This window comes from Thunnus albacares, chromosome 17, assembly GCF_914725855.1.
Source record: "Thunnus albacares chromosome 17, fThuAlb1.1, whole genome shotgun sequence".
In the NCBI taxonomy this organism is placed as follows: domain Eukaryota; kingdom Metazoa; phylum Chordata; class Actinopteri; order Scombriformes; family Scombridae; genus Thunnus; species Thunnus albacares.
In genome coordinates, this window is record NC_058122.1 from 20,287,673 (window position 1) to 20,431,851 (window position 144,179).

General features: G+C 38.5%; 8 protein-coding genes and 1 non-coding gene across 17 annotated transcripts; 5 read left to right on the top strand and 4 right to left on the bottom strand.

The window, feature by feature from the left end:
- Nucleotides 1-9,540: 9,540 nt before the first annotated feature.
- On the top strand, nucleotides 9,541-22,412 carry kdm8 (lysine (K)-specific demethylase 8). 3 transcript variants are annotated; one of them, XM_044332405.1, is made up of 8 exons: nucleotides 9,541-9,682; nucleotides 15,589-16,071; nucleotides 16,736-16,908; nucleotides 17,682-17,814; nucleotides 17,924-17,989; nucleotides 21,777-21,926; nucleotides 22,028-22,120; nucleotides 22,206-22,412. In XM_044332405.1, exons 2-8 carry the CDS (start codon nucleotides 15,619-15,621, stop codon nucleotides 22,368-22,370), a joined length of 1,233 nt encoding a protein of 410 aa, XP_044188340.1. In that variant the 5' UTR covers nucleotides 9,541-9,682; nucleotides 15,589-15,618; the 3' UTR covers nucleotides 22,371-22,412. The 3 variants fall into 3 exon arrangements, with proteins under 3 accessions (XP_044188340.1, XP_044188339.1, XP_044188338.1); XM_044332404.1 differs by lacking the exon at nucleotides 9,541-9,682 and adding an exon at nucleotides 14,264-14,385; XM_044332403.1 differs by lacking the exon at nucleotides 9,541-9,682 and adding an exon at nucleotides 14,288-14,413.
- Nucleotides 22,413-25,005: 2,593 nt separating this feature from the next.
- On the bottom strand, nucleotides 25,006-36,001 carry LOC122966607 (UNC93-like protein MFSD11). Its single transcript, XM_044330843.1, has 13 exons — nucleotides 35,534-36,001; nucleotides 34,873-34,928; nucleotides 34,651-34,758; nucleotides 34,481-34,560; nucleotides 33,419-33,515; nucleotides 30,316-30,374; nucleotides 29,988-30,132; nucleotides 28,266-28,315; nucleotides 27,306-27,371; nucleotides 27,086-27,211; nucleotides 26,811-26,985; nucleotides 26,577-26,712; nucleotides 25,006-25,826 (listed from the first exon to the last, which is right to left on the bottom strand). Exons 1-13 carry the CDS (start codon nucleotides 35,621-35,623, stop codon nucleotides 25,674-25,676), a joined length of 1,341 nt encoding a protein of 446 aa, XP_044186778.1. The 5' UTR covers nucleotides 35,624-36,001; the 3' UTR covers nucleotides 25,006-25,673.
- Nucleotides 36,002-37,151: 1,150 nt separating this feature from the next.
- ubfd1 (ubiquitin family domain containing 1) lies at nucleotides 37,152-46,966 on the top strand. Its single transcript, XM_044330844.1, has 8 exons — nucleotides 37,152-37,398; nucleotides 37,490-37,613; nucleotides 39,404-39,670; nucleotides 39,777-39,985; nucleotides 40,078-40,143; nucleotides 40,276-40,381; nucleotides 40,480-40,562; nucleotides 46,545-46,966. The coding sequence occupies exons 2-8, from the start codon at nucleotides 37,598-37,600 to the stop codon at nucleotides 46,653-46,655; spliced, it is 858 nt and encodes a 285-aa protein (XP_044186779.1). The 5' UTR covers nucleotides 37,152-37,398; nucleotides 37,490-37,597; the 3' UTR covers nucleotides 46,656-46,966.
- Nucleotides 46,967-48,442: 1,476 nt separating this feature from the next.
- rmi2 (RecQ mediated genome instability 2) lies at nucleotides 48,443-51,438 on the top strand. Its single transcript, XM_044331710.1, has 2 exons — nucleotides 48,443-48,884; nucleotides 50,877-51,438. The coding sequence occupies exons 1-2, from the start codon at nucleotides 48,596-48,598 to the stop codon at nucleotides 51,026-51,028; spliced, it is 441 nt and encodes a 146-aa protein (XP_044187645.1). The 5' UTR covers nucleotides 48,443-48,595; the 3' UTR covers nucleotides 51,029-51,438.
- Nucleotides 51,439-52,314: 876 nt separating this feature from the next.
- zc3h7a (zinc finger CCCH-type containing 7A) lies at nucleotides 52,315-66,028 on the bottom strand. 3 transcript variants are annotated; one of them, XM_044331969.1, is made up of 23 exons: nucleotides 65,884-66,028; nucleotides 64,524-64,629; nucleotides 62,073-62,112; nucleotides 61,672-61,875; nucleotides 59,480-59,638; nucleotides 58,539-58,619; nucleotides 58,222-58,275; nucleotides 58,081-58,120; nucleotides 57,644-57,987; nucleotides 57,286-57,541; nucleotides 57,129-57,157; nucleotides 56,862-57,006; nucleotides 56,590-56,748; nucleotides 56,053-56,258; nucleotides 55,547-55,647; nucleotides 55,168-55,349; nucleotides 54,741-54,814; nucleotides 54,310-54,443; nucleotides 54,085-54,190; nucleotides 53,876-53,984; nucleotides 53,643-53,776; nucleotides 53,162-53,325; nucleotides 52,315-53,064 (listed from the first exon to the last, which is right to left on the bottom strand). In XM_044331969.1, exons 2-23 carry the CDS (start codon nucleotides 64,607-64,609, stop codon nucleotides 52,875-52,877), a joined length of 2,997 nt encoding a protein of 998 aa, XP_044187904.1. In that variant the 5' UTR covers nucleotides 64,610-64,629; nucleotides 65,884-66,028; the 3' UTR covers nucleotides 52,315-52,874. The 3 variants fall into 3 exon arrangements, with proteins under 3 accessions (XP_044187904.1, XP_044187902.1, XP_044187903.1); XM_044331967.1 differs by having other exon boundaries at nucleotides 54,310-54,446; XM_044331968.1 differs by having other exon boundaries at nucleotides 54,310-54,446; nucleotides 65,880-66,028.
- A 4,157-nt stretch (nucleotides 66,029-70,185) lies between these two features.
- On the top strand, nucleotides 70,186-73,977 carry pla2g10 (phospholipase A2 group X). Its single transcript, XM_044332295.1, has 4 exons — nucleotides 70,186-70,274; nucleotides 72,005-72,173; nucleotides 72,851-72,957; nucleotides 73,580-73,977. The coding sequence occupies exons 1-4, from the start codon at nucleotides 70,238-70,240 to the stop codon at nucleotides 73,726-73,728; spliced, it is 462 nt and encodes a 153-aa protein (XP_044188230.1). The 5' UTR covers nucleotides 70,186-70,237; the 3' UTR covers nucleotides 73,729-73,977.
- A 5,843-nt stretch (nucleotides 73,978-79,820) lies between these two features.
- On the bottom strand, nucleotides 79,821-79,892 carry trnat-cgu. The gene has a single exon. It is a non-coding gene; the product is annotated as a tRNA-Thr (tRNA).
- A 123-nt stretch (nucleotides 79,893-80,015) lies between these two features.
- On the top strand, nucleotides 80,016-119,769 carry axin1 (axin 1). 5 transcript variants are annotated; one of them, XM_044332050.1, is made up of 15 exons: nucleotides 80,016-80,215; nucleotides 82,977-83,111; nucleotides 83,507-83,688; nucleotides 89,048-89,233; nucleotides 91,161-91,217; nucleotides 96,650-97,597; nucleotides 103,287-103,427; nucleotides 104,482-104,578; nucleotides 105,556-105,693; nucleotides 110,714-111,258; nucleotides 111,356-111,520; nucleotides 111,715-111,963; nucleotides 112,182-112,289; nucleotides 115,607-115,756; nucleotides 116,180-119,769. In XM_044332050.1, the coding sequence occupies exons 6-15, from the start codon at nucleotides 96,717-96,719 to the stop codon at nucleotides 116,304-116,306; spliced, it is 2,601 nt and encodes an 866-aa protein (XP_044187985.1). In that variant the 5' UTR covers nucleotides 80,016-80,215; nucleotides 82,977-83,111; nucleotides 83,507-83,688; nucleotides 89,048-89,233; nucleotides 91,161-91,217; nucleotides 96,650-96,716; the 3' UTR covers nucleotides 116,307-119,769. The 5 variants fall into 5 exon arrangements, with proteins under 5 accessions (XP_044187985.1, XP_044187983.1, XP_044187988.1 ...); XM_044332048.1 differs by lacking the exon at nucleotides 91,161-91,217; XM_044332053.1 differs by lacking the exons at nucleotides 91,161-91,217; nucleotides 112,182-112,289.
- A 10,458-nt stretch (nucleotides 119,770-130,227) lies between these two features.
- galr2b (galanin receptor 2b) lies at nucleotides 130,228-135,070 on the bottom strand. Its single transcript, XM_044332077.1, has 2 exons — nucleotides 134,697-135,070; nucleotides 130,228-131,416 (listed from the first exon to the last, which is right to left on the bottom strand). The coding sequence occupies exons 1-2, from the start codon at nucleotides 135,068-135,070 to the stop codon at nucleotides 130,654-130,656; spliced, it is 1,137 nt and encodes a 378-aa protein (XP_044188012.1). The 3' UTR covers nucleotides 130,228-130,653.
- Between the last annotated feature and the right edge of the window lie 9,109 nt (nucleotides 135,071-144,179).

Sequence of the window (144,179 nt, forward strand, 5' to 3'; positions counted from 1 at the left end):
TAAATTAAATATGTAATCATTATGCAAGTTATGTAATGTTCTTTGTCATGTAAATACACAAATAATGGTATAACTTTGATAGTTGTGTGATTATCTGTTGAGGAGATATTAATTCTAGATTTTATTACAATTTCTACTACATATGACACTATTGCCCTCAATGTTTGGTAACTATGCAGTTGTAGTTTAAAATAACCTAAGTGTTTAACTTTTGATCTATTAATGGTAGGGGTGTGCCTCAATACAAATATGTTATTCAGCAAAGCACAAACATGTTTGGGTTTTTTTCGCATATTAGTTTCATACAAATATTTTTTAAATTATTTGTTTTTGGGAAGAAAAAAAAAAACATGTCAAATACCAGTGTACAGGTCAGTTATACCGTATCCACCTGCTACATGACGCACATTTCCTAATTTGCACGTCATCCCCGGAGTTGGGGGTGTTCCCCAGAGATAAAGCTGAGCTACTGACACACACAAAGTGCTCCCAAGGAACTCTCCATAACCTGTTGTTCCCCTTCTCCTTTCTACAAAGTTGGGTTGTAAAAAATAGGCAATAAATGAAAAGTGCAAAGCAATAATCACCTTTGAAGTTCTTCCCTACATGTTACACAGTGTGCTGTCTCTGTGTTATGGGTGTATAAATAGGTCTGTCTGCAATGTGATGATGAGTAAAGTTTTAGCTCAGTAGTCAGTGCAGTCACCTATGATCTGGGAGACTCCAGTTCAAGATCCAGTGTGGGGACCTCCTTCGTTAGGTAGTTTATTCATGAACACTTATTTTAACACTTTAATTTTCTAAAATTAAAAGCGTTATAAAAACAAAAACAGGATTTTTAAGCCTGTTTCCACTTTTATTCAAATACAAATACAAATACAAATAATTTTGCTGCGTCAACAAAATACAGATACAAATACAAATACTGGGCTCGCTGCACATCCCTACCTCATAGACAATCATATTTTAATAGTTAAATTAGATAAGTAGTTATATTGAAAGAGTGAATTTGAAGTAAATGGAATATAAAGATATAATGGTTGAAGTTTATTGCATATTTAAACAGTAGTCATATTGAATGTTTTGATATTATGAAATAAGGGTTATATTGAATTTATATGTGAAGATGTTTCTGAAAGTAATCTAATCGCATAAGTGTTACTTAACTTTATTTCAGTCGCTACAGTATTAAACTTTTATTTCAGTGTAGATGGTTTGAGAAAGTTTAATCAATGAAAGTTGGATGTCTAGACATCTTGAGAAGTGGTAATATGAAGGTTAATGATTGATATGTGGATAGAAGAATTGACTTATTGGGAAATTAATGTATAATGTTGAAATGTTTTTCTGAAGGGTTTTACACTATATGATACAAGATAATATGAAGTACTCAGAAGTGTGAAGTTTGCGTTAAAACTCAAAACTTAATTCCTCAGTGTAAGAAAGTTATTCGCCATCTCATGTCGAAGTAAACCACACCTTAAAAGTCCAGAACAACGGAATTGAATATTCATCAACAATTCTGTGTGAAACCTTATTAAACACACTCAAAACTTAGCCATTTTATCCAAACTTATAAGTAAGGCCTCAGAGGAATCTTTCTTTGAGCACAAACGTCATGAGAAAATTCTTATAAAGACTCCTCTTTTCTTCATTTTTTTTTAACCAAGTATATGCATATTTTAATCTTTTATTAAAACAAGTTCAGTTGTTTTTGTTTTATTTGTCACATTAAGTCTCAAATGTCTACGTACAGTATTTTATTTTTGAAGTTAACACCACTGAAGATTTGAGTGTAGTCAGATTAAACTTTATTTGGCATTCAACTAAACTAAGATTACAAGAAGCCAGCAAACACTTGAATCCCCAGTTTAAACTCCACTCTGAGGAAGGAAGCAATGCTTCAACTGGATCTGCCTGCTTGCTGAGAGCAGTTCTGAAATGTGGAGTTAAACCAATATTTCAACTATTTCAAGAGCATCCTGAAACAACTTGACTCCTCTCCACCAATGTTTCAACACTACTATATCACAGAGACTCACCAGCAAAGACAGGCTGCACTGCCCAAAATGACACCACTGTGACTTTACCCAAACCTGCCAAGACGACATCTCTGCAGCAACAAAACCCATCAACAGTGAAGCATATCATGGCTTTGTGATCAAGGGTTGATGTCAAATAACATTAAAATTAAAAAGATAATTTCTTTGGTGAAGTTGAATTAGCTTTCCCTCAGCATTCCCTGTTGCAATACATTAGCCTCGAGTCACACACTTCAAGCCACTATTTCTCAACCATTTTCTTAATTATTTTATTTTATTATCATTTATAGACCTTATTATTCTTTTATTTATTATCTTATGCTTCATCATGTATCCTCAAGACGTTTAGCTATTAATAAATGTCTTCATATATCCTAAGAAGCTGTGGTTGTGGTTTTCTTTGAGCACAGGAAACAGAGGTCACTGTCAGGACAAGAACTTATGGTTATGAGACTGATTCACTGATTAAATTGAATAAGGGTTAGTGCTTCCTCCTGGCACTAATACATTCTAACCAAAAAGGAGGTGGTGCCAGATGGGTTATGTTTTATATTAATAAGAGTGTTACAACGCAAATGTCTTGGTGATGTTCTCTTATTCACACAATGTTGAAATGTCTAAATTAATAATTGATCAGGTGAAATTGTGCGCTTGACTTTGTCATGTCAATGTTGTTGCGACATTAAATCAATTATGGCCCATAATTGTCAATTTGGGGTATTTATTCTACTTTGGTAATTTAAATGTGTATCTCATTATGTGATGAATGTCGTTTTATAATAATATCACACCACCCAAATATGCAAATATTTCCTTCTAATACCCATTTTCAGTGTCATTTTAGACTGATTTATACTGACAGCCATGCAAAGAGATAAGTGTTCTTAAAGAGATTATAAAACAACAGGACCAAAACACATGTGATGATTGAACAAACTCATATTGTGACTTTAGACATTCCTTTGTGAAGACAGTGCCTAAATGCAATGACAGAGTGTAATTTTAAGTATTGGAATTGTGGTAACCAGGCGCACAGGTAAATTTTACCGGTTGGCAGTTTTATAGCGACTTCTGGCATCTCTAGTGTTAAACAGATGAATGTAAAAACAGCCTTTAAGGGTCAAACTCTTCACATACATCATTCTCATAGTGAAGCTCAAACATCCAACTGTAGGAACAAGAAGAAAAACATAATTTTGAGTGGAGGAGGACTTTAAGACCCTGAGAGGAGAAATCTTATAATGTAGATGAGCTTTCTGTTTTCACCATCTGTGAAATCTGCATCATTCTTCTTCCAAGAAGCCAGCTTCTTCTGTTTATGTTTTCTCCTAGAGTTGAACTCATCACTTCCAGCTCAAATCAAGCAGGGCTGGAGGATGTCCAAATTTAATTTTGTGAGTGTCTCAGGGGAATTCAAATAAAAACATATTATTGCATACTGGGATTTCAGGGTGATTCCTAATAGCAACTTGGTGCTAAAATTATAGGCGGAACCTGTGTAGGGTTTTTGTTTTGTTTTTTTTAACATATCCTCAAGGGGATATGTGTTTATATTGCAGTTTATCATTTTTGTTGGTTAGATATATATGTATGTATATACAGAATTTATATCACTAGTTTCATTTCATGTTTTTTAGGGGTGGGGGTTGTGTGTCTCTGCAGTGCATTCATTTATTGTTGGGTTTGTGGCTTTTACATTGTGCTGATTATAAAGTTATATTTAATTTAGCGTGATAATGCTGGTGATGGAGGTAGTAATGATGATTACAGTGACCACACATGCTAATGTTTCATGTCTGAATAATTACCAAATGACCTTTGATTCAAGCAGAATACAGTGGAGGCATGTTTCATCTTCCTATCACAGCAATTCAAAGAAATAGTCTGTAATATAAACTTAAAAAGAGGCCATAGTGCCCCTTTCCCACTTTAATATTTCATTTTTGTGGTCTATTTACAAACCTTTGCATGCTTTTATGGTCAAAAAGCACCTAGTTACAGCTGTACAAGCCATGGATTCAGCCCCTCTGTCTCACTCAGCCTGAAACAGTCTGTTTTGTGTCTGCGTATTGCCCCTCTCTTCTGAATAGCTGACTGTTTTCTGAGTGACACACACACAGGCCAACCAGAGGTAACGGATTATAGCCTACTATAGCTAGGAAAAACCAGGGCTCTGTGTAAAACTCATCTGTAAATTGCGATGGCCACTGCTGAGGATAATGTTATCCAACTTTTGAAGGCTGCGCAATGACAAATTTGCTCTCTGACATCCAACAACTGCACAGCGTTTCCTCTGCTGTCTCTTTCTCCTCTGCTCTGCTCCGTGGGTGTGTGGAGGGTCGAGAGAAACTAGCACGACCATAAATGACAGCAAAACGTAGAGAAAAGTAGAGACTCTCACACTGAGCTGAAATGAAACGAGTACACATAAATTAGGTAAATAACATAAATAAACATATTTTGTTTCTTTCAAGAGGGGCGAGGGTCCTGTTCGAGGGGTGGGCTGCCACTTTAAGGTTATGGTTAGGGGAAATGCTGACCGTATCGTTGTGACATCACAACCGTTATGGAAGTCCATCCAAACCTTTTTAAGGCACAGTTTCTGAATATGGGCTGTGTGCATTTCTCCATGGACTGAGCGTTTTGATACTTTACTTAGTATTTATATAGCACCTAAACTATAGACTGTAAGAATAATGGACGTAGCCACCGTGACATCACCCACTGGTTTGTGGACTTCCGTTTTGAAACCTCAAGTTTGCATTTTCAGTGTTGCCATCTTGAATCTCAGAGCCAGACCATATTTGGACACGATGGTGGAGCTGACCTTAACGCTCTCTGCCTAAGTTGATAAGCACTGTGCATTTACAGTCTACAGTTAACTGTGATAATGCTAATGCTAATTTTCGCTAGCGAAAAACAGGCTTAAAACAATTAAAACAAAATGTACTTACCCAAAAAACTGACCATCCAACTCTTTAGAGGGTCTTTTAGTGCAAGCAAACACTGAAAAAAATGTTACAATTAACCTTCATAAACTGAAAACACTCTGAAATAGCGACGGCTACTGCTATACTCTGTGAATCTGGGGTTACACCATGGTTACGTTACCTAACCAACGTCTGCCTGTGACAGAACCGAACCGTCACTCAAAGCGGCCACGCCCTTGATTATGCATAACTTTAAGCCTTAATAAAATTTAAACTGCTGAGTTATATAAAACTTCACCTCCCATACAGTTGTCATGAACAGGGAAATTAGCTATAGAGATCCAAACCGTTTTTTTACCAGGCTGTTAAAATTTTTACTTCTGCTGTAAAGTTGGGCATTTTAACATGGGGGTCTATGGGGATTGACTCGCTTTTGGAGCCAGCCTCAATTGGCCATTCGAGGAACTGCAGTTTTTGACACTTCCGTGTTGGCTTCATTTTTCAGACCCATGGGTTGCTGCCTGACCTGCTTTATAATCAAAAAAGAAATGTAACTCTCCCTTTTTACAATATGTAACCTTTTTTCTCTCTCACTGTTCTGGAAGAAGAGTCAGTGACAGAATTGAAAAACGACTTGAGGTGAACAGCTTGAATTATTTTCATGATTTCACACAGGCAACACTCTGCTACAGTATTAGCATTATGAATCACAATGTTTCTATGTTTTACTTAGCATTAGCATCAAGATTAGAGGGGCATAGCAGGGGAGAGGCTTTAGTTTGAGATTCTCATCTCTTCAAGGCTGAAACACAAACTAGTGAGGCTTGCCAAGTTTGCCTGGAGTTAGTGAACTGCCAAATCTTTCACATCCTACAAGTGAAAGATTCATCTCAGTGTTTGAAGAGTGGGAAAAAAGGCAACTTGAAATGTTTTCTGTGGCCAGACAGAGAATCAAAGGGTCTTCCCACTCACATTTGAACTGTTTCCACAGATTAAGTCCATAAAATACATTATTGATTACTGCAGAACTGCTAAATCCTATTTACTATGCTGCAAATTCGGTCAAAGTCACACTTTTGGAAAGAAAAATTTTCTCTTGACCACCAGTGTCTTACTGAATTCAGAGTGATTTTTTTAATCCATGGCTTTAAAATGTTGTGAAATAAATTAACTTCTCATATCAGAATTTCAATGTCAAAAATAAAATCATGTTATCATGAAACAAACAGTAAGGCCCACAGGCAAGGCAGAGCGAATCTCCCCAATCTGCTCTGAACTAGATAGAGGAAACTAATGAATTGGTTGGGTTTTGATTTCAAAAGAAATTTAAGAGGCTCATGGCGGACAGCAGTCCTTTAGCAAGTTCAGCTCTGTGTCCTAAGTGTTGATTTAGATGTTTTATTGATTCCACTTTCAAATATGCAAAATAATAAGAAGAGGAACTTTGTTATTCATGGTTAAATACAATTCTTTCTTGTGTTCACCAAGCTTGTATCCTAATAAATCTGATGAGACTAAGCTGATTTATCACATTTTATGTCAACTTCAAATACATGAAAGTTGTAGATGGTTGGATAATCTGAAATTTGAAGGACCAGTGCCACAGCTATTTCAAACAAGGCTGCAGTTTCCAAGGTTACCAGTAATGCAGCTTTGTTTTTTTAGGTAGCAGGACTTGGGAATAGATCACAATTTATTTTTGATGGGGAGCAAAAGAGAGAAGCAAAATCTGTAATAGGAAATGTCTGCTGTGTAAAATAAGTGCAGGAAAAACTGGCAATGACCACCTGTGTCTGCTCTTGCTGAACTGCACAATACAATAAAAGGTCAGGACACACACTTATACTTCATATGAATGTGTATTTCCGACAGAATTTTTTTTTTTTTTAATGTTTTTTACTATGGAAATTCTGCACTAAAAATTCCAGCACAAAAATTGAACATTCGACTTATCCAGACAGGAGGTCAAAGTCAAAGTGCCAAAATGTGAACACAGAACTTGGATGATGGATCAGCACCCATTTGACAGCTGGATGTGATAAGAGCCTTTGGGCATGTTCAGGGATGTATCTGTGTGTTTGTTCATTGGAGAGGCAAAGACTGAATTACTTTGCTCCGCTTTATTCATGTTTTGGTTCCCATTTCCCTTAACTCAAAAAAGTGATGAGTTTTGAGTTAATTACAGAGAGTGATGTCGATTTTGACAGATTTGGAATGATAATGATGAATATTAAAATACTTTCTCCTTATATGTCACACATGCAGAACTGAGGAGAGGGACGCTCATTGTTGAAATTCTACCTGTAGAGTTGAAAACATCAATCAGCTCTCCAGGTTTCCTAAATCAATACAATGCGATGACATTTTGGCAGGGCTCTGCATACGTCCGCTCAAGACTGTTGGGACAAAAAAACAAGACTCCGGCGCTGAATCTGCCACGATAAATCTTCCTCTCTCCCTCCTTATTTACGGAGGCAGTTGTTTGTGACAGAAACAGTGGCAAGTCACAGGTGCCACGAAAATGAACCATCTTCTTCCTCCACTGCAAACAAGTGTGAACATTTACCTTCCCATACACTGACACGCAACTCTGTGAATGCATTCACCCGCAGCATTAGACTTCAACTTGTGCACAAATGAAGAATAGACTCCTCTTCACAAGTAGAGGTGACTGCTGACCCAGTTTGAAGCTTGTAACATGTGCCAAGGTCAAACACCCACACAGCTTTTATTTGTTCGCAAACCGCTAAAAGGCATTCTTGACTCAGGTGTATACACCGTTATGTGGTTTTGTGGCAAGTTCATTTTCAATTCTTTCTGGTCTTCTGTCACCTTTGTGAGCTTTGTGTAACACAAAGAGAAGGATGTTTTATGTAACTGTAATGGGTATAAACAATTTCAATACAATTTTAAATCTAACAAGTATGGCAATAGGACAAAAAGACACAAAGCTATATTTTAGATACATTTTGATTATAAGATTTAATGCTTTCAACTTATTGTTAGAAATGTCTCTTTCAGTAAGAAGCTCTGTTATTTATTATTTATATCTGGGTCTGACACAGTTGCTTATTTACTTGAAGTAATCATTCTGCTGTATATTTGTAAGTGTTATGCACACTAAATTTTGTGAGTTAGTGTATAGTGTACAAAGCTAATAATTATTTTATCTCTTTTCACATGGTTTTGAAGTCTTAATCTCTGTTTCACAGCCTCTCTCTGTAATGTTGGGTATGTCACTCATAAATCTGACCTGATGAAAAGCCTTTTGGAGTCAAAACAGTGTCAACAATGAAAGCATGAGATACGCGACTATCTCTGTTTCCTCTTTGCATACTAAATTATTAAGCCGGAATGGGCGAGCACTTTGCTGCCACAATGCTGCTCTCTGCTGGTAAATGAACTTCTTATGTTATACTGACCTTTTTATCAGTTCCAGGACAGAGCTGGAGAGATAAAGATTCAAGTTTCTATTTGTTTAAAAGGAGATCTTTTTACGTGTTCAAAACGATCTCTTTTAATTACACAAGTGCATTCAAATCCCTGGATGAGCATATACTGTTGGCATATTATTAAAAATGCATATACTGTATATTTGCATATGTATGAAGTTAAAGATTAATCATCATACCAGTATGATACATTTTTTCCCTCAGAGGTACAGAACGACATGCATACAGAGACCAAGCAGATTTGTTCTGTATTGTCCTCAAGCAAGTTTATAGATACAGGTCCTGCACTTTGGTGACGTGCAGATTTACAGACTGTGGGGGGGGGGGGGCAGTTTTGGTAATGACTCTCAGGATCCCCAGCTGCAGGGGCCTCCTGAATTTGGAGATATAACACTTTGTTCAGATCTCACTGTTGCATGAGCTCCACACTTGCACCTTGTCAGGAGCTAAGAATTTCCTGCAGTGCCCCTGAAGCTGACCACCCACCTCTTTTTAGCCTTGTTATAGAACCAAAGGGAAATCATATTTCAAGATGGATACCCTCTCTCTTCATCTGCACTATGCTTATTACTGCATCCAAGAAAGATCAAAGCTACCTAAACTACCCTCCGAGCCTGCAGCCCCCGGAAGATTCTTCACAGTACTAGAATAAAGAGGTGAAGACTGCCTCCACTTTTATCTTCACCTTGCTTAGCAAGTGAGTCATATTTGCCAGAAGTGAGTCTTTTTGGCCAGAAGTACCATATTCCGCGGAGGGAGAGTCGAAAACAGGATTATTCAACTAGGCAAACACATTTAATGTCATTATTACTTTTGTATTCACTACTAAAGGGTGAAGCCATATATATCCCCTCTGCCAAGTATTGATGCATGTATCAGCATTACCCAAAGCTTGCAGCAATAATCAAATGTGACCAGTATCAAGCAGTGGCTGAGGCAGCAAACTAACCCAGGGACCCTTTCCCCCTCTGTCTATCCTGAAACAGCTGTTTGAGCTCTAATTAAAGGGAAGTAGCAGGTGTCACCTGAGCCCCAACTGCAGTGGCACACCTGGTTGCATTAATTTGATCCAAAGTGGTTTTGACGGACTGCCTGCACTCTGGCGTCCAACATTAAGTCACTGGAACTGAACACCTGCTTGGAGCGAGCAAGCACTAACACCGCTCTGTGGAGGTACGCCAAGCTGGCGAGCCCATGTCTTCGCAGTGGCCCAGGGGACGGCTCCGTCATCCCTGCCTCTGACTTACCAGCAACATCTGTAAGTGAGCAGACCTGTGACGCGGACCTGTAGTCACACTCAGCTGCGGTCTGGGTGTGCCCAAGATAATTGTCTGTGGAAACCTCCCTGAGGCTGTAAAGGCAGCTTGTTTCAGATCTCCTCATGATTTCACAGGACATTTAACTTTACACCTCTCATTTGTTACCTCTTCAGGGTATTTCCAAATATCCATTACCAGGTTTCACAGGAATGTAGCAACCCTTAACCTCCACTAGTTTTTATGTGTGTATAAATTACCTCGGGGATAAATGTGACTCTGCATTTGGGGGTATTGACATGAAATGTGTTTATGTGCAAGCTTAAGCAAACAGATGACCTTCAAAAGTAGTGACAAAAACGCTGGCTTTGGAATTACAGATGCAATGCTGTGTTGTCTCTCTGACACTTCAATTGCCTAATGAAATTTACATCACCCAAGAATAAAGCTGCATTGGTTTGAATGGGTCCTGCCTCAGGTCATGCTGCACTCTCTGTTGCAACAGTTTCTTTGTGCCACGACAATACATTAATTTCATGAGTCAACAGGCTACGACTGGCAGTTTGTGTCGAGCTAAACAGTGTTTAATTGGATTCTGATCCATGGCAACACCACCGGAGGCTTGTTTCCATCTTTTATTTCAGCAGCACCTGGAGCATAATGGTGGTGATTACATCCCTCCTGTGGTGTCCCAGTAGTTCAGCCCTTGCAGGCCTCTGGGAATATGCTGCTGACAGTCACGGTCCATGCTGCCCTGCTGCCCCGTTTGGCTGCTGGCAAACCCTGTGCGGCTGCAAGTTTTTGTTACAGCGCTGCTGAGACATGCCCAGGTTCAAAGGGAATTATGATAATACAAACCAAATTAATTGTTTACTGCACAAACTCAGGCATAGTCGAGATTCCAAACAACGCATCAAGACAGAGTCCTATTAGTAGAGGCATAAAATTAAAATGGTTTACTTCAAAGTAAATGAAATTACAAAAATCCACTTGGAGAGAACTTTCATGAAACACAATCAATTCCCTTTTGATCAAAAGCAAACCAAGCACATAGCACATTATAGTGAACAGTAACATATAAACTATCTATTTCAGAGAGATTTTAGTAATAAAACATTTTTCATAGAGAAAAAAAAAGGTATAAAAATGCAGATTTTCTCATTTGGTCAACTCCATAACATGACATGATCAAAAGCTCCAGAACAGCGATACAGTAGACCTTGTATCGTGAAACTGTGTTTTCAACTGGACTGATGTTTTTAGAAAGGCATCGGCTACAGCTACGGAACCGGTGCAATAATTTACCGACTATTGACACAGAACGTGATTCCATGTGAATAGTCTACAGGCTGTCGATAGTAGTTTGTTCTATTGGTATGTACACGAACTCCTTAACCCCTAACTATGTAGTTTTTGTGCCTAAAACCTAACCATTCTAACCCAAACCATGGAAAAGATTGACATATCACCTGCAAGCAAAAATATTTGAAACAATTTGAATTTGATCATGTGATCTTGCGCAATCAATACCAATTCACATGCTTATTAATTCTGTACCAACAATAAACAGACTATTGATACAGAGGAATCCGTACCAATAGCCACTTCCTTTTCAAAAACCTTCTAGTAGCTCACCAAAATCCTTTGATTTACAAAATAGTGTCATTGTCGAGGATGCAATCATCAGTTTTAAGGTTCTCACTGGTTGCAGGAGCACTATATTGTTTTATTTTACTGAGCTGTAAATAAATGAAATATAAAATGTTAATTGGTGAGCTTTAGATGTGCAAGTAGATGGATTTTGTTACCATTAGATAGAGCCAGGCTACCTGTTTCACCCTGTTTCTAGTCTTTAGACTAAGCTAAGCTAACCAGCTGCTGGCGGTAGCTTGATTTTTACCATACAGACATGAGAGAGGTATCTCATCTGACTGAAAATCCTTTGATTTACAAAATAGTGTCAATGGTGAGGATGCAATAACCAAATTTTAAAGGGGTGATGACGAATTCTCACGTAACAATTCAACAATCGATGTCAATTTAAAAACCGTAGAAAACACAACATTTTAAAATTAAATGTTTCTGAGTGACATCAACTAACGAGGTCCTGGGAGGAACAGACAGAGCGATCACCCTCTTCCTGGGAGAGGTCACTGACCCCTACCTATGAAGATTTGAGAGGACAGCCAGTGCATGAAGTCAGAGCTGACAGCAGGTGGAGGAATAACATTGCTGGGCCTCTGACCTTCAGTGTAGCCCCACACCGTCTTACAACCACAGAGTCAGACACATCTGAATAATACATCGGCCTCTCCTGCTGGGACCACCCCCACCGCTCACACAAGCAGAGATACACAAACACAGCGTTCACATCATGGTGCGAGGTTTGTCTCCCACAGCATCCTGTACAATAATGAACAGAGTGTGTTTGACCAGCTGAGACCAGCTCTCGGTATTCTTATCTTACAATACAGTTGTACAGGGACTTATGTTATCAAGTGGCTTATTTAGCTGCAGTGCAAGTTGAAACCGATTCTATTGTAGATTTCATTATAATTGATCGTTAAAAGTCTTTTCAACTTTCAGCTTATCAAACAGCTCTGAAATGTTTGTCCACTCCGCGTCCTTTCCTTTATTCTTTTACATTAAATTTGTAATTAACTTTCTTTTAGTCCCTTTACCACAAAAGCAACAAAAGCTTAAAAGAGAGGGAAAAAACCCACCACCATGCTGTAGTTTTGGCCTCCTCAGTAATTTCTCACCTCCATGCAAGTAAGTGAACAACAGATCAAGCCACAAGAATTCTGCTGTTTACACAGTGAGAATGAACAGATATGCATGAAACATTTTAAAATCCCCCATGATTCCTGGAAATGTGAGGCTGCCTCTCTCTTGTTTCCATCTGCTTTACATAAAGGAACAGCTCCACGGTTTGCACCGAGATTATTTGAATTTCATAGAGTGTTTGACATTTGATAATAGTGTCGTGTGTTTATAGATTCTCGACTTCCCTGCCGAAGGGTTCCTATCATGTTTGTTCAGGCTCCCCCCCTAAAAAAAAAAAAAAAAGCAACTGAATACGAAAAACTCAAATATCTCTGTGTGACATCAAAAAGACAAACCCAATTATTGTTTTAGCTTTGCGTGAGCAGATATGTATCAGTCAGCCTTCTAGGAATATCTGCATTAACATAAAACATTTCTGAGTAGAAGGAGCAATGACAAGAGGGAAAAACAAATGTTTGTGTTCTAACAACTGTGCCATCATTTATTATGATGGAAGAATTGTCTCAATGCCACATAATCACTGGACTCCGTTGTTCACCTGTTGAGACAGATCTATAATTTATTTGTGTTTATGTAAATTAGGCTGTGCTGTCACAGATGCACAATTTTGTTTTAATTGACTGAGATTTGTGGACTGTGTGTAGGAGAGTATACTGGCAACATATGACACATGGTGCGGTGTGTGTTAAGGGGAGTGTGTTGGGCAGAGGGTCCCCAGTACAGACCAGTATGTTCCAATAACTTGACAAAATGTCATTCAATTGTGTCTGATATAGTACAGGTTAGAGCATGTGCAGATGTTGCTATCCTCTACTGGTTGAAGGAGAGGAATTACACGCACATCACGACGTAGGTGCAAGGCTACCAGAAAACAGCATCAATGAAAAAAAGGGGGTAATGCCTGCACACTTACTTCAAGCCACAAAAGTTCTATAATGACAACGTTCTTCATCAATCTCCGTCAGGTCTGAATGTTTAAAAAAAAAAAAAAAAGGAAACCACACCCATATTCATACATCATGCTCACCTGTAGGCTGATAAGCTCTATGATTGCAGGTGTGGTTAACCACTACCCTCTACTGGGCCACAGAGTGAATGCAGATCAAAGTTTCTGCTATATAAATAAACTAAACACAACAAAGATGACATTCTTGAAATTGCTTGAAGATCCCCTCCAGACATGTATTAAGACATATAAAAATACTCTGCTTAGAACAATAATGTGTTTCTGATATGGAATTTCTGCCCCCCAAAAAAGTATAATTACCACTTTGAAATCTTTAAAATGGCATCTACTCCTTCTCCCTCATTATATATTCCAGAATCTATGGATATAAACATTTATTTCATTTCTAAAGTTTATTTCTGGACACAAGATGTCTCCTACTTCACTGTAAAGTCCATTTTCAGTGTATGTGCACTGGAGGCTTCCAATTTCCATATCTCACTTGTTTAAGTTGAATATTGGACAGGATTGGCTTCCAAACTAGTTCAGATGTCACATATTATGGTTGGAGGCCCACGCTTTAAAATCAGATTTTCAATGAGCACAGAGAGAATTTTTCCACTTTCAGCACATGAATGTAAAAACAACCTTCTAGTGTCAAACTCTGCAAATACATCACTCATACATTCACTGCACAGTGAAGCTCAAACATCCAACTGCAAGAACAAGAAGAAAAACACATTTCTAAGAGGCGGGGGGCTTTAAATTTTGAATGCGAACGAGCTCGTGTATTTTTAAATCTTGTGGGAGGCTATTTTGGGCAGTTTTGGAAACGTTAAACACAATGTGGAACTAATGTTTTCTGATGTCTTAGTTCCCTTCCGGTATGTTTTTGATGCCACACCGGAGCTGAGTTGCTGCAGCTTCGTTTCTAGTTCAGACTTCTTTTATTACACAGTCAGATAATCCAGGGTAAGCAGTTTAAATGTTGTAATTAAAGGTAAATATAGCATTAAAAGTATTTACTTTAGCTGTACCTAGCTGTGTTTAAAATGTGTTGGTTTCCATGTCGGTCACATTAGCCTTTAGCTTACACTTCTTACTTTATTTGCCATATTTTGCTACATTTCACAACTCGTTAACTGGATGTAAAGGACTGTTTTCACTAATTATCATATTCAAAATGTTTCTCACGCTGTTTGATACATTAGAGCTGAGGTTATCGTTAGCCTTGAAAACTTAACACAGTGGAGATGTTTAGGATGTTTTACTTGACCAGGAATCTGACATTAATTGTCACTAAAGTGAAAAACGAGGTAGTAGGTATTTGCTTAAAAGTATCTGCAAGTTGCACCTTTAAGCAGACCATTTTGTGTCGTATTATATTGACATTTTAAAGTTATTATAATTCAGCCTTTGCACCAACAAAGCTGATATCAGGTCTGTTCAGTGAAGCTCATTCTGTGATTGAACAATAGGGCACACATGAGCATAGAGCAGAATTTATGGTCATTTCTGGCACAGTCTAATTTCTAAGGGTTTCAAGAAAAAAAACCTCCCACTGCCCTAATTAAAAATTGATGAGGTGCACTTTTAGAGAAGGTTCACGCTGCCCAACTGTCTTTTAATGACTCTCCTTCATAAAAGGTGACAGCAAAATTTTGATTCCCCAGACATCCTAAATAATTGGAGTTTCTGTTTGTTTTGTTTTTGCGAACCTTTCAGCTTTTTTGACCGCACAGAATATAATGAGTTTGGCATCACCTCAGTCAACACATAGCATTCAAACATGGAGTCCAGATACCATGTGACAAAATGTATCACACTGGCAGTTGTGGCTCAGGATGCCCCCACCTACTTTTTTTTGGTTGCCAATTAGGAAATTAAGCGTTTTACTGCAGTAGCGAGGCTGTCAGTGATGGAAAAAGCAGGTGTCCTGTGTATGTTTTTTTTTTGTAACGGGTACTATGGCCAGTTTTAGCAAATTCATCATCACATCACATCACACATCAGTGAACCCATGATGAAGTTACAGCCTTTGCCTCTGAAAATCACAGTATATTGTTTAAGTCAGTCTACAAACAGTGCACATTTAAATTCAGCTGATTGTTTCATCGTTTTGGCTTCGGTTTGAGCAAGTGCCGCCTCACCTCACCTTCAGTGTCTGTTCTACAGCATAAATAAAAGACCCTCTCATCAACGGCCATGCTGTGGTCAAAAATCTCTGCTGTTTTGCCTCCTAATGAGGAACAGTTTCCGCTGCAGTTCAGTGACAAAGTGGAGTCAAGCGTGGTGGACGTGCTGAAACGGTCCAGGCAGCAGCTTTACAGTGGTGACGCTGCAACCGCCAGTCGTATGCTCAACGCTCAGATCATTTTGGATATTTCATGGGAGAAACTCAACACAGGAACGTGGCGGCATGTGGATAAAGACTGGAGACGTGTTTATTCTTATGGCTGCTTGTTCAAAGTGGCCGCTCTGTGTCACAAAGATCCGTCAGAGGAAAGAATCCTGCAGGCTGTCAGGACTTGTGACATGGGGTTACTCATGGGTGCAGCCATCATGGATAACATACTTCAAGTTCTGGTCCAGATTCTGCAGGGCGAAGTCAGGAAAGCCACAAAAGAGGAGGATGAAACTGAACATGCAAACATCAAGGTCAGTGGTCTTTTTAAAACACTTACTTTGGCGACAACAACATAGATTTCTTCGAATTCCTGAGGCTTAAAAGTAATCGTTAAAGCACTGTTATTATCAAAGTTACAATAATTAAAGGGAGGAAATCCCTCATTATCGTAAAAGATTTGTACTGCTGGTTTCATTTAAGTAACCACCAAGTGCAACATCAAAGTTGTGCTCATACAACATCACAGAAAGGCACTTTTCCCTGTAGTTTCAATGGAGCAATGAATGAAAATGTTCTTGAAATTTTCCATTTGATTCTCTATGATGCAAAGTTTTCAACAAACTGACTGATGAGGACATATCGGAAGAAGCCTTTCTGAAGTTTTCCCTTTTTGCTCTTCAACTTTTTTCATTGCAAGCCAGACATCATGGAAGATAAAGTGCAACATATAGTGAAATGTCAGAACACTTGCCATCAAAATTGAGATGACTTTAGAGTAATGATAGGATTTTTCAGGGTTTTTTCTCTTTAACTTAAAAAGCTCCAAACATATTTGGACACCATAAGTATCTATGTGGAATTGCACGCTAAAGAAGTATGATCAAATATGTCATTTGTTTTCTTGTTATTTTCCTCTAAAAAAGCTCTTTGGAATAAATAATTGACAAATCGTTGTTGTTTCGGTGTCGTTAACAGAGAATAAAGATCGAGTGCCCGCGTGTTCCTGTGATCAAAGAAGAGTTGGCAGTTCCCAGGATAAAATGTCCTTCACTGGAGAGCTTCAATACAAACTACCTGCTCCCCCTCAAACCAGTTATTTTAGAAGGTATCATCGACCACTGGCCTGCCCTCAACGAACATCCCTGGAGGTTTGTTTTTTAAGTGCACTACTGTAAATTAAAGATTGCTGTTTGCCATCATATGACTTCTTATTGTCATCAAAAGAACCTCATCCAGACAGATGTTTACACTTCTGTGTATCTGGATACCATTTTCATCGTTATGTTGTGAACGTAGTGCACTGAAACTTTCTACCAAAGTAATTAAAATCATATACAGTGATTCTATTTTAATTTAGATACTTTTTAGATATAAAAATAGTAGATTCTGTCTTTAATCACAATATTGCAACATGGTTAAACACTAAAACCCTACTTGTGTTTAGTCTAGCCATGTAATCACTTGTGATGCCAGCTGAGTGCACTTATCTAGCTGAGAGGACAAAAAACCTGCACGACTCCGGTACTGAAGGACCACTGGCATGTAACATACAATTTATATCTATTTGATACCAGCCACTATGACGTGTAATGTAAGTTTCAGTCTTAAATGTGGGTAAGTGGGGAGAAGAGTATAAATTGAAAGTCTGACAACAGAGTCTGATATAACTGCCTCTCCATTTAAGAATATCCCTCACTGTCCTCCCTCTCACTGCTGACTCTTGACAGCTGACTATTTACTCTAACATCTGACATACGGCTCCTGGCATCTGGCTCTCAGCTCTTGACAGTGGAGGAGGACATCCGAAAGTGCACATATGACATTTTTTTGAGCATTGCTAGAATCCGAGTGAACAGGGTTTTTATTTGTGAGTTGGTATTACAGTAATGTTTAAATCATTCATTTTCTCACTCCTGCAAAGCATAGAATACTTGAGGTCTGTTGCTGGTTGCCGGACTGTCCCTGTGGAGGTGGGATCCAGGTACACAGATGAGGAATGGTCACAAACTCTGCTTACGGTCAATGAATTCATTGATCGATATATTTTAAATAGAGTAAGTGCACTGCCATCAAGTCTTTTATTACATTGTTGACATGTACAAAGAAAGGTAAAAACATCTGTGTGATTTCTAACACTAAATTTTAATTTATTTTTCTCTGCAGTTCAAAGTCTCAAAGGATGGAGTGAAAAATGTGGGTTATCTTGCACAGCACCAGCTTTTTGATCAGGTATGTATGGTTCAGAAGGTAACCTGTGTATGTATATTTTCAGGATGCTACTGAAGAGTAGAGAAGTATTTGCTGTTACTTGCAGCTGTTGAGGATTTCACTTTTTAAATGACTAAATTATTATAGAAATAATCATCTATTAATTTTCTCTGTTTACAAATTGATTATTCAGCTGATATTTTCCGGACTATAAAGAAAAGGAATTCTCCTTTTTTCCCCAGATGTCATCTTCACACTGTATTACTTTGAACAGTATTGACTTTTTAGTCCTGATTTTACCATAGAAGTCAATACATTGTCTGGATTGAACTTTACAAAAAGGGCATCTTGTCAAGCCAAAAGCTGGCGTGGGGTATTTTGGGCTGTTTGATAGATTAGAACGAAGCCAAACGGGGATCATCACACATCCAGATTTTTGCCCACTGCATCCTCATTCTTCAGGAATCAGCTTTAGGCCGAGTCCACACGTACATGGATATTTTTGAAAATGGGGTTTTTCTTCTCTTTGTTCAAAAAAAAAAAATCAAAAAAAATCTCCGTCCAAATAAAAATGCAAAAACACAATTGAAGCGTTGTCAAGAGCATGTCAAACCAACTGGCAGTGATATAACCCTAACCTTAAAGCCATGTTGGCCAATCAGAAGCCTGAAAAAAAACTATTTCCAGTAGGCCACTAGCAATGTAGCAATGTAGCAGTGACCTCCGTAGCGCCTCTGTTCCTCAATATAGTTGGAGAATAACTGCACATTTATGTGTGAACATATAAAAAGTCCTGTTAGCAAGGTCAGAACCAGCAGTATTTTTGCCGCATCCGCCATTGCACGAAATGTCGCCTCATGTCAACAAAGGAGATAATGTCACAAATTCTGTGTTCCATGTCTACACATCAACACTGAAAATAGAGTTTCTGAAAATCTTCACCCTGGAAGGAGTTTTCCAAAAGAAAAATGTAGTTTGCATGTGGAAAAAAGGCCAAAACCCATAGAAAAAGCTATTTTTTCAAAAATACCTGTGTACATGTGGATTAGGCCTTAATCAGCTTATTTCTACATGTATCTGTTTTTTTGCACATCCTTTTCCACACTCAGCTCTTCTTTTTTTTTTTTTCCTCTGGAACCTTCTCCTCAGAGATCTCCTCCTCTACCAGCAGTTTGACGGTCTGTAAAGCAATAAGGATCTTGTCCTTCCGTTCCTCCAGCTCTTCTTTGAGTTTGGCAGTTTCTGCCTGGAGGGCCTGGCTTGCCTCTTTCTCACCCTGGAGCTGAGTGGCAAGCTCAAGGCTGGTGGAGGTCTGTTCCTCGAGTCTTATTTTCAGGTCCTTTACCTGCTGCTCCGTCATTTCACGGAGGGCCCCCGGTTCAGCCTTCAGCTTATCGATCAGCTCCTGGTCCTCACTCACCCTGTCAGCATGAGACTTCATCTATGTCTCAAGTTTTTCTTGATGGGTGGCTCTCTCTTTCTGAAGCTAGTCAGTGAGTTTCTTTCTGCCCTTGTCCTGGAGGTTGCTGGTTAAATGCTCCACCTCTCTCTGTCTCCGGCCTGTTGGAGAACTCGGTAGCCTTTTCCTCCTGGCAGATAATGTGTCGCTCTGCACTTTGGAGGTGAGCCTTCAGCACCTCGACCTGTATTCCAAGAGCCTCATTTTCTATGGCTAACTCATTGGGGTCAAAGGCTGACGGATTCTTTTTCTAAGTCGTATTGTCATATGTCGCACTCTGTCTCTGATGAAGATTTTTTCAGCCGTTCGTAACTTGTTGAAAGGTGTGGAATGAACTGGATACTTCAGTATGCAAATACCTGCCGATGTCATAAGAAGAGTGGAGTTATTGCTCTGTGACGCTCAGAGTTCAAAAGTTCTGCAGTTCTTGTTGTTTTCACATGTTTACATTCAGTTCACCTGGACCTTCTCACAGGTTGTCCTGTATAGTTTGGTTCAGTTTCTTGTTGAAGCACTCTATCCCCTGAGAATCATTAAAAGGATAGGTTCACAGTTTTTCACGTCTGTCCTAAAGCAATAGTCAGGTGTCCAAATGAACATTGACATGTTTTTCTTTCTGTAATCATTCCTCCTGTTCATGCTGGCCTATTAGAGATCCTTTCATAATGTACTTTCAATGTTAATGATGGGGGAGAAAATCCTTCCGTGTGTGCAAAAAGGCATTAAAAATGTATCAGAAGCTAATATGAAGCTTCAGCCATCCAAATTAGTCAAATCAAGTCAATATCTTTCAAAGCTGCAGTGTTTTTAGTACCAAATTTCCTCTTTTCCTCTCTGTTACTATGATGGACCTTTTACTAAAAAAGACTATGGAAGATTTCCACTTTATTTGACTAACTCAGATGACCTATAATACATTTTTTGCTCAAAATGGGGACTGTGGATTTTGTCACCCATGGCTCACATTATAAGTGCATCTGGGGAGGATCTTCTAATAGTCAGTAAGAACAGGAGAATGATTACAGCAAGCAAGACCTGTTTCAATGTCCATATGGACACCTGACTATTGTTTTAGGACTGACTTGAAAAATTGTGAACCTATCCATTAAAGACCCTACGTGTGATCCAAATGTAAACACAAGGGCCGTCCCACCATCAACATTCACTTTATACACAGAGGTGAAAAACACTAGTCTTATTTCTCAAAATGTCAAAGTTGTTATTTTGAATAAGAATTAAGAACATTAATAAAAATATAATAGGTGTAGTAGAGTTATTATTAGGAATAACTGACCCAAAGGGTATTAAGTGCATTGAATTGTGATTTTGAAGTACATAATAAAATTGCACATAGGGCTGTGCAATATAAGGATATATATCATGTGATGATAGAAAAACATCTGTTTCATATTATGCTCTATTATTTTATTTTGTTGTGTTGCAGATCACACTCTTTATGACAGTATTTTTCAAATTGAATTTGGAGTCCGTCCATCTTTTTCACAGATTACATTAATAAATTACTCTTATTGGCTTTTTATTCACAAAGCTTTTATTGCACTTACAGTAATGTAACGAGCATAGTTGTCATCAACTCGAGTACTTTACCTGGTTCACTGTCTCTCCTCTGCTCTGCTGTGTGTGCAGCAGCTCAGGGTGAGAGTCTCTACTGCATTTTGCTGTCGTTGATGGTCTCACTACTCTCCTCTGCTCTCTGTGGTTCAGGAAGTGCAGGGCTGAGCCCACCGTGTGTGTGCTGCACACACAGCAGAGCTACCGACTAGTAGGATTAGGAGGCATACTTTTTGTCATATCTCACAGGTGGTTTATTCTATCATTCCAATTTTTCATGACTTTGTCAATTAATTTGTTCCTAATGACTTCATATCATTGTTTTCTGTTTCTGTTTTAATTAGTGATTTTTAAAAATACCAATGTGTTGGGGTCCTGTGGGAACCAGTCAAAAACACCCAATTCCAACTATGCAGTTTTAATAGATGTAAATATTTATTGAGTTCATGTTTGTCATGGGTCCTAATTTAAAATATCACATGATATCAGGGGGGTAGGAGCACTCTGTCAGTCATTTATTTTCGTTTTACACAATATACAAATTAACTGTAATTTTCATAAAATAATAACACTCCTAATCTATTCCCCATCTATCCCCATCTATTTTTCCAGATGACATTAATTACATAACTAATAATGTTTTGAGAGGAAATAAGTCAACATTTTACTGTGATGGTTTATTACATTAGTTTAGTCTAGGGGTTCCCAGAGACATTTAGTCAGTGACATTAGACATTAGTATACCCCCTTGATTTTGTTCATTTGATTTTGCCTCAGATACCAGAGCTGAAGGAAGACATTCGCCTCCCTGATTATTGCTGTCTTGGTGAGGGGGACGAAGACGATATTACTATAAATGCGTGGTTTGGGCCTGGAGGTACAGTGTCTCCTCTCCACCAGGACCCTCAACAGAACTTCCTGGCACAGGTGACGACAATAAAAGTGTTTTATGAATCCAGTTAATGTCAAAGATCTGTCACGTGATTGCTGTTTGTTTAACTCAAGGGATTTTCTCATGTGTACATCAGGTGGTGGGAAGCAAATATATTCGCCTATATTCCCCAGAGGACACAGACAAGCTTTACCCTCATCAATCACAGCTCCTTCACAATACCAGTCAGGTGGGATTGACAGTCCATAGAGATAGTACATGTTGTTGAGTGCAAATATATGCAGTATTTCCAATTTCTGACTCCTTCCATGCAGGTGGAGGTTGAGAATCCAGACACGGTGCAATTCCCGGAGTTTGCCAAGGCTCCGTATCTCGAGTGTGTGTTACAGCCTGGAGACATGCTGTTTATTCCTGTCCAACACTGGCATTATATCCGATCCTTAGAACTCAGCTTCTCTGTCAGCTTCTGGTGGTCATGATTGCAAATCCATAATTAAAAATACAATTTTGGTAGAATAACATTTGAGTTCTGCTTGTTTTGTGCTACTGCTGCAGAGAGAAATCAATCACCACTCTTTTGGTGTTCTTAACTAATGCAGGGCTAATTCTCATAAATGTTAGGATAACCGCTGATCACACAAACCTTTGATCCATGAACAATGAACACACACTGCTGAATGATTAGTTTAATTGTGCTGTTGATGATTGCAACAACATCTATTGTGCGTAAAGCTACCAGCAAGGAAAAAAAAAAACCAAACAAATGAGCAGTTAAAACTGTTTGTGTTCATTTCATCCTGCATATAATTTACGGAGGGTTGTTAGTCATCTAATTTGATAGGATATGTTTTTCTTTTTCAAATTGGCTTCTTTAATTGTGTTCTCAACCTTATTCCTACAAATATCCTCAGATGTGTGATTTCCATAATTCATGGAAATGAGGCAAGCCTTCAAATTTAATAAGCTACAAGTGAGCTACAGGTACAGAAATATGGTTATAAACATGACTCTCTGGTTAAACTGACAGTCTGAGGCAATCATGCAGGTCACAGATGAGAATTAATGAATTAAATGAATTAATTCCCTGGGCACAGACAGAATTTGAAATTAAAATTGTCTCATTGGTTAAGTACCCTGACAGTAAAACTCTTGTCTAGAACAGAAAAAACACAAATGCCTGATTACAAAGACTGCAGCACTTCATTTCAGATTTCAGACCTCTAACAAACCCAGTCATGTATTCTGTACGTTCATTTCAATCAAGACTGCAAATTAGAGCCATGCAATGTACAAGGATGTGACAACATGAAGTAGATCAGGTCTGATGTATACATTTGATCTGCTTTTCAGCTTAAATTCACAGTGAGCTTAAGTAGTGTTTTGGGAAATCATAGGCTGCACAAGGCAGACAACTTCTGAGGAGGAGCAGAGGAGTTGTGTGGGATTGTTTTTAATAAAACAGCTCAAGAGACGGCCATTAAATGGGCTGGGGTTTTTTTTCCTCTTATTTCCCCCTAAATTATGAAAGATGAGTGAGGAATTTGAACAGAACTAACAATGTAATAACAATTTAAAACACAAGAAAGTGACTAAAACAAGCAATTCGCTGCAAAAATAAGAGCTCTTTCACATCTTTCCATATGTAGAAAAGCTTTTTGACTGAAATTTAAGTCACTTTTGGCTCTAAGTGCCTCTGAATTCGATAAACGTTTGCTGATAAAGGCATATTAAATACTGAGTAGTTGATATTTGCTTCTTGTTAAAATCTCTGTGGCAGTGCTGCAGATAAGACAGCCTCATTGTTACAGATAAAAAGCGAAAAACTTGTTTTTAAATGACTAAGATTTTCAGTTGAGAAATGGTATGGACTAATTGCTGATGCATTGAGCATGCCATGTTCAGGTAATAGACTTATCTAAATGTAGTTACTTTCCTTACAAGGTTATCTCTCTAAACCAATATTATGAACACTGCCAGAATTCAATTCTGTGAGTAAATGCTGTATACTTCACTTAGACCGTCAGTGCTCTGCTGTTGTCAAGTAAGTGGCACAATTGACTTAAGATCACACAAAACTGCTTACTCTCATTATAAAGTAATCAATACTCAATTACCAGTGAAGTAATGTGGGACCTCTGGGTCTATAACCCTCTCTCTGCCATGGAGACCCTCGCCTCCTGCTCCGCTTTTGATTAATAGCCTCACGGTTCTTTGGCAAATCATGGATAAAGCCGGTAGATTTATCTTGTTTTGTGATACAGTTAAGTGACTACTGGATCTACATTGGTTAAGTTATGGCAAGTCAAACCCAGAATACCTTCAAAAATGGAACACAGACGGCTGTAAAAAGACCTTTTCTAGGTTTTAGTCAGCAAACTTATCCAAATTATTCCCACAAACCTGCTTCTTGAAACAAGGCCGTGCTATATTTAAAGTATTTTCAAGGCAAATGTACGTGTTTGAGTGCCAGAGCTGCAGGCAGAAGGGAGCATTTAAAGATCCCCTCCAGATATGTTTGAAGACATAAGAATAATACTCTACTTCACTGTAAAGTCCATTCTCAGTATATGTACACTGGAGGCTTCACATTTCCATATAACGCTTATGTAAGTTGTATACTGGACCACAATTGGGTCCAGAATTGTTGTGATGTCACAAATCATGCTTGCAAGTACATGCCTTAAAGTCACATTAAAGGGGAGCAAAGAGAAACTTTCCACTTTGAGCAGGTGAATGTGAAAACAGCCTTCCAGCGTCAAACTCAAACATCCAACTAAAGGAATGAGACGAAGAAGAACATTTTCACTGGACTTTAAGCAGTTCTCTTAATTGGGTTCAGTCGAGGAACATAAAATTCAATCAAAAACTGGTCAAAACCAGTGGTTGACTCACCAAGTAGCTCTCAATATGTCTAATTTACAGGTCCTTACCAAATAGTCCTCTACATGAATATTTATCCATTCCCTTTTTTTAACATTTTGTCAGTCATTTTCAAATGATGATATTTCCTTACTAACAGTGGCCTTGAATGTGTTATATATGAACACCATCTGAGCTACATGTGTATTGAAGATTGCTATAGAAGACAGTAAATACTTCTGTTTACTAGAACAATGAGAATGCAAAATGCATAAAACTTTATTTATCAAAGATTTAAACACTGACATTACATTAATATGCACAATTTACAAAAAGTTAAGAACAATGATTGTCAAGCGTTACTTAGTTAAGACTTTTCTGAAATATAATGACCTCCATTATATTCTCTCATATATTCCATCAAACTGTCGGTCATTCTGACAAACTATGACCAGAAAAGATAAACTAAAAGTTTTAGATACATAAAATATTTTCAACAAACCTGAGCTGGAAGCACTGCAGATAAGTATGAGATAAGGTGAGTGGTTATTTTTACAGTTCTACAGTAAGAACAATGCAGGGGTGCAGTGAAAAATAATGTTAATGGTTAACAACGGTCACTGGGTAGTGTCGGGTAATTACAATAGAAAATGTGCAAGGTACAGTTCAGCTTTGATGCTGATAACCATGTCATACAATTTAACGGTTTTATTCAGGCAACTTGGTTTCATTTGTAGTATCAGTTCAAACTATTCTGAGTGTAAATGTTATCCAAATGTGTATGACTTTCAGTGCATTACTATGTAAAGAAACTTTAAGATCACCCCTCATGAAACAAAAGCTGCAGGATTCCTTTTTATGAGAGCTTCAGTTACTCCCAAAAGGTGTCTGTCCCACAAAACAGACAGACAAACACATTCATTCTAATAGTCCTGCAGATCTGCAGAAAAGTTCTGCATCCTCTCCACCACAAAGAAGCAGAGTGTTCCAGAGAAGCCCAGAATGACCATCAGTAGGAGCTGCCACATCAGCAGGAGGTAACCACTGTAGAAGAACGCCACTGCTGCAAACACAGACTGACAACAGATAACAATTTCACTTTGTTGTTTAAAAGAGGAAGTTACTCTCGCATCACTGGACAGCAAAGATGCCCAACAGTGACTCCTGGACTGCAGGAAATAACACTCACATATGTTATTCTTACCACAGTCAAACTAACAGATCCCAATGATGCATTTACTGTCACTTAAAACAAATTAACTCATAGTACAAAGAGTTAAGTAAGACCTTGAATTCAACCACATAAATACAACTATAAAAAAATGTACACATAACTTCGTATTGTCAATATCTTTTATACCATCTTTACTATGTGCTACAGATAATTCCATCTGTGTGCACATATTTAACAAAGATACAGATTTCACTTTAATCATTTTAGATTTATGCAAAATATAAATGCTTAATACCACGTAGAATGTTATGTTTATTAGACCTCTGTAGCAACATGTTTGTTATGCAAATGTTATTTAATGTTTTTGTTTTTATATGCTGCATCTAAATTCACTGTTATGTTCACATTTTAATATCTATAAAATATGTTAAGAAAATGCCATAATTTATAGGGTTTATTTCTTGTAAGAGAAAGTGTTTGCACCACAGGAGACTGAGGAAAAGAGGGGAGATTTAGAGGCGTCTGTGGGCCTTGTTGTTTTCATTTTAATGGGGCTTCAGGTGAATTTATTTCACACTTGACAAGACAACATTTTAACCCAGCTTTGCTCGGCTCTGCAAACAATGTCTGAGAATTGGCAACTCAGGATTACCTGGATGAATTTGAAGATGGCAAAAGCAGGCGTGCTGTGTTCTGCATAAACACAGCCTAATATGCTGTAGAGCTGTGTGTTGAAACAGCTGTCCCCAAGTCCAAGCAGGAAACTACACAACAGGGCAATGGATACACTGAGGAAGAAAGTATAGTTCTTATTAAAACACAAGTTCATTGCACGTCCTGATGACCAACTCCTCCTTACTGACCGATTATTGGAGAAATTAACTACCTTGGAGTTAGAAATGGGTTTTTCTGGGTGGTGGTTGTAAAGACGACAGGGGCGTCATCAGGTATGTTAAGGAAGATCAAATAGAAAGCAACGAAATGGACAACCATTCCCAGAAACACCACAGAGGTTCGCCTGAAGCGATTGTTCTTACACAGCAATCCAAACAAGCCTCCACCTGGCGAGAGAGAACACCTGTATGAATGCAATGACCTTCACAACACTTTAGTGACTGTAAATACACTTAACAAGTTCTGACAGAGGAAATGTAAACTTACCTACGATTTCTCCAATGCCTATCACAATCCCAGAGATCCCAATCAAGCCTTTAGCTGCTGCTCCAAACTGTGTAGTGGCTCCGATACATGTTCCATACACTCCACTGTAGAAAGCTAGCTCCAGGCCTGGAGAACAAGGAGGGCATGCTGTAGCTGCAAGCCATCACTGGAGGCCAAGATACTTACTGTATTACATGAATGCATTCTCCATTTGACTTACCGCTATACACCATGCAGGGACTCAGGAGCACCATAGTTTTAGCCTTCAGAAGCTGCAGTATGGTTTCTGAAGAGGAGAGGACACAATAGACTGATTTGAATTGCTAATAAATAAAGATTATATTCCTGGCACTAATATGCTCCCTTTACATCTGGATTGAGAGTAGATAAAAACACACACGATAAAGCCCCGTTTTCCTCTGATAATTAAAGTTGAGCGAAGGTAGAAGATGTTAAAATATTCTGTCTCTATATGTCATTTGAATGCAGGCAGGAAAACACCCAAAAGAGACTTTCACTCAGCCAGTTAGGGAAATTCAGATTTTCAAAGAAGAAATCCCTCTAGGTTTGTTTCTATATGCCTGGATGCCCCTTTTCTGACATAAATCAGCGTTTACTTTGATAAACCTGATACCTTTAAGGCAGGCGTACACAAGTCTACAAGCACACAAGATACGTGCGAGACAAAGAGCAATCTGATCATCCAAACAACTTGAGGCTGCACTGAAGACAGGTGCAAGTGCAGCAGAGTTTCCAGTAGACAAACAAAGATATAATCTGAAATATACACTTGCACAGGCAGTTTCTGTGTACTCTGATGTAACGCTAGAAGATTTGTATCCACATAAAAGCAATTTTTACTTTTAACTGCCTGAGACTGCCTGCTAGTTTCAGACTAAGAACAATGAAATATGGAGAACTAGGTTACCTGCAGTATGCCAAAGAACATTTCTCTAAGTGCTTTAGTGTGTTTTTCTAAAGCTATTATATCAACTGTGAAGAAACCCATCTTTCAGACGATGTAGATTTACACTATATGTGCATTTTGAACTTGTGTAGATTAATTCTACATGCATACATAATGAATACAGTAAATTTATGTTGATGCAACATATAAATGAATGAATATGTATTATTTTAAGAAAAAACACTGGTGTGTTATTCCAACAGCAAAACTTACTGAACTCTGACTTGGCATCTTGCATGGCAGTATTTGCTCTGTGCTTATACCTAAACAAAAGAAAACACATTCATTGTAACACCCACAAAGCTGAAATAAATCAACAGAAATACAAGAGACACAAACAGGGATATAACTTCCGTCAAGTAAAGAACCGGAGAAGTAATTTACAGATACAGAGACTTAAGCTACAGATTACAAGGATTCCTCAAAATCCCCCCCAGACCGCAAACAGTGTTTTTCACAGTAAATGATGTCTCCCCATAGGATTCTTTGTTATGCTGTTGGAATCATGCACACACTCAAACTCAGCCAATAAGCACGGATCAAATACCTGCATCGAGCAGGTGTCCAGAAAACACAATCTGTTACCAAAATGCAGTCAAAAACAGGCTGAGAGAATCTGTTTTGTCCAGACTTAGCAGCCTAACAACATTTTTCTATATGTTCACCTATTTTCAGTGTAGTGTTGTTCTTTACATATCCTTGTGTTTGGGATTTTAATGACTCAGTATTCTTTGATACCAGCTCTTTAGCTTAATAAAATAAAAATTAAATTAAATAAAAATTTTAATTATATCTGAAATGATGCCGAGGCCCGTGCCTGAAGAGATCAGCATTTAACTGCTGTCACTCTCGAAAAGAAAGTCTCCATCCAGCTGCCCCAAGTGTTCCTGATTGCACCCTCTGTATGAATGTATGAAGTGTTATGGTTAGGCTTGACTGTCAATTTGTCAGTGATCTGGACAAAAGGGTCAGTGTAATTTTTGTGATGGACAAGAGTGGTTTAAAACTCCTGCAGAGCTGGGGTGGATACTTGTCTTTCAAACCTTCACAAAATCCAAGGTGACTTATTTAAAAAAAAAAAAAATCCTAGATTGTTTGGTTAAAGCTTAAAGGTACACTATGCAGGATTTGTTGGTTGGTGTTTGTTAACAAACAGCATTCAAAGTTGGCCTCCCTGACCCAATGGGGGCGAGAGAGAGAGATTGAATGAGGAGAGCGAGCCGCGCTGGCGAGAACAAAGCCCTGAATCAGATAAATAAAATGTTATTTTCTGATTGTTTCACAGCAGTTACGTTGTAAAATAAACACACCCACACCTCTGCACAACCCTGCAGGAAGGTGCCGCATTGCTGGATTTTATGTGGGTGCAGAGTTTCAGCCTGTCCGCTGTGGACTCTCTGCTCTGCATGTGTGTAGCTCAGCCCCACCTTCAGTCAACCAGACACACAGACCTGCTGCTCTTTCTGCATCCATGACACAGAGACAAAGAGCAGAGTGGAGCAGAGGAGAGAGAGAGACGGAGATAGCGATGTAACCTGGTCGCTATGCTATGAGTCCCGACCTCACACCCTGCACACTGTTGGCTGGGGGCTACACACCCACTGCCCAAAGGCCCAGAAGCGTCCCGAACACAGCAAAATAATAAGAAAATACAGGCAGAGGGCAGAGTCTCTGCAGATAAAAACATCTCCAAACTTCTAGAGGGTGATGACTGAGAGGGATTATTTTTGTATGAGTCTATACATTGTGTTTTTTTAGGAAATCCTGTATAGTATACCTTTAACACGGTCAACTGAATGAAAGGTTCATACTCTCAGCATCCTTTTTCAAAAGTGGTTTATACATGTTTATACTGTATATTCTGTGAGTGATTTTGAGTGATTTTGTGAGACTACAGTGAAAACTGTGTAATTACGGTATAGGATATTCATTTACATCACTCGGGCTGAGAGCAGGGACTGCCCCTCCTCTTCAGAGAGCATCTCCTCTTCATGATGGCTTTTTCGCAACACCAGGAAGCTGAGTGTGCCCAATACTGAGGCGACCAACAGGAACAGGAAAATGTTTTTCCTGCTGCCGTCTGAGAGAGGAAGATTAAAATAAACCGGTTAATTAAAATACACAATATATATTATCAGCATTAAGCTCAAGCATATTCTGAATAACAAATCACTCATATAATCCTCTTGATAATGTGCTTTCATCATCATGCTACATTTTGCTATTATAATCATTGCAGTGCTTACTCAAGTATTAACCCTACCTGATATTTCTGTTCTTCCATTCCAATCAAAATAAATGTAAAGATTGCCAAACAGCATGCTGTAAATGAGAGAAGTAATGTGTAAATCAAATCAATAAATGAAAAAACATGACATTAACACAAATCACAATGGCATTTTTCACATACAAAGGCAACATGGCATTGCTGCTGGAGCAAACCCTTGAATCTCCAGTGACTTTCATGCTGTTTTATGACTAAATGAATTACGTAACCTAACCTTTCCCTTCATGTAGGCTCATAAAACCTATTGATTAATGTTAGAAATCCATTGTCTTCTGGCTAAAATAAGACTGTTCTTAATTCACAACAAAAGTTTTGGTGACACATAGTTTTCATATGACAACACTATGTACTACACCATGCCCTCATCCATTAGTCCTGATGGACAATTAGAGAGCTGTAAAATCCAACTAACCCCACACTGTTAAACTAATATATATTGTCCAAAATCACTCCCTACTTATTACATAGGGCTGCAGCTAACAATTATTTTTACTATTGATTAATCTGCCAATTATTTTCTTGATTCATAATTTTGTCTATAAAATACCAGAAAATATTAAAAAAGTATAATTATAATTCCAAAGATTACGTCTTTAAATGTCTTGTTTTGTCCGACCAACAGTGCAAACCCCAAAGAGATTTAGTTTACTATCATACAGGACAAAGAAAAGCATTAAAAATGACTAAAATGAGTATTTGATTGTCAAAATAGTTGCAGATTCAATTTCTGATGGATAATACAAATAATAAACAGAGACTCCCTGGTCAGTCTCCGTTGTCTTAGTTGAAAGTACTTCCCAGTTGCCTCTGGGCCCAGGAAGCAACTGTACACACACAGAATGCAGTTATCGAATGCTGTATACACAATGCTGTATATACAAAAGATTAAAGATCAGCACCAGAAGACTTGTCTTATACCCCAGCACTGAGAACAACAAGGCTATAAACTGACGCAAACAGCTCCCTTTAGTTATCTCCGGCTGGCACCAGTCCTTGCAACACACACTAATGAGAAATGAGCCCCTGCAAAGCCACATCTTATCCTTATGGTTCATCCGTCTGGCCCACACTAAGTGTGATAGAAGTAACATGCTTGTTAAAGTCAAGATGAAATGAAAAATGCCTTTTTAACCCTTTTAGATCACATCCTCAGTCATATTGTGCACCTATTTAACAATATATGCTAAAAAAAAATACCAAAAAAATCAATTTCTTTCTATTCTTACATCAAAATACAATGTTTTCTTCCTGTAAAACTAAATATGACGAGTACTTATGTAGGCTTGAATCAACCAGTTTCAAGCAATAATATCATGACATCCACCAATCAATCAATCATCAACTTTTAGTGGCACAGAGATTCATTGTGACACGCCCAATGTTCAAATCAAAGTCCCCCCAACGTTATGTCCTACGTGTCTATCCTGTTTCACTCGGAAATACGTCACGATACTGAAGCTAGATACTCTTGAAATGCCGTTTTATCTGGATTTTAAGGCCTTACAATGATTCAGCATTTCAGTACACATTCTCTGTAAATTTCTATCACAATTTCTGTCCATCCATTAATCAATTAATTGACTAATTACCCTCTCTCTACACTATATTTATTGTCCGACATTTTATTTGAGTGTCCAAATTCTGTGTGAAATTATATATCTATATATATATATATATCTTACAATAGCAAACAAAAGTACACTACCTTCTGTCAAACAATGCACTGCATCACATTGTATAGGTGCAAAAATTACTGTCATGTCTGAGATTTTAGACTCCTGTGCCTGCAGAGCATTTTGTTGTGCACAGCAAATTTCATGTGTATCAAACCTCTCTGGGCATTTAGGAGTTTAGAAATTTGACCTTTAATTATAGTGCTCCCATTAGGACAATCAGTGTAATAATGGAAGAAAAAAAAACCAAACACTGGGAACACGGTATTATCTGAGATGTCATCTGAGAAATCATGTTTGGTAGACTGAAAAGGCAGTCAAGGACGGTGGACTCATTTTGGGTTGAATCAGACACTGACTTTATGAACACGACGATCTGCATTTTCTGCCTCTGAGGATACTTCTTTCATTTTTTTTAAAGCTGGTTATTTGCCATTCATGGTTAACAGTCCAGTCCTGTAAAATGCTGTGATCTATTTCTGTCTTTAATTACAGATCACCTAAACTAAAAAATGTAGATGAGCAATTAGTTTGTCCCACAGCCTCAGTGAGGGATAACAGGGGTTATTCATAAACGACAACTAACTGCATTCGGTGTGTTTGTGTGTGTGTGTGTGTGTGTGTGTGTGTATGTCTGCAGGCTGTGAAGAACTGATTCATAAGTTTACTGTGGCAGGGATCAACACTGCGGAGTCAGATTAGCATTGCCCTATTGTGAGCCTTGGCGCACATGACAGCCAATGTAATTATTATACTAATTCAATTTGCATAATTTAACAAATACAAATTAGTTGTCCAAGCCAGTGTGCAAGAGCAGAGGGCCAAATATGAGAGATGAAAAAAGCCAAAACTCTTACCCGCACCTGTTTTAAGAGACTGAGGTGTTTTTGTTTTTAGAGTCTGCAAAGAAACTAATGAGATACTGACTGCTTATGACAATTTGTAACAGGATTTATAAAATACATTTTTATATAAAGTATTGAGTAATATCCCTTCAAGCTAAGAATACAGGGGGGTGGGGGTATTCTGGCTGCTGCAGTGTAATTATATCTTTGATCAACTGGGGCAGATGCATCAAACAGAACAAGTGAAAAAAAAAAAAAAAACATGGTGATGAACTGCATTGAATTTAATGATGGGAAGGAATAATGCAATGCAGACTATTTAATCACAGTCCTGAGTTATATAAGAAAGCAAATTAATATGAAAATGTCTGAATCTCAAATAAAAAACTGAATATGTCATTTACTACAGGTCATAGCTACATCACATATAATCTATAATCATTCAAATGCAATGTGGTTTAAAGGAAACATTTGATTTTCAATGAAGTAATGCATGGAGCTAATAGTACTGGGCTGCAAAACTGCAGTCTGACATAACACACTGTGTCAGTAGCTGCATACCTGCACTGCAACAGAGCCCAGAACATCCCCGTGTTCCTGTTGATGGTTGAAGCGTCAGAGTTTTCCACCAGAAACTGTCCTTGAGCTGTCCAGAGCACTGCAGAGAAGTAAGGGAGAGGGGTCATTTGAGGAAGAAAATAAAAAAAAAAATTAACCAGTCACTTAATTGCCCTTGTGAAGTGAAAAATTATCTGTTCTGTGTTGGTAAGTAATGCATCTAACCATACAGTAGCCCAGGGGCATGATAAAAATTCATCACACTGCATTAAAAACAGCCCAAATCATTTTTCTTCATTTATGCTCAGTAGAGGGATTCTTTCTCAGTATTTTCACTAACGTCTATGAGCAAGCTCAAGGTGCTGCATACTATTTGCAGTAACAGTGCCTAACCCATTTACGGTCTAATTTGGGATATACTGTTTATATGCATCATCACGTCATGATAATCCCTGTATGCATGATTAAACACTATTTTAAATTTTAATACAAGAAACTGAGCTTGCAAAAGGCTGCAAAAACTCAACAGAGACCAAGTATTTATGTGCCACACTTATCTCGGGCTACTATTAATACACTGTAACACACTCCAATGTTGATATGCGTAATTCTGTAAATGGAATTCATGGATTCATGTGACGACCAAAGAAATGGAAAACTGCCTATTCTGAATTTTAAAAAGCTGTTAAACATTACAACTCATATTTTAGGATGCTGCATCTTAAGGGAGAGTATTTGGAAAGAGGACAAAGGTGTTTCGAGAACCATAAGAGTCGTCCTAAATGACTGTAATTTGTTCTAATTAAGAGAGTTTGGCCTTTAACTTGAGAACGGCTTTCTTTTTTCACAGTATGAGCTAAATATTCATCGCTGTGATAGGATAAGTATCAGCAACAATAATAATATAATCTTCAACTACTTACCTCCCTCTAAGGATATCTGAAAGTTTCTTTATATTGTGTATGCTGCTGCAAACAGTTCCAGTAATAAATAGCTTTAACGCTGTAGAAAAGAGTTCATGTCTGGTGAGTTAGTTACAGTACAAACGATGGGAGATTAACTTACTGGCTGCTCCTATGCCGATCAGCACAGAGGTCAAGTAAAAGGCCCATGTCGAGGGGATGATGAACACAGCAATGTAACCACTAGACAAAAAGCATGTGGACCAGTGATGAGTGTTTCAGTTTCAGCATTGTCGTCTATACATTGTGTGTAATTAGCATGACAATGGTTACCTGTAAAGTAAGCCACTCAGAAACATAGTAATTTTTGGTCCAATCACTGCAACAACTGTTGGTGCAAGTAAATTTGAGAATGAAAAGATCCCGTAGATGATTCCAAGACTGTGACGGAGGAAGAGAATTATAATTATTATATTAGCTGTTCATTAAAATTAACAGAATCTTTTCTTTTTCCTTTTTAATCCATCCTGAGCTGAATGAACCTGTATGACTCACCTGTGGTATCCACTTCCTGTGAAAGTATCATTCTCCAGGCTTTTCACTACAGTTTGCTGAAATTAAGAGGAAGAAGAAGAAGAAAACATCTCAGTGAAGAGCAGGGTCAGACTAGACAGGATGTGTCATAATTATGCTCCTCAGCCTTTCATCCGGTTTGATAATTTCACTGACCAATGAAGAAAATTAGAAACACGAGATGCGCCTGACATGCAGCTGTGATTGGCCTGTTTGAAATACTACCCATGAGACATCAAATTGTGAAATGAAACATTGTGTGCCCAGAACTAAACTTTCAAAAAATGTTTTATGTTTGTTTTGTTCTTAGGGATAAACTATAAATATATAAATTATATAAAATATAAATTTACTAATTGAACTACAACAAATCCATAAGAATTATATATTTTGTATTGCCAACATATATTCCTATTTATAGGATGTGTGGAAACATGATAAGGTTATATCGTCTTTCTGAATGCGTTTTACAGAGTTAAGAGTTTCAGGAAATCTGTTCCTTCCATTAAAAAAATAAATAATTAAATATGTCAAATCAGTGCAGCGTCCTCTGCACGCTCCCTGAAAAAAAAACTTACAGAAAGAGGCACTGGTTTGAATGAGTAAAAACTTAAGGTGTGAAGTATTAAGTTTGTTGACTTACTTCAATGTTCCCACAGGTGGTGAAAGCGGTGAAAATAAACAGAAACCCCACACCCAAAATCACAACATTGAAAGTCCCTCTGTCTGCCATGGTGTTTTCCTTGTGATCACAGCAACATATTTGTAATCTAATTCCGCTGCTATCGACTAATTTGAACTACAAAACTAGGAAAGACTTCCATACGGATTCATAAAAGACTCAGGTAAATCCATTTTCACAAAGTCGCGCCAGTAAAGTTGACTTTACTAACTGTTAAGTTACAGCTTAATGCGCAAACAGCAGCAATATGAAAGGCGTAGTGGAGAATATGAGACACAGGCAGCAACAGTGCAGCACTGTTATGAGGACACTTCCCTCCTATCATACAAAGTACGCATGACAACTTGTGACTTTAATTAAAAGCTTTTTTTTTTTTATTGCGGTCTTCCTTTTTGGCTGACTTCGACTTCGACATGTCGTCACCCACTTCGCTGTACACGGTAACCCTAGATTTGCGAAAGATCTCGCGAGATTGGCCATTTCAACCTAAACTATCATCTTTCCCTAATTCTAGCCAACTACATCCAACCAAGTCTTGTATTGTGTCAAAACCAAATCAGGCTTAATTACAGCGTTTTTACATAATAAAACATAATTATTTTGTGCAATGAAGAACAACCCAATACACAACAAATATCGCGAGAGTTTTGCGATTCTAGGGTTACCATCTGGACACGACCACCCGCTTTTACTTCTTCTTCTTGTGCAATTTGCGGTAATTTACACTCATCTAGGCTGTGCTGCCTTCCAGAGGACAGTACTTTTGACAATGATTTGACAACTTTAAGTGTCTTACACAGTGTCTGATGTAAAGAAACGATTTCTGTGGCACTTTTAGTAGAGTTCTCCAATATTTAAAAATCACATGTAGCCTATATTCAGAGCCTCTAGATATAAGAAAAGGTGGGCAGATTTAGGCACTGAAATTGATGGAATTTGAAAGGAAAGGGGGATTAAGATCAGTATGAGGGATGAGATCATAACTAAAAGTTAATATTGTCATCTGTAGTGTTTCTTTATTAGGTTTACTATATATATAAGAGAATAAGTTCAGGTCATAGGAGTCCATCAGGTAACTCATCTGAAATAGCCTAGTTCATCCTGTATATAAGATCCTTGGACACATTTCAGAACAAAGTTATTTAATGCAATTCATTCAATGTATAGGAAATGTATTGCCTTAGTTCATTTTCCAATTGATGTGGTCGTACATAGATCCATGTACTACACTAGTAGTACTAGTGGTAAAAGTATGGGCTATGGTGCTGGGTGGTAGTACCACAAGATGATGCTGCAGGAGATCATCTTCAAAAGTTTGGCATTTTTAACATAAACATAAAGTGGTTTAGGTCCTAATGTGAGTTTGAGAGAGTTGGAAGTGTTTCATAAAATCCAGTAGTTGGCGATAATGCATTATTTTAAGTCTCAAACGTCATAGAATATAAAAGAAGAAGAAACCTTGACCAATAGCCATTGGGTAAAGTGCCACCTTTCGGTGTCTGCCTTTGCTGACACAACAACAAAGAAGCGTTAGGAAGCGAGAGCATTATCTACTTATCACTTCCGTCTTTGCTAAAATCCCCGTATGCGGCAAGATCAGATAGTTCGTATTTTCAATTATTCGAATTAAAGTTGAATAATTAGGGCATTAAACTTATTTTGTGCCCCACTTATTAAATTAAAAGTCATCGTATTGGCGTATTATTCAGATTATAACCAGAATTTTCCAAAAACAACTTTATTTTTAGTTATTCCTTTTGGGCATGCGCATTACCACTGTCTTGCCGTTCACTAACTGAAACAACAAACGTGTTAACGCTGTGACGGTAAGTGTAGCTGTTAGCTAGCTATATTCGTACTGTCATTTTAAAATATGTACTAATTGTTTTTTCTTGTTTGTTATGTTGTCACACGAAGATGAGCACGACATAAGTTGTGGTCGACTTTTGCTTCCTGAATATCAGCTCTCATCCTGCTCCCTGTAAACTCTTTGCCACAACCTACAACAGATTGTACACAATCATCATGGCGACCCGGGATGGTGGGTATTGAGAAAATATAGCAATATTTTCTTCATATCTTTGCATTGAGCCTAGACACTGTTAATGGAATAACACGAGTTTCCAACTGATATGTTAATATATGACACTATTAATGCTACGTATTGTAAATTCATGTCTATTCGTAACGTTATTTCTAAAATATTTACCAGTGTTGTAGCTAGCTAACGTTAACGCTTGCTAACGTCAGTCAAATTTAGATCTGATGAGGTCTAGCTAAGGTTAATGTTAACCAGAATTAGGTTTGAATTGGTGAGCTATAGCTGATAAAGAGCTAACTAAATATGATGAAGTTGTGAATGGCAATGACTAAGTGCCATGATGCAGTACGTTATGTTGCCAGTTTTATAAGGCCAACCATATTACAAGATCTAGTGTCTAACTTACACATTTTCGTCGGAAAAACATCTCTGTTTTGATTTGCTCTTTTTTCTTTTTATTATCTCATCCAACACACAAGTAAGCGTTGCTGCCTGCGTTTAGAAATTAACGTTGGAAAGGCCTCTAAAAGGGCAAAAGAGACGGAGTGCGTGAGCAGTAAAACGAAACTAGACTTCGTCACACACGTTTTACTGTGAAAGAACGGTATATATCCATACATTAACTACTGTGTGAAAGTATGGAGAAATATATCATAAAACATGTACAAATGCATTTTTTATACTTTACAGGAGAGCCATAAGAATTGCATCAAGAACCAACTAACCTACAGTTTGTTAAAGGATCTGAAATATAGAGATGTGGTAGACTTTAAATTGGTATCATAATCAAATAAAGTTAGAAATAATTAGTAACCTGAAAGTATACAAATATTTAAAATTAGAGAAAGCCAGTATCTTTATTATCTTAAAAAGGAAAAAAAAAAAAAAACGGGGAGTCGGGTTTCCCCCAGGAAATTTTTTAGCAGAGGTGTTTCCAGAATTGACTCCTCTGCCAGCCTTGTCTGGTTATCAGTTTAGTGGATGATGGTCTAATCAACAGCCACACACACTGAATGAATGACATTTGCTGTGTGAAATAGAAACTTCTGCTCTTTAGTTCATAAAAGTGGTAGTTTTATTTATAACTTTAGTGGAGGTGGTCTTAATTTCAGGCAAGGCTAAGAAATACTGAAAGATCGTTGTATTTCAGGTAAAGTGGTAAATATATGGAAAAGTCATAGTGAAGAACTAAAAACCTATAGCACACTTTGTAAGCTTAAAATTTGTTTTAAAATAATTTAATCGATAAATGTAAAAATGTATCATCAAAACGGCATGTTGCCATTAGTGTGGTAGAAATATTGACATTTTTGTCTGTTGTTACTCTTGATAGAGGTGTAATAAGCTCTAGTTTCAGATGCTTCTTTTATATCTGTAGAAAATCTTTAATGTTGCAATATGTGTTTTCTGTTGTGCTGTTTAGTCGATATTAATCACCCCTCTATTTTTTCGCTGCATTGTTTTTGTAATTCACTACAGACTAAAATAAATTTCACTTTCAAAAACTAAACTGAAAAGTAATTTAACTGGGCCGTATTTCACTGTGTTAACTAAATAAAAAGACCAAATAAAACTTTCATTAACACAGATAGCAGGCTCGCTCGTATGGCATTATATAATACACTGTTCATATGTCATTTCTGCAAGACAGACACTCCGACTTTCAGAATAGTTTCATCTATGTGGTAAAATGTGCGATATACTATTCTGAGAACTAACAACATTGAATGCAGATGCAGTATATGATTTTATGTAATGGAAATAAATCTAAAGTTTTCATGCTCTTACAGGAAGTGAAGAAGTTATAATGGAAACTGAGGCAAAGTCAAAAGAAGCTGAACCACTAGGTGAACTTGTTGAAAAAGGTGACGCAGAATCTCCGTCAGATGCGGGAAACGCCACAACTCAGGACTCTAGTATTAGCAATGGAGACAACACAGACGAAAAGCAGGAGATGGTTGACTTGAAGATTATCTGGAACAAGATAAAGTATGATCTGAAAATTCCTGTTGATAGCACCGGAGCCAAACTAAAAGAGAGCATCCATTCTCTCACTGGTAAGAGCACACAGTAGTTCAAACCTTAAACTAAATATCATTGTGAGTGTTCAGAGTGATCGACAAAGACTAATAATGTAATGACTGTTTTCCTTCACCTTAATAGGTCTTCCACCTGCAATGCAGAAAGTGATGTACAAAGGATTGCTTCCAGAGGACAAGACGCTACGTGAAATAAAGATTACAAATGGTGCAAAAATAATGGTGGTAGGATCTACAATAAATGATGTATTAGCTGTGAATACACCCAAAGAGGTCATTCAGCAGGAAGTTAAAGCCGAAGAAAACAAGAAAGAGCCTTTATGCAGGCAAAAGGTAAGATGTATTACACGCACATGCAGTACAGTAAAGTATTTTCGGTAAGGTTTTGTGACTTTTAAACCTTTCTATAACCCCCATTATTGCAGCAACACAGGAAAGTTTTGGATAAAGGTAAACCAGATGATGTAATGCCAGCTGTCAAAGGAACAAAGGTGAGAGCAAAGTTTCATTTTGTTTGGCTTGTAATTCTAAAGCAGTTGAGTGCTGCTGTTAGAGAAATACATTTATTGAATGTGTAATTTCAATACCAGACATAGTGACTAACTGCTCCATCTCACTAACAGGAACGATTACCAACAGTGCCTTTATCCGGAATGTATAACAAGTCCGGAGGAAAAGTTAGACTCACATTCAAACTGGAGCAGGATCAGTTGTGGATTGGAACAAAGGGTGAGATTATTGCTGCTGGCCTCATTTTGCCGAGCTCAGTGCAACACAAAGATACTGATAATAACTTTTTCTTCATCTTTGTGTATTCTCCTCTGCAGAGAGAACGGAGAAAGTCCCAATGGGCTCCATTAAAAACGTAGTGTCTGAACCCATTGAAGGCCATGAGGACTATAGCATGATGGTAACTGTTCTTGCCGCTACCTGCATGTCAGACTTACGTTTTATGAGAATGCCAAACACTCAGAGACCAAACTCATTTACATTATAATAGTGTATAGAATAGCTAAGAAGCAGACTTAGATTAACCTTTATGTTTAAAGGCTCTGCTGTTATTCACTGTCAGTGAAAAAGAAGTCTTGTGACAAATAATTGGAGATCCAGATCTCTCTCAAGTGTCATTTAACAGCATTGATATAGAGATCATAAAGTTTAGGAGAATGTAAAGCTCAGTTGACAATTCTGTCGTCTGGAAACTGATATGTTTTTAAGCTGGATGTTTTACTGAAAAGGGTCCTATAACTGCAATTACCAACAGCTTTTTATATCTCATTTTTAACCTACGCATTCTCTTTCAAACCTTGCTCGGTATCTCACTATGGGAAGCGCCTTCAGGCATGACCAATTATGGAAGCTCCAATATCACCACACCTGTCAGGAGACAGACCAATCATTTTGAGATGCACAGGCCAGCCTGTCCCTCTTTATAAATGCCGGTGGTGTCCCACCTGTCATTCTCACTTTCTTCTCTTTTTTCTACCGCTTACGGGACAAGCTAGCACATCGAGGTGAGCTGTGTCCCCATTTCTGCTGTTAGCGGTCAGTAATTTGTAGCTAGCTATGGCAACCAATCTTGTAAGGGGAAGGTTGGTCGCAGCAAAGTTAAGGACGTTGAGTCCCACCCAGCCATGTGTGGACCGCATGTATGGGAGTTAAGCATGCACAGGCATCGCTCACAGACTCACTGCACTGCTGCACCATGTCGGTGAGGATCCCCGAGTGTTGCTTGAGAGTGTCGTGAGAGTGAGTGTTCCCCTCTGTTCAACCAACTGCTCGACATTTAGGGACAAGCACAGTGGCGGAGCAGAGGACAAGGATCACATTAACTTGGATCTTGGCGACAAGATAGGGATGCCATCCTTCCCCCTGCTCAGACATCGTGGCTCAGCAGCTCCTTCAGCAAGGAGGCACAGCCTTCCCCTGCCCCTATGAAGTCAACCCAAATAAGGTGAGTAAATCTGTGGATGACAAAGGGGAGGAGAGTGATTCATATGATGGCAAAAATCCTGCCTTCCCGTCAGGTCTCTGTGAAACAGGTCATGGCTGCCGTCCCTGCATGCATGAAGGAGATGAAACAGTACTGGGACAAACTGTCCAACTGCTCCAATGGTCGAGCAGTCGGTGGCATACCATCTCCATCCCAACTGTCAGTCCACCCTCGCCTTGGCTGGGCCCATTCTCCTGGGAAAGATGGAGCGCATCACCACTTTCATGTGCCAGAAAATGTACAAGTCAGCGGCTCAGTCTGTGAAAAACCGTAATGTGGTCACCCTGCTTAGAGCTTATCAGGCTGAGCTGTTCCAGGACATGGGCCACTTTTTAGATGAGGGTTCTCCCAAGTTCAGCTATTTGGGAGGAGATATGTATCGTCACGGACCTTATCTTCCGTGTGTCTAGAGGTGCAGTTCCCCAGAAGCATTGGGACAAAAGCCTTTGCCGCTGGCGGGTTGAATTGCTCATCCCGCCCGTTGGAGGGGAAGAAGAGGCCAACTTAGGAACTGTAGTCAGTGGAAACAGAGGCTCAGCAGTCAGCACTCAGAGAGATCCCTGCCCTGAGCTTTCCGGGGACAGACTGGGAGTTTCCTCTTCCCCACAAGAGGAGAAGAAAACACCAGTGTCCCAGTCAGTGCTGTGCAATGGTCCAGTATGTTCCACCCATTCACAGACACAGAGAAGCACAAGTTCCCGCGGTGCTTCCTAGTTCATGTCTCTCTCCTCGCCCCCAGAACCCTACAGGGTCAGTTCAGAAGGGGGAATTGGGAATGTGTCAGGCAAAGCTCACACCGAGACTTCACATGTTTTTTTCATTAAAGAAGCCACTGTCGCAGCCAGGAATAAAGCTGTGGCCACAGTGTAAATCAGAAAACAAAAAAGTCGAGGCAGACTGTCTCCACAAGAGAGCGCAGCTGCTCCAGTTTTGAGGCTAAAACCCCCAGGTCGCCTTGCTGTCAAAGTGGAAGAATGGCGCGCATGCAGAGTTCATCCCTGGGTGTTTACAACCACTGCCAGGGGTTACAGGCTTCAGTTCGCAGTAAACCATCGTCTTTCAATTGTGTACTGTTTTCAGAGGCCATGGGGGAAGCAGCAGAGGCTTTGGAAAGCGAAATTTCTTCTCCCTACTTAAGAGTTAGTGACGGCGGGTTTCAGGCTGCTGCCAGCGGGCTGTCCTCCATGTAAAGCCGGGCTGTGGTGCATACAGACGTGGGGACAAGCCAGAGAACGACCGCCGCTTAGAACCAGAACCTGAGCAACCCGCCTGCCATCTGGACAGAGACACGCAGAGAGTTTCTGCCGAAAACAAGCACCGAGACCCGGGGAGACATGACAGCAGCTGCTCACTAACAGTTAGATTACATGTGTTTACAGCAGAGAACAGGACGGAAGACAGATGTCTCACTCTGCTACTTTTTGCTGCGACTGTGCTGCGACACTTTGCTTTCCTGTGTCTGACTTTCTGCCCAGCTTATCTGCTCTGTTCAGCCTGACGTGGTTTCCACCAAAAATAGACTAGGTGCATATGTTTAGTGGAGTGGAGAGCTGCTTTTGGGATGCGCTGCAGCGTGTCTGGGGGAATCACAAACATTCACTAGAGTGGCCATGTCAATCATGCAAAAAAGCATTTTGTCTCCCACTCAGAATTCTGTCACAATTTCGAGTGGAGACATTTTGCCAGCACCTGACTCTGTTTCTCTGGGGTAACCCGGTCTCATTATGAGCCTACCTCTGCCTGACAGGGCTGATGGCCTCAGTCATTTCTGTTGTTTCTTAGGGGTTGTTGAGAATGTGGGATTTCCAACGTTGGGTGTCTTCTTTACGTCTGGGCATATGACATCATCTCGGCTGAATGGTGGGGATTTCACCGGAATGTCTCCTGTCTCTCCATAATTGGAGAGACCTGGGGGTTGTTCGCCACCGGTGTCCCCTTAGGAACGGTAATTATGGGGAAAATGGTGTCAAAGGATGCTTCACTGACAGGGTGGGTTGCTGTAATCCTGGCTTTCAAATAATTTTTCCATTCCTGATGAATTGCCATGTTTTGGTCTGGCCTATATGAACCAGCAGGAGGGCACACGCTCCTTGAAATTAAACAGACCGGCCCAGAGTGTAATAATGTGGAGCAGCAAGCACGGCGCACCATCCCCTGTGTATTGAACAGCGGGGCAGATTTGCTCTCCAGAGGAAATCCTCTCTACGGCAAGTGGAGGATCAACCCCGAAGTGCTTCACCTGATGTGGGAGAGATTCAGCTAAGCATCTGTAGATCTCTGCATCGCTCGAAGACATGCAGTGTCTTCTGTTCTTTTCGTTAAGAAACAGAGACACACCACTGGGAGGGGACACACGGCTGAAAGTGAGACACATTTCACCCCACTCAGCCTCATTGCTCAGATACTGATCAGAGTGAGAGAGCAGCGGCTGTCTTTGGTTCTGATAGCCCCATATTGGCCCAGCAGACCGTGGATGGCGGAGCAAGTGCAGCTCCTTCACAGCTAGCCATAGCCGCTGCCGTTATGCAAAGACTTGGTGTGATAGGCGCACAGACAGATTTTTCACCCATACCCTGAACAACTGGTTCTCTGGGCTTGGAACATGAGAGGCTAAGTTTGAATGAGTCAGATGTCCTGTTGAGGGTGATTGAGAGTATTCAAAGCACAAGGGCACCAAATACGCATTCATCATTAGCTCGTATTTGTGAGATGGTGTGAGGCTAGAGCCATCATTTCGTTCCAAAGTTCTGTTCTGGATGTATTATGCTTCCTGCAGGATTTACTGGACAATGGTAAAGGTTTATCCACCATTAATGTTTATTTGGCCACAATTTCAGCCTGCCATGTGGGTTTTGGGAATGTGCCAATTGGACAGCATTCTCTGATAAGGAGGTTTGTGAAGGGAGCCCGCTGGCTGTGGCCTGCGCGCAATCCTTTATTTATGTCATGGGACTTGGCAACTGTTTTGGAAGCAATCTCAGGGTTTCCTTTCGAGCCCTTGGACTGTTGTAATTTAGAAGTTGCTCTCTCTCAAAACTACTCTGCTTAGGGCTCTGAGTCGCTAGAGCCTGTCACACTGGGTGGTGGAAGCTATAATTCTTGCTTATGAGGGTTGTAGACTGCAGCCCCCAGAGACCCAGCAGGGTCACTCCACCAGGATTATGGCTACCTCATGGGCTCTGTTCAGGGGCATTTCCGTGGGTGACATCAGTGCCACTGCTAGTTTGGCATCCCCACACAAATTTATTCGGTTTTAGCACACCTTCACTGGCTCTTCCAGTCCTGAGTGTGGGTTCATGCTAAATGTGTGCTAGTCCATGGAGAGGGCTTGTGGTGTTGACAGTTCTGGGTCAAGGTATTAGGGGCTTCGGAGCACGCAATGCAGGACTGGGCCACATCTCTCACAGTGGGATACCGAGCAATGTTTGAAAGAGAACTTAATGTTACTGGGGTAACTCCAGTTCTCTGATCATCGAGTGAGGTATCTCACAACACTGCCCTGCTTGCATGTGCGGGGTGCTTGGAAGAAATACACATACATACATAGAATGACAGGCAGGACGCCACAGGTGTTTATAAAGGGGGAGGGGCTGGCCTGTGCATCTCAGGATGATTGATTTGTCTCCTGACAGACGTGGTGTTATTGGAGTTTCCATGATTGGTCATGCCTGAAGGTGCTTCCTATAGTGAGATACCTCGCTCGGTTATCAGAGAACTGGGGTTACACTGTTAACCTAAAGTTTTGCATGAATGGGAGGCATTAAATCCAGAAAATTAGCTATTGATCATGGAATTCATCTTATAAATATCAATCTACTAGACTGAATTTCATGTAAGCCAGCCACAAGCACATTGAAGCAAAAATATTCATAATGAAAGTTAATATCTGGGCCTGTATTTATCAAACTTCCAAGATTTCAGCTTTAAAAATGCTCCAAAGAAACAATTTAAGAGTAAAAAAATGGGGCTGAATGAGAGCAATGAGACTCGTTTATCAAGTGACTTGCTCCTACTTACAGCAAAGTGAAAAAGTAACCTAAATCTTAAAATTTCTAGGAGTAATAAATGTAAAATAAATAATCTAATATATTTCTAATGTACAAATATAAAAATTGGGATAAAATTATAGGAAGTTTTCTGGAATGGAAACAAAATTCTGCTGCAAAGCATCCCGTTGTTGGGAGACGAGGTACGTGAAATCAGAATAAGGAGAATTAAATACCACAATGACAAGTGCAGACAATGAAGGTTCTTAAAAAGATTACACACAAATGCAATATTTGTTCTTGCTGTTGCTTTTCACTTCTGATAGATGCCAAAAATAAGAAAAAGGGGTGTAGTATCTAACAAATGTTTAGATGTTAAATCTCTGAGCCAGTCACTCAAGTAAAGCTTGTTCCTGCATCACTGAAGAGTTGAAGTCTATGAGGAATAGATGGTAGAGGAGACAAGGATGATTTAAAACGGCAATGGGCAGGCAGTTTTTCTTCTGAAACTGTTAGACAGTCATCGGTATTGGTGATCGACCTTGTGTAATTGACAATTTAAGTTAAAAGGATGGAGAGTCAAGGTAAACAGAATAGGAAAATCACTTTAATTTGTGCATTGCAGAACATCTATGGAAGTGATTGAGTGGGCTGTAATATACTGCAAAAATAATTTGTCTTTTTCATTGAAAGGTCTTATGACAGCCAGTATATTACACACAGTATATCTACAGTAACTATCAGGCCTATTGAATATTGATTTATTTCAAATATTTTTTATCTATGTTTTCATAATTCATTCTCATTTTAAATGGTTTAATCAAATATCATGCATATACTCTAGATTAGATGTCCTGTGTTATGATTTGTATTTAAAAATGTACCAACCTTTTTTTTTTTTAATCTTTTGTAGGCTTTTCAGTTGGGTCCAACAGAAGCTTCTCAATATTGGGTCTACTGGGTGCCTGCACAGTTTGTTGATGCAATCAAAGACACAGTCCTTGGAAAATGGCAGTATTTCTAATGTGCCTCTTTTTTTGACAATGATGAACTGGGAATGAGAGGAGGAGCCAATGAAAAATGAAACTGGAGTCAACAGTGAGGCTTAAGGAACTAATTGGAATATATTTGAAAGAAACGGACGGATACCTGTGGACTAATCATATTCTTCTTAGGCTAAAAGTGCACTATGTGGCAGCATAACATTTCTCAGCCCTGTTGATCATTCAAGGTTTTCAGCAAATCCAAGGGAAAACAATGAAACAATTGTACAGAAATTGCTAACACTTTTCTTCAGTTATTCTTAAAGAAATAAAACTTATTTAATGAAATGAATGAACTAGAGCAGTGTTGTTTGTCCTGTCTGTGTTGTGTGAAAGTCACTCAAACTTTGTTTTGGATCCAGATTGTGTGGAACCAAAAGTTTTGCATATCCAGACACTGCAGTTCCTCACCGTTCCTCTTCAAGTTGCTTGGGGACTGTGAGTGAAGAGCAGTTTTCAGGTGCTGCCACAAATTGTGAATTAGATTGACTCTCGTACTTGGCCGTTAAAGTCCTTCCTTTCCAGTTTCAGCTTTATGTTTTGGGTTGCTTGTTTGATTAAAAAAAATAAATCTCCCAGTAGCAGCTTCCTTGCAGACTGCAGCATGTTTTCCTCCAGGATTTCTCTGTACTTACCTAGACAAGTCTTCTGCCCTGATGTAATGTTCAGTGTTTAGCTTATATTAAACGAACTGTAGCTCTTGGTATGATGGCCAAAAAGCTTGATTTTGGTCTCAGACTATAGACTATGGTACTTTTGCGCTTTGTTTCAGTGTATACCACATGTATTTTGGCAAACAGTTGCCAGTGTGCTTGTTCAGCAGGACACCTAAATGGAGGAAATGGAGCTGGGTGTTGGCTTGTGTTCCACAGCCTTATTTCTCTTATTACTCATGGATTATGTCACTTCAAGTGATAAAGTCCTGTACCTAGATTATTCATATGAATAGAATTGCATTACATACAGGGTTAAGTAATCATGATGAATATATTGTCTTGTATTTTAACACATGAAAAGAAATAGTAATGAATATTAAAACACTAGTACATTATGGCTGATCATTTTGTAGTTATTTTAGTGTTTTTCATGAAAGTGTTGATCAAAAGGAATGACTGCTCAATTTTCCTACCACTTTTTGAGCATCAATATCATTTTCATCTAACATTGCTATAGAGACTGATAGCACAATACAGTTCAATATTTGTTTCTGTTTCTTAACACATGGACTTTGTGTCTGTGAGGGGTACAAATATTCCTGTGGCATATGAGGTGTCCCTACAGCTTACAGCATCATTATTTCAAACCCTTCATTCTAATCAAACAAATGTATTGAGGTCAAAAATCCAAGGTAAAGGTCAAAATGTAAAGTCCAGACTGCAACTCCATTTTGCAACTTGCCATTTTGACTTTTATATTACAGCCTATATAGATAAAGTCCAACATCCTCACAATTTGTTATTTTTAATTAACAAAAATAGTCTCCTGGCCTGTATTTATTTTATAAGTGCTGTACAGCAAAAACATTTAAAACACACACACACACAACTGTACGGAGTTTGGTCATTCACTTTCAGGACATGAGGTGGTGTTTTTTGGCGAAGTCATGACCCGCCCTACTCTGCCCCTGATTGGCTAGTACTCGTTGCCTTCGTTGGTTGGGTTTGTTAGGTTTAGGCACGTGATTGGTTGGGGTAACGGCAATACGATCAGGGTAAGCCAATCAGAGGCAGAGTAGAGCGGTCAATGACTTTGCCGTCCTAGGAAAAAAAACTATCGCGGCCGGAACTGAAGTTGCTGCCGGCGGAAGGATATTCCCGAAACTTCCGGTTTAGCATTGTTGTTGGCGGGACGCGGGAACTACAAACGGACTATTGGAGTACTCCACGCGTGGACCATCGTTAAATGACAGCGGCAGCCAGTAATGTACAAAACAGAGAAAACAACCGGAGAAAAAAAACGTCCTCCGCCCGTTAAGGTCCTCTCGGGTCAGCTGAGGACAGCAGAGAGCCGGGGGACAGCTGACAGCGGGGATGGGTGTGTCATCAGGCTGGGCAGGGGTCGATCACTGCCGGTGTCACTGGTGTGGATGCAGGGGACTGTCCTGGAAGTCCAACTGGACCGGAACACCGTGCTGCTGATGGATGAGACGGGGACCTTTGCTGTCCAGGGCGTTAACAACATCCCCAAAGGGAAACCATGTTTGTCCCAAGGTAAATAAACCAGGAGGTTGGTTTCTGCTTGATGAATTTAAATGAATTTAATTTGAATTAAATAACACACACACAAAGTACAGTAGCCTATAACCCCCTGTGCAATATTTCAGACCAATGGTTGTATCTGCAACACTAAAAACAAAATTAGTTTATGAATTTAAGAAGTACAAAGGCCTTTCTACAGCAAATCTTGTACTTGCAGCAGGTAAAACCACTAATGTAGAGCAACGATTAGTCGATCGAAAGAAAATGAATTGGCAACTATTTTGATATTTGATAAATCATTTCGGACATTTGTAAACAAAAGTGCCAAATGGTCTTTTGTTCGAGCTTCTCAAATACTGTGATTTGCTGTTTTTTCTTTTGTCATATATGACAGAAAATGTAATATCTTATTGACTGAAAAAACAACTCAGCTGTTGTGATTGCCTTTTTTCACTTTATTTAGCAGTTCAATGACTAAATGATTAATTGATTAATCAAGAGAATAATTGGCAGATGAAACGATAATGAAAATAATTGTTTGGTGCAGCCCTACACAAGTGTAACTATACTGTAACATTACTGATGGCTCTGTTCACACTGTTATGGTCAGTTACGCCTGGTGAGAAAAGTCTATTAAGGTATTAAATCACTCATGGATGGTGTAACTACTGTTGCAAATTCATATTTTACACACAAACGTACAAGGTGAAGTATGATGCATTGCTGTTGTTTGATAAATAAATGCAGGCTTTTTACCTTTAATGGAAACTTTATTCCTTTTGGCACTGGAATTATAAAAAAAATGTATACTTTTACGTCACTGCCAAAGGTGCATGTCTTGTGTACACTCAGTTGCCAGTTTGTTAGGTACACTTAAAATCCCCCTCCACTCAAAAATATGTTTTTCTTCTTGTTTTACAGTTGGGTTTTTTTTGTGGAATTCATTCTGCAGAGTGATGTATATGGAAAGTTTGACACTAGAAGGCTGTTTTCATATTCATCTGATGAAAGTGGAAAGTTTCTCTGAGCTCATTGAAAATTCAGTTTTAACAGACATTTACAAGCAGGATCTGTTACATCACAAAATAGTTTGGAAGCCAATCCTGATCCAATATTCAACTTACACGAGTGTGATGTGGAAACTTGAAGCCTCCAGTGCACAAACACTGAAAATGAACATGACAGAAGATGTTTCCTACTTCACTGTGAAGTAGTTAAACTTCTGAAATGAAATATACTTGCATATTTATAGATTCTGGGATTTTGAATGAGGGAAGAGGAGAAGATGTAATTTTAAGGATTTTAAGAAGATAATTTAACTTTTTTGTAGAAAAATCATATCGGACACAAATTATTCAGAGCAGAGTAATAGATATACATGTCAAAACATGTCTGGAGGGGATCTTTAAAAGCTAATGCAGTCTAAGACAACAACCCTGCAATAAATCCTACTGTGATAAAGATTCTTTTTTTGTTGAAATGAACATTTTAAAGGTATTAATTTAACTTTATGGTCATTTTGGCGGCTGTTGAGTTGTATTGTGTTACACTGACAGGTGTTCCCAATATTTTGTCCACCCCGTGTATAACAATGACGGTGTACTAAATATTAGAAATACTTCTCAGTGTAACGACCTTTAACTTGAATTAACACCTCTTTAAAACAGTTTTTACAAAAACTAAACGTTATTTATCACAAGGTTGTTGTATTAGACTGCTTTTGATTTAGCTAAATAAATACCTAATAAACAAGCTATTTACAGTATATTAGTGTGTTTGAAGCAGCCTATAGTACATCCAATCACTCATACAATTATTGTACCACACAAATCTCAAAAAAAAAAAGTGAAATCTGTGGCTCAAGCAGATAAATTAAGATTTAAAAAAATTAACGTACATGAATAATATCTTTGTCTCTGAAAAACAGCCACATCCGTATCACCATCCTTGTTTCCTGGAATCTATTGTCACTGAACAATGGACCACCTGCTGCTGTTTTTACAGGCAAATATGTCATGGTGATGGGTGTCATCCAGGCCACATCCCCGGAGCCAGTCATCCGCGCAGTGAAAATGGCAGACCTCTCTGAGCTCGCCGCACTTCACAGGCGGATGTGGAAGCTGGAGGTGGAGGACCTGCAGCAGGTGCTGGCCTGAATACAGAGAGCTGTTGGTGGAAACGCTGCCTCGCTGGTGGCAGGACGACCTGCTCCTGTCACATATGTCCTGCTGGGTAGGCAGTACTCAAGTGATTCATGACAACTGAGAAACTACCTCACAGGACTGAACAGCATATTCTCCTGAATGTCAGCCTCCTAACTAGGAGGTACGACGCAAGAGCGATGAAGAGTTTGACATGTTTGTAAATATTTACACTGTAAAATACGAACCGTAACAGACTTTTCCACTGGCCCCTACTCCGAGGAGTCCTTCAGAGACACTCCTGGAGCTGACACACACAAGTTGTTCAGTAGCTGTGGGAAATATCTACTGAGGTTTACAGACAAGAAAAACATAGTTTGGATGCATTGAGTGTAAATAATAAAGTAATAAAGATTCAGTTTACATTCTTGGCCTACTTTTCTCTAGAAATTTGAATGAATTTAAAGGATATGGCTGTTGATTTTTATTTTTTTTTTTATTGTCAACAAATCTCATGTACAGATCCTACTACCAAGCATTTTGTGTGTGTATCCAAAGCCTGATATGTCTTATTCCTCTGTGCTGTAGACCGCAGTTGTGGTCCAAAAACTACTAAAAACATGTGATTAAGCTACATCACTGCACTGGGTGACACATTCCTTCACCTGGAAGACAATAGCTCCAAAGACTAATAACAGCAATAAGATAAGATAAAAATATTATAAGACGGATCTTTCAGCAGACGTTTTAGTGCTTCGCTAGCTTGCTGTGCTACATTTCACAACCTCTTGACTTTGTGCCACATTATAAATGTGTCAAAGAGTCTCAGTACAAGTCATGAGGTTGTGATATGTAGCACAAGCTAGCAAAGCTGTGTAGACGGAACTGCGTTCCTGCACATGCTCAGTGGTGTCTGTTGTTGAAGGAACTGCTCTCTGGAGAGTTACAATCTTATCTCTGTTATCAGTAACCATTGTTACAGGTCACCCAATCCAACAGTGTAGCTAATTGATGAGTTTTTAATAGTTTTTGGACAACAATAGAACACACACAATACTTGTAGGTAGGATCAGTTCACTTTTGCTTTGGCTGTGCACATTTGACAATAAGAAAAATCTAAAAAAAAAAATTGTGTCAGGAGCCATTTTACCTAAATGGCAAATTGAGATTGAATAACTTTTTTTGGAACACAAAGACCAACTACATAGATGCTCCTTTTGTGATGTAATCCGAGTAGATTTCTTCCTGTGACGTGTCAGAAATGGCGATTAAACACACACACACACACAACAGTTAAAACATGTATTTAAAAAAAAAGAAGCTTTATTTGGTGTGGTGCCCATTACACAGGTAACACTATTAGATAAATGGAAAGTGGAAAGTGAGAACGACCTATGCCGACAGATTAAAATAAGAATGTCAACTGAACTCTCAATTTAAGTATCCCATACCTCAAACTTATTGAACGGGTAAAGGTCATTAACATATACAAACTGATGAAAAAAAAAAGAATTTTTTTTTTTTTTTTTTTTAGGTCAGCTGTGAGTATCTGAACACGTCTCTGATCAAGGCTTACACATGCTATTTTCATCACCGTCTTCAGTTTTTCTACTGCCTGGTGCATAGCAAAGCTTCAAGTGTCTTACACTCAATATTTGCTGTTAACAATAACACTCCGGTAGTTCAGATCAGAGTAAACCAGCCACCAATCAGAGGGCCGGTCCTGAACGCCCCTGCTTTAAAATCATGCTGTGATCAGGCTATTTCCTGTGGACATCTGAGGCCCTCACAGATCACCTGACTCAAGACTGTTTGAATACTGCGTTCCTTGCAAGTGAACATGAATATTGTCATCACATAATTATTTAATGTCTTTAAGGAGAAAACTGTATTTTCCAAAGTCATTGTCATTTGGTGCTATAAGATGGTCTTTTCTGGCTTTGGCAAGTTTCATCAAAAGGAATTCCCTGCGCTCCATCCACTCCTTTAGCTCCTGCTCCCCATGAGCCAGCTTACACAAGTCATCCTCTGTGCACGTTCCTTTGAGGAACCTGTCAAAAAACACACGATCAAAAAGTCAACCATGAGAAACAACTGGAATCGGATTGGTAACCTGAGACGTATTTTTTTGGCGGCCGATAATCTTACCTCTCACAAACTTTGAAAGTGCCTGTGGGAAATCGATACTGCCAGCAGTTCTGATCATCCTCAGAGTTGAAAACTCTGTCTTTGTGTTTTTCTGATGTGATATGCTGCTGCCACTGCTTCTCACTGTTGCAGTTTTTACCACACAGCCAACAGTGATTGCCAGCCTGCGAACAAACACACACACAGAGCCGTCTCATTTACACAAATGACTAATTACTGTCTGTTTCTTAAATAATTCATATTTATCGCTGTTTATTTGAATCCATCTACAAATAACTAAATTAAAACAAGATCCTATCAAAATGTTCACACCAATTTAACCATAAAGGCACCAATAGTTTTACTGCATCAACATTCGGACAACTACATACATATCCACCAAAACTTGGTGTCTTGGTAGCAATAAATTTGACAGAATTAACTCCACCGATCAGATTAAATACAAACTTTCTATCACTTATTTCCAGCCTCATCAACTCACCACTTCTTCTGCGTAGTCTGTCGGCATGTGTATCTGTTTGCCGTTTTCCCTGACGGAGTTATTCGAGGTCTCTTCCCCCCAGCCAGGCTTCTGAGACTGCAGCCACTGCTCATAAAGCTGATCCATATCTGGAACTAAATGAGGGGGATAAAATAAGTGTTTGCTCGTGGTGCATCAAATACTAAAGTAAACTCTACTGATTAAATTCTACACCATCTCCTTGACAAACTCACTGTTGTTTTCCTTCATGTAAGTCCAAAGGTCTCTTTCTTCTACACTGTGAGCAAACGTGCAATTCCCAATGTACTGACACTTCTTGCCAGCTGTCACATGCATGCAAATCTAGAGAAGAAAAGAACATTTAGTGATGCTCCTCGCCGGACGCATTGGAGAGCTTATGTTATTTAGGTTTTAGGGCAAACTGTAGGGTAAGAAAATGTACCTCAAACTGAGATGGGATTGGCTTTTTGGTTGGAAGTGGTCTAACCGTTGTCCACTTTCTCCTTTCATGGGAACTAACAAGCACCACCCGCCTGTCTTTTGCCCACCTGAAACAGAAAGACAGAAACTGAGTCGGTGGTGGTGCTGTACCTGATTGCACCGTTTCACTCATCAATTCGTCCCCCGATTCGTCCACGATTCGTGAGAGACTTTTTTAAATACTTACGTGTGTCTCGCTTTGGCTGAGCAATACTTCTTGTTCTTGTCGGCTTCACTTAGTTGGCCATTTCTCCAGCACTGGCCACAAACAAACATCATCTTCAGATTTGGAGGCCCAAACCTTCTTTGTGCACTGGAAAGCTGCTGATGAGATTCGAAGGACAAGTTAAAAACATTTTGATTTCACACAAAGTTACCACAGCAACAGTGATACAACTAAAAAAAAAGGAGATTTAGCCAACAATACACCTATCGAAACAGCAGAAAGCTTGCACACCATATGAATGCTGCAAAATATAGATGACACATGCAAAAAATGTAAGAAATTGTTAGTGGAAAATACATATTAAATGGAGTCAAAGCCAGTTGTATTAAAATTAACCTCAGAATTACAAGAAATTAGTAAACGCCAGCAACAAGTTGTGATGTTGACCTTACCTGAGCTCCCTGCAACGTAGCTGTTGCATTCCAAAACTTCTTTGCCTCTTGGACAATACTTTCATGAGTGATACCTACATAATGCAAGATAAATGGAAAATTAAATAAATAAATGAATAATTGATGTGAAGGTTCATCTAAATGCTAATACAATCCTGTCATTAATCTTATTAATCCAGGGATTAATTACAGTTCTTGTATTTGTCACATTTCAACTTTATATTACAGATAACACATATAGAACTGGTCATAATCATACACACGTAACGTTAAATAGTCACTGTAATGGGAAGCAACGTGACATGCCATACAGTAAAACTCCTTTGCAGTAAATAAAATCCTGTGAGAAGGAAAACAACATCTTAGAAGAACCATATTTCAGGAACACTAGCATCTGCGCTCTTAATATTTCAAAGACTATTCTTACCGAGCTCATGCTGCATCATCCAGACCTTCAGCTCGATGAGGCTGTGGGCGTAGAAGCAGTCGTCCTCTCTCACGCAGCCGTAGCGGACTTCATGGCGACAAAGATCAAGCTGGCACTGAGGACTCAAGGGTCTGATTTTGGAATAACGGACTGTATTCTCCTTCAAAATGTGGACCAGGCACCTAAAAAGACAAACAGTGCTATAATGCTCGCCATCATCCTCTAATCTTATTATAACCCTCGCATATTTGCACATGGTCTTGTTTGCTTTGGTAGATTATTTCGACTCTCATTTAAATGCAGTGTTCATAATACAGTGTTCTTTTCTAGTAATACCACAAATGATTGTTTCAGACTTAGGAAATGTAGAACGACTTACTTATGATCCTCAAAGTCATGCTTTGTCACTGGATGAGAGCAAAGTGACGGATCATCTTTGTTGGTTTTGCTGATTATTCTGGGTTTGTGGTCAAAGCACACCTGCAGATCAAATAATATGTATTATAATGAATATAAAAATAATAAATTACAAATCTAATATGGTAATAAAAAAGGACTATCACTCTGAAATTCCCTAATAACTGTATGCCAGCTGCTACTAAGCACCGGAAAACATAAATTATTACACAGAAGCAAAAAAAAAAACCCAAAATGGCAAAAATTTAACATTCCACTCATCACATTTTATATTTAATTGCCTTATTTTTCCTATTTTGTCATGAAAGTGCTGAAAGCGGATGATTGTTTCTTGTAAAAAAGTGGAGTAAAAACAGTGCTGCCAATAAGCATCATCTACAACACAGCTTATTTATTAAATGCACACCACCACACTTGATGTCACACGAGATGTGGTTTTAAAAAAAAAAAAGGTAAATAAATACTCACTCCACAGAGAAACATGAATATCCCATGATGCTCCTGTAAGATCTTGGGGACAGTCAACCTTACATTGGAGTTTGGCCCAAAAGGATCAAAGAGCAGCTCTCTGGAGATAAATCCTTTCCTCTCCAGAGTCCAAACATCAATCTCTTCCTGACAGTAGGCAAATGTGCAGTGGCCAGGATACAGGCACTCTTTTCCTACAGCCACCTCTGAAACAACAACAACACATTTTAAGATTATCCAGATGTGAATTTTTAGTGCAACGACAGCAAAAACATCATTCTGTACCAATAATCTTTATTATTTTACATTCTGGGGCAAAAAGATGCAAAAGGCACATTGCATCTTTGTGCACCAAATTTAAAATTTAATTTTCATTCTCAACTAGTAGTACGAGATTAGGGAGATTACATTCATGATTTCCACGTAATCGATTTTAGAAATGTAAAAAACAGTGGGAAAAATGAAAATAGCTCATTTTGAGTCGATTGTATGGATGAATAAATGAAGCAAGGAAATATATATATTTATAAATGTTACCTTTGCATATGTAATAAGGTCCAACATATTGGGTTTTTGTTGGTCTGGGTCGAATGAGCTTCCACGTTTTGTCGGGCGAATGTTTGATTCGGCCGAGTAAAGCGTCCTTTTTGCATTTATGGTCTTCAGTATGAAGTGTGTAATCCAACACTCCAGGCCCTGCCAATATGGAAATGAAAATGGAAAAAAAAAAAAAAAATCATACATCCCTATTCTTAAGAAGACCACTTCCACCACCACCACACCGCAGGACCGAAAAAGCAATTCCTCACCAGTTTTGACGTAGCAGAGTGAGCACGCTTGTTTGAATTCATGTGTTTCAGCTAAGGGGTTTTTTGCTAAATCCACAGCAGCAGGAGAGCCCTTCACATCTGGCATACCCACAGCCATTCCCATTGGACTTTCATTGTTGTTCAGCTGTATTGACAAAAAAAAAGAAAAAAAAGGAAAAAAAACTAAATGAAATGTGAAAAATAAACCTGTTAAAAATGTCTAAAATGACTGTCATTGTCATAATTCATAACATAAACAGTAATTACCTGCGGAATGAACGGACTCTGAGCATAATCTGAATTTTAAAAGAGGGGGAAAAAAAATATCAGCCAACCAATACTTAACCTGTTTATTCAATTTGATTCTGATGGACTATTATCAATAGTAATAATTAAAATAATAAGTTGAACCTGAGTATCATACCTGTCTGTTTAAAGTCTGTCATGGTGAGTCTATCCAGGGAGTCCAGAGGTGGGGTGAGAGCGTCAAAAGTGTCCATACCAAAATACGCACTCGACCCTGACTTGTGATACAGAGGGGGTAGATTTACCGTGCACTGCTGGGCACTACTGTGGAGAAACGTGTTGATGTGAGATGGCATTAGGAATGGAATTGACATTGAACTCCCCGAGGCAATACTGGTTGGCAAAGGAAGAGGCCCCTTCACTGTGGGTATAACCTGAAGGAAGAGACAAACAAAGTCACATGTGCGTTCAGGTATCGACACGTTGTCACAGTTTATTCATAAAAAGAGACCCTGTGGTCATATCCGCTCACTAACCATGGCTGCTTCAGGGCCCGCTTGGTCCAGTAGATCGTCGAGGTCGTCCCCGATGATATCCGCGTCAAAATCTTGACTGCTTTCGAGCAACAAGCAAGGCTTACTAGTTCTGCACCCGTTTACAAAAGTGGGCACAGGGAGAGGGACTGACGTAGGTACAGACACGGGCAGGGGGACAGACTCGAAGCCTGGAGGCTCAGATGGGGGCGCAGATAAGATACTGTTGCTGGGAGGGAGATCGTCCACCGCCGCGTCGTTTAGAGGCGGGTGCACTACCACTGGAACCTGGATCGGAGCTGGGACAGGAACCAAAACGCTGCTATCCTGGGTCAACTGAGGCACTTCTAAAAAGACGAGAGGAGAAACAGGGTGAGTGATTTTCATCGTGCGCCTCTTTAATGATCAAATAAAAAGCTGCTCAAAGCTATAAAACTTACCAATTTCTATATCTTCAACTGAAGACGAGCCATGAGAGGACTGAATGAACACAGAGAGAGTTTCATTGAATGATGCATTTCTTCAGACAGCATACAGATATATTTAATACTGTGTAGCAGAGGAAGTTGTCATGTCGTTACCTTATCAGATGATGCATCTTGATAACTTGATCCTCGCAAAACATTCAAGGCAGGCTGTAAAAGGGGAAAAAACACAAAAAATTGATTTAATTAAATTAATACTTTAGTATATAGTTAGGACAGACTTCAGTTTATATGCAAAAACTGTCTTCATTTGTAAAAGCCATGAATCAGATCACTTAACTATGATGTGTTTAGAGCGACTTCCTCAAAAATGACCACAGCGACAATTCTCAGGAATTTCAGTGATGCTTTTTTTTTTTAGTGACACGGGTAAGTGTCATGTGACTACGATGTAGTTCCTGAGACACACTTACCTTACTCCTCACATAAGCTTTACGGATTTTCAATCCCAAAATTTTGGCAAGGTCCTGAGTCAGCTGTGTGACACTGGCATCCTGGAGGGGAAAAAAAAACAGAAATTCACAGCAGTTATTCAAACACAATCATCTTCTTATCATGCTTTAAAATCATAGAAAAATGCTTTTATTCAAATATGTTTATAGTTTTGGATATACTTGGCAGAAATGACAGACTTTCCATGACTATCAAATATTTTTTTTGTTTCCATCTGCAAGGATTTTATTTTAAAAATGTTTTTTGTGTAACTTTTGAAGGTGAACAACAGCTGTAAAGTGCTGCTGGTTATAAAACAGCATGTAAAGATTTGGAGTTCTCCTACATGATGAAATACTTGAAAGATGTTCCTGCCACGACAGAACCAGACTGATACTCCTCTTCACAAACATTATACAAAACTACAGGACAGTGATGCACTGTGATAAAGCTGTGAGGCCACTGATGTACTCAACTGTAAAGCATATTGCCTTACTTATCATAATGTAGGCCTAACTATAACATAAATGTGTATTATCAAAGAAAAATAAATAGAAATGTAATAAAATAGGACCAGACTGAGTAAAAAAAATAATAGTTTCTAATATGAACCAGACAATTTTACACCTACATCAATTCTACCTCCGTTTTTTAAATCCATGCTAAAAGGCAGCAAACGAACAATCACTTGTCTTTAAATACTGAGCTGATCTTTTAATGTAGCCTGTGGAACTCAGTGTCGGGCAAAACGCCAGAAACATCAGGGCTCCGCTGGGCGTGCTGGCAGCCAGGAGGACGTTTCAATTTGCTTAATTTCTTACTTAAAAAAAAAATAAATAAATTGCCAAGACAAAGACAGCGAGTAGATTTTCCTGCACATTTGGATAAATCGACATAAAAACACAGACGTTACACATCTTACCTGAGGCACCGCTAGAGAGCATTTGGCAACAGCCTCATAGGCCTCTTGATGTCTACCCATCTCTTTCAAGGATTTCGCTTTTCTGTACAGCGCTTTGTGGTTCCCGTCGTTCAACTGGAGAGCCTTTTCACAGTCTTCTAATGCTTGGTCATACAGTCCCTTAAAAAAAAAACAAAAAAAACATGTTCCAGAGTTAGAAAAGCTCTACTTAACTGTAGTGTTGTTGTGAACAGAGAGAACAAAGACATCACTCATCGATAAATTGACATGTTGATTAAGTCAGGTATGTGTGTGGCCTCCCTGAAGACAGCTGTTTCTTTTTTTTTACTGCCATATGACACAATTCAATACCAACAAACAGCGACAGGAATGAGAACTGTATGTTCTTTGAAAGGATCAAATTTCCACAAATGGACATTTTCTTTACTGGATCACAAGCTTTCAAATGATTTGCTGGAGTATTAAAGTTTGGTGGGAAAAAGTGGGAAGTGTATGAGAAAAAAAACATAAAACTATTGAGACAGAGAAGAACATCTTTAGTTCATTGATTTGCACTGCTTTAATATACTTAGTGATATTCTCTGTTCTATCCAGGAAAGAAGTGAAGTCACAACACATCACATTTAATTTCAGTAATGACTAAAAGTAAAAATTAACTGTTTTAAGATGAAATCTCATTTACAAAAGGACAGCATTAAGTAACACAGCCCCACCCCGCTAACATCAATGTGACCTAGCTGCCCTCAGGCTAAGAAAGATTGTCAAACTGGAAGAGCACAGTGTGGCACTGTGGGCACTTTAAGATGCCACAAGCACAACCTCCGCAACCGCTTAATAAGTACTGCTCTCATGTAAGAAATGGCAAAAATAAACAAACACTGGTATAAAGATTCTCTTTTTGGTACTTTTATGATGTCAAGTGCTGAAAATGAAGTCTATATGGTGTGTAAACAATCCAAGTCTCGCTGTGGATTTGTGATAAATGATGTAGTGGCACATTCCAGCACTCACAGCTGATATATTAAGTTACTTTGAAGGCGTGGGCACGGCGCAGTTTGTTTTTCAAGGGTGGCTGTGATATTTTTATTCATAATAAACAGACACAGACACAGTGAGCAGATAACACTGTTTTAAATCCTTTGAGAAATAGAAAATCACAGCCACAGCACCTAAAACAAAAGAAATGTGTGTGTGTGTGTGTGTCTTTAACACTGATTGTACTAATAAAACATCAATCTAAATGACAACTGTCGATGGCAATCAGATGTAGTTTGCTAGCAAATTATGATACAGTAATATTATCTTCAGCACAGAGCTACTAACATCACCCAAAACTCATCCGAGAGCAGCTTCCACACAGCGGGGACGTACTACACTGTGGATGTGCTATTTATAAAAACGCAACTCTTTCAACATAACCTGAAATCTCACAAACAAACGTAGCTAGTTAATGATGCACTCCCTTGAAGGAAGAAAGCTACTTAACCGGATATTTTCACTATTACAGATAAACACGTTTAAATCAGTGCAGTAACTACAGCACAGAGGTTTGTCAGGAAAAACCGCAAAAATGACGTGGGATGACGAACTATTCAGAAAATGTGTACAAAGAGCGCCGTTCAAGAGTAAATTGTCCTCACAGGTCAGTGGTTTGGTAATATTTTTGGCCAATTATAGTGCAGTCTGTCCTTCAGCTATTGCAAAATATGTGAAGGTCATGTGCCAACAAAATGAGGTAATGATTAGGGGACAATGAAGAGTACAATAAAGTTTGTTTTCCCCCCAATTTAATGAAATTGAAGGACCTACCACCTCTGTTTCACACTAAAATGTAATTAATTGTGTTTTGGGAAATGTAACTTGTTTGAAACAGTGCAAACAATCCTAAAGTCACCTGTTCTGGCAGATCTTACACACACAAAACACACACACACACACACACAAGCTGTATGAAACACTGGGCTCTCAAACATGAAGTGGACGATACAAAGTCCAACTTTTACCAATGTAGAATTTACAGCAGAAGTTTTTACACGACTGAAAAAACCCCCTGCTCATTGTATTTCGGACTGTGCTTTTGTTTTTCTTATTCAAGTGCATATATAAACTGTTTGAGTAGAAACACATGGGAAGGGAATTCAAAGTGAATCATAGCGAAACTGAAAAGCGAGAGAGAGTCACAGCTTACTTACCGGACCGATATTTAAGTACGCTGCAGCTCGATTTGCATACAGCTTTTCCAGTAAAGCTGTTGGAACGCTGATGTCTTCCGAGACAGCGTAATCAGCGATACCCAAAGCCTCCGTGTACATCTCCATGGATTTTGTCCAGTCACCTTCCTTAAATACGTCATTTCCTTCTCCAAACAGATTCCATACAAGATCCTTAATGAACACCTGAAAAAAGGTAAAAGAAACCGAATCAGTACAAAATGTAAACGAACAGAGAAGCAACCTTTTCTCTATATTTAGAGAAAAAAAAAGAAAATTGCAGGTTGACTTGATGTCCTATAAAATCAGTTTAACTCAAAATAGTAAAAGTGTTGATGCAAAATGGAAGCTGGAAACCCCACATCGACATTTACATATCATACCTCATACTGCTCTTGACTTCCAGGAAATGGAAGGTTTGATCTGAAAATAAAAAAAGAAAAAGAGGTTCAAGTGACAAAACTTCAAAGTGCCAGCAGAACGAAAACATAACAGAGTGAGTGTTGACAGTCCAACGGTATTCAGATATCATCATCATCATCTCTTATTCTACATATCTATGAAAATCAACTGAGTGAAAGAGGCTGATTATCAAGTTTTCTAAATTGACACAAATCTACATTTAGTATATTGGCAACTAGTATCTACTGTTCTGCTTTAATAATTATGATTCACAAGTTTATCTATGATACTTCTCTTTATTTATCTATTATCTTCTACATTTATCTACAGTACTTCAGTATATTGTCATAACAACACTGGTTTCTCGATTGTCAAAACAAATCTGAGCTGGAGACGCGAGGGCAGCGAGACAGGAAGGTGTGCAGGTGAGCGTGTTGTTGTGTCAGTGGTTTGGTGGGTTGCTGTGCATGCAGGTACTGACTGCAACGGCTGTCAAATGCCAACAAGTCAGCAAAAGCAACATGGTTACTGTGGCGAATTATACCAGGTGATAATAAAAAGCAGGAAATTAAGGCGGCGTATACTGTAGACGTCTCAACTAGGACTGCTACCAACGATTACTTTCATTATCAATTAGTCTGCTGATCATTTTCTTGATTAGTTGATTAATCATTTAGTATATCAAGTGTTAAAAAAATGGTGAAAATATGGCATTTACAGTGTCTAAAAGGCCACCATGATGTCTTCTTTAAAAACCCAAAATGTTATGATATTCAATTAACTGTCATAAATTATCATGATGACCAACCAATCAATTATTCAACTAATTGTTGCAGCTCTAGTCTCAATATAATTCCAATCTGGTTAAATATAAAATAAATGTGTGTGTGTGTGTGTGTGTGTGTATATATATATATATATATATATATATATATATATATATATATATATATGTGTGTGTGTGTGTGTGTGTATATATATATATATATATATCAGTAACTACACACACACAGACTAAAAATCTAGCAAAGACATTAATACTGATCAGCTGACACAGATTTTTGATAATTTGTATAACACATAGAGCCAATGTTACAGACAAGGCTAATATCCACAGTTATTAAATATCTGATGTACTGCTGCATTAAATCAGTGTTGTAAATAGATGTTATTTTTACTCAAAACTAACAATAATTACATTGATAATTATATAATTATAATTTGAGGGTACTAGGTTTTGGTAATGGACTCTTTTTCAGGGTCTGCCAGCATCATATGTGAACATTACCTTACAGGTAACACCAGCAACATGCTGGAGAGAGCATTTAATAAGGAAAACCACTTTTCATCACCTTTAAAATACTGCTGCTTCTCTTCATAACAGATTCCAAGTGTCATTAGCCTTCAGGGTTTAGGTTGATGTATTGTAAATCTCAGCATATAATATTCACGGTTTACTAAAGTAATATGGTTCATTACGTTTGCATTACACTTTGCGTTTCCATGACATCCACATAGTTTCAAGCTGACTGCACAGTAGTATTTTAAGTATCACTTTTGTTTTAAGAATAAAGGGCCCTGTCAGATCAGATGAAATGCAACACTGCGCTGCCTGGCAAAGCTCTGAAACAATATGCGGACATACTGTGAGTCTGTTCGATGCATGCATACAGAGATGTGATCAGATCAGGAAAATATAAAACATTATAAACAAATCATCATTCTTGCATCATGCAGTCTATCGGAGTGCCCAAGATTTGTCATTAAAACCCACTAACAGGGGCAGCAGCAGCAGCAGCACACATGTATTTATAGTGAAGATCCTTCATCTTAAAAGAACCCCAGCTGATGTTTTAGTTGCTATCTACAATATTTCCATAATATGGTGATATGAAAGACTAGTGGCCACCACAACATTGGGAAGTGTCAAACATAGTGTCAGTAGCAGAGTAGACTCTTACCACACTTGACACTAGAGCCGCAACCATTAGTCAATTTATCAATTAGTTGCCAACTATTAAATTAATCACCTACTATTTTGATTATCGATTAATCATTTTGAGTCACCGTTGCAAAAGACAATTAATTTTCTGGTTTCTTTAGTCCTCTGTGACAGTAAATCGAACATCTTTGTGTTGTGGATTGTTGGTCGGGACAGAAGAAAACATTTAAAGACGTCATCTCGGGCTTTGGGAAACAGCAATTAACATGTTTCATTGTTTTATGACGCTTTATGGCCCAATCAACTAATCAAGAAAATAATGGACCGATTAATTGATGAAAATAATCATTAGTTGCATCCCTACTTAACACAAGTGTGCTTACTTACTAGGAGTTCAAGCATTACATTTGTGAATTTCAGTTAGTCAGGGATCCATTGAGAGGGAGACCCTCCCACTTTAACACCCGGCGACCTTCATCATGACACTTACTGGATGAATTGTAGGCTTTTCTGAATCTCCTGCCAGCGGCTCCTTCTGTCCTGACACGCTCCGGACATGTTTGCGTGTTTTAACATCCACTCCTGGGAGTCAGCGCCTGAAATTACCATATGCAGTGTATTAACTGGTGATAGTGACAGACAGAAATCCCCAACTTAAAAACACACCTTCCGTATCATTAATCATAATAAGCAGGTTGTCCAACTGGTGGCCTGGCAGTTGATTCGCTCAGTGTTTACAGCTTCCGCATTCAGAGATGACGACACGGAAATTGAGGTTGAAATTTTTTTTTGGTTAGCTTGCGAGGTAATTAGGTCAACAAAACAGTTGTTCACATTTTAATATGTTAAAAGTTACACTGAAAACTTGACATCTGAGGGTGTGGACAATAAGAGTTGCACTTATTGGCCAAGGGAAACTGTTTTAACCTAGCATCTGAAAGCAAGGTATCCATTATCGGACATGATTTATAAAGCGTATGGCGTCTATTCTCCCAACATATTCAGGTGTTTCAGTCAGCAGATACGGAAGTTAATCCTTTTCTTTTTGGTGTGCCTAAATAGTTTGTTTAGGAACATATAAAAAGGTAGAAGTTGCCTATTTATTGTGTTTTGAATGAAAGATTGCATTCACAGCACATAAAACCGCCAAGTCAAAGTGTCAAACATGCCTCGTCATAGCTCATATTTAATGTTTTCACCGCTTTACTTCACATTTCTTTCAAAACTAGTTAATAATCAGACGAGAGTCTATCTTAAAGCATGACACCAGGAAGATGGTGGTGATGTTAGCTTTAGGCGAGTTCGCCCATTTCGGTCTGCAAAGCCAAAATTAACTTTGTTTTGGAGATATATTGTCGTAGTTAGAAGCTTCCATTAAAAAACAAGCTTTTCTCCTTTAATACAGTGGACGACTTAGAAGAAACACGTCTTTTAAATTAAGTTTTAAGGGGAAACAACGCAGCTCGTACATGGAAGTGTCCGATGATGGACGCATGACATTTAGCGCACATGTGTTACCCGCGGCCGGGGACCACCGAGTAGACTTCTCGTTAGCAAATCATCATCTGCTAGCAAAGGCTAGCAATTTGAAGCCTACACACTACAAATACACTCTTAAATGAAGGACATAGCGGTTCACCGCGGCGTAAGAAACACACAGACCTAACCAGATACATGACGTTACCCGGCTAAGTTTCTAGGAAGTAGTCTGAACCTAACCGAGCATAGGCATGTCCAAGTTGAACTAGTTCCCCAACGCAAACAATAGCGAGCTGTTGATGTTCAGATCCTGGCTGAGACCCGGTAAACAGCACAAACATTATCTAACAGTGGCTGCTGTACGTACTTACATGAATGGATCTTTATTCCAAACAATCCCTACGTCGGTTATATAAAAGGAGGGAAAGTGATTTTATCGTTTTAGCTCAAATAACTTGGCTAAATGTGCTGTATCGCTGAAGGCCGCCCTTTGCTTCTTCTTCTTCACTCATATGAAGCGAACAGCATATTACCGCCAGCGCAGTGCTGCCTCCTGCAGGCGTACCCGCTTATCGCACACAAAATGACAATGCAACTTCAACAAGAATCGATAGCATCAATACTCCAATAATGATTTAGGTAATATACATCATAATTGGATAAACATTGAGTCATGTGTACTTAAATGAACAAGCTAATAAAATAAAAAAAAGCATAAAAGCTGAAAGAATTTTGATACATTTGGAGATGTACAACTACATATGCAAGTGTTTTGTGATTTATTTTGTTACATCACTGCAGTTATACATTATAGTTTGCTAATGAGAATTAAACCTTTGTGGATACAAGCTAACTGACAAGCAGTGGTGGAGGGAGTATTCAGATGCTTTACTATTAAGCATTGCAAATACTTAAATTTAAAAAAAAAAAGTCAATTACAAGTAAAAGTCCTGCATTCAAATATTGCTTGAGTTAAGTTCTGTAAGTAACTAAAAAACTAAACTAAACATATCAAAAATAACAGTAGACATTATGCAGCACAAATGTGAGCATTCTATCATAAATTAGGCAGTTTATTATCAGTTTTTATCATTATCAGTTAATCGGTTGATTATTACTGATGCATTACTGTGTAAACACCATTTTCATGCAGTAACTGATGGAAGTGGAGCTACTATAAACTTCACTCACTGTTGGTTGGTTTAATTTATAACAATTCATCATATTTGATAAATTAATCATGTGCTTTGGGTGTAAACTGTGAAAGTGCAGTACTTGAGTAAATGTACTTTTTTTTAACATTCAGCTGGTTGCATGTACAGCTGGAAGTCATTTCTCTATATTCTATAAGAATATAAGATTTTGGTGACTGATATAAGTCAGCTAGATGACTGATATCCCCTCAGTTACATTAATTTATATTGCAATCTTGATCATCCATACTGAGGATATCTCACCTTGTCTGTCCTTTATGCCATTTGGTAATATATACATTCCAATATAAATATTATATATATATATACACACACACACACACATATATATATATATATATATATATGTGTGTGTGTGTGTGTGTATATATATATATATATATATATATATATATATATATATATATATATATATATATATATATATATATATATACACACACAATAATACTTAGACATTCTAAGACACCCTGTTTACTTCTCTTCAACCAAATCTACAAAGCATATAACAGTTCAGACCATAAGCCTGAGGCATCAAAATCCCCCTGACTCTCAGCTCTCCTTCCTTTAAATCTCTCGTCTGACAGTGAATTTGTTTCCTCTGTGAATTGATCTGCTGTAGATGCAGAGTAAGGGTCTCTGGCACAACTTCACCAACTTCCAAGGTGCACGGAGAGGGAAAGAAGTCTAGAGAGATGAGAACTCCAGCAACACTTGTAGTATGAAGATCAACACACCAAACCTCTCAGATTCTTTCCTCCTGTAAATGTGAAATGTTGATTCACAAAGTAGAGGCTACAGGGACAGCCAAGGGTCTCCAGATGGGCCTCAAGTAGAATAAGGGAGTGTTTTAATTTTATTAGTTGTTTATTACATTTTTATTTATTTTACTAGAGTTTAGTTATACTGTTTTAGATTATAGCACGGCTAGTAATTAAAATGTCTTTGATGGGAGTAACTGGAATTACAAGGAAACAGGCTCCATGGCGTCATCTTGAATCTTATGCAGCTATTTAGGTATTTAGGAATGCTTTAAACACTTAGAATAGTCTACCGCACTAACTATAATCTAGATAAATGCTATTATTATTTGGAAGAAGACATGTCGAATTATGTGCTAAATGAGGATAGTTTCTTGCATTTACGATTCATTCCTAACAATGTGTAAGTTTACATTTTCATTTTATTTGCACATTTATGAAGCCTAAAAACAAGTTCTAACTTTGCAAGTTACATCTGTAATATCTGTACTATTACAAAAGTAGTACTAGTATCAGGATGAGCAACGACCCTTCTATAACAGTCTCTTATTTCTTGAACAAGTCCAACCAATTTTTCCTTTTCTTTCATTTCTGTATCTGTAATTTCTTCTGATCGTTTTCATTTTGTCATGTATAAATTGGTTGTGCATTGGGTTCTATAAAACTTACCATAACAAGCCTGATGAGATATAAAAAAACATCTGCGTGAGGAGGCAGACAGCCAACCATCTTCCTACTTTTCATCATCTGCTGATTTCTTTTTCTTTCCCTAAATTAATTCGGGGATACTGTCTGATTCTCATTCAGGAAGAGTTCATCCACGGACTCCCAGCTGGACTGATAACAAAAAGTTCAAACATCTCTCTAACACAGCACTAATTATCCTCTGGTACCAAAAAAAATGTTTCTTTGCTTTTTATGTAATGTGTGAAAAGTCAAATCCATTATGCCAAAGTGAAAACAATAGTTTTCAGAGTTCTGTTAGTGGTTTGCATATAAGCAGCACAGGATCAATTTACACTTTTATAATGTGTGTTTGTGTTCTTAAGAGATTTCTTTTCCAGCACAGTTTTTTTTTTCTTAAATCAAAATCAGAAAGTAACATTTGATCTTGTCATAATCTTCTTCATTTTTCTTAGACTGAAAGTCATTTATCCTGTTTTCTAGTTTGAGTTTTTCTCACTTAATCTGAAAACTTTTCCTTGAATCTTTTCTTAGAAGTCTCAAATTCATGCCTTATCTCACCTGCAGCTTTACAGGATGCTAATGTTGAGAAAACCAGCAAACACCATTCTATGTCTGGGTATTTGCTTTCTGATAACATCAGTTTATTGCACATTTGATACTTATTCACTGTTCATATTGTTCCATTGAGGTTACATTTTTCAGTCAGGTGTGTTTAGCCCGATAGGATGGCTATATGGTATGTGGCAATGGAAAGGTTGAGCTCAAAATAATCAGATACACAGGGATCAAGGGATGTGTCTGCTCATGCAGCGCAGTCATCCTGGCAGATATAATAACTGCCAGGGGGAGGCACTTATCTCACATTGTGCAGAGGCATCACTGAAGAATTGCATCCCAAAAAACAAAAAAAAACAAAACAAGAACGTATCCCCTGCTATCAAAACCCAGTGTGTGTCTTTTTATGATTTAAAAGACACATTGATGATTTATGATTCCCTGACATTAACACATTAGGAATGAAAAAGAAGTCCACAATGTGACAACTGAAAATACACTCTCCGAAAACATAATAAAAAGATGAAAAGTAAAGATATGAAACAATGTATTCCATTTCCAGATTAGGTCTGCAATTTGTCAACTAAATGATCTCTGCTGTTAAACTTAGACAAGCGGAGTGCTGCTCAGTAAATCATGCTGACAATAATGATAGCTACAGTGTGTCCTGAGTATTTGTTTTATGGAGAGAGGGCCTTTTCTATTCACTCCACTGACATGTTTATTCACAAGGGGAAGAGGATGGATGTGAGTCATGAGCACATCTCAGGAAAAACTATATTATTAGAGTGTATTTTCTGTAATTATCAAGTCTGGCTGTATTTGTTGTGAGGAACTGAAACCATATATTGTGTTGCTTACAGTAGCTGAATGACATGAATTAGCTTTGCAGCTGAAGGGAATTTGTGTAGCTGAACAGTTTTTTACAGTCTGAAACAAGTATGTTTTTCTATTTAATGCGTTTTTCATATCTATTTTGTACCTGTTAGGACATTTGGAAAAATTACTTGACTATTATGTATCATTATCCGCGATGACTCTTGTCAAAAACATTTATAGTCTTTAGTTTTCTGTCTTCTTACCTGTTATGTACAGTTCAGTAAGAAAGTCATAAACCCTCTTTCTCTGTGATGCTTCAACTTTAAAGACAGAATGAATATTAGGTTTAGGCAAGAAACTGTGAATACATTAATGAAACAAATGATAGACACAATCTTGCGTCTTTTCATTTGTTGTTTGTTGTCAAATATCTCGTAGAAAACACAATTTTGCATCATTCATCCACACACACAAACACTCAAGTCCCAAAGACTTGAGAAGAAGCATAAAAAACTCCAGGCTGTTTCCTCCAGGGGGAGCACAGGTTTACCAACACTGGATTAGCCTCTGGCCAATGGTGATGCTCAAGAGATTATTCAAACAGCATCTAAAAAAAGCTCTCCACTCATACGCTCACCGAGTGGAAGTGAACAACACTTTCTGTGGAGTTCAGCCGCCTGTTGCATGCCATGACTGCGTTTTACCGGATAATTTTCCTTCTATCTGGTAAGTTCATTATTTACTTTGAAGTGGAGCTATGACTAGTGGGGGGAAAAAAATCCAAGTTATTCTAAGAACACAGAAGGAGTCAGTGCAGGTTACAGGCTTGAGGGGAAACCACTTGTATTTGCACAGTAATTCAGTCAAAATGTTATTCTAAGGGAGCAAATGAAAAGAAACTACAGCATTATACTTTATTTAGAGAAATATATGTTATCTCTTTACTGGTGACGAATGCATGTTTCATAATCCACAAATAAGAACAAGATGTACAAACCTGTATGACAATTTGTGGGTAATTCATGGTGTTCACAAATGCATTTTCCAATTCACAAACAAATGCCAACCAATTAGAGCAAATGTAAAACATCTGAAACACACAGAGCACCTGTACATTAGTGAATCAGATGATTGACTTTACATTTACACACATCTTACACCTCATGAATGTCTGAACACGTCAACCAGGTTCAGACTTGAAATAATGGGATAGTACAGAGAGAATTTAGTCCCCATAATGGTGACAAATGCATGTTTCTTGATCCACAAATAAAAATCAGAAATAAGTAAGGCATGTGTATGACAGTTTGTGAGTAATTTATGTTTATGTTCACAAATGCATTTTCCGCAAACCATCCACGAACAAATACCAACCAAACAAAAAAAAAACACAAACAAATGTAATACAATTTTACAAATAAATTCCAAACTCGAAATGTCATTAATCTGCATATATATTTCCAACTTCAACGTCATTAATCTAACTTTTGAAAAGCTCCCTGTGCATATAAATGATTTTTGCTTTTATTTACAGATTTTTGAATATGTGTGCATGGATCACCTGACGTGTGTGAATTCATTTACAATTATATTTGTGTCTTTTTCACAGCCTCTGATCCACAAATGTTGGAAAACTCAGATGGCTTGTTAGTCGCTACAGAGAAGAATCCACATGGATGTCACTCCATGGTTCCTACTTGCTGGGACTAGCACATGGAGACCACAACCCACTGTTAGTCCGCTCGCACTGATACCACACAGACAAATAAGAAGTTCGCCACCTAGCTGTAGCTGGCTCGGTTTTTGTGAAACTGTCATAAAAACATAGTCCTGTCCTGAACTAATTAGCTGCAGAAACACAATTAAGATTGCTTCATGAATTGTTAGGACAGAGGCAGTCGATAAGCTGGTCTTTAGGCGTCAGGAAAGGGGAAACAGCCTCTACAAGCTTGAATAGTATAGGTAGTGAATTTAAAGTTGCCAAAATTAAAGCCATAACAGAAATATTCCATGTAAAAACACTTTAAAGGGTGATGAGATATTGTATGTTTTGGGAAATCACTCACATTTCTAAATCTTGTTTTTATTTGTGGATAATGAAACACACTTTCAACACCAGTGTAAGGACTAATTTCTCTCCATATTTCCCCATTATTCTAAGTCTGGACCTGGTTGAGCTGTTCTGGCACAGTATATCTTTTTTGTATTCATGATAGCTGTGAGTAAGAGTAAGGTCAGTGCTGTGAGTGCTGTACAGGGGCTCACTGGGGCTGCAGAAACACACATTCTTGTGAAGAAACAGCCTAAAAAATATGCATGTACCTTTCTAGATTTCTTTGATTCTGTAGCCAATTAGAAAAAAGGACTTCATACATGCAGAGGGCCGAGCAGTGTCTTTGTGCAGGGTTTTATGTTTAATTTTATGAAGAATATGACACGGTTTCTTTCTCTTGCAGTGGCCGTGGCCTCTGTGACGACACGCGGGTCCCAGCGGACTAAAAGAGGGCTACTCGAGCTGGCAGGAGCCATCAAATGCAGCACAGGGAGATCTGCCTTGGCTTATATGATGTACGGATGCTACTGCGGACTGGGTGGTCAAGGCTGGCCCAGAGACAAGGCAGACTGGTGAGGCACCAGCCAGGGCTTTAATCACACTCCTCTCAAAGCTGACAGAAGAAAATACAACTCAATGTCAAGACTGCTTTTATCTTTTTTTTCTGAAAATATCACATATGCAGACTAAAATGTAAACACCCAATTGACACTCTATATATGACCCACCTATACATTATGCGGTGCAAAGTATATCATTCAGCGTGCATTATAGCCCTCCACGGTGGGCACACATGATTTGGGTTCTTCTCAGTCATCCTACATCCTGCTGGTGTGCACAGTGTTTCTGTTTGTGAACGAGTCGACTGAACCACAAATGCTGTGCGACGGGATGGAAGGAGAGGATGATGCCCAAATTCAGCAGACTCACATGGTCCAATGGGTACAGCAATTCAAAAGAGCTCCAAAAATTCCACACCCAAATCCTAATTGCCGACTCCTTCTTTTCCTTCTTCACCACAAAGCGTCAAGCCCCCTCAAACCAGTTAACTGCTAACTATCTGTTTTGTAAACTCATGTGGTGATCCTGCCCTGCCTTTAAAATAGCTGTGGTTAGACTCCAACCACAGCACTGGGACTATCCACCTATCGCTTTCTTGACCCTGTCTGGTCTAAATTGAGTTCTGACTGCTGCCGCCTTCAAAACAACACATCTATCATGCTGTTAATTGTCTTAATTCTGTATGTAGGTGCTGCCACAGACATGACTGCTGTTACGGAGTTGCCGAACGTTTTGGCTGCCAAACCAAAACAGACCGGTATCAGTGGACATGTGAGGACAAGACAGCTGAGTGTGGTATTGCATTTTTAAGCCTTGTTTGTAATATCCATATGTTTGCTTTTTGATCTTTGTGTTTAGTGGCAGCACATTAAATATCATGCTTTGCATACATGCATAACACACCTTCAGGAGTAAACATAAAAGTGAAACACAGATCCGGCTATGTGTGCGTGTACCCATGGTGCTATGAAAACAGTATGCAGACAGCTGATTCTAGGGAAAGGAGTGGATGCCTATAACCTGTATTTAATGTTATTTTAAGCCTCCTTTAATCCACAGTAATTACAATTATAAATAGGAATAGCCTTAATAAAGTGTACCTAAGCACTGAAAACAGTGGGTTGATTATGATTTTCTTTATATACATCAATGTAAAATTACTTCACAATATCTGCATTAACTGTTTGTTACTTGTGTGTGTTTCGGTTCAGTAGCCAGATTTCTCTCATTCTTAGAGGAATTGCACTAAATTAACCATTCAGAAGGAAAATGAATAAAGCTAGAGTTGTTTGCAGCAGTAACAACCAAGATTTTGCAACAAACACTAATGATGGAAACAACAAAAAGCATGCATATTTAGTGAAAATCCTCTTTTCAGCTTATCACTGAAAGAAGACGTTTATGTTCTTCGTTGCAGATGATGTGAAGGACAAATGTGAAAAGCTGCTGTGCAAGTGTGACAGAGACGCTGCCAAATGTTTGAGAAAAGCACCTTTCATCCGGAAATATGCCTTATGGCCAGATTTCCTCTGTGGCTACCAACAACCAACGTGTAATATTTACTGACACAATAAATGCATCTGCATGTCTTGTGTGCCTTTTGCAAATACATATTACAGTAATAATGGTAACAGGAGTAATGTAAAATTGTAAAAAAAAAAACAACAAAAAAAACAAATCCAAAGCTGTTTAATTTATCATTATCAGGCCCTTTTACCTAATGTGACAGTACATAATGAGATGTATTTTTGCAGATACCCTTATATCAAATGTTGTTTCAATAAAACACAAAAACTACTATTAAAACCTGAAAAGACTTTGCAGTAAATGAGCACCTAATTTCTGATAAGTGCCCCATGAATGCCTGGAAAGTAGTAATGGGGATTATATCTGCCCTGGATTCACACAATAGAAGGGCAACTTGTGCATTCCTCGGGTGAAACTCAGCCAGAAGGTCGATTGTTAATCAGCAAGGGAAACATCAGATGGTCTCAGTCCTCACAACAGTACTTTTATTTGCTGAGGGCGTTGTCTGCCTTATAACTCTGAAGTTGCCTCCCTGTGCTCTGGGAATGTTTTGACTACTCTTCATTCATCGGGGGTTTTTTGAAAAAAAAAAAAAGTTATTTGGAAACTTGAGTGAGTTAATAGGCAAACTGAGGTTTTCCTGCTTTTCTATTTAAAGTCAGCTGTGACACAGCTTTTATACTTCTTTCCCCCAAAACCCACGTATAAAAGGTTTCAGCAGCATTGTTAGTGCTATTCCTGAAATCTCTTAAGTGTTCATTTCCTTTTAAAGCTTTAATAGCACAGTATTGTTGTGCTGAAAAGAACTCTCCCATGGAGTCTACAGATTAACTTGAGTCAATACATAGCCATTCAGTGATCTCATATACCCTTAATATTGTTACATTGTGAGTTAGTGATGTATGGCTGGTCTCATTGGCCGGTCCGCAGTGAAGTATTTGCTCTGTCTTTTTTCTCAGAAAAAAATAAATAAAACAACAAATGCAACCTTTGAACCAAGGCAGGCCTCTAAGGAAAAATAAGGTCATAAAACCAGGCAGACGTTGCCTGGTCTTTGATGTGTGAAGTATAGAAATTCACCTGTAGGTGGTGCAATATTCACAAACATTAATCACGCTGACAGCATGTGAGGCAAGCATTTACACAACTTAAACAATGACAGAGTTTGTTCTTAATAATCATCATTGATGTCATTTAAATATATTTTTAAAAAACTTAGAGGAATTTCTGCATTGAGTTCAGTAGAAACAAGGAGACAGTTTTCTGACAGTGGTTTCACATGTAGAAAATGATTCTATTTTAGTCCACCACAGTTGGTTTTAGGTTTGGGAACCTCCTTTAGATTAAATTAGTTCAAGTAAAAACCGTCATTTCCCTCTGACACTCACTAAACACCATTACCACCGTGGGTGTAATCATAGTAAATAAAACAGTGTCCCAGATGTTACTGCTCTGGTGAGCTTCTACACTCCTGAGCTTTGTGTATCGGTTCACAGAGGAAACACAGTTTCTTTGTTGAATGAGAGCATGGCTCATGTGTGGACTGAAATGGGAGATGATGCTGTGGTGCATGGTGTGGTGCAGCGAAGTCCAGGACTGGAAACAAGTATCTGGGTCATGGCCCACAGACACTTGCCCGATTGTATCCTTCACCTTCTACCTTCAGTGGGTATGAGCTCCGAAGTTAGTGAAGTCAAACGCTCCATCCACCATGTGGCAGACAGCCAGTACCACACTTCTATTAGTATATTTTCTTCTAACACTAATCTCTCTGAATGAAAATGAAATAATTTTTTATTGTACCATCATTAAACTGTGCTGAGCTAGTGTGCTACAAATTATGTATGATTTAAAGTATTTTTTTAACTTTGCTATAACTATGTTTTATACACTAAGTATACTGTAAGTAGAAAGCAGGGTGCTTTGTTTGTGTGGTGCTAAAATTGTTTGCATTAAAGTTACAGGCTGAGTCACTACAGCAGCTGTTTGAGTGAAATCAGAAACTGAGAAACAGAAGACCCTCATTCATTTAACCTTTCTCATTGTGTAACACTGGCTGTGTTTCTCAAGCAAAAACATTTTGATCTCTAATGCGTTAAAGGTTGCATGGCTGTTTTGCAGAGGGAAAGTCTTCATCGGATGCTGAAAGATTCACTTACATAGCTCTGACATCTCTTTCTGGGTTGTTAGTGTCTGGTTTTCAGTTTCAAGGACATTTTGATGAATAGTACATCTCTAAATATTTGTTTAGAGCACACTGTGGTTCAGTTTCATTTCTGGCCAGCCAGCTGTCTTGTGAACCTGCATCCTGCTCCTTTCTTTTCCCCGCTGCCTGTGAAGGTTGATGAGGTTTCTCCTCAGAGCTGTACTCTGGCAGCACACTCCTCTCTTCTGTTCCTGCTGCCTTGAAGTGGTGTGTCAAGGATTTCAGCTCTTGACTTTGTTGATGATCTCTCACCTGTGCTATGTACTCTTGCCAAATACCATCATCACACAGTCTGTGTCTACACCAGTCTTAACCGTTGCCTTAAGAATCTATCCACACCTTCAAAAGATGAGACTTTCTGTCATTGCTGGTTGGAAGGTTGTGAAAGTTAAGACTCAATGCCTGGTCCTGTTTTGAATCTCAAAACAGATACCTCCTGTGCACTGTTGAAAGTGGTGCATTTGCATTGACTGTGTCCTCTAAGTGCCTGAATACTTGTCCTTTCCCTCTCATCTCTTGCTGAGGATCAATGGGATTTTTCAGTGTTTTAGTGATGAGCTGTGTGAACCTTGAGAACTGCATCTAAAATACTTCATTGTCAAAACTCTTCAGCTGCAGGTGGTTATTAATATTTTACTTGTGGGATTTGGCTGTACAACTTCGCCGGTGTTATTTCACAGTTATCAGCAGCAGCAGTTGAGTTTGGCCGTAGCTGACATGCAAAGTCTGGTTAAAAATGACTCAACTGACCTCATATTAACATTTCTGGATCATTATGGCACTCGAAGAAACCAGGCATTTGAGGAAATGCCGGTCCCCTACCCTACATATGCATGACAGCGTGGTTGCCGCAACGAATGAGCACATTCTTTAATCCCTGCCGGGTGAGCTGACAGAACGTGTTCCACGCTAATTGCATTCTTTAATCAACTGTTTGTCTCTCCAGCTGAGAGCCAGATAGCACACAATGAAGTCTTGGCTTAAACAGCTCCAAACATAAACAACCATGTGCAGAACAAAGTATGACTTCATATACCAGCATAAGATCTTCTAAGCTATGTACAGGCATAATTTGTTCCACTGATGTACTGTTGTTTTTTTTTTATTATATAAAATAGAATGACAAGTAACTAAAATACAATAGAATACATGATTTGGATGGGTTTCAATGCTTTGCATTTACTGTGTAAAAAGAACTCCTTTGAATTCAGAATACCACTGCCTACGCAAGCACAAAAATCAATGTGAATGGAGCCCAAAGCAGACTTGGACATGCTGCCAATATACTGCATGTTGCAGACTCTTTAGTCATCCTCCTCCTCCTGTTTTCTCCTTTGTGTGTTTTTTTTTTTAAGACTCTTTTTATTTGCAGGTGGCAGAGGAGAAATGAAAGGAGATTAAAAGTATTGTACAAATGATATGATATTGAATATGTGTGATTTTTATAATCTAAGTGATGATCACACATACTGATCGTTTGACAAAGTAAAGAAGAACAACAAATAACAACACGACTCTATTATCCTTGCCTACAGCTGTAGGCATGTACAAAATGCTAATATACGAAGCCGTTGTATACAGTATGATGTCAGCATCATCTATCAGGATTCAGACATGTGTGTGATTATATAGCATTTTATCAGTTGTTCAAGAAAAGGCAGATTTCAGCAACCAGAAGATGAACTGAGGGGATTAAGGACAGGATGAGAAATACGTGAATATGTGTCAAATTTCTTGTAAGGATGAAGACAAAGGTGAAGAATTGTGTCTTTTGCCAGTAGTGACCCCATCTGGCCAATTACCTCCAATTTTCCTCCAAGATATATATTGTTTTTGCTAGGACCGCACAATTCCTGCAGTGTGTTGTTTAAAAATGGGAGGGACAGCTCTTATTCTGCCTTTCTAACCAGCTCAGGGAAGGGTGAGAGCGTTTCAATGAGGATACACGTGAAAGCCTGCACTACACAGCCCCCACCCGTGCTAATAAAATATGAGGGAAAAAAGCAGTAGAAGAGGGATCATTAAAACAGAAAGAATGGAGACACTTATGCTGTTGCTATATCTGGAATCTAAATACAAGCTGTGAAAGTGAAAACTATTTAGAAGGGCCCTGATAATTGCTTTCCTAATCTTGGAGGAAAGCTTATGTGACACACTCATTTCCACTAAGGTGAGATTGCGTCATTATGCTTACAAAGGTATACATACAGTATACTTTTATACCAAATATCCAATTTAAACTGTCTCCAGAATCTCTTTGACCAGGTATAAGCTAATAAAATAATGTCAGCAAATGTTATTTACTGACATTAAAAGCTCAGCGGCAGAAAATCCTCTTGGGGAAGAAAAAACAATAATATATAAAGTCCTTATATTTTCTCCTAATACTTTCTTAGGTCATGGGATCAATGTTTTATATTATTATTGACACTTTAAAAAAAAAACCCACACAGGTTACCATGGAAACAAGCTGCTGGCACTGCAGCTCACTAATAGATGTCAATCACAGTGGCCTTGACTGCATGATGTTTATGAGCCATTCTTTTGTGTTCACTTGAAAAATACTTGTGGACCATATGAGAGCAAATTCCTCTCAAACATCCACACAGCTCTTAACCACAATATAAAATGATCACCTGAGGAAGTCTAAAAGGAGATTTTATTGCATTTTGTCTGTTTGCATTGTGTCATGAAGGACAATGTCTTTTTCTTCACCATCATGACAATTAAACTTTAGAACCTGCAATTTTGCAATCTGGACCATATTTGAAGTGAGGAAGGTACTGGTTTATGTGTTAAATGCATTTCCTCTCACTGTGATTGTAGTTGGAGATTGGAGCGGTTTAAAGGTTTTAAATTGTTTTCTTCCTATCATCATGCCTCGGTTTACAAAGGGTCACTTGAACAGATGGAACGTGATGATACACTGCAGCGTGAACTAGATACGAATCATTGATGCTGCAACATGGAGCGTTACCCAGGAAACTGCAGTAGTCTGCTTCATCACTGTCAGCTGAGTATGCATGATTATGATGAAATCATCCCAATGATGTGATGTGAAAATATGTTTTGCACAGGAGACTTAATGCAATATTGTGAAAAGTAACATTTGATCAAGCTCAGGTGTATTTGCTGAGTATCTAAAAACACAAGCTGTCAGACAGGCAAACATCCACTTTGAAGATAAACGCAGGTGCAACAGCAATTTTGAAACTTACTGTGAGGATAAATGTGAAACACACTTGAGGCCCTATCATTCTGTATTTCAGGCTGCAATTTCTATGTTTTTCCATTCATTTTGAATTAGACACACTCTATGTTGTATTTTGTGTCAAAAAATTGCACTGAGTTGTTATACGCAGTGAAGTCAAGTGCGTAAAGACCCTGATCGAGTGTAAAAATGCATACTTGTGTGTAAAGTCACCAGTTAAACCTGAATTACATTAAAATGATGAAAGGAAAATGTCCAAGGGAATAATTTAACATGGTAAAAACTCAGTCTACTTAAAAGAAACATTTCCTTTCCAATACAGTTTGTATGAATTTATTAACAGTGTTGTTTTTATTAACACAGAATCACTGGACTCCCTTTACTGTACTTCCGCACATACTATGGTTTACACCAGTGGTTCTCAAGGTAGGGTCCAGAGACCCCCAAGGGTCCTTGAGGGGGTTTTAGGGGGTCCCCAGCAAAAAGGGAAATAACTTATTTTCTCTATAATTCCATCCATAAGTAACACAATGACAGAATGTGTGACTATTTTGGTCATGAGTTTCATACACTTTCTATAATAAAACGTGTAAAAGCGAAAATCTTATCAGGTGGGGGTCCGTGGTCTAATTTGTGTCAGTTTAGAGATCTTTGACGTGAGAATTTTGAGAACCACTGGTTAAAACCATTGCTGCTCTAAGTCTCGACTTCAAAAGGCACGGACGGGGTTCGAACCCGCGATCTTCGGTTTACGAGACCGACGCCTTACCACTTGGCCACCGCGCCTGCGCTGACTTTGCCGTCCTGATTTAATTTGTCCTTTGACAAAGCCCACACGTTGTCGGTATTTATATACTGTAGATATGACGGCGCACTTGCTATTGTCTTTTAAATGCGGTCAGGCTCGACTTCCTCCCTCTGACCGACACAAACACTGTGAGCTGCTGAGATTAACAACCAGTAGAAATGTATTGTTGTAATTTGGCCACAAGAGGAGGCTGTTAACTACCGTGTGAGAAAACAAAATACGTGTCTAGTCATTTGCAGATTTTAACAAGTAGAGGTCTCTCTTCTACTTCCAGTGTTTACAACAAAGAAACACAACATAGGTGAGCCCGCAATGTCTGCTTTTCAGTCCTCTTTACTTTCTGTTTTGGTTAAGGGCTGTCGCGTTTCCTGTAAAGCTAATTAGTGAAACTGCACGTCCGGCACTGATTTGGCAAGAAACCAGTTCAAACTAATCAAGGTAGCCCGAGCTAAATGCACAAGCAGCACAAAAGTTTAGTTACGGGTGAACAACATAACAAACCATTGTGCTATTCTTGACCGTTTAGAAGTAGTGGAAGTAAATATATGAAGTTTGGTCTTAGGTTGGTTATAAGGAAAAAGCCAGTGGGTCATTAAAAGCCTAGGCTATTTGAAGCATAATGTGCCCTGCAAAAATCACTGCAAGCTGCCAACGTGTTACAAGTTGCATGCACAAAGTTGACATTGTCAACAAAGGCTGGTCGTGATGGAGAAACTTTACAAAGGGAGCTTTTATTAAGATCTGACTTTCAATCGGTTATTAAGATAGGCCTACCTTAATATTTTATGACATCAAACACAAAACACAGGTGTCCTCAAGTCTGCAGGCCACTCTGGCATACACTGTCATGGCATGGGCCAGGGTTTGGTGGAGAAAAGGTCAGGGGGTCACCAAAATCACCAAAAATGCAATATCTCAACTAAATTCAATGGCAATGTGTGCAGTAACTGTCAAGATATTTTGTTCAGAATTGGCATATTGAACACAGAGAGATTGAGCTTGCATAGCTAATAACTATGAGAACCATGAGGCTGTTTGTAGTTCTTTCCTAAGCAATACAATATGCATGAAGCCAGACTGCAGCTTTTCACTGTCTTTCTTTTCCAAACATCAAAGATGAATGCCTGCCTGAGGGGATTTTTTTTTTTTTTTTTGGGAGGGAGGTGTGGGAGTGGTGGTGGGGGGGGGGGTGGGGGGTCAGATATCCTAGAGGCTGTTTGAAAAATGAATAAGACTCATTTCCATTGGGAATGAGTTAGTGGTGAAAATCACAGATGTGGAGTATTCACCTTGACCTGCTTATATCAGCACACAGACCAACAGAAGGGCTTCTCAGGGATAAACTGCATGCGTAGATTTAATTCAGAGTACCTAGAAATTTGACACTGTTTCTGTCAAAGTCCAGACTTGCTTTAGTAGATGGCTAGGTTCAATCAACTCTAAATAATGTAATAATATATAATGTCTAAACTAACTGTCTTAAAAGCAAATTACCATCAATGATAAAACAGGATAAACACCCTTGAGTGAGATTTTAAATTGCTAGAGGTGCTTGTAGTTTATTTTATAATGTCACATGTCATTGATTTTTAGCAGCTCTTTGTTTTTTATTTACTATCATAAACCGCTGCAATAACACAACCTGTAAGATACAATATGTTCCAGACAGAGATGATCTGGTGCATTTTTGTTCATGCTGGGAACACCAAGCAGCTCATACCCTGAGAGAATAAGATGTATTACTGTAGCAAGCTATTTAATTATTTATTGCCTTGAAAAATCATCGTATTTTGCTGTGCTGCTTGTGCAGCAGAATACTCCTGTGCCCTGAAATCTGAGAATATTTATTTTTTTGTCGAACAGACACACCTTTTTTTGCATAGAGCTTGCTCTTTTGCTATGTAAACAAGAGTAAAACTCTTGCAAGCAAGAGCAAGCCTCTTCTGGCTGCTTTATATTTTTGTTAGCATTGTAGCTCAGTCATGTTAGCTTCAAGCTGATGAAGACATCTTTATTGCAGTGTTTCCTAATAATCTGGATCTGCATCTGCATGAATAGCCACTGGTACCATGTAGACTGTCATTTTAAAGCTGAGATGGAGCATAAATCCTTATTACATCCCTCTATGTTGATGTCACTAATTAAGCTGAGGACACAGCAGACAAAATTAATGGAAAAATCTTCAGTACAAAATGGTCAGCCGTAATTTAATGTAGGCCTATTATGAGCAAAAAACTAAAATAAACTAAAAATACTAAAACACTAAAGTACATTGTTACAAATATTCCAACACAGCTAATAAGGGACATTGACCACTGGGTTTCACAGATCATAACATGACATTATCAGTCACATCCAAACTAGCCTGCTTGATTAGCTCTCCAGCTAGCCCATCTGCACAGTGAATCACTCTAGATCAGATAGCCTACATTTTTTATGAATTTCTGTCTTAGAGATTCATTGAATTGTCTACATACATTTATAATTGCATTTGAAATAATTATCTTAGTTGTAAAGTGCTCTGTTGTGGCACCTTGTAAGAAGAAATGTCAGCATTTTTAATTGAAATTTAAAGTTTCAGTCACAGCTTTTATTGAGTATTTCTGAAGTGTATATGATGATGTAAATTATTCTGTATTGAGGATTAAAATGACCTTTTCCACCTGTCTTACCATTGAAGAGGCTTTACACCAGGCTGTGAACTGAACACGCAGTGCTGATGAACTAGACACCAGTCAAAACAATCATTTTCTATGTTAAGATCTTGCTGGAAAATGAGAGAAAACAATGATTATAGCAAATACAAAACTGTGTTAATAGACTATTTTAAAAAATGTATGAGACTGTACAGTTATGCTTAATGGATACATTATGCGCATGTCATCCTTCTGGATAACACAACATACACTCAGTTTTGTTTTTGTTTTTTTTTGGTGATGTCTTGTGATCTCTCTCCTGCTATTCTCTTGCAACTGAGCAACTTGTTCTATTTTGTCAAAATACTGTATTTACTCTATTTCAAGGTGTAGAAATAAAATGTGTTTAAATATATCACAATCCAGGCAAATGCAAGTGGCAGCCAACACAGCGGGTCTTTGCTGGTGCAGTGTGAGGAGAAAATTGGTCATTGTGAGAAGGGTATGCTGGATCTGACCCTGGCTACAACCAGACATGCGAGTGTGAAATCCAGTTGAAAGGTAAGCAGCTGATAAAGCTACATCACAAAGGCAATATCATCTCTCCCCCTCTCTCCCCAAATTTTCTTTTCACCCATCTCTCTCCCCCTTTCTTTGCATTCATCTGCTCATTAACTGGGCTATTTTCACAACTTCATACAGCCGAATGATTGTAAGATTTAATAAAATATCACCTCATGATGCAGCTGATTGAAAAGCCCAGAGTGCTGAAATATGTCATTTCTAAGAAACTGATTTGATTTTACACAACACTGTTTAATTTATGTTTCTCCTTCTTTCTGTAGCTTAATGTGTACAAAGCAATTAGGTGCACATCACTCATGTCTGTTGGGTCTGTTACCATAGCTACAATACGATAGTGCAGACAATCATCTGGTCCTTGTTTCCTCCAATAGGGTCGCACGGCTGAAGCTGCAATATACAGTAAAGATGCTCATCTTTCAGCAACACACTAGTAAGAATCCGAAACAGGTTCATGAGTATGAGAAAGTATTGCAGAGTGGCAGGCAGGGGACTGCGCCCAGTCATGGCGGACCACAGAAACAAGATCCGACGAGCCACACAGCAGGAGAGGAAGGTGAGAGCATCTACCATTTTGAAATTCAACTCCTCTTATTGTTCGTTGAAAGAGTTTGGCGGAACAAAACAGTGACAGTAAACAAGATACGTCTTATAATTCAGCATTTAAACGCAAAAAGGGACCAGGATGAACAAAAAGGAGGTATCACTTAAAACGCATCAGATGGACGAAAGCAGACAGAAAGACTCTGCGTATACTTATAAATGTAGTCTGAAGCTGTTCAGGTCAAATTTAGTTTCAAGTGGTGTGATCAAAGAAATCCAGCTGAGCTCTTGCTGAAAAGGAAACGCTCCTTTTACGTTACATATGATAGAACAACTGGAAATGGGGAAAAGTTATCAAAACAGTTTTTTTGGTTCAAATGTTCAGAATTTATTGTACATGAAATCAGAATTGTGAAAGTAAATGTACAGATGTGTCCTCAATCAAAGAGCGCTTCAAATCCCATTAGTCAGAACATCTGAGGAAAAAGATACGTTCAGGGACTATCATGGAGGAGCTTTGAGGCCAGGCTTGTTGAAATCAAAGGCCTGAGAGCTGAAATAATTTTCTGTCCTTATCATTCTGAGGAAAATAAATGTGGTCAGTAAATGTTCGGCTTGGAAAAGGACAACAGCCAATGCAGCATGTTCAAGCTGCCCCCCTACTGGGCGGCCCATGAGCCTGTCGATATGGTGGTTTGATGTTGGATGGAAAATAAGAACCCCCCACAACAAACAGAGAGAGGGCTGGAACAGAGAGACTGGAACAGAGGAAGAGAGGGTAGAAAGGGAAGAACCATCGACAGATGGACTCTGTTGTGATTAAAGATGGCGGCAGTCTTTACTGCAGACTACGAAGGACTATACTCGATCCATAGAAAAGCGGTGGGAGTAGTCTACGATTCAGCACAACAAAACCGAAAACCACACAGAAAGGTAAACCAGCAGGTATGATGTCTGCTTTTGAATCTCTGAGGATGAGAACTGCTGTTTCCAGTAACTTTCCATTGTACTGTTTATCGGTCTATTATGTCTGTCATCGTTTTTCATGTCAGTGCCACACTGGTTTTGTTGTGTCCTCCTCCTCATCAAAAGCAAAGCAGATCATTTGATTTGACCGTTGAATGTGCATCCCATGACCAGACTACTGAAGACCACGACAGACTGGACGCTTAAATTAATTTGAATTTCTTCAAGCCAGCGGATGTCTGACAATGTACTTTCACCATTTGGTACATGGTTACGGATTTATGTCTTTGGTATTATGTCACCGTAGGAAATATGGGCCTTTTTTTAATAAGATTGTTTTCTTTCTTGTGGGGAATATGGTGCTTTATGAGCTAGAATATCCGGCAAAATAAACTCAAGTCTGCAAATTGCTCAATCCTCTGTGCCTAATCCACTCCAAGGCTTGTTAGTCATGATATATTCAGCCTGGACAAAGGACATCAGCAGGACTCCAGAATACATTTTCTGACAGTCTTTTGATATTACTCTTTGGATAATGTTCAAAACTTAAAACAAACATGAAATACCTTTAATATTCCTGCCACACTTTCATTTAAACCCTCTTATCTAAATAACTCTTTTAATCATGTCAACGATTTTGAGTGTCTCGATTTAATATATAACCCTGTCTATGTTTTCAATCTTTAGTTTCGAGGGCTTTAAAACATGATATCTTGTTTGTTGTTAATTTTTTAACTTTAAGTGAATTATCTGAATACAACCAGTTTGAAAAATAGAAATCTCTATTGTGTGCTCTTAGAATGGGAGCATTCACGTAAACGTCTTAATGGGCTTTTGTTCATCAGAGAGTCTTCAGCAGAGATAAGCCTATTTCAGCCAAGGCCTACAAGGGAGTCTAAATCCACACTGACAGGTGGAACAAAAGACAACTGAAAGCACTGAATTGGGAAACATGAATTTGTCCTCTGGTAACACTTAAGTGCAGCAGGATGTTCAAGAATGTGAAAATATATTTAAATGTCAGATTAATTCTTAACAGATAAATTCTTAACACATCTGAAATCCTCCTTTTTTTAAGAGCAATGATCATCGTGACTCTTAACAAGCTTTTACAAACTGGTAAATTACAATTTTTCTCTAATCAGAAATAAGTATCAGCAATCAGTGAACACAATAATGATTAATTGCAGGCTTTTAACAACTACATTTCTTTATCAATTTTGGCACAAAATATAGTTTTTACACAAGCTTTGCTGATTTTAGTAGTAGATAGGTCTGGTTCATACACTCCTTACACCTCAGAGCTGAACAGAAACATCTTCTATTGTTCCTCCATGTGCAGAGCAGCTCCACTGGGCCAGTCGCTGAAGGGCGTCTTGTTTGTAGTTGCTGAGGAATAGAAGACTATTTTTCATACACCTTCCCCACCCAGCCGTTTCCACCAGTTCAAGGGATTCAGTTTGCAAACCCTCAGGTCACAAGTTTTCTGCTCATGACTGAAACCTTTCATTACTGCGGCTCGCTGTAAAAATGTTTGTAGAGGTAGTTTTTGGATGGTGTGCCAATGGAAGTCAGAATGCATTATCATCTGATATTGTGATACAAGGGGAAAATGACTAAAATTTGAGTTGGAGTCCATTCTGTTTTTTAGTTTTTATGGCGCAGTTAAATCTTTATATAATTGATTAATGCACTTTCAAAAATGACCATAAATTATTTTATTTCAGTTATTCTTATATTTCTGTCACATTGGCAGTCATATATATATATACACACAGTGGTGGAAAGAAACTAAGTACATTTACTCAAGTAGTGTACTTAACTACAACTTCGAGGTATTTGTACTTTACTTGAGTATTTCCATTTGATGCTACTTTATTCTTCAATTCCACTACATTTCAGAGGGAAATATTGTACTTTCTACTCCACTACAGACTCCACTAGATTTTTTAGTTTAACTGTTGTTTAAATTGACACTCTTTTCTTTTAAAAAATGTGTTATGCACCTTATGTGAAAGGTGGTATATAAAGTGTGCACTTAAACATAATATAATATGATGCAGTACTATTACTATTAATCTACCCAAAGTATCTAAAATTGGCTCCACATCAATAAACTACATTTGTTAGTGATTGTTAGTGATTGAAACAGACAATATAATATACTATAATAACATAACACAGTCTGCATAAGGAGTACTTTGCTTTTGATATTTAGTACATTTTGCTGATAATACTTCTGTACTTTTACTTAAATAACACTTTCAATTCAGGACTTTTACTTGTAATTGAGTATTTTTAGATGACACTATTTCTACTTTTACTTAAGTAAAGGATCTGAGTATGTTGTCCGCCACTGTATACAGACCCAGTCAAAAGTTTGGACACACCTTCCCATTCACTTGAATGAGAAAATGTGTCCAAACTTTTGACTGGTACTGTATATGTTATAAATGTATGCTAACTGTATCAGATTTTTTTGCTGTAGGATACTCAGGTCACAGTTGTTTCTGTAATGAAGACATTGTACAGGATATGAGAATCCTAGTAGACTGGTGATGTAAAAGGTGTCATGCACAGTGTCCACAATATCACCAATTTGAGCCTCCCAGTGACATATATGAAAAGCCTAACCAGGGACAGGGATCGCAAATTAGCCTTGGCTAGAAATCCTATTTCAATACATCTGTTTCATGTTATTTTAACCTGTTACAATGTTTTTTTTGCATCGTCCCTGACAAATAAATTAATTAAAAAAAAAAATTTAAAAAAATATCATTCCCTCTGGGGTAACGATCAAAAAGAAAAAAGGAAATACGTCAGTCAGTTTGGTCTAATTTTGGAAAAAACTAAAGAAAACAAACATTGGGTGCAGCTTTTAAGTAGCAATTCAGTAGCTGCCCAGTAGGGACAGAGAAAGTCATTAGAAGAGATAAAAGATATGCATATACATGAATAAAGAGTGCTATAAAGATGTAATTCCACCAACTTGTATATACACTAGGCTATGTGTGTTTTCTGGTGTACATGGGTACATCATCAGTGATCTAACTTTGAACCGCTGTGTGTGCAAAATCTATCAACATCAGATGCTGCTTTTGACTGATAATTCAAACAAGTTCACAGCTTGTGTCCATGTAATGTGCATACTTCTGTTTTGAGGCTATATTTACAGTTGTAGTGTTCATGGTCGATCTCTTTTGATTCACAACAGCTCATCTTCACGGACTCCCTCCCACCTCTTCACCAGTACTCATCCATGTGGTTGTTTTTTGTTTTCATCAATGCCGTCCTTCATTTAATCATCCCAGTTTCTGATCACCAGCTTTGATATTTAAAACAACTCTTGTGTGGATTCAGCTTTTCCCTAGTTAGCAAAACAGCTGGGATGTGATGGAGAGGCTATATGTGTAAACCTCATATATGATTTTCCTGTCTGGGCCCTGTCTGGATGACCTTCAGGTCGCTCCCATGCTAAGCCAGGTCTTTGGTTTATGTACTGACAATGAAATCAGCTGTTGAGTGTAAGTTTACATCATAATAAGTTTGGCCGCTGACGCTTAATGGTGGGCCCAGAAAACTGTGGAAGTAATGGATGATTCCTTTCTCAAAGTTCTAAATTTGGAATAGTGAGACTTCATGTGTTGGGTCATATCACATGTAAGTTAAAAGCAGTGGTATTAAGCAGTACAATTTGTCTCCATTAGCAGGTTTTATTGTTTTTAGATTTTTTTGCATGTTTCTAACAGCACATGGTCAGATGTTGTATAGTTGATGTTGGGTAGTTAGATGACTAAAATGGAGACATAATTACATCTTTCAGAAGTTCACTGATACCATTTCACTTATAATTGCCATTGTAATCAGTAATAAAACGATTTGAACTTGATTTTCAAATTTATATCCCACTATAAACCTCTAGACGCAGGGTTGATTTACAACTTACAAGAAACATTTATACAAATAAACGTTCACAAACCTGTTGAGCTGTCTCATACTGTTGCAAAATGTTAAGATAGGGAAAAGGAAATATCTTCAAGTCAGTGAGTCATTACGAAAGTCACTGATAGAAAACCTAATTAGAGGGAACCATGCTGCGTAATCAGTGGTTACTATCAAGATGAAGGTCATAATATGAAAACTCAGTTCGACCCATATTACTGGTATCATGATGAAGCTTTAGCCTCAGATAAAGTTGACTTTCAGAGAGAGAGAAATAGAGTTTACAGACAATTTTGGTCACATCATTTTTTTTTTTAAATATCTTTAAAAATTTAATTTAAATATGTATTTTTTTCCCATGAGAATCAGCTTAAACAGTACAAACATTAAATCATATTTCTTAATATCCCCTGATTTTTTTCTGCTATGTATAAAGAAGATTGAAAATATTTCTTCTGTTTTAGGAACAAATGGATGGAAAAGACAAACTATTATGGCGACATTCTGCTTTTGCCAGGCCTTTCCATTTCATGGGGGTGAGAGGGATGTTACCATTACTGCAGCCCAACGTGTTAAATAACCGCGCAATGGATTCCTCATTAAATGGACGTACTGCTGGAGGACGCACAAGGAAGGCATTCAAACTCAAGGTAAAACATGCTGATTCACATGTAGATCAGCATATGTTCATTATCTTCATTTGAACCATCTATTTAAAAAATGCAAGCATATGTGCATACACACAAGCACAGATAGACAAAACATTTCTCTTGTTTTTCCAGAACAATGCAGGTTTATCCTTAGCTTCCAACCCCTTTGCCAGGGAAAGACATAACTTCCTTCTTTATCATATGCAACCACACAACTGGGTTGTTGATGGTGACATAGTGGCACCCAGTTTGAGTCAAAATGAATGTTCACAGTCTGGGAGAAGGACTGTTTTATCAGATAATGCACTTTGCTTTCTGAGTACCAATCAAATACATGCCCAACTTGTGCTGTGCCATCAGTTGTAGTAACCCTGTTGTAATGGGATATATATTAATATTGTAGGAACTATTTCTAAATGTTCTGTTCCTTGATGTGTAGGTTATTTTTTTCTTCACAATAAAATAGGCTACTTTTAGGCAGTTTCACCCACCCTGAAGTAAAACTGCTAAAACCATCAGTACTTTTATGCTTTGTGTGTTTTTGCAGTAAGTTACTGGTATGTACAAATCATGAACAGATGAGTTTATCTGCAGACAAGTAGTGGCGTCGACCACATTGGTGGCAGAGAGAAAGGTTCAGGTCCTCAGTTCAAAGGCTGTAATATCCAAACATTCCTCTTAAATCAGGCTGTATAGTGTGTAAAATCAATTTTTTAGAAATCGACATGGGAGTGTGAATAAATCTGTGTCATGTCTGTAAGTCATGGGGGATAATGTGATAAATTTTATAAGACTGTCACATTTTCATCTGAGGCTCTGAAACATTTCTTAGTGGAAAAAAAATCAAAGTTTGACTTCTGTGTCGTGACAGCTGATCGACAGCATCAAAAGACTGAAATGATGTTGGAAAATGACAAATGGTGCTATACAGAAAAAAACTCTGTATCTGAGTTTCAGGATGCTTAAATTGTAGCTACCCATAATCAATTTTGCCCTGAGGAAGCTGAAGTCTTTTCAAACTTTTATGTTGCTGGCATACATATTGCAAGCACTGTGTATAGCACACACTTTTAACAGGTTTCTAGGTCTAAGCAGGCAATTCAGGTGATATGATGAGACGGGGTGTGAAACATACATTCCTGTTCTTTCTGGTGCTCTCAAATGGTTTGATCTAATTACATAATCAAATTTGTTTCTGTTTTATGGTGTTCCACCAGCCTTTCATCTTAGGCTCAGTAAAACCGTGTGACTGCTCAGTGATTGCCAGGTATGAAAGCATAGAAATTTATGACAGCCGCTTTTGCTACGTTTGGTATCGCCTTTAGACTGTAAAGTCATAAAGTCATGACATGATCAAGTGTATCTAACGTAGCAAAATGTTCTGTTGAATTGAAACCGTGGTGCATTAAATGTCTAGTTGCAAAGCTGCAGTACTAGTTGCAACTACGTATAAGGGCAACTATTTTTATTAATAGTTTTAGTCATTTTTCAAGCAAAATGTGAAGATTTGATGCTTCTCTTATATCTTATATGTATGACAGCAAGCTGATCAAATAAAAAAATAATCAGCAGATTAGTTGATAATGAATTGCAGCCATTTGCCAGTGTCTGGTAGATATGTCAAATGAATTGGACCATTGAAAAGGCCATTGTAAGATGTAAATAGTAGAAACCAGACATGAAATCCAGTGTTTTCACATTTGTAGTCTAGACATATCAATTACTATAAGTAGGTTCTTACAGTCACTATGCATGTAATGATAGAGACATGGAAGCTAAATTAACTATTGAACTGGGGAGCTATTGGCCATCATGTGTTGATGGACACATAACCTATAAACTCTGGCATCATTCTCAAGTTTACTCTTCTGTCAGCTGTTAGAGTGCCAATTCTTGGTGGTAAAACTGGACATTTATGACTTTACAGGTTGACCAAGGCTGCCTGAATGCACCGTTTAGCAGGAAATGTAAAACTTGTGCCATGGTAAGCTGATTTAACTGATTAAAGCACATTCAACTGAAGTAACCCATGTAAACTAATCAGTTAAGTCATCTGGTGCAGTCTTCTGCTGGAATGAAAACCTGCAGACTTTCTGCCTCCATTGCACGTAGCTATCCAACCTGCTCTATTAAGAGTAGTAAATATGCACTTTAAATGTTTTATCTGAAAGTACTCCTGACACGGGGTACACTTATTTGCTTGCTCTGTAGAGGTTAACTGTAGTATTGTTTTTGCACTAGTAGCCATGACAGATATAACCTTCTTCAAAGGGTTACTACACCTATTTTACATATGAAGTTCAGTGTACTGATTATAGGGAGTACTACTGAGTCTGTGGAAACAGATGTGTACTGTATTCTCTAGCTCTAGTGGGAGCTTTCAAACGTCTGAAAAAAAGAACATTGGGCTTGGAGACAAATTTGCAAATTCATAATGGAAAGGTTGCATTACAAACTGGGGCAAGGTTTTTCAGAGACATGAGCATTTACCAGTCAGGAGAAGTCAAATGAGAGGCACTATGGAGTTGAATTATGGGAACTGTAGGATCCAGTTTATTAGGGATTATTAATCAGGACCACTTCGCCTCTGCTGCATCTATTTTTGATAATTCTTTTTTTTTTTTTTTTTGTTAATATATGACTTGCAAGCAACCCAAAGTTTATTGAGGATCGCTGGAGTCTACCTTTAATGTCACGTGGGCTATAAGTCAGACATGATCAACAATGTAATTTGCATTAGTAAACCTATGGGGCAAACATATTCATCATTTACATACAGCATATAATACACACACAAGTATGCCTATACTTAAATACTTAATTGTTATCCACATTTAAAGGACCAGTGTGTAAGATTTAGTGGCATCTAGTGGTGAGGTTGCAAATTGCAACAAATTGAATACCCCTCTCCTCCATGGATGTATAAAAACAACTAAATACAACATTGGAGATGTTCATTCCTATGAAAGTTGCTCAGCGGTGCATGAAGCCAAAAAAAGCCACCTCCTGCTGTAAAAAAATTACCTGGATGAAAACATACTGACACACTCTATGGAGCATGCTCACTAGAGACTTCCGCTGGCTGAGACGGCTAACTTCTGGTTTAGCCCTCTGGCTAACATGAATGGGGATAAAACAATTAAATCGTGCGGCTCTTCTAGACTTTCGAAATGTGATTGGACCGAATGGATCACATTCTGATAGTGAAACGAGTCATTTTGCAGCGGTTGTGATGCTCAAAAAAATGTATCCGCTGATTTACAAATGTCTCTTTCATAATGTAAGTAAATTGGGCCAGTATACATCACATGACGTTGTAATTACACAGATTGGCCGCTATGTCAAATTTGCTTCAAAGCCCAGTGCTGTTCCTGTATCCAATTCTTTTTATACATCCATGCTCCCCTCCCCTTCCAAGGGAATAGGAGAACCTAAGGTGGCTGCGACACTCACAAAAAGCACAAAAGACCCTCTCTAGAACCAGTGTTTGGTTTGTCTGTTCTGGGCTACTGTAGAAACATGGTGGTGCAACATGGTGGCATCCATGGAAGGGGACCCGCTCCCTATGTAGATATAAAGGGCTCATTCTAATGTAACAAAAGCACAAAACAATTCTTATTTTCAGGTGATTATACACTAATTAAAACATACTTATGATTATTACATTCCATTTATGTCAAGTCTGTTCCACTAGATGCCACTAAATCTTACACAAGTGGTCCTTGAATACTCATACTGATATATTCAGATGAATATGTTGAAGGTTGATTTCCTCCCCCCCAATAGAGGTTATTGGTTTGGATTTAGAAAGGCCAGCCAATAAGTCATACTCATTTTTTGTTTTGTTTTGGTTGTAAGGTGTCAGATATTTTTTTTTAGTGATCAGCCACATTTATTTCTGTGGTTAATTATATATATTTTTTTCAAAGGAAGTGGATACTCCAACCTCTTTTTCTTGATACTGTATGCATGTTAATTCTTGAGCTAGAGGGAAAGAGAGAAACCCAGTGAAGCACATGTAGCAAAGCCAAACACTGGTAATGTGTGTAGTGAACGGGCGAGGCGCTGTGCATCATCTGCTGTGTAGCCTCAGCTCCGCACAGACAGTGAGAGACAGCCATGGAGAGGTGGAGAGCGGGCTGTCTTCTTTGTTATTTTTAAAGTCCTGCAGTTCGCAACTATGACACAGTTCGCGGTGACTTGTGCCGGCCCAAATGCCCGATGCACTCCAAAGCGGCAAGAAGATTTCCACCGGTGAAGTATATGTCACTTTTTTTTTTTTTTTTTTTTTTTTTCCCTCAGACAGCTCAGAGATTGGGATTGCGGTAGTCGGGAGATATGTGCCATCGCTTTGCTGGTTGGAAGTCTATTCGGAAATTGGTGTGGGATTCCCTCTGTGTCCTCTGGCGGTCGGGGAAATGTTTGCGGTCGTCATGTTGTGCGTTCAGCTTAGCAGCTGCTAGCGGAGATAGCGCGGATATTAATAGGTGAATAGTGTGACAAAGTTGTGCACTTGTCGGTCGGCTGCTGAAAGGCCTGGCTCCGTATATATGTGTGTGTGTGTGTGTGTGTGTGTGTACACGGAGTTTGTTTCTGGCTCCCCTCCCCCACTCGCCGCTGCTGTTCTGCTCATTCTGGAGAGGCCAAGACATGAATGTGATGAGAGGCTCACTTCAAAGCAGACTACAGTTTTATAGAAAAAAGGGACATTTTCTCGAATTCGGCTCTGACTGCTGAAATAAGCGCGGAAATGTTTCTGTATATTCCCGTCAGGCCACACACACACACACACACCTGTGACCGCGGAGCCGTGCATTTAAATAGTAATGCGCTAACTGAACACCTGACGTGCCGATACATCATCATTGTGCTTACAAGTAGCGAGATTGACTGCTATTGTCCTTTAGTATTTTAATTAATGCATAGGTGTGAAATGTGCTTGTATTAAAAAAATATTATCATTTTCAGTCCAGCACACCTGGCTTTATGCACATTGCACGTGCTGCTCACACTTCAGGATTGTGCAGAGGAAAAAAAAAAAAAAGTACTGTTGCCATTTTTGTCTTGACTGGCTTTGTTCAATCAGGAAAATGATTTGTATCTGTATTGGACAAGACAGAGAGTGGGTGTGCCCTGAAGGGAATGTGATAGCAACCAGCACTAATATTTCTTGTGAAATATTGAATACAGCTGGAGTAAGTGCACTACACAGCTGTCAGCCAATATGAAATTATAAACAGAAGTGTTGCATTCTTAAAATTGAAATTATCTCGCAATTCAAAATCATTACTTAACAAGTGCACAGAGGTAGGAAGTGATTTAAGATTCAAAATATGATGTAAACTATTGTAGACTGAAAAATTTTGTAACGAACCATTTATTCTTACACATCTTGTACTGATTGATCAACATTGTTTTGTCCTCTCCACGAAATGTAAAGAAATTTTCATACTATCAAGTTTTAGTGTTTGCTGCATGAATGTGTGAATTTTAACAGTCATAGAAAAACAAACTTTCTTTTTTTTATAGCAGAAATTGGCATTAAAATGATTACGGACCCTGCTGCTTAAATATAAGTTAGATATAGGCTCTCCTTTGTTTTTGCTCTGCAAGAAAGCTCAGGGAAAATATATGAGGACCAGGATGTGTCCTTGAACGAGACATTCAATCCCTAAAATCATTAGGCATGCTGTTCTGCAGCTGACCCTGCACTATAACAGGAAGAAAGTGAAATATAAAGAGGGTATGACACAAGGATCAATAAAGTATCATTTTTCTGTACTGACTGAATCAGCTAACAGTAGAGAAACGTAGATGACGTAGAGACGTTCAGATGTTGCGTCTTTTGAGCTCACAGATTCAATATTTTCGATGGAAACGCACGACAAGCGCACTCAAGGCCGAAAGTGACGCCGTCTCAGGGCGCATTTGTTGCGACGTGCCTGTTTTTTCAGTTATCCGTGGCGCACCGAGATGGAAAAATCTCAACTTTTTCTAATGCAGCAAGCACACTACAGGTCATGTGACAAGAATTAGTCAATCAGCTCCACAGGACTTGCTTCACCTTTTCCGTCCAAGGATCAGTATTTTGTTCAGGATTGAAGGATGGGATGCACCCAGACATGGCAAGGTTTTTTTTTTTTTTGTCTTCTCCACAGACAAATCGAACAGTAAAGCTACTGTGAGGGATTTATGGTGCTGGAAATCCATTTATCTTTGTTTTGACTTTTTTCTTTGTTAAGTTAGTTTAGTCAGTGAGGCTTACTGCTAATTGGTACAAGTGTCCTCCATCTGTACCCTTCTCTTGCTCAACCCCTCCACGTCTTCCCTGGTCCTTCCCCAAGCCTCCGTGCACTTCCTAGTTCTTCTGTTAGTTTTGGTTGCTTAGTAACAGCAGGCGCGACAGTAGTGCAACCTCCCAAGCACCTTGGTTAAAAGGATGACAGCGACACGGCTGGCGTTTTACACACGTTTTTTTAGACGCAACATCTGAATGTCCCCTTTTTAAGGCTGCTTAATTATCGAGTTCATACTGTAAACCCCAAGTGAATTCATCACCGCGATGATACAGTAATACTGATTTGGATGAAAGTAGAATAGCTGGGTGATGCGATGACATGCTTATGCATATAAATCAGTAGGATATTACCACGCACTACATTAACACCACATCATATTCATACTACTGCCAAGTAGAAAGCTGTCTCCAGGGCCAGACAGCACTGTAGCCACGACTCTTGGCCTGGATTACCACAACACTGCCACATAACTCTGAACGTGACTCAGTGTTGAACAATTATAAACAATCACACCACATTAGAAGCCTAATGACCTCACTTTTCAATTACCATGCAGAATCTGTCCACAGATCAAGTGTGTGAAATTTTTTCAGCTTATTCTGGCAGTTTAAAATGTGCGATTTCATCACACTTTCCACAGTTTTGTCGAGCGTATTGGTTTTATTAATTTAAATGCGCAGAACGTGATCCATGTAAAGGTTAACCATGAACTGCTTTCTGGCTATGGAGTGTCACGGTAGCTTGTCTCTCATTTACAAATCCTCTGGATTTAATGCGGAATTGGCATCAATTTTAATGTTCAGCTGGAAACCGGCCTCATGGTTTTTCATGAAAATCAAATAAAAATGCAAACAGTGCAGAATTTAAAAATAGGTAGTAGTCCTCTGCTAACCAAGCGTATGGCACATAATCATCTGACCATTTATCAACACAAGATCTGTTACTATGAATTCACTAGTAGTTGGTATCAGTTGTTTGCTGCATAGATTTTTTTTGCCATTAATTAAAGAATGAGTGTTAAACTATGTTATATTAGGGCTCTGTAAAGGCCAGCAAAAGTCTACTTTTCAATGATTTGATGAAGCTGCGTCTCATTATATATTTTTCCTACTTGCAGGAGTTTTTTTGCAGTGGCGTAAATAGAGGTCTGGATCTAATAGTTGTGCAGTGTGGGCTCTGGGACTATGAGCATAAGCAACAAAGGGGGCTACTTAGTGGACCTGGGAGGCAGCTTCACTGAGGATGCTCCCAGACCTCCAGTCCCTGGTGAAGAAGGTGAGCTGGTGTGCAGTGATGGACGTCAGTACAGCAACCTTGGCTTTTCCTCAAAGAATGAAAGCCTCAAATGTGAGGCATCCGTTGCTACACCCAGGAGACCTGACTTGGACCTGGGTTATGAGCCGGAGGGCAGCGCTTCCCCGACGCCACCTTACTTAAAGTGGGCAGAATCTCTACACTCCCTCCTGGATGACCAGGATGGCATCCATCTGTTTAGGACGTTCCTCAAGCAGGAGGGCTGTGCAGACATGTTGGACTTCTGGTTTGCATGCAGCGGCTTCCGCAAACTTGAAGCTAACGAGGGCAACGAGGAGAAGAAAGTAAAACTGGCAAAAGCTATCTATAAGAAATATATCCTGGACAACAATGGGATTGTTTCCAGACAGATCAAACCAGCCACTAAGTCCTTCATCAAAGACTGCGTCATGAAGCTTCACATTGATCCTGCAATGTTTGACCAGGCTCAGACTGAGATACAGACTATGATGGAGGAGAACACCTACCCTTTATTCCTTAAGTCTGACATATATTTGGAACATACGCGTACAGGAGGAGAGAGTCCTAAGCTGTACAGTGATCAGAGCTCTGTTTCTGGGACTGGAAAGGGACTGACGGGTTATTTGCCAACTTTAAATGAAGATGAGGAATGGAGATGTGACCAAGAGCCAGAGGAGCAGACCGAGTGTGACCCCACGCCGAGCAACCGGCTCACTCAGAAGCTGTTAATGGAGACGGCACCACAGCGAGTTGCCAGCAGCGCAAGATTCCAGGACAGTCACGAGTACAGGTAAATCCTCCCAGCAATCTAGAAAGCTTCACTTCAGCTCTTACTAACACAGCTTTTCTCTGCAAACTGCTGAATTAGAAATAAACCTGAAACCCCACACCAGCATGAACGCTGCCTGAAGTTTAGAAAAAAGAATCTGGGTGCTGCACAAGAGATGGCTCAGATAAGAGAAAGATTGTCTGTGAAGTGTTGCTAAGAACTTGCACCTATGGTGAGGAAGTGTCAGAGGCTGCAGAAGCTTCTTTACTTGTTAGAAAGTTGAAGCAGCATTCTTTGTTTCTTGTGCAGGTACTGTGGGAAACACAGGTTTTCCCATTGGACAGGGGTTTGTGATGAAAGAGCTCAACATGATTTTTTTTTTTAAAGGAGGAGGTTTCTGAAGTCAGTTACTCTCAAAACTGTAATCTCCTTCTTGCTTTCCTCTTCTTCTTCATAATATTAAGTCTACATTTATGTGAGAAACAGTTTCTTTTTTTGTAAACATCATAAATATGTTTCACTATTAAATCTAGAGCATCTTTGAAGGCAGAAACATATTATATCTCATACACTTACACATCATAAACAAGACCAAAACAGTGTTTTAATTTAAATTATTCCTAAACTGATGTACATTCAACCAGATACACAATTTTAGTCCTGCGACTATGGCTCATCCTGTCATTAGTTGAAAGTTTGTGATTTCTTTGAAAGAATAAGCAACTTTTATTTTATTCTTTTACTTTTTTTGCTGCAGTAAAACGGGTGACTGTGTTTTCCAGTGATGTTTGTGCAAAAGCAGCATTTAAAACAGTTGCCGGTGTGCTTTTGAAATGCTTTTCATCTTCAGTGTGGGAGGTCAAAGTAGATTTAGCCAGATGTTGTTATAACCTCTGCAATGCAAAATCTGCTGATACCAGCTGACTGATGCTGAGAAATGTTTTAGGCAGTTTTATGCCTGTAGGTGCATAATTAGTGCATTCATTTGTTTGTTTTTGATTCAGTTTATCTTCATCAGAATACTCAACTGAATGACTCATGTATTTCCTGTGTTTTGACTCTTTCTTCTCCTGTGACTGAGTTGTCTGCAGTTTGAGTCTATGACTCTTGCAGATCCAGTTGTTCCTCTTTTTAATCGAATGTTGCTGCTCTGCATGATTTACACTTCTGCTGATTTTGACATGACAGACTATTTTAAAGAGAAACATTGTTTGGTCCGAACATGCCCTTCTTTTTTTTTCTCACAGGAAAGAAAGATTTCAAAACAATTCAGTCTGATATTGACATTGCAACCGCCATGAACTGTATTTTGCATTCATACTAATACTTTGGTCTAAATATACACTTTTTCTCCTGCATTCACTTCAGTGAATCTCTTTGGGAATTGTTTTGATTGTACTCTTTAACTAGCCCAGCTACATATCATCACGCACATACAAAATTATTCAGTTTTTCTTGACTTGAGCTTCAGTAAATGTGAAGCTAAAATTCAAGCAGACGATTAACCAGTTGAACAGACGTGCTAGTTTTAAAATGTTAAAGTAATTTTATCTCTATAGATTGTGTAGAGTTTTATGTGATTTCATACCGACTAATGACCTCTGTTCTTCAGTGTCAGTACACAATAATTCATCATGGTGTTATCCTGATTTTATATTTCCATAATTTATAATTCTCTTAACAAGCTTTGGATGTGCAACTAGTACTATGTGATGAAAATGTAGATAGTTTTAAGGGACATAATAATAAGCAAAGAGCAAAAAAAACTGCACAGTTCTCAGCTGTGAATGCTGTGTTACAGCATGAATGAAGCAAATTGTTTCTTTAAAAGAGCGTTCGTGGCAAATCTACCCTTGATTTTTATGCTGACCTTTGATAACAAAGGTTGCTGGTAAAGTTTTCCTTAATGCCATGAATGCTCCACACATAATACAGTGGATATTATTTATAGCTCGAGTCCAGTAAGTTAAGGCCCTGCAGTAGTGAGAGTTAGGTTGTATGATGGAAAACAAGACTTTGTTGTATTGCTGATTTTACTGGATATCACTTTGGACTGTTGTGTTGCATTTGAGTTATATGTTGGGCTTTGAATCTGTCTAGTATACAGCAGCTAGTAGGACGACAGAAAGAAGAGAGAGTGATGATTTCTACAAGGCTTTTAGATATTAGAGGATAGGATGTGCATGTTGGTGTTGTTGTCTTCTGGCATAAGGAATTAAAATCATGTTAAAAAATTGAAAACTGTTAGGTACATGCTGCTTACAGGAAAAGTGTTTTGCCAAACAGCAGTGTGACAATAAAAGATGAAAGGAAACCATAAGTAATTGTTCATCACCACAGCTAAACTTATTATATATAATAAGTCACATGTTCAACAAAGCATGGAGTAAGAAACATCCAGTAACAACATGTTAGGTCTCATCTATCAAAGGGTGAAAGAGAAAGTATGTTTATATGTTGCAGACATTATTTGGTTTATGATGATGTTGGCATTTAAAAAAAAAGCATTTAGACAATGTTATTGCCAGCCACTAGAGAAATGTTCCCATATATGACCTCTGCTGCTGCAGCAGCAGTGACATTAGGAGGGACAGGAATTCACATCAGCTGACAGACAAACAATACCTTCCAAATAAAACCCCTTTCTGCAACTAAAACACTGAACACAGTGTAGCGCCAGGCAGTGGAGACAGAACAAATCCTGACTACAGTTTGACTGGTTAAAATGTAAAGACTGAACTAGAATCAGACCTGCCTTTGACCTACTTTTGTATAGTTAAGTCTCATTGTATCTCATTATATTCTCCGGTGTTGACATGCAGCTTTTCTGGTTGATATCTGCAAGAAGCAAAAATGAAACAAGTTATAGTTTGTACAAGTTATTTTTTTTTAAGAAACATGAAGTGATTTTGTTAGAAATAGATATTTGCTTGAAATCTCCAGATATAAAACATATGAGAAAAAGATAAAAAAAAAGGCTTCAGTCATGTGCATGTGCAAATCTTGATAGTGTATATAAAAGCAACAAAAACACTCCTATATGTAATGAGTTGTAATTAGAGATGAGTGGAATGCTGTTTTTGAGCGTGTTTCCACATCATTATTTCAGCAATCAAGCATTTGGCTGGAATTACAGAAAGAAACGCTTCATTTTTAAATAGCCTTTTAGCATTACCCGTTGGGTTTTTTGTGAAACTAAATTTTACATCAGTTGTGTCTGATCTCTTCAGAGACAGGGGGGGGGGGAACAAAAGACATTAAATAGTCTTTCAGATCACACTTTAAGAAATTGGGATGACTTGAAAGAGAATGACCTATACATTCATTAATGTTTGGTGAGAACTTTGAAATGTGAACGGCTCAGTTTTGTTCTCAGTCAAGTAAGACATGCACTTCAAAGGCGAGACTTCATAGCTTTTGTAATTTTAATGAAAGTTGTTGCTGCCTTTTTGAGTTGATCGTGCAAGTGCCCTAACAATCTGCATGCTACAGTAAAGTTGAGACGAGCAGCGATATGGATGAAACAACAGTGTTATTGATCCATGTTTCTCTCAAATCAGCATGATCTTCTCTAAAGCCAGTGTTCTTTTTCAGTCTGTTCGTTTTTTTTTAGAAAGGGGAAATAGATTTACTTTCTTTTTTAAATGGTATTTTTGGCCTTTTCGTATTTTTTAAACAGTTAACATGAGAGGAGACGGGTACGCTGTAGAATGACATGCAGAATAGGAGTCGGGATCACATTGAGGGCAACTGAGGACACCACAGCAAGTTTCTCTCAAATATGCAAGTCATGTTTGACAAACTGCAGCTATATCATATGAAATGTGAAGTCTGTATAATGTAGGTTGAACAAATGACATCAAATCAGATGTGGACAACAAAATACAGAATGTGAGCATATTGAATGTGTTCAATATGTCCTAGAAGGATTATTTCACGGTTTCTCAGCCTTGGTGCGAGGCCTTGTACAGGGTTGCTTGATATGCAGACGTGATATTCACATTCTTGAATACTTTTTAAGTAATAATAAGCTGAATATTTGTAAGATAAATAATTTCCGTGTAGCCTGTTTGTGCTCTTAAAAGAAGAAAATGCATTATTCAAACTGATGCTTAATCAATGAGTCATTTGACAGAGAATTAATTGACAGCTATTGTTGATAATGTATCAATTATATAAATATGGCTCTCCTGCCTGCAAAGCAAATGTAGTTAGGCTCTCTTGTTATTGAGAAACAAAGATTTTTTTTTTTGTTTCCAAGTGTGATATAATGCAAAATTAAAAGATATGTGAAACAGGAAACAACATGATGAAGTACCAGATCAGAAAAAATCCAGGATTGAAACATTTCTTAAATGAAGGTCCAGTGATTTTACATGACTACTGAAACTCCTCTGCCCCATTGTTATCATTTATTAGTGGTTATGAGAAATTAATATTTCCAAAATGGCTGGGCAGCTGTGAGGTGGGGGTGGGAGGAGGTTAGGGAATGTTGCAGGAATCATTTCATCCAGCTTGCATCAAATGACAGATTGAATTATATTAACATTTCCTTCTTTCCCTTGTCCTTCCTTTTGTTTCTCGTAATCAGAAATGTTGGCAAGTATAACCACAAACTCAAAGCTTATTTCCTGTAGACTGCGCTTTTTATTTGTCCTAACTCTTCACCAACCTGCTGCATATTTCATTCCCATACAGTACGTGATACACATTATTGTTGTTTGCAATACCACGCACACTTGCACTTAATGTGTCTTCTATATAATCTGTATTTTGCTTGTATTGTCTGTAAATAATATGTACATCGTCTGTTTATTGCTTGAGAGACACTGACAGCCGGAACCAAATTCCCTGTGTGTGTTAACGTACTTGGCGAATGAATCTGATTCTGATTGTAATTATTCACTGTTGTTGAATGAAGATGCAAATGAAAATCAGTTGGTCACAAAGGTTTCGTTTTAAACTCGGGTGCTTCTGCATTCCGAACAGGGGGAAAGCATGGGATAAATGCTTCAGGGAATTCCAATTTGAATAAAGAGATGATGCCTTACATCTATAATTCATGTGTACGAAGCCCTGTAAGAAGTATGCTCAGCAAAGTCAATGACTGAGAATGTAAATGGTGTCAAATGAAGGCTCCCTGTCTTTCTGTGGACGCCCTTTTGAAGAATGTGCATCAGGATAAGACTGTCAGTAATACTCATATGTTTTACACTCTGGTATTGAATTTGCTGTGTTCAGAAAGGCTTGAACTGGAAGTAAACAACACATGCCCAAGAATATTGGTGGTTTTAAGACTCATCCATAGGAAGTTGCATGTTATATTTCTGCTTCATACACGGTACTGTAGTTTTCATGGCTTTTAAGTGTGTTGTATAGAATCCAATTCATTTGGAGCATCAGTTTTCTCATCTAACCAAACCAGATGAGTAGGAATGGAAGATATTTGCATATTATTTCTCAAGTTATGTAACAAAAACAATAGTCTTCTCATATATTGCTGAACCTTTGCATATCTTTAGTTAAATTCCCTGACTTCAGCTGTCAACAGAGAAACCTTCAGCTTTTGGAAAGACTTTCTATTCATGTATCTAAACATTCATCATAAAATAACATGAACACATGCATGTTTATTGTCTGTTTTGGTAAGTAAATTCTGCAGCATTTGCTTCTTTTTCTCAGCATTTCCTGTATTTTTGTATTTTTCCAGGCATGCGCCGTGCCGGGAGCCCATCAACCCGTACTATGTTAACACCGGTTATGCTATGGCTCCTGCCACCAGTGCCAACGATAGCGAGCAGCAGAGTATGTCCAGCGACGCAGAGACACTTTCCCTTACCGACAGCAGTGTGTATGTATTCTCTCATCTCACATACACAAACATTTCATAATTTGCACTAAGTTGTCACACTACGTCATAAAGGTAAAGGTTATGCCAGGCTGTCTTAAACACTGGAGTTCAATCATCCCAGTGCGAAGAAGTACTCCCAGTCGTTATTTAAAAGGAAGGCATATTATACGAGTTGGCAATGCTGGAAGACAGAAATTAAGGTTTAATTGGCTTCAAAATTGCACTTCTTGCCCATTTACCCTGTGTTCGAACCTAACAACAAGAGCAGCAACTAAACTCCCATCTGCTCATTAGCCAAACCAGTAAAAACTATTGATCTCCAAATGCTAATTAGGAATCTTAAAAGCTCAGTGGTAGCAGACATTAAACCATGTCTGATTCAATGTACGCAAATGCAAAACCTACTGACCCTTTTTTGCAAACGTGACACAAGAACTGGTTTGAAATGTTTCCAAAATGATTCTTTATAGTGGCAGATCTTAATTCAAGGTGAACAAGTTGTCTTCTTTCACAGATAACTAGGTCCACAAGAATGAGACCAAAGGCAAGATTTTTTTTTTTTTTAACCATCTGGGATAACTTGTGAGCAGACCCTCTTATTTGTGCAGACCAGGCATGTGTTGGTGAAAGAAGATTAGAAAAATAATGTTTTCTAGGTGCAGAGATGGCACCGGGGAATTATGCCAAAGAAACTTCAAAGCTTGCACAACTGGACAAAAATGTGTTTGAAGCTGAATGGATTAGAGGCTGTTATCAGCTAATTGGTCCAGAGCTTCCAGCACAGGAGAGTGTAAAACCCAGCATGACCAATACCACATGGATTTACCGACTCATGGATGCATTAACATGTAACTGTAATCTGCCAGACCACTTGTGGTGCAGGACGGACACAGTAAGCCTATGAGAATACCTGTCCTGCTGCAACGATGAATCAAGACTTACTACATGTTCGTCTTTTGGGCAAAAATGTAGTGAAAAGCTTTCAACTTCAAAGCTGCCTGTGTTGTTTATTCATGAGGATGTTTTATGAAAATGTCTTTGTTGTTAATTCCAGAGATGGGGTTCCACCTCACAGATACCACAAACAGCATCGCCGGGAGATGCACGAAAGTGCCAAAGCAAATGGGCGAGTGCCACTACCTCATATTCCAGTGAGTTATTCATGGGTTATTTCCCTTCCCTCTCAGTTTCTGTCTCTGTACCTCTCTCTTTTTAACTGTCTGTCTCTGCCTTATTTTTCTGCGCTCCTACCATTGGAGATGTGCATATTTAAGCTCTGCTGTGTCGCAGGCCCTGTGATGGGGTATAAGAATAGCTGATGGTGAAAGAGAAGGCTGTCTAAATGCAGCTTGATGCTTTCCTAAGCTGTGTGTGCTGAAGCCTAGCAGACATGAATCCTCCCCTGTGACAGCCTGATGCCTCCCTCTGCAGCTTAGGCTGTCTCTTGGTAGGAAAACCCTGGCCCTAATTAGGCCTCGGAGTAAAGAGTCAAATTAAAACTCCACATGTAGCGTCCTATTAGGATGCATGGAGCGACTGTATAGTAGAGCACAAATCCCCGAAGCACAACTATCACGTTTCCCTGCCCCAACAAATTCATCATGACTTCACTTCATTGGCATTAAGAAAATTGACAGGGCTTGAAGGTAATTTTTTAAGAGGCACTTTGTTTTCTAACCTTTCTTTAAAAAAAACTGGTTTCAAACCAGGAGTTGACATCATTGCAGTACAATAACTTGTGCTAGCAGGAGAGATAAGAGATGTCGCTAATGTCCTTATTAAGAAGTATACTGCAATGAAGTAAGAAGTATATAGCAATGATTAAGCATATATGTAGTCTTCATTCTTTTGAGTGGGAAAATGGAAATGCATCACTATATCATCACTATATAAGAAAAGGTAAATTTCACTAGTACTCAGTGGTTCGTTTAAATTTATAATCCCCTTGAAAGTTTAACACTCAACACAGTTTAGTTTAATGTTTCCTGCATATGTTTTAGTCCTTTCATACGGTCTCTGACGGGATGTAAGGGGTCAGGAGGGTAAAACAGCCCGTTTGGTGGTTACAGCAATGCACCAGAAGCACTTACCGTGTGACATTTCTCTTCTCCCTCCCCCCCCCCCACAGCGCACAAACCGGATTCCGAAGGACATACACGTGGAACCGGAAAGGTTTGCTGCAGAGCTGATCAGCAGACTGGAGGGGGTGGTGAGGGAGAGAGAGGCTCAGGAGAAACTAGAGGAGCGACTGAAGAGAGTACGACTGGTATGTTCACTGCGTTTTCTGAACCAGCTCTCACTGTCTAAAGCATAACCGGGTCCACTGTTTTGTTAATTTGGTTTAGCACATGTGCGTAAGTAGCGTCTTTCAGGAATTGTTGCAGAGTTCACACTGGGAAGCACTGTGTGTAGTCTAAATCACCTCTAACGTGATATAGTGGAGGCAGTGCAGGGAAGGAAAGGCTCTCAGATTTTATCAGGATTTATCAAGAGAACTGCTTTACTCAATAAAGTTATACATTTAAGTCATGATGTTAACGATTATATCATTAGAAAATCGTGAGAATTTTCCCCAGAGCAGTCCAAAAACTCTCATATTCAGTTTGCCGTCATATCTAACAAAGAAAAGCAGCAAATCTTGACATTTCAATTGGTTAATTGATTAATTGACTAAATGTTTCAGTGTTAATACTTGAATCTCGTATTAAAATCCTGACATCTGAAGGACAAAATATGTGGAAGGCTTCTGTTCTCAGCTGTTTGGAGTGAAGATGTTCTTGTTTATTTTTAAATCCGTGCTCTCCGAATCTAAATATCCGCTGATTTATTTCCACTCTGATTTAATTTGATAACTGACTGAATGAATGAATAAATGATGTCCATGGATGGTTTTATGTGGAAAAGCAGTCTGTTAGTTGAGGAGTATCATTAAGCGTGTGTGAGGCCCTCACAAGAGAGACCCAACAAAGCTCGGTCCTGAGCCAGCAAACGAGATGTGTGCCTGGCCGTTGGGCTTAAAGTTTTCGGTAACAAAGGAGACTTAAATCCGTCTGGCCTTAATGAAATTAATGAGGCCAGCCATTTAAGTGAGGAATAAAACTGATTATGAATTGTTTGGAGAATTGCATCCTTGTCCTGTCAGCGAATCTGGCTTGGTCGATGAATCAGATGAAACACCTGCGCGCTCGGCCACTTGTAAGCCTGGAACAGTGTGCCGCCTGTTTGATGTCACTTGAACGGTGATGAAATGGTTGCTGCTGCCACAAATGAAATCTCCCTCAGTACACAGAGCCAAGTATTGAGTCTCAAGACAGACAGTTTCTGTGGTTTGGCCCTGTTTGGAGAGAAGCTGCCACCACACAGCTCGAGGTTTCCTTTATTAAACATGGAGGCAAGCATGAAACGACTGCCTTCATGTAGTGATGGTCTGTGCATCTAGAAAAAGAAATGTGAACTTTTGGTTTTAGCTTTTCAACAAGATTATCAGCGGTATTAACAATGATATATGCATTAAGAGTTGTTGTAGCATAAAATTAGATTTAAAAAGCCACCATCTGGTTAAAAATGGATGTAATATTTTTTATTGCTGTGAGGGAAGGGTCCACAACGTGATTTTATGAGGATGTGAGTCATGTGAGTCACTTAATTTGTTGCCACTGCTCTGTCACACAACCTAAGAATGAAAATATGGCTTCACTTCTTTGGGACAATGAACCTTTTAGCTATTCACAAAAGTAAATTCATGGCAAAAAGACATGTCAGCAGGATGGCCATGGAATTGAATTTGTATTTGGTGTAAACGAGATAATGGAGCACGCAAGCATGGTGTACACCATCCTTGTCTACGTCAAGGAGAAGGCGTAGTATTGTATAAATGAGCTGCTCTGTCATCAGTAAATCCCTATCCATCTCCTAAACTGACCTGTAGAGCATCAAATATTATTCCCATGAAGCGTCTACTGTTGGGAGTTTCATTTTCAGATGGAGCAGTGGGCGCCAGTGGGAAATTGTGCCCAAATGAAGATGTCATGGTTTCATGAATAACTTCCAGTGGGCTCAGCTAATAAAGATATCTGGATCTGGTGCAGAGATACAAAGACGCATTACTATTGAGAACTTGCCACAAATTATTTGGCTGCATGAGGCGTCTTTTAACGGTATTGTGAATATTAAGAAGGTAGTCGGGCACAGGAAAGTTTATGGAGGAACAGGCTGATAAAAGTCTTTCATGCTTCTTTGATGCAGTTGTGGCAAATAGATGGAGAGCGCAGGGCAAATAAGAAACTCAGTTTGGCTCACATGCTCGCAAGTGCAGGTTTATTTAATTATTAACATACTGACAAAAAAAAAAGCTTTGGCTGGCTAAAGAATGAAAGCGAAACCCCCACTGTTGTCTTTCCACTATATATCTTTGTTCTGTCTCTGCCAAATGTGTTTCTTTTTTTCCAGATAGATTTTTTTTTTATTTTCCAGATTTATAATACAACAAAAACAACACGCACACACACACGCACACACACAAAGATATATAACAGACAGTGGTAATGGCCTGGTTCTGTGAAGCAGGCAATATGAATCTCACCAGCTACACAATAACAGGTCCCAGCTTCCCTAGATTTTTCTTCCAGATTTATAATACAACAAAAACAATATACAGAAACACTGACAGGGCAGAATATAACACATTAACACACACACACACACACACACACACACACACAAAGATTTCAAACAAAAAGACAATGGTAATGCTCTGGTTCTGTAGCATCTCACCAGCTAACTAACATCAGGTCAGTTGCCCAGCTTCCCTTCATCGAGACCAGGCTTGGGGCAGAGAGTGCAGAATACCTATTGTAAAGCCATTTGAAAGCATGTTAACAATAAAACAAATACATTTTCATATCTTAGGGGGTGGGAAGGAAACCATCAAGCCCCTTGTGTCCTGATGATTACCTCCCACCACCTGGGTTCAGAATAGGGATATCAAAAAACTCTATATAAACACAAATCTATTCAGGGCGCTATACACCAACATCAGCCCATATGATTAACATCACGACCTTGTGGACAAGCAACCTGCATCATGTATGCTCGTTTATAAGTACCACATATGTGTGTACATAAGTAAAAACATTAAAAAATAATAAGAAAACAAAACAGGGACTCCTAGTCTCTGCTGGATGTTATTATAAATGTAATGTTTACCAAAAATCGTCTTACCTCTGGGCAGTGCCACAGTAGATGCATAAAAGTGCCAATCACCCCACAGCCATTCCAGCACATATCTGAAACATTACAGCTCATTTTCTTCAGTTTGTGTGGGGAATATATGACTTAAACAAAATCATTTAGTTTCAGATAGTTTGAACAACATAGTGTAGCTTCCCACTGATCTGCTGTGAGAGGTACACCAACATCTTTCTCTCACTGTGCTTTTATGGATGCCAAGAGTTTTGTTTTTAAGTGTGTAATTGCACAGAATAGAAATCAGATGCAAATATTGGAAGAAGTTAAAATTATTTAAACCAAAATTTATCTCAAGTTCATGAAAATTCTTTATCTCCATGTAGTAACTGACCCAGCTCAGCAATATTTTTATTCTGCCATATGTCATTAGAAAGAGGTTTACCACCAGCTGTAAATAATGAGTTCTTCCATATGGGACAAGAGGGCATGGATAAACCACTGATTTTAAGATGTTTATGTAGTGCTTTAACCACTTTGCATGAAAACAGAATTAAAGGGCTTTTGATACCAGAAGGAATCAAGGGAAACATGATGCTCTTCTGCATCTACATGATTTGTCTTGTCTACTTTAACAAGCTGAGGGGACAGAAATGGCCCATTTGTAAATAGTCTTCACTTGGTTTTGGTAACAGGAAAATAACAACTGTTTTAATACTACTAGGCATGGACTGAGTGGCAATAATATCTTTGTATAATAAGGTCAGAATTGGAGACAGGACGTCCTGGAAACATTTATAGATATCTATAACCATCCTGGTGTTTTACCAGCAGTGAGAACTTAAATGGTTGCCTTAACCTTCATTTCCTGGACATCTGTCTCTCAGTAAGCCTTTGCATTGTCTTTCAGCTGTAGGAGGGCTGCATTATTGAGAAAGTAATCTACCATATTTAGGTTGTGTTTACATTCATACAACTTTGAATAGTATTCTTGAAATCCGCTGCGATCATATCTGGCGGATATTGAAGAGTTACTCTCCATTTGTTTCAATCTAAGTGCTAGCATTAGGTCAGCTTAATCAGCAGATTCAGAATACTTTTTCCTGAGTCTAAATAATGCAGATGAGGTTTCCTCATGTAGAATTGCTTGTAGCTCCATTTTAGTGAGTAACACTGAATCTTTTAATTTCTGATTGCTAGGATGTCTCATACGTTGCATTTCTAGGTTTTTCAGTTCTAACATTAACTTATTTTTCCCTTGGCTTCTTTCTTTTTGCTATGCAGTGCCATAACTAATACACCACCTTCTACATGTGGCTTTAAAAGCCTCCCAGACTGTTTTTACAGGAAATTTCTCATCCTGTAAAAGCATGTTGTTCAACTTCCACTGTTTTGCTTTATGTACATTAAAACAGGGAGAGAATGCTATGGATATGGGAGCGGTTTGTGCAGTAATGCTGCTATAAGATTCTCGTGCCATAGGGATTATGACTTGAGTATTAGCAGTGTTCGATGATTGAATATCCTCCATCCACTAAGGGCAGCCACTGCTGTGTTATATTTCATCTCTACCCTCCCTACAGCGCCTTCTTATCAAACCCTATTACGAATGCCTGCAGCACCCCACCCCATGTTTCCCCCTGGAGTAGCCTCTGTCAGAGCATGACTTTGTCTTTCTCTCTGAGCGGAGGCTGTAGTCGTTGCACTTGTCAGTACAAGGAAGAACACAAATGTGATCTGTGCATGGATAAAAAAAAAAACCCTCCAAATCTGACTGATACTGTTGTATTTTTGGTTGGTGTTAAAACCTCTGCAGTAAGAATACGAAGATACACATTAGTATATGGTGAAAATCTGCCATCTGCAGGTTGAAATGAGTGCAACATAAGCAACCTTATTTAATATCATCAGTTGTGTCTATAGTATATTAGGAAGTTAGCTGATAAATGAAATGCTTACTCACAAATTTTATATGGCTTAGTAATTTAAGAATTGGACCTATCACATCTACATAATATATATACTTTAGACAGTCATACCATTTTTGTTTGCTCTATATTGTAATTTTTGTGTGTGTGTGTGTGTGTATTTTTCTCCAAAAGGAAGAAGAAGGTGATGAAGTCAGCATGTCCACAGCCACATCATTGTCCAGTCACAGGTTCCCCTCTGGTGCTTATCTGCAGAATTACAACTCCACCTATGCTGACAGCACCTACAGTGGTCCTTTTCTGAAAGATGCCCATGAGGAGAACCCTGAGAGCATCCTGGACGACCACGTCCAGCGCGTCATGAAGACTCCAGGCTGCCAGTCACCAGGGACAGGCCGCCATTCTCCCAAGTCACGCTCACCAGATGGTTTCCCAGGGGGCAAAGGGACGGGACTTGGAATGGCGCTGCCCTCTAGTCAGGGTAAACATCCATCCAGGCACGGTCTCAAGGGAGAGACCAGCCACCTGTATCACCACAAACATGTCCACCACATCCACCACGCAGGTGTTGGGAAGCCTAAAGAGCAGGTGGAGGCTGAGGGAGCCATGCGTGTGCATGGCAGCTTCCCCTGGGGCATGGAGACAAGTCATTACGGATCAAAGTCTCGCACCTACGCTGATGGCATGGGATCCAACCCCATGGAGCATCCAAGTTATGGGTATGCAGCATATCCATGCAATAGTTGTTTTTTGTCAATAATGCACATAAAATGCTTTTTTTTCTCTTCTTACAAATTGTTTTCTTCCATTTTACAGAAGCAAAGGTGGTACACAGTGTAAAAGAGCATTTAAGAAAGGTGAAGAAGTGCGGCCTTATGACATGCCAGGGCCAGCAGAGGAGATGGAGAAAAAACAGAAGATCCTTTTGTGGCTGATGGAAGGACAGAAAGAAATGGTTCGGCATAAGAAGAGCCCATACGGGTCAGTGATGACAGCTGATTTCCTCTTCCAGTTCAGTAGTTTTGTTTATTTAGGATAGAATGATAATTTACTGTACAAATAAGCAGTGACTAAAAAGGGACATAAAAGCCACTTTTATTTATTCTTGTTTCTGTACTCTTGCTTTGGTTTGTTTCATTGCTGATACTCAAAAAGTAACAACTTCACATTTTTAGAAGTACCACTGGGTCCAAGAAGATTGCAGGCCATGAGGGATCCCGTCTCAGCTCAGCAGAGCGATCAGGGTCGGTGCACCCGTGCGTCAGCGCTCAGCTGCGGAACAACGTGCAGCCTTCTCATCCGTTCATCCAGGATCCCACGATGCCCCCCAACCCAGCTCCCAGTCCCCTCATCCAGCTGGAGGAGGTTTGCCGGCGGCTTGAGGAGGAGCAAATTAAGTCGGGAACTTTACAACCCAAACAGAGGTAAATGAATAAACATGTCAACATTGTCATATTTATCTGTCCAGCTAATCAGCTCAATTTTTCAGCAGAATCTGTTAAACTTGATCCACAAGGGAAGAAGCCGGATCTATCCTTTTTTTTTCTTTAGTCAAAATGAAACAGTTACTCTTTTGTTCTCTAGCCTTTGTGCTTCTTAAGGCCCGTCTGTGTCTAACTGCTGGGGTTGTTCGGTCCCTCAGGTATGTGATGGAGGTGATCCAGAGGGGTCGCACCGCAGTCAGGCCTGCACTGTTCCCTCCGCTCAGCGTGGTGCCCGCCGTTTCTGACAGCGAGCTCTCCGAGCCCGAGTATGTCCACTGTGTCCTACCAGTCCTGTTCCCAGTAACTTTTCCCACTATGTCCAAATTATTCACAGGTCACTTCACCTCCCATTCTCATCACTGGTAGTTCACATTGACCCAGGACTGTGTGTGTTTGTAGAGCCACTAAATGAAACATTAGAGTACTTAGCAATCAATAATGAGCAATTTATGTCCCTAATTAATGGAACTCTTAAGTGCTATATGTTAACGCCATCATGAAGTGCTCCACACTGAATCCTTGTGTTTGTTAGAATACCTAGTCTAGTCTTTCCAGTATTCATTAATGAGAGGATAAGATTCAACCAGCACATATATTCCCTAGCGGTCATCAGATGGTAGCTAGTCCATGGCATCATGTTGCATGTTAAGCCAGGTTGGTATTGAGTCAGCAATAATGCACTACAAGGCATACAGATTAAAGAAAGTAACGGACAAAGTGGAGGTAGGGAACGTCATGATGTGAAGTGCTTGGCATTGTTGTCTTATAGTCTATTATTTTCTATATTAAGCGTTATCACACTCACACCATGGCAGTTATCAATAGAAACCGACTTGTTTTTAATCATCATTCATTTTCAAAGTTTGTGTATGAGGTTAGTTTTTAGAGCGACAACAATTAGTCGATTAACTGATTAGTCGATCAACAGAAAGTTAATTGCCAACTACTTTGATAATTGATAAATCGTTTTGAGTATTTTTTTAATAGAAAATACTAAAATGCTCTCATCCAGCTTCTTAAATATGAATATTTTCTGGTTTCTTTACTCTTCTATGACAATAAACTGAATATCTTTGGGTTGCAGACTGTTGATCGAGACAAAACAAGATTTTAGAGGTTGCATTTTTCACCATTTTCTGACATTTTATAGACCAAACAACTAATTGATTCTTTGAGAAAATAATCAACAGATGAAGCGATAGTGAAAATAATGGTTAGTTGCAGCCATATAGTGCAGGACAAATAAGAAAATAGGGAGTGATCAGACACATCCTATTTTTACTGCTGACGTAGAATGAAACATGTTTTGTTACTATGGTTACTTGGAGTTAAAAATGTTATCTGCTGATTTTAGAACAGTGGTCAAACTGAGCAGAGCCGTCTTTGATCATAAGAGTCTCCTCTTAATGGCAGCCAATGAGAAATGTTTCAGTGGCCTTGATATGAACTGTATTACTTTCCCTCCCTGTTGTAAATAACTATGATCTGACTTGATGGAGGAAAACATATCAGATCCCTTGCTGGTTATTTCCCGTGGAGACCAGAGAGAGGATCACACAGGAAGTAGAAGTGTGTGTTTTACTGTGTTCTTGTGGAGGCAGAAAAGCTGATGTGCTGGGGAAAGAGTCAGTTTTTGATGTTTTGTCAGAAACATGTTTCTGTTTGATGTTTGACTGCCCTCTCAGATGGGCAGATGGAGGAAAGCAGAGGAACTGTGTAAAAGACAGATGAAAGACAGATTATGTGGTGCTGCCACTGTGTGAAGCTGCTGCTCAGACCTGTGAAGAGGGATCAGTACTTGATATGTGCTCAGATCACAGCAGTCCACTACACACAGCCTACTACAGTCTATTACTAACTGCTAGAAATGTATGAAGGAACATCTCTGGACCTATAAGATGCAAACTCCAAACTGTCAGCTGAAAAATTGAAATTTAAGATGAAGGATGTTTGTTTTGGAAGAACACTGGGATGGTCTTGTGAGTTTTACATTTATTTACTTTCACTTAAAAAGAGAATTAAGGATAGAAGTATGAAGTACTACTTTTGTCAAACAAAGACATTTTAATCTGAATTGCAGTTCCATCCAAAAATACCAGTAAACTAACTAAAACATTGTAAAACAATACGTTTTTATTTAGGTTTGTCATCATATATTGATGTACACCAATATTAGAGACTCTAAAAACAAGGAACAAAGTAACTTACATTGTCTCGAGAACTGTATTATTCTGAATATCTGCCATAATACCCTGTCATGAGAATGTTAGTAAAAAAAAAGTAAAATTGGCCACCTCCTGCATGTTGAGGACAGATGGAAGTAATGTTGTGTAAATGAACACACAAAGTAATGTGTTGATTAATGTCTCCTCTTTGACGTTACTTACTTTTCCTGTTCTGAAATTGTACTTTAATAATGGTCTTAAAAAAATAGGGAAATTTACATTTACTGTATATCTGAGACTTGTACTGATTCAACTAGCCTATTGAACATTCAGTAATGTCACTGCTAATTTGTTTACCTTTCTGTGACAAAAATAAAAGCAGTTATGTGGTTATAAGTTGGTTCAAAGGCTGAAAACAGTTGAGTCCACTTTGGATAACATGATCTCATTGGGCATCATGGCACACTCAGCCATCAGTGGTACAGTAGAATAATCATATAAGGTCTCTCCCAGGCAGAGGAAGTCTTGAAGTTTAAACAAGCCCATTTAGTATCTTAAAGGGCCAGTTCATGACTCCCTTTTGGTTGTATCCAGCCCTGTAGATATTTATGGGTTTTCCTGTATTTTGCGGGGGTTCTGAGGAACAATGTTCCTGTTACTAATAATAAAAGCACAGAGCTTTTTTGTTTGGAGCTATAGATAGCAGCAGTATTGTTTCTTTCTAGAACTAATTATTGAAAGGCAATGCTGTCCATTCACTGGTTTGTTATAATCCACAAGTCAGAAACATCCAACCTATTAAAAACTCAGCAGTTAAAGTCAGCATATGAACCAGTAAACAAGAGAACATCAGCCAGTATAGTTACTCTCTTCACTTGCTCAGTGTAATTGCACCTATTGATTAGAAAGTACTACTGAATGATCTCAGTTAATCAGTCCAAAATCATGGACTATTTTTTAAAATACAGTTTACAAGCTCCCTTCCATGGTTCACACATTCCTCCTCCCTTTGTTTCCTTCCCTGCAGTCTTATTTGTCTTGTCTGTAGCCTTTCCTGATGTTTGTCTGGTGTTGCTCATATCACAGATACACACAGACGCTAGCCTCATTTTTATAACTTTATTAGTGTTGTCTTTGTCATTGTTTTTGTAAAGCACTGTGAAATGTGATATTTGATATTAGTAGACAGTTATACAGTTGAGATTACTCTTAACACTAACCCACCATGTGCCATCTCGTGGCACTTGCAAGTATGCTTTTAATTTAGATTAGTCATTAGTCCTTGCAAACTCTAGAGTACCTGGGAAATATGAACTGTTTTTTTTTATTCTTTGTCCTCCCAAGCATAAAAGTGTGGACATAAATGATGGTAAAAGTTCAAAATTTCTAAAAAAAGGTTTTGTCTTTTCCATTTGCAGACACAAAGCCACTAAAAAGCAGCCATGTGAAAACATTGTTGTGGCGTATTACTTCTGTGGAGAGCCGATTCCATACCGGACATCTGTCAAAGGGAGGGTTGTCACTCTGGGCCAGTTTAAAGAACTGCTAACAAAGAAAGGAAATTACAGGTGAGATTTATTGTAGTGTTTGATGTCTAATATAACATCTAAATATCAGAATCTAAACAAATCCAGCTTTATAACTTAAAGTTGTATCGTCCATATGCTCTGTTAGGCCAAAAAACAGCATATAAAATGTTATAAGCCACAGTTTTTAACACATTTATGACACATTTGTTGTTTTTTGCATTAGATGCAATTCAATTTTAGAATTCCTAACTCTAAAAGGCCACAACTCCTACATCACTGATCCAACTTTGACTCAATTTAGGGGCATGCTGAGTAAATTGCGTGCTTAGCTGAATAAAAACTATATCCTAATGGACTATTAAGGGTGTTACAAATGTTAAAGTTTTGCTGCTGGGCACAGTTTATGTGAAGGTCACCAACTGTCAAATTTGGAAAAATGAACTTTCTTCTCTGCTTCTGTAGGTATTATTTCAAGAAGGTAAGCGATGAGTTTGACTGTGGGGTGGTGTTCGAAGAGGTTCGTGAAGATGACGCCATTTTGCCCATCTTCGAGGAGAAGATTATCGGGAAAGTTGAAAAGATTGATTGAAGTGCATGTTGAAGAGGAAGGAGTAGAGAAGTCAGCGTATGATGGAGCAACTGGATGGTGAAGAGGAAGTGTTTTTTAGGATTGAGAGAAGAAAAGTGGAAAAGCAAAGCAGTGACTCGTGACTTTTGAGGCTCGAGAGGCCTTCTGGTGTGTTTGGCACCGCTGCAGTGACGTCGGACTAGAAGAAAAGACCTCACTCACTCTGGAGTGTAATGTAGCATTGTAAAATTTACTAGATAAATGAAGAACAAAAGTGCTACTAAAGCTACATATTTTTGATATGATGCATCATTCTAAAGTAACCACACTTGTAATTTTTATATGTATTGGTACCAGATGTGTACAGTTTGTGTTAAAAGATAACAAAATTTTATATCTATTTAAGTATTTAAAATGCTAATTTTCAATTCTATTGAAGCAGGAGTGTTGCCCCTGTTGAAGACGATCAAAATCCTTTACAGGGCTGATTTTTGTTTGTTTTTTTACTTGTTTAATGTAAGAGTCCTTTGGGACTCTGTTGTCTGCTTTTTTAAAGTGCTTTCAATATTTCACTTACCAGTACTTAATTTTGTGGCATTCAGTCAGGCTGCACTTTCATTGTATCATATACCACTGACTATGTCTCAATGTAGACTGCGACATTATTTTCTAAAACACTGAATGACCAGAAAAATAGAAATATTGTCTACTGCAATCCACTACAACAGCTCAGAAATACTTGAAATACTTGTAAGGAGCTTGTGGTCATTTTTTGACGCTGCTCAAATGTATGGTGTTTTTTTTTTTTTTTTTTAAGGCTTGTAGTTTGTGGTGGTGGTGTATTTGTCTCAAAACACAAAATTCTAGAAACAGTTTAAGTATAATGTAATCTAATACAACATCACCACAAACTGCAGGCATAAAAATTACCATAATTCTGAGTCAGATCCCCTCAAGTCTCAAAAAAAAGTCGTGACACAGAGTAGTTTTTTTAATTATTTTTTTAATCACAGTGCTGTTTTATTGGATTGCATTACTACATATTGTTTTTTTTATTTCTGGTCACTGAGCGTATACTCAAATGTAGCCAATGGCTATGTTTACGTACAGTCTTCTCCTAATTTATTTTTTACCCAACCCAGTTGAAGTTTTAAGACGATTGCCTTGGACCAACACTGTAGATGGTGCAATAATACTGTCAGAATTATATGATTGGATATCGCAAGTTGAGTGTCTATGCAAGTTGGTTTAAATTGTGTCGCCCTAATCAACAAACTGTGTGTTTGTTTAGATGATGCTTCAGTTAATTAATAAGGCTGAAATTTCAGTTGTTTTGAGGCTACTCTAAATCAATTCTGGTGATTAATCCTGATTGTTAATGAAAAATGGCACATTATTTAAAATAGTCAGTGTCCAAATTTTTTTTTTTTTTTTTAAATGTCTCTTTTTACTTTTCTTTCAATAATTTCCAGTTTTACACTGAAAAACACTGTTTGGGTTCAGTATCTTAAGTCAAGCACTGCTTTCTGCATAAGAGGTCAGTGTTGTTCATCATACAGGGCGCTCAGGTTAGAGCAGTTTTCCTATCTGTAGACTTGCACACTCATGGTTGTTCTTTCTTTGCAAAGAGGTCATATCACAGCATTTGAATGAAAAGGGCCAGTGAATGTCATCAGGACGCTATCAAAGGTGAAGGTCACATGTAGTCATTTTTAAACATACTGTAAGTGCTTTACCATTTTACAGTCAGTGCAGGAAAGGGTTCAGCCTAATTAGATTCTCCTGAAGTTATGTAACCACATAGATTTTATATAAAGAGGGCTAATAGACAATTAAAATGCCGCTATCATGTTTACATCATTACAAGCTTCATAGTTCATTCACATTGGATTGTTTCTGTGATCCCCAAGACTTACTGTCCTAAATCCTTTAACACTGCATAGTTGAGTGATAAGTTAAGAAGAGGAGGCACCAAGAACTGATCTCTATTCTGTAGCCTTCTCTGTTCTTATCACAGCTACATATTGTGACTGGCAGGAATGAGTTATTCAGTGTGAATGATCTACTTTTGATAGATCACGTTACACCAAAGAGAAAAAATAAGTAGGTACGTTCGTAAATTACCCCTTTACATTGATACTTGTCCTCATATTGTGGCAGCATTATTTGATATCATTGTTATACAAATTTTATGTTAAAATGTTTTCTGCAGTGGACAAGGTGGTAGTTTCAGGATGCAGCACACAAGTATGAAAATATCAACATTTGGATGGAACAGTTCCTACAGCTCACAGGACTTTAAAATGTTATTAATGCAATCCTGAAAAGTGTCAGTCAATTTAAATTTGCTGGCTCCTCTATTTGGCAATGTAAGTGACTCTCTTGCACTCAAATAGCACACAAAATAAACCTGAAAACGTGGAGTCAGCCAGAAAAGCAACATGATATTAAAGGTGCAGTGTTTAGGATTTAATGGCATCTAGCAGCAGTGAGGTCGCAGATTGCAAGGTCCTGGAGCCAGTTTTTGGTTTGTCCGTTCTGGGCTACTGTAGAAACATGGTGGGCTCTGTGGAAGAGGACCTGCTCCTTATGTAGATATAAAGGGCTCATTCTGAGGTAACGAAAATACAACGATTCTTAGTTTCAGGTGATTATACACTAATTAAAACATACTTATGAATATTATATTCCATATCTGCCAAGTCCGTTCTGCTAGATGCTATTAAATACTACACACTGCACCTTTAAGATTCAAGGCCACCATGTTTTTTTCTGTCTTTTGTGTTGAAGTCCATAGTGAGGAATATGGTATAATAAAAGCCTTTGTTATATTATATTATATTGAATAATAGGCAGAAAGATGAGTGGACCTTGAATTCAGAGTGCTGTATCGTATATGTTTTTGCATAGAAACCCAGTGAATTTTTTTTAAATGCTGTTTTTTAGATGCCTAAATTGAATCAGTATAATTTTAATATATTTAATACAATTGCCTCCATTGTCTTATCTGTTAAATTATACATGTTTGAGTACATGATCATCAAGTTAAATACTATATATGTGTCATCTTGAGTTATAATGTTTATTTCTTTTGAAATATACCATAGGGTATCAAATCTATTATGATTTTTACTGTGAAAGCCCCTGAAGTGAACTTCTCTTATTTAAGATCAATGAAATGTATATAATAAACATCAGAGTGCCTTTATTACTAAACAGATGCGGGGACATAATTACCAGGAACTAGCTTTATATATTTTTTTTGTTTAGACTCTTTTTTTTTTTCTTTTTTTTTCCTTTGCAAAGTCTTTCTTGTTTAATGTTTGTCACTATTCCGCATTTTCTATGTAAATATGTACAATTTCAATTGTTATCATCCAGCAGCCCAGTCAGCACATTCAGTACCCTGGACCTGTTTCTGTTCACTAACTAGCATGGTTACCAATTAAAGGTACCTGGACAATAAATACATGCAATAAACCAGCGTTTGAGTTTGGCGTATAATTGACCCAACCTTCATTTAAAAGTGTGCTCAGACTAAATTTGTTTATACATTACCTGTTAAAATGACAGTGATGAATGAAAGTAATATTCTACATACAGCACAGCACTGCTTATGTGCTGCGGTGGAGGATTTACATACAGAAGGTATCGCAGAGTTACATAAAAACATTCATTTACAGCAGTTGCGTCCAACACAATACAACAAAACAGGATCTGAGAAGTATGAGCGAGATAAAATGGCTATTTGAAACAATTACATTGCTCATGGAACATTTTTTTTAATGTGATGCTTGAATGCCTGATGAAGTTTGTGTTGTAGATTTTTCTAAGCTCGGTACATGATATAAAAATGCAGTTTTACCAAGTTCAGAGCAGACAGGGATACTGAAGATTATACATTTAGATGACCTGTTCTACTGAAACAGGAGAAAGGATTTCACTAAGGTAACAAGGAAGTTAACTGTAATGAAAAGGTATATGAATCTTTCTCCATATTTTTCAGTAGGCCCACCCGATTAACGTTTACATTTATTACAGTGATGAGTTGTTCTTTAAACATTAGGATAAGTGCAGTGTTAGGTCTCAGACTGAAGGGGGCACTCTTAGTTTACTATTAATGTGTGATTACTGCAAGATGCTCTGTTCATCTTGCAGTAATCGAACATTACCAGTATCCTCCCACATATATATTTAGGACAAGTGTATTGCATGGTATTCAGAAAATGAGGATCGATGAGTAAATGTGTATGCTGAACATAAATGCAGATCTGAATGGGTTAGCCTCAGGATACACAAAGAGAGTAAGAGTTTCACTGTGAGATCCTGTTTAATAACCTGCACTGACCCATTATCTGAGAGGATTAGAGGAATGGAGCACTGCAAACACTGCTCTCTGCTTCTCTGGTTGTTCACATATTGATTTGGAATAAATAATGATAATCAATTTCCCGCAGAGATTACTGGGAATTTGTGCTGCTTTCATCTGGACTCATACACGCTAATCAAAGCTTCATACTTGGAGTGCTGTTAAAATGATTGTTTGAAGCAAATAATTTGTCAGTGATGCTCCCTCATATTCATGCCCGTCACATTCTCAACCCACAGGCTCATATTGAACTAAATATTGATTACCCAGCTCAGATAAGTGAATAAAAAGGACCTTTTTGCTGTTCAGTCAGTCCCTTAAAGCACTGGAATTAAATCAAAGAAATAATCACTAATTTGGCCGTTTTTAAGGCAAATTAAAATCTTTATACATCTGAGTCTTTACAGAAGCAGCAAAAACAGCCATTCAGAAGCACTGCAGGTGTTTGACACAACTGTTTTACACCTTTCAAAGACACTGTATGACTTGTTCCTGCTACCTGTTGTTTCTTTGTGTTCCTGATGAGATCTATCTGCAACATGCTGGCCTGCTTGTAAACACCATTCGTTTCACTCACCTTTTCCGTTGAGTCACAGGCAATGTGCGTAACCTCGATCCAGTGAGTCAACAGGTTCAGTGTTGCTGATGTTCTGATGCTCAGAAATGGATGAACTGGCTGTACAAACAAGAGGTTAGTTCACAGACCTACACCAATGTGTAAAACAAGATATTTCCCTACATATTTTAGAGTTATTGAGTAATATCAGGTCAGTTTTCTGTCAAACCTGTTGGAAAAGTGTTGAAATTATGAAGTCACCCTATAAAAGCTATACATGATAATGATGATAATTGTGGTGATTTTAGCAATAAATTCTTCTAATATTGCACTTAAACATGCAATGGCAAAATGCTTTATGGTTGGATTGGTCTCTTTATTACTGTGCATAAATGAAATGTGTACAAACATTGTCAATGATTGCCTTAACAAACAGATACGTATGTGAAAAAGATGCATCCGGAGCAACTGAATTCAACAGTTTTTCTCAATTTATTTCTGAAACACCGTTGCACTTCTTTAAACATTAAAGAATATGTTCACAATTTGTCAAGTCTGCCTTAAAATAATAGCCAGGTGCCCATATCTACATTAAAACATGTTTTTCATACTGTATTCATCCCTCCTGTTCATAATGGCCTTTCAAAGCTCCCTTCCTAATGCGCTTTCAGTATAAGTGAAGGGGGACAAAGTCAACAGTCCTTGTTCTGTGCAGAAAATGTATTCAAAAGTTTAACTGAAGCTAATATGGTGCTTCAGTTGTCCGAGTTAGTCCAATCAAGTGGATATTTTCCAGAGTTACAGTTACAAAACACCTTCTTTTTTTTACTATCCCACTGCAGCTCAACAGGCAAACACAAAGAGGGAATGTTGCACTAGAAAGACATTAACTTTGGAAGATATCGGTACAGTTGGAGTCTCATATAAGCTTCAGATAAACTTTGGAATACAGTACAATATTTGGAATACAAGACTGTGGATTTTGTCCTCCATCACAGCCAGTATGAACAAGAGGAATGATTACAGCAAGAAAACCTTCCCCTACTTGTATCTGCTATGACGTCGTCTCTGTCCTCCCTCTGTATATTCCCCAGTGCTCCTCTCTCTGACCAAACTAGACTCTTTGATATCTGCCTGGTCCATTTTCAGTTGCTATGGCACCTACCTCAAACTCAGTTTCACCCCCTGGAGTGGAAATGTGTGTCAGAAATGATAGCTGAGAAATTGCTTCTGTAAACTACATTTGACGTGTGGAGAGTTGCACTAAAATGTGAGGATGAACATGTCAATAATTGATATTTCAATATGTATCTGTTATCAATTTTTTTATGGTATGAACATTTTTTCGTTTGGAGGTTATTACAGTTTTATTTAATATTTTGCTTGTGAAGATTTACACAGAGAGGATGTTGATGCACGTATCTGACAGTAACTCAATGCATTATTGGGTCAATTTGAAGATAGTTTTATATATACAGTACATCTGAATTATGTATCGAAGGAACAAGAAACACATTAACTAGTGTGAGAAAATGAACTTTTGAGAATTGTGTTTTGACAATCATGATTTTCATTCAGTGGTTGTGCCAAACTAAGCAACCGAGAAATCCTGTTGCTGCAATCAGGAGTATTCAGCAGTAACTCTGACATGTAAATCTCCTGTTTTAAATTGTATGTGGTCTATTCTTCACTCAAATGTAAACCAAAATCTGTTGATAAATTTGTTGGTATAGCTTTTCATTCATTAATTTGGAAAGATCATGTCATATCATGAGTATTACACCCAGCAACATATAGTATGCTGATATTGCAGTATTGTACTATGGATTTCTGTAGGTGAGGCCTTAAACCCATCTAGAATAATTAATGCTCAAAGCATCCACTGCTTAAAGTCCCCCTCCAATCAAAAATGTGTTTTGCTTCTTGTTACTTCAGTTTGGTGTTTGAGCTTCACTGTGCAGAATGATATATGTGCAGAGTTTGACACAAGAAGGCTGTTCTCACATTCATCTGCTGAAGGTGGAAAGTTTCTCCGTGCTCACTGAAAATCTGAGTTTAAGACGTGCACCTGCGAGTATGATTTGTGACATCACAACCAGTTTGGTGCCAATCCTGGTGCGATGTGGAACCCTGAAACCTCCACTGCACACACACTGAGAATGGACTTTTCAGTGAAGTACACAGACATCTTGTGTCCGGCAGTTCAACTTTTGAAATGGAAAATATTTTCATATTTATAGATTCTGGAAAATTTTAATAAGGGAGACAATACAGATGTCATTTTAAGGATTTTAACAAGGAAAGTGAACTTTTATTTGTGGAAAAAACATTAGGATCTTTAATATAGCATGATGCTTTGAATATTTTGGTCAAACGTTTTCAAAGTAGGATTAAAGGAACTCACACAAAAATCACCCTTTGAGATTGAGAGACCCTAGATATTTAATTAAAACCTGAAGACAAGAATGAACCAATTTAACTCCTCCACTGACTATGTCTTATAAATCGATCACTTCCATCCACAACAAAGAGGCGATCCTTCTTTGAATTGCTTTTCGGAAGGTTCCTCCTATTGTCCTCATGAGCTTGGATGATCAGTTTTTCCTTGTCTTTGGGCAGCTACAGGTTGACTCAGCCTCTCATCAGTTCTTCACCACTGCTAAATGTGATGCAGCTGTTCTCAGTAACAAATCATTCACATCAAGTATAATTATCATCAAAATGTAACAAAGAAATCTCATTTCCCCCTCAGGTAGAATGATTTTTCTGTCAGTCCTGAAGAGCTTGACACTGCATCTCTTGCCACGACTCAAGCCTTCCACCTCCTCCCTGGTTCCACTCACATCTTCCTTAAATCTATTTTTAGCTTGATGTTTGTGTCTGTGTAGCCTCAATGTGATTGCAGACCATTCAGCATCAACCAAAATTATACTAACTAAACAAGTGTTTTTATAGACCCAATTTAAAATGTTTTTTTCTTTTCAGAAAAACTGTTGAAAAACTGCAACATTACTATACCCTTAAACAATTACTAAGATAAATTGCTGTAGTGGTTTCCAGAGCAACCATAGCACTGACACAGACCCTGTCAAGGTTGTTAGTGACGTAAGTATAAATTTCCTACGATCATTTCCAAACTAACAGGTCTAATTTCTGCAGCCACATTACATAAGGCATTAACATTCACAAAAAAAGAACACCCAATCTTTTCACATTTAGTCATTTAGCTGTAAAATGTGTGTTTTCAGTAAAAGCTTTGTTCCCTCGGCAGTGGTACATTTAACTTCTGATAATGGAGATGTTGTTGCTGCCGATCAATGTGTCTTTTTCATGGCATCTGATGTCTGTTATTTGTGTTGATGGCCAAAGTGGCCACATAATCAGAGAGTAATTATGTTGAGATTGTGAATCACAGTCATATTTTGATCTTGAATGAACATTGATGATAAGCTTTGTTTTGTGTGACAAATGTGATTTTGCTATTTTGACAATTAGTGAAGATTCTCATGTGGAAATTATGTATAATTGCAAAGCGAACAGCCACCTCTGTCTGAGATTTTTTTCCTAGGCTGATCTGGTTCTCTATCCCCTAATTCACAGGGATGTAAAACAGCTTTATGTATCATTTTGTAATTACAGGCTTCTGTAAACCAACAACTAGAGGCACACTATCAGTCTCTATTGGAATATGAAGAATATTACATTGACTTTACATTTGGTTGCAGTGGTGGAAGAAGTACTCAGATCCTTTTCTTCAGTAAAAGTACCAATATGTAAAAATTCGTCATTACAAGTAAAAGTCCTGCATTAAAAATCCTATGTAAGTAAAAGTACGTAAGTAAGTATTAGCAGCAATATGACTGATATATTATTATATATGACATCATTAGATTATTAATACTGAAGCATCAGTGTTAGAGCAGCATGTTACTGTTGTAGCTGCTGGAGGTGGAGCTAGATTGAACTACTTTATACACAATTACCTAGTTTAGTCCAGTGGTTCCCAACCTAGGGGTTGGGCCCCTCCAAAGGGTCACCAGATAAATCTGAGGGGTCGTGAGATGATTAATGGGAGAGGAAAGAAAAACAACTCAACTGTCAACATCTGAAATGACTACACACTGCTTTTTATAAAATGTCAAAGGTTGGAATCCATTAGTTTCATCTTCAACAATGTGTTGTGTTTTAAAAGCTTGTTATATTATCCATTGTGTCAAATCTTCATCTGAAAAGTAACTGAAGCTGTCAAATAAATGTAGTGGAGTTGAAAGTACAATATTTTCCCTCTGAAATGTAGTGGAGTGGAAATATAAAGTAGCATCAAACGGAAATACTCATGTAACTCAACTTGTACTTAAGTACCGTACTTGAGTAAATGTACTTTGTCACTTTCAATCGCTGGGTTGCATTTGTAATCACTGAATGGCAGTGGCTAATGGTGTTAATTATCTGCTGATGTCAAAGATGACTGATGACATAACTGAAAGGGACGGCTGATACCAGAGTCCTGACATTTTAACAAATGATTATACAAGTTTATGTTACATCAAGATCACAAAATTGTTATTTCATTATTGCAAGAAAACAAAGCTTGTTATGTTTACATGATAATTACTTGTGATTGTGATTGTATTTCTGTTTTCTGTCAGAGATGTTTAGTTGATGTGCTTCTGTGTTGCATTTGATTTCTTGTACGGTACAGTACATGTTAGCAACAATTTATTTCATCTTTTTTTGTGCATTCTTAATTGATACTGCTGGTTGAGCCCCTTACCATTAATATTACTACCTGAGCATCCACCACTGTGACTGGTTTCAGTCTGACATCAACAGTAGAGGTTTTTCTGTAGAAGTTGGATGAGAAGCTTTTTTCCTAGAATAAATATGCCACATTCAAGATGTACCTATACTTTTTTATACAATAATTGCAATTTAACAGAAAATGGTGTTTTTTCAAGTGTTTAGTCACTGACTGACTCATTAACCTTAAAAAAGGTGTGTAATTATTCCATAGGTACACTCCAGACTTCACACATAGGTGGAAATGTGAGACATGAACATGTGCTGTCTTAAAACATCCTCCAGTAATGAATAACACTTATTCCTGGTACTGCTTTTTATGTCTAGTTCACTTTCTTGCTTTTACAGCATTACGGGTTATTGATTTGTTTCCTCTTTTTTTCCCTGGTTTGCAGACAGAAATTCAGTTCAAAAGAACAACTTAGTTGAAAAGTTTTAAGATCATTACATAACGCCAATTTAGCTTAATTCATTCTTGACATCAACAGCTTAATTTATTCATTAGTATCTTCTTTTAAGTGCAGCATGGCCTGTGATGCCTCTCGCTCTGCTCTCACTTCCCAGAGAAGCGATGGTCTCTTGGGGATCTGCTCTGTTGTGCTGTGCTCAATAATATCATCACCAAGTCCTGCGGCAGAAAAACAGCAGCTAACAACATGAAGTGGGATAAAGGCAGCAAGTAAATATCTAGCAAGAAGATAATTGATATTTCTTTATATTTACTGTCTTTCTTTTCCATCCTATTAGACCATCAGGTGTCCGATTACTCAAAAAGATAGGAATAAACATTAGAGCAGCACATATCAGTCAGCCAAAACACATGAAATCGGTTTATGTGAATAAACAGTATGTACAGACCTGATAATCACTCCTCACTAATCCTAAACTCAGCACAGCAGAGATAGGGGAGTGACAAAAACTGATAGATAGCTTTAATGCTAAACTAACCGAACCGGTGTAGCTCTGTGTTAAAAGCAAATAAAAGTGTGAGTTAGGCTCGTAAAGATATCCTTTCACCTGGTTGGAGTTTGCAGTTTTGATGCATGAGTTGATATTTTAAGTCCACATTCATGCACAGTTTGTATTGAATAAGAGTACACAAAAAACTCAGAGCAGAAAATATTTTATTTGGTCATGTAAGTATAGCACATTGTGTTTTAAAACATTCTGATAAATGTCTATTTAAATATATTTATATTCTTAAAATCTACAGGCCGTTACTTTTGAAAACTCTACATGATGAAACAGAAGGAACAGAGAGACACCTCAGTATATAGATGCAAAGGATAAAATCACAGTAAACACATTTGAGGAAAATTGGTCAGTGCAAAGGAGAATCATCCGTTTGGAAATTAGGCTTTTTAAGAGGAAAATTGCATCTTACACAATCTGAACAGAACACAACTAAGAGGCGAGAAGATTTTTTTCTTTTTACAGCTCTGAGGTAGGACACAAGCTTACAGTGAAACAGAGAAAGAGAGCAATACTGAGGATCTGCTTTCATTTGGAGAAAGAAAGTATATAAACCATGTAAATGATTGATTATCATTTCAAAACTTTTAAAGTTTTAAATACACAAAACACACACACTTTAAAATACACAACTCTTAACTGCGTAAGTGCACTCATTGATAAACACATTCATTTAAATATATAATACTTTACACCAAAGAGAAACATGCCATGAATATAATCATTGCAAAATACAAGTAAAGCAAGAAATATGTCTAATTTTCAAGTGGGGTCCAAAAAGACTTAAGTCTTCTATATAGAGCTGTTAGTTTTTAATATTTATTATAAACCAATAAACATTTCTTTTTACTCAATTGAGTCCTCATGACACCGGATTCTTGCACTTTTTACACCAGAATGTAGTCCAGTCCAAATGTTAGAGTTTTAACTGCTGGTATAAAATTTAAATATAACTGAATATCATGTTTTTACACAATTTTCTGAAAGTGTTGTCACATTAGAACATATATTTAATTCAAATATATCAGTAATTTCTTGACAAGATGGAACAGCATCTGCATGCAAGATATAGATATGCAAAACAAACGGACCGAAGCATGTCCAGCTTCAGTTTGAAAAACTACAGTCCAATAAAAACAATTGGGTAATGATTATCTTAATGAGAGATGTGAAGGTTTTAAAATAAAGATTTAGTCAAACCTGAAGAAACCAGTCAAATGTGTTGGTGGAAATACTGGTAATGACTGAACTGTTCTGGAGTCTGTGACTTGTACAGGATATACTGTACTTCTCATCTGACTTATGTGCATGAGCAGGAATGACCCTAAACCTTCATCAAAGCCTGTTTGAATGCTAACGAAGAGCAAATAGTGCTGACTTAGAAAGATTTCCCTCTACAGTCACGACATCTTGACTCTTTTAAATATTTTTGGGACCAATTGAAAAAGGAAAAGGTGAAACATTCTGCAATATTGTGAGACACATTCTCTGCTGCTCTTGAAATGGGTCATATTATACCCTTTTCCCACAACTTAACACAGTTCCCTGGGGTCTTAATAAAATGCATCTGACATGCTTTGGTCAAAATACCATAAGGATCAAACACCACAGCGGCCTTCTCATCTTGTCTAAACAGCCCTGTTCAGAACGGCCGGTTTGAGTGCCTATCCCTCCCACGTCAGCCCCTTCTTCCGCGGGATGTGCTGGCTACCATGGTAACTGTTGAGCAGTGACAAGCGTGAACCCCGGAGAAACATGGCTGCCAGAGAAAACATAGTGATGCCCATGAGTGGTGCAGCAAACACACCAAATGTGTTTATTCATCCATGGGCGTCCCCTGGCCTGGGTATTCAGGGTTGTAGCCTCGAAGATTTTAGCCCCCGAATAATTCTCCACGGTTTGTCACTAAAGAGGATGGCAGTGTTGTAATTTTGTATCTTCAGTGAATTAACAGAGGCGGGACCAAAATAAGTGGATATACTTGTATCTTATTGGCTGACAGGTCTCAACTCTTCAATTGATGGGGTTACTATGCCAAAAGCTCACACAGTCAGTCAGTGAGAGGAAAAAATGGATATACAATGATTTTTTACTGGTAAAGAGGTTGAAGCTGAAGCAGTGACACAAACATCCTCTCATGCTGAGCAAGGAAAACAAGGTTTGTAAGTGTCTGTATGAGTTCCAAGTTATGTGAACATAATATGAGCAGAGCATAAGTTATATACAGATAATGTACTTTGCATTGCACTGTAGCCAGCTAAACTGTTAGCAATGATAGCTTAGTTGTGCCTCCCCTTGGCTAGCGACACCAAACTAGCCTAGTCTCGTGTTAGATCTTAACCTTATGTCTGTTTCCTGTCTTATATTGCAGCCTGTTGGGTCATAACAATATAGAGGTAAGCAGATAATATAATTTGTCATTGTCTTCATTTTTCCAGAGGTAACAATATTTTCACATGTTTTACTACCATTTAGGTGGGAATTGTGGTTCATATTAAGTAGGTCCATCAGCAATGATTTTGCAACCAAATCATGTAAGTTTACTCAGTCACTTAAGTAGTTAGCCATTTTAAACTCTCATTCATTATGGGTTTTGAGGATTTTCAATCATGTAGGCTTAGTAATAATGGTAATAAGTAACTGATATGATGCTCATTTTGGTTTGAGACATTCGAGCAGCTGGAATATTCATGTGAAGATTATATGGTGAATCAAATCCAAACCCTTCCTTCATTCTCCAATTTTCATATTTTTTAATCAATGTGCAGCCCTCACATGTTAGAAAAAATGAATGATAACAGTCTATTTAGAGGTACATTTTTAAGTTTTTTGAGCCAGCGAGCAACGGCAGGCACCAACTAGTCTCCAACCAGCGCGGTGATGTTACTGAAGCTCAGCCTGAATGAACCCAAAATAAACTTAGATTTTGCTGTGATTTAATAGCCCCACAATACATGCAAATTTTTCATCCTTAGCTTAGTTTAGCTTAGCTTAGTTTACCTGGGTCCTGACCAGCACTTGCAAGAAAAACATGGCGGACGTCAGGAAATTTAGTGGGTGGAAACTCAGATAGAAGCATGGATGGGGGGGTGGGGCGATACAATTGGTGACCTAAGAAGGGGCATCAAATCTGAATGGCTTGTTGAATCACAGGAATAGAGAGGAAGCCAGCCCACACCAAACTGACTGGGTTGACTTACATACAGTTTGTGTGTTAGTAGGCACATCAGAGACCCAAATATATATGCACAAGCACTGAAAAGTATGGCCCCTTTAAAAGTGCTGAAGTAATATGGATAGTCGAATACTGCAAAAACTTAAAGAAATGCCAAAGTGCAAGCCATGGTTAAGGCAAATGGTGGAAACAGGAAATACTGAGAAATTTTCTCTTTTAGTAAATACTGACAAACCTTTCTGATTTACTGAATATCTAAGTAAGTAGAATGGGACTGAAACAAACATTTTTGGTAGTGGACTCACTGTGTACACAATGTTACTCTATATTTATATCTGTAAACATGTTTGTGCATGAATCCTTTAATCTCCTCCTGTTTGCCACCAATAGTATGAATGTCATGATGAGCATTTAACACATTTTGTAAAATATTAGCTGCAGTGTCTTTAACATAAGGCAATCTGTACTGAGCATGTCAGCAAAGCTGACTCACTTGTCAAGTCTGCCGCTGAAAGGGCAAATTCAGTGTCACTGTGGCTTCTCTTGGCTCTGCAATCGGCCTGTTAATCATTTCGCATTCATTCTGTCGTACATTCTCCTCGTTCATCTGTGACACTTCCGTAGAGGCTGCTTCAAACCCAGGCACAGTGTTGGCAACATGAACCACATGGACCTTATTTCTCCCATTTTTACTGAGAATACAGCTAAATACTTTCTTGAAGCCTTTGCGAAAGTGCTTGGACACCAGAGCGTACACGATGGGGTTGACACAGGAGTTGGCGTAGGCCATGCAGTGAGAGAGGAGCCTGAAGGCATACGTGGTCTGATTGAAAGGAAAGTCTCCGTACAGGTAGCACAAGATCACGACATGGTACGGCAGCCAGCATATGCAGAAAAGCACGGTGACAATGATGATCATTTTGGTGACTTTGCGTTTAGCCCTCTTGGACTCTGACATGCCATCCAGGGGGTCGACAGCCGTCCACAGGTACTTGATGGTTCGAGTGTACGAGAGGCTCACAATCAGCACAGGGATGACATAGCCGAACATGAACGTGCACGTGTCCAGCACTTTGCGGTTCTGCTCCTCCCAGCCAGGGATACACACAGTACTGTTGGCGTAATCAATCAGGTCGTAGTAGCTGAGATAAGGACCCGCAAAGACCAGAGAAAGACCCCAGATGATCACCATGGCAACCACTGCGTTACAAGGGGTTCTTAGCTCTCTGGAGCGTAGCGGGTAACGAATCGCCAGATACCTACAAAGACAGAAAAAAATAATACTGAATTATTAATGCATTAATTAGTGAACTTGCTGACTTTATCTGGTTTTAAGCGGATTCTTGGGTTGCTCTTAACAACTCTTAACTTCATAGTAATAAAATATCCTTCCTGCATGTTACTGTAACAGTCCTGCCTGCACATTGTGATTGGCTGTGAGATAGCCAATCACAAGGACGTGTCTCCTCTCTGAACTCATCTAAACTGAAATCCAAATCTGAATCCAAAAGAAAACAAGCCATACATTTTGATTGATTTACAATTAAACATTAAATTTGTAAGTAAATTCCTCAGAAACTAATCACTTTCTGAATTTAAAGTTTGTATATTATACATTCTTTTTTTGCAAATCAAATACAGTGACGCATGAGTGTAAAGGTCATGACAATTGCTTTTTGGTAACCACCAATAGTTTGATTATGGGAAGGGAGCATCTACTATCCATAAAGGATGCTGCCACCTCCATGCTTGCCATTAAAAGCATCATATCTCATACTGAGAGAACTGGATGATAGTCATTCACACTAAAGCTGTTTGTGGGTATTGTTGTATAAAAAAGCCTTTAGGGAAATATATCATAACCACAAAATCCCAACAAAAGACATTTTTAAATAAAACTTTTCAATAGAGTCTGATCTGGCATGCATCACCTGGTAAAACCATGACAATAGCAGAAGATGTGACTGTGCCTTGGGCCATGCTTTTGATGCTGCTGAACAGGTGGGTGATAAAAGCGCAAATCCACTCACCATGTGTTGACATGAAAAAGAGGTTTAAATGATATTTTCCTAATATTTTCATGGAACAAATCTCTTTCACTACTCTGACACCACAATGCTTTTTACATATTATTGTCTCATCATCACCTGTGTTATCCATCTTTGCACATGTAAAGCTATATTCATGAGTATTTATGATGTTTTATGAGCTAATGTTCACAGGGAATTTTCAAGCTATTGCAGGTTCTTTTGCCCAAAAGCAACACTGCAAATTCATGTCCTCTCCATCCTCATTTACAGAACACTTGAACCAGCTCTCCACAAACATAAGAAACAGTCCTTGAAACCTTACTGAAATGGGGCCAAAGACACTTAAATGCAACATGAAAGGGGAATGAAGCAGATATTGTGACCTACTTGTCACATATGGAAGCTCAGTGGCTTGGACGAAGCTTAGCTGAAATTGTCAGATTTATAAGAAAGCACAAGCTACTGGACAGTCTGTTAATGTCTGTCAAGATGATTTGCCTTTTACATTTGTGTTATGCCTCTAAATGAGGTTTTGCTGAATAAGAAACCAATTAAAGGGTAAAACAGAATCATCACATTTTCTGTAAAATTGAACCATGACTTAACTTCAAAGTTTCCTGGGAAACACAAATCACCCACTTCACTATTTGGCTCTACACAGATGCTGATGTGTCTATTTGCAGAGATACTTATAGTGATCATACTAAATTCAAGAAGACATTAACTGCCATATTATAATTATGCATAACTGCAGCCTCAACACATAGATATTTATACATAGGTGTTAAAAATTATTTTGTGTATGAGAGTGCATTAATAACTGAGCATCATCTACTGTACATTGTTTTTTTGGTACTGTTACCTTATGCATGCTCCAGATCTCAAGTATATGTTTTAAACTGCAAGTGCAAATTAATTCCCTGATTAAAAGCAATAACTGTAAATTGTTTTGTTTTATATGGAATCATTTTCTCAGGCATAAAATCACAGTAAATGTATGATCCGCCCCTGGGTAGCATACTGCAGCGGCAAATGCCTTCCATTAAAAGAGCGGATGAGTGTGCTGCTGTTCATCCAGGCTGAACTGTGATTTAATACCTGCTGGGGATTCCTAGTTTTAAGTGTAAACTGTAAGCTGTTGCTTTTTTCACTTGTTACAGAGGAACTGGGGGAGGAAAACGAGAGAAATTCATTAACCTCCAAAGTCAGATGTTCCTGCTCTTTTCCAGTCTGAGGAGGAAACGTCTGGTTGGCAAGGTGAAAATCTATTGGATCCTCTATAAAGTGTAAACATAGCCAGTGTGAGCAAAGGGTTTCCGCAGCAGAAGGCAGGTGCACACTGACTCTGTCCATATTGACTGAGCTGATAATATTGCCCAACAACTTAGAACCTTCTCTGTGAGGGATATAATTTTCAGCTGGGTATAATGAATGATTCTCTCATAAGATATTCAATTACAGATTGAGGGTCTCTGTAAGGTCTTAGAGTTCTAATACTGCAGGAAAGTGATGTTCCTCCAGTGCAAACAAAGCTCACTCCCAGAACTCCTCCCTCAAATTAATAGTATATGCCCTGAAATTACAAAGCATTAAATTACCAGTTTGTGCACCCTATGTACTATTTCATTCTCTCGTTGTAGTGACTCATGCCCTTGAACGTCTTAAATCATTCCCTTGGATGAATAATTTGTTCCCTTGAATGACTAAAACTTTCATGAATTTGTTCTCTCCTTCTTCTCTCCTGAGGAGGAAGGCTGCTCCAGAACCTTGAACCTGAGTATTTATGAAGTAATGCAGCACTGCAGAAAGAACTTGTTATCCCGAACATATGTTTGGAAGTCAGAGATAAGACAGCATTGTGTTTAACAGCCAGAATCCAAAGGATATCCATGTATCTCAGTCAAAGTTTAAAATAAAGCTGAGAAAGACAAGGACAAGAGTACAAGAGGACAATAAAGGGTGATAACTTACAGCTATTTATCTGAAGGAATTCATTAAGTAATTTGAGGGCATATAATTAGTAATTCATAGGCATGAAAAATTAATTAAAAGGAACCAATTATTGAATTTGAGGGTAGGAATTACTAAACAGGTTTAACACAAGTAAATGAGAGCATGAATTAGTAATTTGAGGCCACAAAGTACCGCTATAAGGATCTTATCAAAACAATTATTAATGGTGAAAGTAAAGTAAAGCCAAACACATATAAAAATGATGAGTAGTGACAACCTTTGGCAACATAAAGCAAAGGGATTTATGGGAAATGTAGCCTTCTTGAAAAGCAGAGCTATTTACACTAATCATCTCTGCTGCTCTATGTTTATAAAAATGACGTCAGTGTAATTTGAAATTTAATTGGGTTGTTAGGTTAGTCACATATGGTAGTTAAACTGAAAAAAATAAGAGAATTATACGTAATTTTTGTGTTATATAACATACTGTAATAACCATGTTTATGTGCACAGATATTTTCTCCTCTGGAACTGACAATAGCTAATAATAACATACCTGTCAACAGACACAGCAGCAAGGGTGAAGCTGCTGGCGTACATGGTGAGGTTAATGAAGAAGTGGACCACTTTGCACATGAATGAACCGAACACCCAGCCCTCGAGAGAGTAGATGGTGGCTTGGAAGGGAACGCAGAAGATGATGAAAAAGAAGTCGGCCACACTCAGGTTGAGTATAAACAGATTGGTTGTGTTGTATCCGACCTGCCCACTCCGCAGCAGCACAGCGAGCACCAGGCTGTTGCCAATGGTGCCCAGCAGGAAGATGAGCGAGAAGACCACCGACACAATCACACTGGTGGGGTTCAGCTGGTAGCTTTCAGACACATTCATCTGCCCTCCTAGTTTGTTGAAATCCTCGAAATCAGACATTTTGCAAGTCTGGAACAAGAAAATAATAATAACAATCATGATTCCTAAGGGTTTAACTGTATTACTATGTCTTAAATCATATCAACTGTCTAAAAGCAGCACTGTTGTGAAACCACATTTCCCAATCCTGTCTTATTTACGTCCCTTGAAGACAAGGCTTATGCACCAGTGGTCAGTATTGACACGATGACAAAGAAGCTCACTCAGACGGGGTTTAATGACAAGTTAGTCTTTGCAGCTTCTCAAATAATTTTGAGAAAGTTGACATGCCTGCATGCACCAGAAGATTTCTTTATCCAGTTAATCCCCTGTTGAGTAATGTCACACATACTAATAAGAAAAGAATAAGGTTTTAACTGGCTGGTGACGTTTGTCATATGTGTCCTTGGACTATTTTCAGTGTTTAATTAAAAGTAATGCTGCAATGCAGTAAATCTACAGTTATGAAGCTCCTGAAATGCATTTTGACTTTTACACTTTCAGTCTTAAGTTAAAATGTTAAATCAGTTTAAAAGAATGTTAAACACAATACTATTTTTGTTCTTTTGCTGTAACAGAAGGAAAGAGGGTCACCTTTAAAGTGAGGATAAAATGCTTCACTGTCATCACTGCGGCGATTTGTTGGGTTCAAATAGGAACCAGAGGATTTACAGGTAAGTGAACCAAACCACTCACAGCAGCTGATTCAACTCCTCTCCTCCCTAATCCAGAAAATTGTGTCTTTAACCGAAAGTGGTCTGAGTGCTGTTGTCTTGTCAGAGTCACTCGATCAAAAATGAAAAGAGCAGAAGTCCATCTCTGCTGGGGGATTTTTGCTTTCAGCCTAGAAAACATCTTAAGTGATCATCTCTTCATAGTGAGTCTGACAGCAGTGATTTATCTCTGCCAATCTCTGACCAATAACAATGTCATTTTAGAGCTTTTAATGTATTGCAGTTTCATTAAATTATATCTACAATGTCAGTATGCACTCTTGGGCTTTTTTTGTCAAATTGTCATGTTGTTGGATTATGAGTGGTACAAAATTGGGGCTTCAAAGTAAAGAGCTGTTCTTCATGGTGAAATTGATGAGTCACAGTGGAGAGATAATTTAATCCCATCCATCTGTCAAAGAGTTCAATTATGGATCAAAATGTTGAACTGCATTAAATGAGCAGCTGGGTCTGCAAATCGCTGTTTTTGGTTATTTCCCTTGATGTTTCTGATAATGATACATCCGTATGTTCTTTGTCAAGAGTCGGTTGATCTCTATGGAATTTCATCATATCTGAATTTAAAATATAATAATAACAAAAAAGGTTACGTGGCAAAACCATTGCTGTCATGACACAAGGTTTATTATTTATAAGATATTGTATTTACGATACAAATCTCACATACATGTAATTTATGAGTTAGGGTTGATCAATTGGATACATTATTGCTACAGTATATTTGACAGGCCCTTCAAAACTATCCTTAGTTTATGAAATGGAAATTTCTTGAGATTGTCATGTGCAGGCTCCATCACATCTGAAATCACAGTGAGGTCAGGTTGCAGGTCAACTGCCATTCAGACCTGTTGGAGTACCAGAGTTAATGATTGGAAGCTGGAAACAGACACAGCGTATCAGGGTTCAAGTGCATTTTAATCAGCTCCTCACTCTGACTCTAAAAAAAGAGGAAATTCTCATTTTTATGCCGTGTAGACTTCAATGTGACACCTGTTCATTGACAATTCCTAAATTGACAATCTCCAGTGTTGAAAGAAATGCATGTTATATTACCTTCAAACATTGGACTGCGTTTAGAAATGGCACTTTTCTTGTAGCTTTTTCGTGTGTAAAAAAACCCAAACTGAGGAGAAAGGCTCCAATTTAAAGCCAACATTTTCATTCAAAACTGTTATCTTCTTGATTACCACCACAGAATATGCATTACACTTGCAATTTCCAGTCATGACTGGAAAAAGGAAACCGATGTATTTGAACATCAAGCTATGCCAAGCTCAAGCTACAGCCATCACAGATTTTTTTAGACTGAGAAGAAGGAGGGAAAATGCTTTTTTTTATGTAATAACCCTGGAGCAACAAATCAGCTTGATCTGAATTGAACTGAAGAGGCATGAATAAAGGTTGCTAATTACTCTACCTAAATGAACAGACAAGGATTTTATATGAAAGGCACAGCGTGATGAATTAATGCTGCATATCTATGGCGGTACAAATGTGATGGCTTATAAAATTCATGGAGCTGAAATAATATTGAAACAATAAGAAGCTCAGACTGCAACAAAGCTACATGTAGATGGAGAGATCAGAATTCAATTTGGCATTTGTCTGCCCAGAATTGATGATGAAATCAATCACAAGTCTGTTGTCTTTTTCAAAGAGAGAAAACCACAATCACAGGGAAATAAATTGCCATAAATGTAGATTATAAAAACTAATATGTTGTGACATTATTGTAAGTCATCCTCTGGCTTTTATGCTTCACTCATCAAATCTCAGCAATAACCAGCTTAAAATTAACTGTGAAACATTATTAAACTTTCAACATCCTTTGAGTATTAAACTCTTCTGCTGCCGGTCTATCAGCGTAATCAGAAACATGACTGAGGGCAAAATGAAGAGGATATACTGATCACAGTCAATGGCAAGTAAATGAGTCATAATAAGTGGAGATTGTAGACATTGTAATATTTTCTTATTAACCTTTTAAAGAGGCAGGGTTATACTTGCTGGGTACTGCAGAGGAATTCTCCTCACAGCTCTGTTTCCATGCCTGACTTCAGCAGTCTCTTTCTTGGAGTGGCTGATTTCTCTTTCTTTCCATAGGGAAGACAATCTGAGCTGATATTACATTTCTGACTGCATTGGGATACAAGGGCTAAGATCAGCCAGCGCTGAACATGTGCAAGAGTCTCAGGGAGGATCAGAGAAAACAGGGATTGGCACACAGGAGCTTTATGAGCTGGTAATAGAGCGTTTGGGACTTGACAGGTTGTGGAATTTGCAGACTTTGGCTGAGCGCATTGTGATGGATGCGAGGGCATAATTAGAATTTTTTTGGAAATGAAACAATGAGTAATGAAAACAGCAGAGCCAGAGGGAGGAGGAGGAGGAGGGTTGATGGGGATGTAGCTCAGCCTGAACCAGACTCCATGGGAAAACATCTTCATTTTGAGAGGAGAGGAGAGGTTTCAACATATAAAAAAATGATGAGGAGGCATAGATAAGGCAACACAAGCTGGAATACGATACATGATATGAATTCTTTCTCTGCCTGATGTTAGGAAAACAGCCAAACTTTAGATATCAGCCAAACAGCTATAGCATTTCTGCATCCTGTAATCGAATGTTCAAAAAGAAAAATGCTGGTTGTGCATCATTCATTTGCATTGCAGATGTTCTATAGATCCATTTAAATACTTCTATTCTGTACAGACAGCAGAATCAGCATGCAGATAAGGCAGATGCAATATGATAAACATACCAGGGTGATGATTAGTGGACAGTATCCAAAGCTTCAGCGCTGCACTCTGATTAGGAACACTCCCGGCAGACCTGCTCTGTTAAGATGCTCATACTCTTCACACTGAAGCCTCTATTCTTCCAGAGTATATCGCTATCTGCCTGTATTGCTGCTGTCTTACTCTTTCCCCGCCTCCACCCCTTCCACCCAACCCCTCTCCCCCTAGTAAGGACTCCTCCTCCACATTCACTTTAATGTTCACACTTCACTGCAGAAAAGGATTGCAGTGCAAAGGTATGGAGGGAGGCTGCAGCGCTCAGCAATCTATTCACAATCAGTGCATAATCAGGGGGTTCACTGACAAAATAACCTTTATGCAACATTGATTGCCAATATAAAGAGTCTGCACATGCACCCAAATCAGCCCCACTCCAAATGAGGCGGTGACCTTTGCATTTGCGTTCATCTTTAACATGGCTTGTTGTGTGGTGAGTGAAATTATTGTCTGCTAAGAGGGAGCACGATTCAATTTGGCCAATCAATTCGGGGGGGCAGAGGAAAACAATATTGTCAGTGTACACATTTGTTATAGCTTTAATTAGTGGGGAATGTTAGTTCAGCATCAGGTTTATAAAATTGAAGCAGGTGAGTGTGTCACTTTGGAAGTCTGGGACATCCAATATTACAGATTGTCTCTTTATAAACCTATGTTAAAATATGTCACAACAAGTGAAATGCTCAATCACAGCAAACCACTTGAAACAAATGAAAACTGTCCCCTATTTAGCCTAACAATTAGACTTTAACAACTTGATGATTATATTATATTTCTAAGGATGTTTTCTTATTTTCTCATTTCAAAGTTCCCTACAAACCTTTAGGAATAGGTGAATCACTTCAAACAGAACTCTTTTCATATTTACCTGTAGGTTTTCAAATTCAGGTACCAAATGTTGTACTTGGGGCTGTATTTCAGGTGCATCTTTAATTATGACCATAGTAAAAATATTTCACAACTTATAAAAAGTGTCAATAACACATCCTCAAGTTTCGGTAGTTAACAGCTCTTGATAGTTTAGATTTACTGGCAATAGTTAAAGGGTATGGCTGGTGATTTTCTATATATTTCTTATTGTCAACAAATTTCCTGTGCAGAGCCAAACCAACAATAAACTAATTCTACTTACAAGTATTGTGTGTGTATCGAAAGCCTGATACATCTTATTCCTCTGTGCCACAGACCTCCATTGTTGTCCAAAATCAATTAAGAACATGTCAATGAGCCACACCGTTGCACTGGGTGACATGTTCCTTCGCCCCAGAGTCAATGGTCAGTCTCCAGAGATTAGTTCCATGTAAGGCAGACGCCATTGGGCATATGCTACATATCACAACCTCTTGACTTGAACTCTTGAACTTCAGCACAAAGTCACAAGGTTGTGATATGTAGTACAACAAGCTAGTGTTATGTACCCAGACTGGATGTATGAAGGTTAGATGTTGGTGAAAATCAATGTGTGGGATTTAGACTGGACCAAATGGAAGAGCGGGGATGCCGGCTTACCAGACTCTCATCAGGATCCTGGCAGTGCTGTTCTGAATGAACTGGAGCTTCAAATTCTTCTTCTAATTCCACTTCTAATCTATCAAAAAACTGTCCGATATGGAATACGTGTTCAGGCCACGAGGAGCTATGTACCACAACATTGTCCTTATAGGTCACCACATTCTCTAGTCCTGCAGTTACCATATTCATTAACCTGTGAAACGTTACCAGGACATTGTTCATTTGGTTAATGGCATTTACCAGTATCCTTTCAGCAAATCAAATTTCGACACAAAGTGACATGTAAGTAAAGTGTATTATCAGGCTTAAGGACTGATGCCAAGGGTGAGCTCTACTCACTGACTTCAACAGCTCCAATTTCCTTCAAGTAGTCCAGCTTGACTGAACCCCAGCTCACCTGTGAGGAGGGACTCTATTTGCAATTCTAAGTGGCCCTCTAACTATATTTCCATAGACCAACTCAAAAGGACTGACACCAGTGGAATCATCTCGAGACTCTCGAATTACAAAGAGCAGAAAAAACATGACTGCATCACAAACCCCAGAGCACCCTGCACAATAGGTCTTGATCTTTGTTTTTAAGGTTTGGTGATATTGCTCTATAGTATCCTGTGATTGTGGATGGTAAGCAGAGGACACAACCTGCTTAATACCAAGCTCATACATGACCTCCTGAAACATCCCTGATGTACCCCTGTCATGTTGGACTTCTTTAGGCAAGCCTACTCTCAAAAAAAATTGGACTAAAGCCTCCACAACAGGCTTTATACTCCTCAAAGACACAGCTTCAGGAAATCGGGTGCCGACATCCGTAATAGTCAGTAATGATTAATTTCCTTTTTTCGTTTTCAGTAGCAAACCAACTCAATCAATCAACACACATGAAGATGGTTCTTCCATGACAGGAGTGGGATATAGCAGAGTGACTGGGATACTTTGATTTGTCTTACCAACCACCTGACATACATGACATGACCTGGAGTATGCCACCAAAGATTGTGGTGCATTTTTGGCCAATAGAAATATCTCATGATCCTTTCCTGTGATTTACATATGCCCAAATGGCCTGCTCAAGCTGTCTCACGGGTCAGACGCATAACCTCTTGCCTAAAACTACTCGGTAGTATAATCTGTGCAACTACCAACCAATTCTCATCAGGCGGACGGTGAGGTGACCTTTATTTCCACATCTAAACATTATCTTGCAGATAGAATCCCTCTGCTACCTCCTGACTCTCTTCATGAGTCATACTGTGGCAGTTTCTCTTAGAAAGGCCACAGAAGGGTCCTGACGCTGCTCCGCAATCAGAACCTTACATGAAAACTGGCTGCACTCTCCTACCCCTGTTACCTTTGCAAAGAATGTGTCCATTAACTGAACTGGTGACTCCCCTTCCTCAGTTAAAGGGTTACTCGGTGAGTGGGACGTAGAACATATCACTACACATGCTGCAAAGGTCTCTGAATATTTCCTCTCTAGAACTAAAGTCTCAGACACCTCACAAGGCACCTCTTGTACTATAGAAGTGACACCATCACTAAGTACAGCATCCACATGGAAAGATCCACAATTACTGGGATAAACAGAGTGTCTGCCAGATCATCAAAGGAAAGCTATCTCTCCTACTGGAAAGGAATCGATTTTTCCCACTGCAGATGGCGTACTTACTAGGTTAGTCCTCAGAAAAACCTTGTGAAGAGGAGCAGGAACAAACTTACTGCCAACACCTTTAACTAATGCTGAGGCATCCAGAAATGACATGTCAGAAGTGACAAGTCTAACGCTCCCCTCAAGAGCAAGGACTGACAAGCCCCAGTGTCCTAAGAACAGTTACTGGAACTTCCTTACTGTTGTTTGACACAGACATTGTACCTTTTGACACAAAGCCTTCGTAATGATGCTAAACCTACTGGTGGCACCAAAATCTCTGCTTGTTCATTTTTTCCCCCTGAAAACTTACAAAGGTGACAGACTTACTGGCTTCTTTTCTTTTCAATGCAAGTCATGCAGACTCAATACAGCCTGGCTTTTTACAGCCATAGGTGCTCTTCTGCCTTCCTTTCCTGTTTAACTGATTTCCCCCTCCCAGGCAAGTCACGATGAGTTAGTTCATAAGAGTTCTAGTTTTCTAAGGCCTTTCACCTACAGGTCATTAAGGTGGGCTTCAATATACTGTGGTAGACTTTTTTTAAATAGTTCCATCAACATTAACTTGTGCAGCTCCTGAAAAGAGAAGACTTCATTTGACGTCAACCACCTATTGAATACCATGTCCTGTCTCCTTGCCAAATCAAAAAAAAGTTTTGTCACCTCTATGCCTAAGTGACTGAAATTTAAAACTGAAAACTGCCTTTCTCATCATATTCTTTGCTCTGATTAGCATCTAGCGCTGCATAGGTTTTGCGGGCCTTACCTTCAAGAACACTTTGAATTAGCAAGGTCCATTTGTCCTCCGGCAACTGCAGTTCACTGGCAATCTTCTCAAAAGAATCAAAGAAAACACTTGGTTCACTTAGGTTATATTTGGGCATTAATCTTAAACGCTTAAACGCAGTGTGAAAGTGAATTTCATGCATGTGCTACATCTGAGAATTTGAGTGCTGTAACTTTTCCTTTTCTAATGCAATCCAAGCTCAGTCAATTTGAAGTTCATGCTCCCGTTATTTAGCTTCCGTCTCTCACTTACTTTTTAACTGGGTTGGGTAATTGTAAAGCCTCAACCATACCAACAATGTCAAACCTTCTTGCTTGAGGGTCAATTTCCACTTCAAATGCATTGGCCACAACAAGTAAGTGATCCTTTTTCAATTTTGGGTGCAGACCAAAATGCCTCTGGATGCAATTTGACAGACCTACAACCAATCAGAGCAACGAAATGTGTGACATAGCACTGAGCAACTTAACAAATCCTGTCAGACGTACAACAAACACTTTCTTATCAACAAAAGCTTTGAGTGCAATTTTTTGTTCTTCTTTTAGAGAAAATATACCTTCCAGTTAGTTTAATACTGTAGTGATAGCGGATTCAACAGACTGTTCCACATTAGTGGCAGCTATCTTGGTTGTTTAAAATGTCTCAACAGCGCTCCTCTGTACAGTCATCGTATCAAACCTGCCCCATATTAGATAATCAATTGTGAATGGCCCAACCCAGGCCAGGTCGGTTGGAAATCTGTCCGGGGGGGGGGCAGAGGCATCTGCCAGAGCAAGTAAAACATGAGCTCGCAGATTTGTCTGGTTCCCTGGCAAATATATTTTAGCACTGAGTGCTGATTTCACAATTGCAGATGCAGCTTTATATTTCAAAAACAACTTATGCTGTAATGATGTAAGCCCCAATGAAGTAGTGAGACTGTGTGGTGTAGATGTATGCTCCTCAAGCATCCTACTGCTCTATTTAACCCAGTCATTGTTCCTCATCCAGTGGTTCCTGTCACCTCTAATAAAGGATCCATGTGCAGGAAGGGGGATGCTCAGCTCTTGTTATGGTTAGACCTTGAAAATTTGGTGCCAAGTGCCAGTTGATAAGTGAGGAACTGACTTCCACCTTATTTATTTACTCAACGCTTCAATTGTAAACCAAGATGAGTCATTTAAGCTACCGGGCATATCTCCACCACCCTCTAAATATGAGCAGAAAATATTTTGTTGAATCTAACAGGACCCAGCGTAGGTTGCTCTCCCTGTGGTGGCAGAGTTGGCTCAGAATCCTTAATCCTGAATCAAGTAACATTCAGATGCAGCCTTCAGTCTGGCACGTTTCATCCTCCTGTTCTAGATACAAGCTCTGACATGCTGTCTGTGCTGCTGTCAGCTATCATTCATCAATGAACTGCATGACACCAGGTCAGACAAAACAGCAGGATGGAACATCATGTCCACACTAAGCAAGCAAACATAAACATGGTTTTTCATCCACTTCTTTTTGATTTATACCCTTGCCACTGTCATTTATTATCACCCTTGCACGTTTCTCAATATTTATTTCCACTCCTACAATATTTGACAGTAACATGGCAAATTTCACTGCTCAAGCCCACAAACAAAAGCTATATGTACTGTTAACATTCATTTTATGCATCTTATCT

Coding starts and splice junctions, on each gene's coding strand:
- kdm8 (XM_044332405.1), top strand. CDS start 15,619: ATGCTGTGGTCAAAAATCTCTGCTGTTTTGCCTCCTAATGAGGAACAG. Junction 16,909..17,681: donor CTCAACGAACATCCCTGGAG/GTTTGTTTTTTA, acceptor ACTCCTGCAAAG/CATAGAATACTTGAGGTCTG. Junction 22,121..22,205: donor TCCTTCACAATACCAGTCAG/GTGGGATTGACA, acceptor CCTTCCATGCAG/GTGGAGGTTGAGAATCCAGA.
- LOC122966607 (XM_044330843.1), bottom strand. CDS start 35,623: ATGGCAGACAGAGGGACTTTCAATGTTGTGATTTTGGGTGTGGGGTTT. Junction 30,133..30,315: donor TGGAAGAACAGAAATATCAG/GTAGGGTTAATA, acceptor TTCCTCTCTCAG/ACGGCAGCAGGAAAAACATT. Junction 27,212..27,305: donor TCCCTGCATGGTGTATAGCG/GTAAGTCAAATG, acceptor CTTGTTCTCCAG/GCCTGGAGCTAGCTTTCTAC.
- ubfd1 (XM_044330844.1), top strand. Junction 40,144..40,275: donor CAGCTGTCAAAGGAACAAAG/GTGAGAGCAAAG, acceptor TCTCACTAACAG/GAACGATTACCAACAGTGCC. Junction 40,563..46,544: donor ATGAGGACTATAGCATGATG/GTAACTGTTCTT, acceptor AATCTTTTGTAG/GCTTTTCAGTTGGGTCCAAC.
- rmi2 (XM_044331710.1), top strand. CDS start 48,596: ATGTACAAAACAGAGAAAACAACCGGAGAAAAAAAACGTCCTCCGCCC. Junction 48,885..50,876: donor GAAACCATGTTTGTCCCAAG/GTAAATAAACCA, acceptor CTGTTTTTACAG/GCAAATATGTCATGGTGATG.
- zc3h7a (XM_044331967.1), bottom strand. CDS start 64,609: ATGTTAAAACACGCAAACATGTCCGGAGCGTGTCAGGACAGAAGGAGC. Junction 55,648..56,052: donor TATTCATGTTTCTCTGTGGA/GTGAGTATTTAT, acceptor TTTGATCTGCAG/GTGTGCTTTGACCACAAACC. Junction 54,447..54,740: donor CTACGTTGCAGGGAGCTCAG/GTAAGGTCAACA, acceptor GAATCTCATCAG/CAGCTTTCCAGTGCACAAAG.
- pla2g10 (XM_044332295.1), top strand. CDS start 70,238: ATGACTGCGTTTTACCGGATAATTTTCCTTCTATCTG. Junction 70,275..72,004: donor GATAATTTTCCTTCTATCTG/GTAAGTTCATTA, acceptor TTTCTCTTGCAG/TGGCCGTGGCCTCTGTGACG. Junction 72,958..73,579: donor GGACAAGACAGCTGAGTGTG/GTATTGCATTTT, acceptor TCTTCGTTGCAG/ATGATGTGAAGGACAAATGT.
- axin1 (XM_044332050.1), top strand. CDS start 96,717: ATGAGCATAAGCAACAAAGGGGGCTACTTAGTGGACCTGGGAGGCAGC. Junction 103,428..104,481: donor TCCCTTACCGACAGCAGTGT/GTATGTATTCTC, acceptor TGTTAATTCCAG/AGATGGGGTTCCACCTCACA. Junction 111,259..111,355: donor ATGGAGCATCCAAGTTATGG/GTATGCAGCATA, acceptor TCCATTTTACAG/AAGCAAAGGTGGTACACAGT.
- galr2b (XM_044332077.1), bottom strand. CDS start 135,070: ATGTCTGATTTCGAGGATTTCAACAAACTAGGAGGGCAGATGAATGTG. Junction 131,417..134,696: donor GCTGCTGTGTCTGTTGACAG/GTATGTTATTAT, acceptor CTGTCTTTGTAG/GTATCTGGCGATTCGTTACC.